This window comes from Mobula birostris, chromosome 6 (assembly GCF_030028105.1).
Source record: "Mobula birostris isolate sMobBir1 chromosome 6, sMobBir1.hap1, whole genome shotgun sequence".
Lineage (NCBI taxonomy): Eukaryota > Metazoa > Chordata > Chondrichthyes > Myliobatiformes > Myliobatidae > Mobula > Mobula birostris.
This window is the reverse complement of record NC_092375.1, coordinates 188,649,405-188,763,101: the sequence shown is the minus strand read 5'-3', so window position 1 is coordinate 188,763,101 and position 113,697 is coordinate 188,649,405. Positions and strand designations below refer to the sequence as shown.

At 41.9% G+C, this 113,697-nt stretch overlaps 1 protein-coding gene across 2 annotated transcripts; it reads right to left on the bottom strand.

The window, feature by feature from the left end:
• Positions 1 to 16,014: 16,014 nt before the first annotated feature.
• On the bottom strand, positions 16,015 to 111,809 carry LOC140199656 (protein mono-ADP-ribosyltransferase PARP14-like). 2 transcript variants are annotated; one of them, XM_072262100.1, is made up of 20 exons: positions 111,594 to 111,809; positions 101,934 to 102,073; positions 101,806 to 101,845; positions 87,517 to 87,777; positions 81,177 to 81,410; positions 79,721 to 81,085; positions 73,774 to 74,034; positions 65,635 to 65,868; positions 63,316 to 65,543; positions 62,988 to 63,221; positions 62,678 to 62,899; positions 52,117 to 52,195; positions 49,462 to 49,614; positions 48,276 to 48,338; positions 45,028 to 45,204; positions 35,012 to 35,218; positions 31,554 to 31,955; positions 25,793 to 25,938; positions 19,455 to 19,632; positions 16,016 to 18,893 (listed from the first exon to the last, which is right to left on the bottom strand). In XM_072262100.1, exons 1-20 carry the CDS (start codon positions 111,793 to 111,795, stop codon positions 18,607 to 18,609), a joined length of 7,113 nt encoding a protein of 2,370 aa, XP_072118201.1. In that variant the 5' UTR covers positions 111,796 to 111,809; the 3' UTR covers positions 16,016 to 18,606. The 2 variants fall into 2 exon arrangements, with proteins under 2 accessions (XP_072118202.1, XP_072118201.1); XM_072262101.1 differs by lacking the exons at positions 87,517 to 87,777; positions 101,806 to 101,845; positions 101,934 to 102,073; positions 111,594 to 111,809 and adding an exon at positions 85,515 to 85,903 and having other exon boundaries at positions 16,015 to 18,893.
• Positions 111,810 to 113,697: the final 1,888 nt, after the last annotated feature.

Here is a 113,697-nt window from a genome sequence, read left to right as displayed (position 1 = left end):
GAAATCCAAAGTTACTTCCAATGCCTTAAGGTGACAGTCCAACCGTTAATCTTCGTGTCTCTCTCTCTTTTCAAAAGCAAACCATCAATGATAAATGTCTCTCTCTGTCTCTCTTCAAAAGCAACATATCAGTGGTAAATAACTCTCTCTCTCCCTCTTCAAAAGCACGGTTAATAGGAGTATTCCAGGATCTCCTCACACTCCCCTTCCTCAGGGAAAAAAAATTGTCGAAGATGATTTTTTTTTAAATGTCCATCACAGGGTTTTAAACAATACAGGGGAAAAAAACATCAGATGACAAAGCAAAAATGTGTACAATTTCCAACTTACTATCAGGATAAGCAATCAGGTATGATGTTTTCAGTATCTTTTACATGTTTGATTTTTAAGTCACCTTCCTGCAATATCGGACTCCAATTTAACAACCTCCTATTCTTATCCTTCATCTTAGTTAGAAACATCAACCCATGTAAACCACAAGTGGTCTCTGAGCAACAGAAAGGTTTTGAGGTCTCTGATCATAGGCCTCAAAATGTTGTAAAGCCAGAATAAGTGCTAGTAATTCCTTTTCAACAGTTGAATAATTTTTCTGGTGTACATTAAAGTTCTTTGAGAAATAAGCTACTGGATGTTCAATAACATCCACTCCCTTCTGTAACAGTACTGCCCCAGCAGCTTCATCACTAACGCCTGTTGTTATAGAAAATGGCTTTGAAAAATCAGGTGCTTTGAGCACAGGATGGTTTTCAGACATTCGAATGCCTCCTGGCAAAGGTCACTCCATTCAAATCTTTCACTCTTCCCCAGGAGTTTTGTTAGGGGGAGAGCGATGTCAGCAAAGTTCTTACAGAACTTGCTCCCGTCGGTGCGGGAGCAAGGAGTGCTGGAGGTCGACGGACGACTGGAGATCGGAGGATCGGAGGATCAGCCATTGTAGGTAGACCGAGGAAGATCGGGACTACCTAGGCATTACCTGAGGAGGAAGGTAAAACTGCGCAGGCGTGGGTGACGTCAGCGGCGAGCGCGGAGTTTAAAAAGAGGCCCGCTTTCAGGTGCGGACAGCGTCGGTGCGGGCAGCGGAGTGCACGGGAGCAGGGTGCTGGGCTTTGGCTCAGTGGGCTTCGGCGTAAGGGGGTCTTTGGTGAGAGGTAATCAGTGAGCCTGAGTACGTGCTTGCTGAGGGAAAAAGGTAAGGTTGGTAGGTACTTTTTCATTTATTCTGATTATTCTGGGATCAGGTAATGGGGGAGATAGTTAGAGCAGTGGTGTGCTCCGTATGCAGTATGTGGGAGGTCAGGGTCAACGCAGTTGTCCCTGATGACCACGCCTGCAGAAGGTGCATCCAGCTGCAGCTCCTATCAGAGCGAGTTAGAGCTGGAGCTGGATGAACTACAGATCATTCGGGAGGCAGAGACAGAGATAGATAAGAGTTATTGGGAGGTAGTCACACCGAAAAGACAGGAAGTAGACAACTGGGTGACTGTCAGGAGATGGAGGGGGAGCAGGCAGAGAGAGCAGGGCACCCCTGTGGCCATTCCTATCAACAATAAGTATACCGTTTTGGACACTGTTGGTGGGGATGACCTACCAGGAACAAGTTGCAGTGGTTCTGTCTCTGGCACTGAGGTTGGACCCTCGACTCAGAAGGGGAGGAGGGAAGAGAGGACAGCAGTAGTGATAGGGGATTCTATAGTCAGGGGGGCAGATAGGAGATTTTGTGGGGGAGATCGGGAGTCTCGGATGGTATGTTGCCTCCCTGGTGCCAGTGTCCGGGACATCTCAGCTCGGGTGCAGGTTATTCTCGAGAGGGAGGGCAAGAATCCAGATGTTCTGGTCCATGTAAGGACCAACGACGTGGGTAGGAAGAGTGAGGGGGTCCTGCGTAGTGACTTCAGGGAGTTAGGTGTGAAGCTGAAGGGCAGGACCACCAGGGTAACAAACTCAGGATTGCTGCCTGTGCCACGTGTGAGTGAGGCGAGGAACAGAAGGATTATACAGATCAATACGTGGTTGAGAGGATGGTGCAGGAGGGAGGGCTTCAGGTTTTTAGATATTTGGGCTTTGTTCCAGGGAAGGTGGGATCTGTTCCGACGGGACGGTTTACACCTGAACTGGAGGGGTACTAACATTCTTGCAGGAAGGTTTGCTAGTGCTGCTTGGGGGGGGTTTAAACTAAATTTGCAGGGGGCAGGGATCCAGAATGTGAGAGAGGATAGCGAGATGAAGTATAAAGGACAGGTGGGGACTACACGGTTCCGGAATATTAAATGTGAAGTAGAGAAAGGTGAGGTGGAATGAGTGATAAGGAGGATACATGTGCAGAGGGATGGTCTGACGGAGCATGGAGTTAAATGTGCAGAAAGAATAAGTAAATTTAAGAAGGACAACAAAATTCAAGGCGCGTATAGCCCGGTGAGAGTTCGGGGAGCTGGGTTATGCACAATAGGCAGCGATTTAAACAGAGAGAGGAGAAATGGGTTAAAAATTCTATATCTGAATGCACGAAGTGTCAGAAATAAGGTGGATGAGCTTGAAGCTCAGGTGCGAATGGGTAACTATGATGTTGTTGGGATAACGGAGACATGGCTGCAGGGGGATCAGACCTGGGAATTGAATGTACAAGGGTATACGTGCTATCGAAGGGACAGAAAGGTGGGCAGAGGGGGTGGGGTGGCCTGTTGGTGCGGAATGAGATTCAGTCCCTTGCAAGGGGGGACATAGAATCAGGAGAAGTAGAGTCAGTGTGGATAGAACTGAGGAACAGTAAGGGCAAAAAGACCCTAATAGGTGTTATCTACAGGCCCCCAAACAGTAGCATGGATATTGGGTGCAAGTTGAATAGGGAGTTAACAATGGCATGTGGCAAAGGAAATGTCGCTGCAGTTATGGGGGATTTCAACATGCAGGTGAACTGGGAAAATCAGGTTGGTACTGGACCCCAGGATAGGGAGTTTGTAGGGTGCCTACGGGATGCATTTTTGGAGCAGCTTGTACGAGAGCCGACCAGGGATAAGGCTATTCTGGATTTAGTGTTGTGCAATGAACAGGATTTGATAAGTGTTCTTGAAGTAAAGGAGACATTAGGAGGTAGTGACCATAGTATGATAAGTTTTTTTCTGCAAGTTGAGAGGGATAAGGGCAGGTCAGAAGTGTCAGTATTGCAGTTGAACAAAGGAGACTATGGAGCCATGAGGGAGGAGCTGGCCAAAGTTGACTGGTCGGATATCCTAGCAGAAAAGACAGTGGAACAGCAATGGCAGGACAAGGTGCAAAATCAGTTCATCCCCCGGAGAAGGAAGGAGTCAAAGGGGAGAGAGTGGCCACAGTTGTTGACAGAGGAAGTCAGGGATAGCGTAGCATTAAAAAAGAAGCTAAGGTGAGTGGGAAGATGGATGATTGGGAAATTTTTAAGGAGCAACAGAACTTAACTAAAAAGGCAATACGAGGAGAAAAAATGAGGTATGAACGCAAGCTAGCTAGGAATATAAAGGAGGATAGCAAAAGTTTTTTTTGGTATGTGAAGAGAAGGAAGATAGTTAAGAACAATGTTGGGCCCTTGAAGAATGAAATGGGAGAAATTGTTATGGGAAACAGAGAAATGGCAGACGAATTTAATAATTACTTTGGATCTGTCTTCACTAGGGAAGACACAAGCAATCTCCCAGATGTATGGATGGGCCAAGGACATAGGGTAACAGAGGAACTGAAACAGGTTGACATTAGGAAGGAAACGGTGATGAGTAGACTGATGGGACTGAAGGCTAACAAATCCCTAGGTCCAGATGGTCTGCATCCTAGGGTACTAAAAGAGGTGGCTTTGGAAATTGCGGATGCATTGGTGATCATTTTCCAATGTTCCTTAGATTCAGGATCAGTCCCTGAGGATTGGCGAATGGCTAATGTTATCCCACTTTTTAAGAAAGGAGGGAGGGAGAAAACAGAGAACTATCGCCCTGTTAGCCAAACATCAGTAGTGGAGAAGATGCTAGAGTCTATTATTAAAGATGAAATAGCGGCATATCTTGATAGCAGTGATAGGATTGGGCCGAGCCAGCATGGATTTACCAAGGGCAAATCATGCTTGACTAATCTATTGGAGTTTTTCGAGGATGTAACCAGGAAGATAGACACGGGAGATCCAGTGGATGTGGTGTACCTTGACTTTCAGAAGGCATTTGATAAGGTACCACATAGGAGATTGGTGGGTAAAATCAGAGCTCATGGCATTGGGGGGAGGATATTGACATGGATAGAAAACTGGTTGGCAGATAGAAAGCAAAGGGTAGCAGTGAATGGGGGTTTCTCGGAATGGCAGGTGGTGACTAGTGGAGTGCCACAGGGCTCGGTATTGGGACCACAGCTGTTTACGACTTATGTCAATGATTTAGAGGAAGGCATTGTGAATAACATCAGCAAGTTTGCTGATGATACTAAGCTGGGCTAATGGAATGTTGGCCTTTATTACAAAGGGAATTGAGTACAAGAGCAAGGAAATCCTTTTGCATTTGTACAGGGCCCTGGTGAGACCACACCTGGAGTATTGTGTGCAGTTTTGGTCTCCAGGGTTAAGGAAGGACATCCTGGCTGTGGAGGAGGTGCAGCGTAGGTTCACTAGGTTAATTCCTGGGATGTCCGAACTGTCTTACGCAGAGAGGTTAGAGAGACTGGGCTTGTACACGCTGGAATTAAGGAGATTGAGGGGGAATCTGACTGAGACATATAAGATTATTAAGGGATTGGACAAGATAGAGCAGGAAATATGTTCCAGTTGCAGGGAGAGTCCAGTACCAGAGGACATGGTTTAAGAATAAGGAGTAGGTCATTTGGGACAGAGTTGAGGAGGAACTTCTTCTCCCAGAGAGTTGTGGAGGTGTGGAACGCGCTGCCTCAGAAGGCAGTGGAGGCCAATTCTCTGGATGCTTTCAAGAAGGAGCTAGATAGGTATCTTATGGATAGGGGAATCAAGGGTTATGGGGACAAGGCAGGAACCGGGTATTGATAGTAGATGATCAGCCATGATCTCAAAATGGCAGTGCAGGCTTGAAGGGCCGAATGGTCTACTTCTGCACCTATTGTCTATTGTCTATTGTCTAAGATGAAGGATAAGAATAGGAGGTTGTTAAATTGGAGTCTGATATTGCAGGAAGGTGACTTAAAAATCAAACATGTAAAAGGTACTGAAAACATCATACCTGATTGCTTATCCTGATATTAAGTTGGAAATTGTACACATTTTTGCTTTGTCATCTGATGTTTTTTTTCCCTGTATGGTTTACAACTCTGTGATGGACATTTAAAAAAAAATCGTCTTCGACAATTTTGTTTCCCTGAGGAAGGGGAGTGTGAGGAGATCCTGGAGTACTCCTATTAACCGTGCTTTTGAAGAGGGAGAGAGAAAGTTATCTACCACCGATATGTTGCTTTTGAAGAGAGACAGAGATAGACATTTATCATTGATGGTTTGCTTTTGAAAAGAGAGAGAGAGACAAAGATTAACGGTTGGACTGTCACTTTAAGGCATTGGAAGTAACTTTGGATTTCTACTGAGTTGGGTTTGGAGACAGCACCCAGCAGCTCGAAGGTTGCTATGGTGACCGAAGGCAGGTTGTTGATGTTACTTTCAAGGACTTGTTGCCTGCTTGCATTCCTTCACAGACAAAGGAAGGAGGGATTATTTGAATGACAGGTGATGCTCAGCACAGGGAGATAAATAAGAGGTCAGATGATACAGACCTCAGACACATGATCTGGACACTGAATGAGCACTGTTGTGCCCGCAGAGAAAGTGGGTTTTTGGAGGATCGATCCAAATTGCTATTCCAGTGAAGGAGAAGGGGTTGACTGGTGGGGAGTTGTCTATGTGTCCACCCTTGCCGGGGTGATAGCTCCATCACAGGAAGACCGGTCCCCCTGGTTAAAGTCACAGTCGGAGACTTGTAAAGGGTTTCGGAGGACGACGAGAAGATCGACGGCATCAGCTCACCTGAAGACTCAACTCTCTCTCTCTCTCTCTCTCTCTCCATCACTACTCAACTAAATACCATGAACTGAACTGAACTGAACTGAACTTTACTCAACATCGTAAGCCGGTATCTTTTTACCCCTAGACTTAAAGAAGCTTGGTTTTTTCATGCATATATTTCCACACTTACTGATTTACATACTTATATATATAAAATCATTGCTAACCTGTGTGAATTATCTTCATTTATATTACTGTATTGCATGGTTACTAATAAATATTAGCAGTTTATAGCAATACGAGACACCAAAGTGGTTTCTATTTCTGCTGGTTTCTTTATCCCTGTCACGAGGTACGTGACATTTCATTCTGAGACAGAATATAACCCTTCATGTAAAAATATACAGAATAATGAAGGACAGTCATAATGAAATTGTTAGATCAGGTCATCGTAATCTGATTAAACTATTTTGTGGAGGTATCAAGAATGGGTAATTAAGAAGGTCATTAAGTCTAATATCAGCGGTAGGAAAGGCATTTGAAAAAATTCTGAGGGGCAGGATTAGCGTACGCTTGGAAAGTCAAGGGTCGATCACGGATAGTCAGCATGGCTTTCTTGAAAAATCTGGCCAATCGAGATTTTGAAGAGATAACTAAATATCCTGGTGGCAGGGTGGTGATACATCTCTACCAAAGGATGTGGAAGGTGCCAGTGTGCAGGTCACCCGTGGGCAATGTGTAACACCCGCTTAGCCTCCCCCCCCCCGATAAGGGTCACATGAAGCCATGGGATCAGGTGGTGAGCAGCTGGTGCATATCACAAGTCCTAGTTATTCGAACACTGATGCCATGCAGTCAGTTTCGGAAGAGTATTGATGATGGCTGAGGTCACCCATCTTGTTTAGACACTGCCCACAAGAAAGTAATGGCAAACTACTTCTGTAGAAAAATATACGGGAGTAATAATGCTCAAATGACCATAATTGGCCACATCATATGACACAGCACGTACAGTAATCATGATGATGAACTGAATATATTGATGACTGCAGTGTGGGATAAGGTTTTCAGTGAGGCTTTTGATAAGGTCCCATATGGAAGATGTGCCAAGTTTGTAAACTGGACCCAAAATTGGCTTGGCAATAGAATACAAAGTGTGATGGTAGAGGATTGCTGTGATTGGACGCCAGTGGCCAGTGGTGTACCATAGGGATTGGAGTTAGGACATTTGCTGTTTGTTATATAAAGGCAGTCCACAGATTGCACTGCTGAGAACTACCTGTAAACCCAGTTTTCTGTAAGTCAACTGCATCCATTTTTTAGAGCTACCCATATCCAATCACTCTGCATGCACTTGCTGTAATGCTTTTTCATTTCATTGAACAATCACCCTGACACTACATGTAACTGCCTCTCAAAGTCCAAAGCTATGTCCCCATCATGAAAGGTGAAAATGGGTAAGGAAGACCAACAGGGCTCTGGTGAAGCTGTGCAGTGGATGCAACAGATTGCGGAAGTGTTGATGAACTCCAGCCATACCATCGACTTCAGAGGACGATGGAGACAGGAGATCATCGATGGCCTATGCTCCACTAGGAGCTAAGAGCCCACAAAAAAAGAAAAGGACTACACATAATTAAACTAATGGAATATATATTCTATCCAGTCATTAATAAATATATGAAACATGTTATTACTAGCTTGAAAGATACTTTAATGGCAGAACCCATGTAGAGTTGTTTTTCTGTAAATCAGGTGATTCTTAACCCAGGAAGCCCCTGCACATTGATGATTCAGATATCAATAGCAGAATTATAAAGAATACATCTGCAGCTGATATGAAAATTGGTGGTGTTGATATCATAGATGGTAATCTCAAACTGCAGAATGATATTGATTGGCTGGTAAGCACATCAATGGCACACTTACTCTTGACAGTTGTGAGGTGATGCATTTGGGGAAGGGGGAAATAAGATTATACCTTGAATGGCAGGGCCTAGGGAATATTCTGAAACAAAGGAACCCTGGTGTACCCAAAGGTGATAGCATATAGTCTCCCTGTCTTCCTTTCTCTTCACCATTTACACCTCGGACTTCAACTACTGCACAGAGTCTTGTCATCTTCAGAAGTTTTCTGGTGACTCTGCCATAGTTGGATGCATCAGCAAGGGAGATGAGGCCGAGTACAGGGCTATGGTAGGAAGCTTTGTCACATGGTGTGAGCAGAATTATCTGCAGCTTAATGTGAAAAAGACTAAGGAGCCGGTGGTAGACCTGAGGAGAGCTAAGGTACCGGTGACCCCTGTTTCTATCCAGGGGGTCAATGTGGACATGGTCGAGGATTACAAATACCTGGGGATACGAATTGACAATAAACTGGACTGGTCAAAAGACACTGAGGCTGTCTAGAAGAAGGGTCAGAGTCGTCTCTATTTCCTGAGGAGACTGAAGTCCTTTAACATCTGCCGGACGATGCTGAGGATGTTCTACGAGTCTGTGGTGGCCAGTGCTATCATGTTTGCTGTTGTGCACTGGGCCAGCAGGCTGAGGGTAACAGACACCAACAGAATCAACAAACTCATTTATAAGGCCAGTGATGTTGTGGGGATGGAACTGGACTCTCTGACGGAGGTGACTGAAAACAGGATGCTGTCCAAGTTGCATGCCATCTTGGATAATGTCTCCCATCCACTACATAATGTACTAGGTGGGCACAGGAGTACATTCAGCCGGAGACTCATTCCTCTGAGATGCAGCACAGAGCGTCATAGGAAGTCATTCCTGCCTGTGGCCATCAAACTTTACAACTCCTCCCTTGGAGGGTCAGACACCCTGAGCCAATAGGCTGGTCCTGGACTTATTTCCTGGCATAATTTACATATTACTATTTAGGTATTTATGGTTTTATTACTATTTATTATTTATGGTGCAACTATAACGAAAACCAATTTTCCCCAGGATCAATGAAGTATGACTATAGGCAGGGTGGTACAGATAGGCAGGGTGGATGTCATTTCATTATTTGATGCTCATGCTATGCCCTGTATCGATGACCCACTGGAAAGGGAAAACTGTATTACAACACTGGACCTTTGTAAAGGCAAGTTCCCCTGAATGACCAATCAAAACCCCTCATTGCCTGCCGCACACCCCTGGATCTATTTCAGTTCACAGAGACAGCCTTTGGTCTTCACGGTGTACCAGCAACCTTCCAGTGGCTGATGGATTGAGTGCTCCAAGGCTGTGAGGAATGCAGTGCCGCCTACCTAAATGACGAGGTTGTCCACAACCAGACATGGTCAGACCACTTGGACCATCTGCGCAGGATCCTGGCGAATATCCATGCTGCCGGTCTCTCCCTCAATCTACAAAAATGGCAGATACCTTGGCTACCAGCTGGGATGTGGAGAGGTTCGAGCCCAGATGCACAAAGTGGAAGTGATCCACAACTGTCTCTAACCTCACGCCAAGAGGGAAGTGGTCCTTCCCGGATCTGGTAGGGTGGTATTGCAGGTTCAATCCCCAATTCACTACTCTGGCTGCACCTCTCACTAATCTTAAAGGGAAGTCTGTAAGCAATGCAGTGGCGTGGACAAGTGAGTGTGAGAACAGTTTTCAAGCCCTTAAAGCTCAAATGTAATCTTCTCCTGTTCTTCAGAACCCAGTGTTTGACAAATAATTCCTTGTCCAAGGTGGATACCTCAGGAGTAGGCACTGGAGTAGTGCTGACCCAAGGAGAACCTGGAGAACAGCGACCCGTCCTTTACCTGAGCCAAAAGCTGCTCCCAAGGGAAACCAGGTATTCCAGCATTGAAAAGGGGTGTCTTGACAGTCTTCGGTATTACCTCCTTGGTGGGGGTTTGGCCGTTACACAGACCACAGGGTATTGAAATGTATACAGACATGAAGTACCTTAAAGCTAGAGTAACTCGGTGGTACCTGGAGTTCCAACTCTTAGAGTTCTGTGTCCATCATTAAGCTGGGGAAGGAAAGGTTACTGCAAACTACCTTTCTTGGTTGCCGAGCATTGTTGCCACCAGAGAGGAGGGTGGTAATGTGAAGGAGGGCACTCGGTAAACGCTCTCTGTACATATGCAACATCAACACGCACAAATATTGCCTTGTCATTCTGTTGTTACGCTGAGTGTGAGCACTACAGCATCTTCCCCGGTATATTCTCACATTTGGTCCAAACCCAGTCAATATATTTGGGTTGGCTTTATGTTGACTTTCCCATGATACACAGTGGAACCTTTCATTTCTATAGTAATGGGGATCTGTAAGTGTGTATATATTACATGTACACTGCATTTAAAGTAGATATTTCTACTTATTCTGTAATATGACTATAACTACATTGTGGAGTGTATCGTATCCCAATTCATGTGTAGTTTTAAGTTAACTTTGGATAATTAAAGATGGTATATTCTGGTGGCTAAATGAGAGAGAGAGGGAGAGAGGAGGAGGGAGGGAGAAAGGGGGAAGGGAGATGACGGGGAGGGGGAGAGAGGGAGAGATAGATATCACACTGGTCAAGTATAATTATAGATCTTTTATTGTGCTTTTTTTTAGTAGATAACTTATTGTAAATATTGGCAGTTTTTGCTATTTTCACAATTTTTTTTAAGTTACACTTCTGACGCACTGAAAATACACCTTTGTGCAAAAGTGCTCAGCAACTCCAGTCATCTTTTCTTGGGTCAAACATTCCATTTGTGTTAATAACCAACACAACTCGTGTGCACCCACAAGTGCCACCAACATAGCATGTTCATCATGTTGACAGAACCACACAACAACAGCAAAACAAGTCCTGTTCTCCATACCCCACCTCTAGAACTTCAGCCCCAGAGGACTCGTGGACAGCATGCCCTAAACTTCCCCGGTGAACTCGCAGATTCACAGACCGAGGGCTCCAGCCAGAAGATGAGGGGAGACCTGATAAAATTATGAGTCATTGATAGGCTAGACTGCCAGAATCTTTTCCGCAGGGTAGACATATCGAATGTTGGAGGGCACAGCTTGAAGGTGAAAGGGAGCAAATTTCTTACAGACTGTCATGTACCTGGAATGCGCTACCATAGTTGGTAGTGGAAGCAGATAGCGAGGCACATGAAACAGAGTGAATGAAGGGACATGGATCATTAGAAAGGATCACTTTAAATTGTCATCATGCTCAGCACAAGCATCACTGGCCAAAGGGCCTGTTCTGTTCTTCTTTGCAGCCAATACATTGCACTACAAGTGCCCTGAGCAGGAGAGTGAAGTGGCGTTATCGTGTGGGTAGAGAAGACAGAGGCTTTCCAATGGATACTATTGCAGTTGAGGAAGGTCCAATGTTTTTAATATCCAATATCAATACTCCAATAGTCTATCTCAGCCTTCTGTGAGATTTTACACAATATAATGAATTTCCAAGTAAACCTAGGCAGTTTAAAGTGAGAAGGAAATGTAAAGAATTTGTACCGTTAGGGTGTATTCTGGAGTTATGGAATATAGCAAATATTAATTTCAACAGTCACAAGTTGTCAGATCTGAATGTAGATTATAGATTAAGTCTAAAATGCAGCTCAGAGCAGTGGTGTTCTTGGAGCTGCAGACTGGGGTTGATCGCGAACCAATAAACACTCACTGACCTGACAGAAACGTCAACTGTACTTTTTCCATAGATGCCGCCTAGCCTGCTGAGTTCCTCCAGCATTTTGTGTGTAGAAACACAGAAACATAGAAAATAGGTGCAGGAGTAGGCCATTCGGCCCTTCGAGCCTGCACCACCATTCAGTATGATCATGGCTGATCATCCAACTCAGAACCCTGCACCAGCCTTCCCTCTATACCCCCTGATCCCCGTAGCCACAAGGGCCATATCTAACTCCCTCTTAAATATAGCCAATGAACTGGCCTCAACTGTTTCCTGTGGCAGAGAATACCACAGATTCACCACTCTCTGTGTGAAGAAGTTTTTCCTAATCTCGGTCCTAAAAGGCTTCCCCTTTATCCTCAAACTGTGACCCCTCGTTCTGGACTTCCCCAACATCGGGAACAATCTTCCTGCATCCAGCCTGTCCAATCCCTTTAGGATTTTATACGTTTCAATTAGATCCCCCCTCAATCTTCTAAATTCCAACGAGTACAAGCCTAGTTCATCCAGTTTTTCATCATATGAAAGTCCTGCCATCCCAGGAATCAATCTGGTGAACCTTCTTTGTACTCCCTCTATGGCAAGGATGTCTTTCCTCAGATTAGGGGACCAAACTGCACACAATACTCCAGGTGTGGTCTCACCAATTCCTTGTACAACTGCAGTAGTACCTCCCTGCTCCTGTACTCGAATCCTCTTGCTATAAATGCCAGCATACCATTCGCCTTTTTCACCGCATGCTGTACCTGCATGCCCACTTTCAATGACTGGTGTATAATGACACCCAGGTCTCCTTGCACCTCCCCTTTTCCTAATCGGCCACCATTCAGATAATAATCTGTTTTCCTGTTTTTGCCACCAAAGTGGATAACTTCACATTTATCCACATTAAATTGCATCTGCCATGAATTTGCCCACTTACCTAACCTATCCAAGTCACCCTGCACCCTCTTAGCATCCTCCTCACAGCTAACACTGCTGCCCAGCTTCATGTCATCTGCAAACTTGGAGATCCTGCATTTAGTTCCCTCGTCTAAGTCATTAATATATATTGTAAACAACTGGGGTCCCAGCACTGAGCCTTGCGGTACCCCACTAGTCACTGGCTGCTATTCTGAAAAGGTCCCGTTTATTCCCACTCTTTGCTTCCTGTCTGCTAACCAATTCTCTATCCACATCAATACCTTACCCCCAATACCGTGTGCTTTAAGTTTGCACACCAATCTCCTGTGTGGGACCTTGTCAAGAGCCTTTTGAAAATCCAAATATACCACGTCCACTGGTTCTCCCCTATCCACTCTACTAGTTACATCCTCAAAAAATTCTATGAGATTCGTCAGACGTGATTTTCCTTTCACAAATCCATGCTGACTTTGTCCGATGATTTCACCGCTTTCCAAATGTGCTGTTATCACATCTTTGATAACTGACTCTAGCAGTTTCCCCACCACCGATGTCAGGCTAACAGGTTTATAATTCCCTGGTTTCTCTCTCCCTCCTTTTTTAAAAAGTGGGATTACATTAGCCACCCTCCAATCCACAGGAACTAGTCCAGAATGTGTGTGTGTTACACATTGATCTGAGATGTCTGCATATGCATGAAAACAGCTCTGAGATGACAGTGACTAGCCTTCATTTAGGGTGTCTGGAGTGTTTAGTGTGAAAATTATGGTGTTTGAAAATTATATATAATTCAAAAGAAGCATTGTAGATACATTGTAACTATAGAATTCTCCTGCTGTCACCTTTGATCTTTTGCATATAAAATATCGTGTAATATTGGATCAGAGAATCTCTTCTTCCAAGAGTGTCTGCAGTTTAATGCCTGCTTGTTTTGCTGAATAAAGACTTATATATCACCAGCTTCAGTGTCTCTCATGACTTTGTTCAGTCACAACAGAGCCCATCTCCAGCAGCACACACAGCCTTATACCAGCTGCTCCCCGAACATACAGCCCACTTCACCTTGGACAGCTAGCTTAAATTCTAGATTATTGAGTAAAACAGATGGCAAAGCATCAGGGTTTCTGATGAATTGCATGCTAAGTTACCAGCAGTTCTTTAATGTACACCCACAGCAGTACCTACCATCAATGTACTGGTTGCTCCTGTCTTCTATTTGGAAACTACAACCAGGATATTTATTGCTGTACATACTGATAATGTTGCAAGCAGGTCAGTAATGGGCCTGGAACTGTAATTTCTCATTTTAAGCTGGAATTCAGCTTGTTGCTGATGGGACATTCACAAGTGAATATGTTAGTGCACCTAGGTAAGATGCCATTGAAAATTAATCTGCATCTTAATGCTTTGCAAGGCAAAAGTATAGGTACAATCAGAGATGAAAATAGTGAAGAAGCATTTGATTCAATGTGGCTTCATGTTCAATTCATAAATACGAGAAAGTCTGCAGATGCTGGAAATGCAGAGCCACACACACAAAATGCTCAGCAGTTCAGGTAGCATCTAAGGAAATGAACAAGCACTTGACATTTCAGGCCAAGTCCCTTCTTCAGGACTGGAAAGGAAGGGGAAGACTTAAGGTGGGGGTAGGGGAAGGAGGCAGTGTAAGGGGCAGTACGTAGGTTAGTAAAGGAGGTGAAGCAAGAGAGATAGAAGGTGACAGGTGAAGCCAGGTGAGTAGGAAAGGTAAAGGGCTGGAGAGGAAGGAATTTGATAGGACAGGAGGGTGGACCATAGAACAATGAGGAGGAGGAGTGGACACAGGGATGACAGGCAGGCAAATAGAGGTAAGAAGTCAGAGTGGGGAAGAGAAGAAGAGGGGAGGGGGAAGAATTTTTTTCTTAAAATAGGAAGGAGAAATCAATATTCATGTCATCAGGCTGGAGGACGCACTGACGGAATATAAAGTGTTGCTCCTCCACCCTGAGGGTGGCCTCGTCTCAGCACAAAACTGAATTGACTTTATTTTTCACATCCTTCACATATATGAGTAAAAATCTTTACGTCTCTGCCTAAATGTGCAATTTGCAATCATAGTGATTTATAATAAGTAGAATAGTAAATGTAACATGCAAGTACACTCAAATCAGCGTGAGTTAATCAGTCTGATGGCCTGGTGGAAGGAGCTGTCCCAGAGCCTGTTGGTGCTGGGTTTTTTGCTGCGGTACCGTTTCCCAGATGGTAGCAACTGGAATAGATTGTGGTTGGGGTGACTCGGGTGCTCAATAATCCTTCGGGCCCTTTTTTCACACCTGTCTTTGTAAATGTCCTGAATCGTGACGTTCACAACTACAGATGTGCTGGGCCATCAACTGACATGTTGGAATGGGAATGGAAATGGAAATTAAAATGTTTAGCCACCAGGAATTCCTCTTTTGGTGGATGGAATGGAGGTGCTCGATGGGGCATTTCCCCACTTTATGACAGGTCTCACCAATGTAGAGCAGGCTGCAATGGGAGCACTGGACACAATTGCAAACAGTACAAAATGTTTGCCGTAACCACACGTTCCAATTAATTTTATTGCCTTCTATTATTTCCCAATTGTATATTCTGATTTGTGGGATGAATTTCACTGCTTCATAATGGTACCTTACTTATTCACACCTACTCAGATAATGATCAGGAGGATGTATGCATTCGACTGCAGGTATATCACAATGTAATTTAGAGAGCACCAGTAAGAAAGATTATCTGGGAGAGAGAGAGAATGATGAAGCAGCAACTGATGGTGTCCAGGGAAAACAGGAAACACTTAGCTGTGGAAACAAATGACCAAAATCTTTACAATTTCTCTGATCTGGCAGTTTAAGCTCATACTTTGGTAGAGATAATGTCACCTCTTTAAACATCATTACCTTCATAATTTATAAATTCTTTGATAATAAAAGTACTTTGAAACTTCCATAATTTATTGTGTGTTATGTGTTCTAGTGTGCTTTACACCCTGGTTCGGAGAAACATTGTCCTGTTTCTACATACATTATATGATTATATATGTTATATACATGTATATAGTTAAATATCAATAAACTTACCTGAGTAATAAATTAATACTAATGCAATTCAGAACATTTCCCCAACTAAGCCAGAAAATTTACTACAGATGGCTGAGGAAAAAAAAAAGGTTGTGCCCAATTCAATCCTTGCAGCCAAGAAACATGAAGCCTTGAGCACTATTTTGAAAAATTAAGACCAAAAAACTTAGTGGAACTTTTTTTTGCCCAGGATGAATCTGAAGCTTAACTGGGAAGCACAAGCGGCTTAATTGTAATGTTTAATAGAAATGTTTGAATTGACAACTGATTATACTTGCACTGTTTTACCAAGTTTCTTGAAATTTATACACAGAAAGGCATGCACTCAAATAAATTGATTCAAGCATCCACCAAGGATTAATATTGCTGTTTAAACAAAGTGCACGTAGTTATAAGAAAATACACAGTTGTTTATTTTCTGGGTTAAGATAGTAAATCAAAAAATTTACCTATTAATGAATCATTTAAATATTCGTAACAAATAAACGACATTTAAAGAATTTAGTATGATAAAAATTTCCCCTTTTCATTTTTAGAATGCTATGGAAAATCAACTGGTTAATGGATAAATCTAAAAAAACATTGAAAATGGGCAGATTGAAGCAATGGTCACAATAGGCTTGGCAATTTCCAAGAATGAATTTTTATCAAGGCAGAGAACAGAAAAGGGGCACAGATTGAGGTTCAACACCCTCCTCTTAAAGATGCAAGGTTGTTTTTTTGAAGTCTCAAGACAGCAGCGGCTCAATGAACAAGTCTAACGTGGTGACGTAAGAATACTGTGTAGCTGCTGGAAATCTGGAGCAACTCAGAAAATGCAGTAGGCACTGCAGGTCAGACAGCATCTACAGATTCAGGACTGGAAAGAAACAGGGGAGAAGCCAGAACAGAAGGGTGGAGGGAGGGGGTGGACTGAGAGCTGGCATGTAATAGGTAAATCCAGTAGAAAGGCAGAAGATAGGCAGGTGGTGAAGGGACTAGGAACAATGTAATAAGCTTGGAAGTGACAATGGGCTGAAGATGGAAAGTGTGGTGGACCGTGGAATAAAGGGAAGTGAGCGAAGAACTGAAGGGAGGAATGTGTATATAATGGCAGATTGAAAAGGCAGGATAAAGAGAAGATGTAACGCAGCCAGAGGGAATGGGAAAACAAAAGGCTGAGACAGATAGGAGTGGTTACCAGAAGCTGGAGAAATTGATGTTCATGCCATCATTTGGAGATTACCAAGATGGAATACGAGGTGTTATTCCTCTAATTGACATCTGGCCTCAATTTGGCAGTACAAGAGGCCAGACAGGCTGGTGTGAGATGTTGGGGATTGATTCTCTGAAGAACTCCCTTGTTGTTTAGTGGAAAATCCAGATCTGCCTCTGTTTTCTCTATCCTCAGTAAGACACCTTTCCATGTGCTTTTTACTTTAAACGAATCATAGCATGACAGTTGATAAATTTCAATTCAAATGATTAAATATGTCTTTAATAAAAAACTTCAATCAGAAATAGTAGCTGTGAAACTGGCAGATTGCACGTAGAGTAGATTAGTAGAGCCACTAGGACTTGATGTTTCAATCCCTATGGTAAGTTGGCAATCTCGATGTTGGCAGTGGGCTTGGAGTGGTGACAAGGAGGGAGGGTAGGTATGTCATCGAGGTCATCAGGTGGGCACCCTCCTTCGACGTTTCATTGATAAGCCAACGACGTCTCCAGAGGGCTCAGCGGTGCTACCTGGTGTCCCAGATACACCCCCCTCAGTTCCATACCCTCCTGTCATCATCTTGCAGCCCAGTTGTTGTCTTTCCTTTTAATCCAAATCCAATTGCTGCTTTCTTCTGCTGCATTTGACAAGGACTTGATTGCTTGTTGGAGGGGAGTGACCCCTCACCCCCATCTTCTTCAATAGACTGGTGGTAGATGTAGCAATGAATCCCCTGCATCCCACTTCTACAGGGAAAATCTTGGTCTTCCAGCCTTTCTGGGCAGCTTCAGTTTCCAGTTCAGAGTACTTGATCTTTTTCCTCTCATAAGCTTCTTCGACACCATGTTCCCATGGTACTGCCAATTCCACAACATATGCCAGCTTGGCTGTTGTGGACCACAGGACCACGTCTGACCAGAGTGTTGTAGCCGCAATGTCTGGGGGAAACACAAGCTTTTTTTCCCAAGTCCACATCCATTTTCCAATCCTGAGCAACCTATAGAATGCTTACATCTTTTGATGTTATATGATGCTCTGGAGGTTGGCCTGCTGGTACAAATCCTGTGATGTGGACATTTCCTGCCGATGTTTGTGGGAGAGCATTTGTGGTGATTCGCCTCTGTTCCAAGATTGATGGTAGCTGTCTGAGATCGTAGTTATGCCGGCAAGTGTACCGTCCCTGGATGAGGCTCGTGGTGCATCCTGTTAAGATGTGCCTTAGTGATCCAGGTGCTTGACAAAGACAGCAAGCGGGGTCTTCTCCCCACCACTGGTTCAGGTTTTGGGGTGTGCGTAGGAGGTCATATGTGGCTCTGATGACAAAACTTAGCCGAGATCCCTCCAGCTCCCAGATGTCAAAGTGTATCTGGTTTAATTTGTATCTGTATGACTCTAAGCCCATCCAAGTGGTTGGCTCGTTATTGTCTTCTCAGTTCTGCAGTAACTAGGTCACAGGCCTGGTTGATAGATAAGTATATGTGCTCTGAGCAATATACATATTTGTCTGATTTAAGGTGTGCTTATCATTTACAACATTCATTTCTAACAGATATGCACTTTCTATCTATGCAGAGAGTTCACAAGAAGTTAGCATTAGAGATATTGTATTCATATCAAGCAATGTAGTCAACCACCCACTGTATCTGGAATTGAAAGTGTATCTTAGACAAGAAACACTCAACCTTTTCATTAGCTGGTCAACATTATGACCCAAAATCAAAAGTTATGATTTCAACAGTGGAATTCAATGAAAGAATTACAGAAAATTAAATTCCAATATGATGTTTTCATATCTGAAATAATTTAGTTATATGAAAGTAATTAAATATTCTGGGTAAGCTTGAACGTCATTGAAAATAATGAACATGGAAGGAGTCGCTGTGTTATCTGCAACGCTATCATACAAGTCTGTTGGATCACTTGGACTTTTTGAAGGGGGTACGACCATTCCACCCTGTCCTCGACAGTAGATTCCAGTTAGCACTCGGGCACGATACACGTATTTCATTCCATTCGCGTCAGGTTTTGAGTAAGTGTTGTGAGCAGAATAGCTTGCATTTACAGCAAAATAGGTGCCATTCCCATACATTGTGGCTACAAAAGAAAGTTAAACATTGCTTAATTGAGCAATACTATTTGCACATCAAACAGAAAACAAGTTAATCATTTTAAGGAAACAAACCAGAAACACTTGCTTCCAACATTCCAAGATTAAGCAATTGTAAAGACTTTTTAAAAATATGATTTGAAAAATGGAAACTGGAAGATTTGGAGCAGAGGAGCAGGTGTTTAGTTTTCTGCAGTGATTAAGTGGTTTGTGCACATTGTGGTCCTATGCTGAGTGAAAGCAATATCTTACTATTTTAAAATCAGGGTGATGTGCCTCAGATGAAAAGCATTTTGCATTTTATTCCTGCAATCTAGTTTACAAACCATTGTATTTTACAGCTTAAAGAAAGGAATTATCTAAAAGATTACAGAATTTTGCTGATTAAAATAATAAATACTTCAAAACTAAATAATAATACATTTCTAGTTAAATATAAACATCAGAACATATTTTCTTTCCCTTTTGACTATTCCTTGACCAATACTCTCCATATTCCAATTTCCAGAGTTGCAATTTGCCCTTTTGACTGATATTTCATTGCATACCATTCCTTCCAGCATAGCTCCGGTTGAATCCATGACGACTGATTAAACTGAGTGCATCTGGTGCAGTTCCATGGAATAAATTCCTCTCATTATTAGTTCCACGTGGATTTTTGTTATCAAACTGTTGTTTTTTAATCATATAATTTTTCCAAAGACATGGGTTTTGAAGTCTTTCAATCTGTTAACACAATTTCCTTGGTCAATTGTGCTTATAGTTTCAACAAAAATAATCTCAAACAAACTTACCTCCTATTACATAGGATGCTGTTCCTATCACATGAAATGCTGATTTCCAGCACCTGCATTTCTTAGAAACTTTCCAAATTCTCTTACAATCATTTATGTAGAAAGCATCTTAATTATATACTGTACACTTTGCTTGACTGGTGGTCAGAATCTGTATTTAGTGCTTAGGATACAAGGTTTGTGCTAGGATAGTCTGAATGCTTATTGATGTTAATATATGAGGATCAACCAAATACTGCATCCACACCAGGGTAAAGCAGTAGCAGAGCTGTGCTCTGCCCTGCCCACACTCTTGTACGAGTCAGAGTGCTGGCACATGACAGAAAGCAACCTTGCCATACTGCTGTCATTCCACACCCTGAGCCTCTAGAAGACCCTCTGTATTTTCTGGTCAAGAAAGATCTCTGTTGGATCTCCATTTATTTTCCGATCCTTAGGATTCTTTCAGGAGTCAGGAATGACGAGCATTCTTAATTATAAGATTTCAGATTATTTTAGAGTACAAACATGCAAATACTAAGCAAACTAAATAAAGAGCTGAGAATCGATGCTAAGAGCTGTATTAATGAGGAGACAAAGGAATAAAGAAGCCAAGAGGCCAAGATGGTGTCTCCGAAAAATCCATTGCTTTTATAGAAAATTTGTTAGATAGAGAATAAACTAGTTAATAGCCTACATAATTAAAACAATTACATAATGTGGATAATGCGCTAATACTTAGCCAATGAAAAACGAGAAAGGTGATAAACCGTTAATTTTAGCTGCTATACCATTTTCTGCCAAGTGGGGATGAACCACCACATACTGTGAAAAGTACATGAGTTTATTAAAAAGTATGAATCTTGTAAAATGTTATTTAGAAAACAATGATTTCCAACATCTCCAACCATGCCCTACTCCTTCAGTGTCATCAAGAGATGGACACAATCATCATGAGGAACGGTTGGAGATCGACTGGGCATGTGATGAGAGGAGAGGCTAACTCCATCATCAAGACAGCACTGCACTGGACCCCTGAAGGGTGGATGGATCGCAAGAGACCAAAGACAATTGGGCGCCGTACTTTAGAGACAGAAATGAGGATCCTGAACCACACCTGGATTGCCAGGAGCTGTACCATCAATTTGCATGTCACTCAGGGTCTTGGACTATACATGCATTTTCTTGTGCAACAATTTGTGTTTTCTCTTCTCTCACTATTTTGAATGTATACTATGCACCTTGGCCCCAGAGGAAAGCTGTCTCATTTTGACTGTATCCCTGTACGGTTTGAATGATAATTATATCTGATTTGATAATGTAGACGACTGTAGCTAGTACATGTCCAACTAAGATAAATGGTCACTATACTGTAACAGAGTATGGATACTACCAAAGATTTCACATAAATGAGACAAGAAAACAACAGGCATCATATGCTAATTATGAGTGAGGTCCTGATATGCACACACTCTGGGTAAGTATGAACACTAGAAAAAATTAGGCAGTGATATGCACTTGGGAAACAGTGTATCTTTGTCCATGGTAGGTCATGTCTTAACAATCTTAAAGTTTTTAGAAGTTACCACGAAAATGGATGAAGGCAAGGCAGTGGAAGTTGTCTACATGGACTTTAAAAAGGTATTTAACAAGGTCCCGCATGGGAAGTTGGTCAAAAGGTTCAGTTGCTTGGCATTCAAGATGAGGTAGTAAACTGGATTAGACATTGGCTTTGTGGGAGAAGCCAGAGAGTGCTATTAGATGGTTGCCTCTCTGACAGGAGGCCTGTGACTAGTGGAGTGCTGCAGGGATCGGTGCTGGGTCCATTGTTGTTTGTCATCTGTATTAATGATCTGGATGATGGTGTGGTTAACTGGACCAGCAAATTTGCAGATGACACCAAGATTGTGGGTGTCGTGGACAGCAAGGAAAACAATCATGGCCTGCAGAGGGATCTAGATCAGCTGGGAAAATAGGCTGAAAAATGGCAGATGGAATCTAGTGCAGACAAGTGTGAGACATTGCACTTTGGTTAGTCCAACCAGGGTAGGTCTTATATAGTGAACAGTAGGACAAAGAGATCTGGGAATACAGGTCCATAATTCATTGACGTGGTGTCACAGGTAGTTAGGGTTGTCAAGAAAGCCTTTGGCATTGGCCTTCATTTATCAATGTACTGAGTAGAGAAGATGAGATGCTGAAGTTGTATAAGATGTTAGTGACCATTAGTGATGGGAACCTTTCATTTGGAGGGAAGGTTGAGCGAAGGTTGTGTTTATTCCAGAGACCAGCTGATTGAGCTATGCAAACCGATGCCAGTGCCCAGAGTGTGGTCTGAGGTCTCACAGGAGCTTAGGAGGTTATGCCGAGCCTGCAGGGCTGGAGAGGAGGTTAAGGCTGAGGAGGAAATATAAACCTATCCCCGTGATCACCATGAGAAATGTGAGGTCCTTGGGAAATAAGATGGTGGAACCTGGTGCACTGATTAAGACCCAGAGGGAATACTGGGAGTGCAGAGTTTTGTGCTTAACTGAGACCTGACTACATGCACATTTCCAGACCATTGTGCTACCATACCCGGCTTAAAGACTGTCCGAGTGGACAGAGATGTTACACTGAGCGGTAAGAAGGCGAGAAGAGGGATTGCAGTTTTTGTGAATAAAAGGTGGTGTAATCGCGACATGTTACGAGATTGCCCTACACAAGACAACAGAACAGTGGACATTCTGTACGTGAATGTAAAGGACGCAGACAGTGCCACTATCCTTCCCCCACTCGGCAGATCTGATCACAACCCAGTCCTGCTGACACCCAGGTACGTGTCTCTTGTCCAGCGGCAGCCTGGGTCAACAAGGATTTAAGAGATGGACTCAGGATGTTCATGAGGCAATGCAGGAATGCTTTGACAGGACGGACTGGGATGTGTTATGTGCACCACACAGGGATTACGTTAACAAAATGACTGATTGTATCACAGACTACATCAAATTCTGTGAGAACACCACAGACTGTACACTGCTTCCCCAACACCAAGCCCTGCATCACCAGTGACCTGAAAGAACTTTTGAATATGAGAAGATAGCCTTCAGGCCTCAATACAAACAAGTACTGAGGTGAGTACAGAGTGAACTGAGGGTGAGGCTGAGGGAGTGCAAAGAATCCTACAAGAGGAAGCTGGAGTACAAGCTCCAGCAGAATAGAATAAGGGACGTGTGGTCGGGCATGGAGTAGATCACTGGCTTCGAGATTAAGGAAAGGAAGATCGAGAGCTGCCTGGATAGGGCCAATGAATTGAAGTTGTTTCTCAACAGGTTCAGCGTGGGACCTCCTGCTGTCCCCTCCCCCACTTGCCCAAAACACACACCCTCCCTGCCCCCAAAGCCTGTACCCTCCATCCCTCCCTCCCCTCTGGTGAGTACTTGTGTTCCAAACCCCCCAACTTTGGAGTCTCCTGCCTCCATGGGGATGACCACCCTCCCCCACCTGACCGACTGCAGGTCAGGGTAAGAGACAGCTGGAGAGACTACATCAAGGCAAGGCTGCTGGACCCGACGGTATCAGCCCAGGGTACTGAAGGCCTGTGCGAGCCAGACGTCTGGTATTTTGCAGCATTTTTACAATCTGAGTCTGAGTCAGGAAAAGATATGGTGCTATGAAAGACTTACTGCTTGTTTCCTGTACTCAAGAAGGTGACTTCATCTGGACTTACTGACTACAGACCAATTGCCCTCACATGTCATGTAATGAAGGTACTGAAGAGGCTGGTCCTGACTTACCATAGACCGCAGATGAGATCTTCATTGGACCCTCTACAATTTGCCTGCCAACCTCATGTGGGAGTAATGATGCCATCATCTACCTCTTGTACTGAGCTCACTCCCACCTGGATGATGCTGGTGGCATTGTGAGAATCACTTTTTTGATTTCTCTTGTGCCTTCAATACAATCCAGCTATTTCTTCTGAGCAAGAAGTGAAGCTGCAAAGGATGGGCACTGACAAATCCACTATCTCCTGGATCACTGACTACCTGACAGATAGACCCCAGTTTGTACGGCTGGGTAGTTCTCCGTCTGAGATGGTGGTGAGTGGCACTGGAGTACCACCAGGGACTGTCCTGTCTCCACACTGAATACCTCAGACTTTCAGTACAAATCTGAGTCTTGTCACTTGCAGAGGTTCTCTGTTGACTCTGCAGTGGTTGAGTGTATCAGAGATGAGCAGGAGTTGGAGTACAGGGGACTGGTGGACAAGTTTGTGGAGTGGAGCAGGAGGAATCACCTGCTCCTGATTGTGGCCAAAACCAGGGACATAGTGATTGATTTTAGGAGGAAGAAGACTGTGACGAGTCCTGTATCTATTCTGGGAGAAGTTATTGCGATAGTGGAGGAGTACAAATATTTGGATGTTCACCTTGACAACAGACTCGACTGGAAAACCAACAGCAAGGCTATTTACGAGAAGGGGATGAGCAGACTCTGTTTTCTAAGGAAGCTGAGATCCTTCAATATGTGCAGCAGGATGTTGGAGATCTTTCATCTGTCTGTTGTAGTGAGTGCAGTCTTTATTTGCTGCTTTATGTTGGGGGAGCCGCAGCAGTGCTGGTGATGCAAAAAGACTAAATAAACTCATAAAAATGGCTGGATCCATCCTTGGCTACAACTTGGACTCTTCTGAATTAGTGATGGAGAGAAGGTCACTAAACAAACTGTTATCCATTATGGACAATCAGGCAGATTTTCTCCATGACCTACAGAATAAGCAGCAGAGCACCCTTTCAAACAGACTCATTCAGCTCTGCTGTCACAAGGATCGTTACAGAAAATCTTTCCTACCAAATGCAGTAAGCACATACAACAGTCAATCACTGTGTGACAGAAGAACACACATCATTGTACAATAGACTCTGCTTTGTTATTTTGTTCATTATCATTGCACATTGGTAAATTATTGTGTATATTATTATTCTGTACTTTATTATTAGTTAATATTATATTCATTATTTATTATTGCTGCATTTTAAATGTTGCTACTGTAACAAAATAATTTTCCATTTGGAATAAATAAAGTACTTTTATTAATATGCTATGTTGAAGTCGCATAAGATGTTGGTGAGGCCTAATTTGGAGTATTGTGTGCAGTTTTGGTCAAATACCTACAAGCGATATGTAAATAAGGTTGAAAGAGTACAGAGAAAATTTGCAAGGATGTTGCCAGGACCTGAGTTATAAGGAAAGATTGAATCGGTGTGGGCTTTATCCCTTGGAACACAGAAGATTGAGGGGAGATTTGATTGAGGTATACAATATTATGAGAGGTACAGGTAGGTTAAATGCAAGCAGACTTTTTCCACTGAGGTTGGGTGGAGCTACAATCAGAGGTCATGGGTTAAGGGTAAAAGGTGAACAGTTTAAGGGGAAACTGAGAGGAAACTTCTTCTCTCAGAAAGTTGTGAGAGTGTGGTATGAGTTGCCAGCACAAATGGTGCATGTGAGCTCAATGTTAATGTTTAAACAAAGTTTGGATAGGTACATGGATGGTAGGGGTATGGCGGGTTATGTTCCTGGTGCAAGGTCAATGGGAGTAGGCAGTTTAAATTGTTTTGGGGGGGGTGGTTTGAAGAGCCTGTTTCTGTACTGTGCCTTTCTATAACTCTATTGGGACAGGCAGCCACAAATCAAAGAAACCCAATGGAACCCATCAAACAAAAGACCATTAAACACCCATTCTGCAGAAAAAAAACAAATTGTGCAAACAATAAAAGTAAGCAAATGATACCCAGAATTGAAGTTCACTAAAGTGATTCCACAGCCATGAAGCCAGTCACAGCCGATCTAGGAGCTGGTCAGTTTCAGGCCACAGTCTCAGCTGAGCACGGAGATGAGTAAACCTGGTGGAGTAGTGAGCTGAACACAGGCTCATCCCTCACCTCCAGCCCCAACACACTGACCTTTTCAATCTGGCCTGGTGCTTAAATCAGGCAAGCCTTGGGTTGTTTCTCATTCTCAGACCCAAGTCCAACCGCTTTGATACACTGAAAACATATTAGATCTCTCCTTGTTGAGTTACAAAGTTATGAAGTACAAATTGGCTCATGATAATTAATTTGACATACCTTTACAATCTGACGCTGCACAACAGTTACTTTGAATGATAGTGCTACATCCTGATATTCTTTGGAATTCTGTTGTAGCTCCACAGATTTACTTTGTAAATTTTGCATGTCATCCCAATGTGTTGGTAGGCTATCAGTTAGTGTTCCTGCAGATATATCAAATAAATCATTATTATTACCTTTGTTCAAAGTTAATGTACTATCAACGTACATGTATGTTACAGTACATAGTTGGGATTCATTTTCTTGCAGACTTACTCAATAAATCTGTAAAATAATAATCATAACAGAATCAATGAAAGACTGTCCAACTAGGGTGTACAACCCGAATGTGGAAGAGGAGAAAATGAAAGACAAAATAATAATAAATAAATACACAATAAATATCCAGAACATAGGATGAAGCGTCCTTGAAAGCGAGTCCAATGGTTGTGGGAACATTTCAATGAAGTTGAGAGAAGTTATCCTCTTTGCTTCAAGAGCCTGAGGTTCATTTTCTTGTAGGCACTTACAGGAAAATAATAGAGTAACATTTTATGGAAAACTATCTGAAAAAGTGTGCAAAAAAACATAAACTGAGCAAATAAAAAATAATACTGAAAGCACGAGTTGTTTAAAAGACAGTTTGTAGGTCATAGAATCAGTTCAGAGTAATGCTCAATGAAGTTATCCACAATGGTTCAGGAGCCTGATTGATGTAGGGTAATAACTGTGCCTGAACCATGTGGTGTGGGATCTAAGGTTTCTGTATATATTGGCCGATGGTTGTAGAGAGAAGAGGTTGTTAGTCAAATGTAGGTTTTAGATGATCAGTGATAAACATTTTAGACCAAGGATAATTTCCACTTCTTTCTCTTTCCATTTGTGCAGCAGCAGCACAGTACAATACATAATAAAAACTAAATTACAGGAAAAGATATAAGTTAAATTTGTGCAAAAAGAGGAAATAAATAGTGAGGTAGTGTTCATGGGTTAAATGTCCATTCAGAAATCAGACAGCAGAGAGGAAGAAGCTGTTCCTGAATCATTGAGTGTGTGCCTTCAGGCTTCTGTACCTCTTCCCTGATGGTAGCAGCAAGAAGAGGGCATGTCCTGGGTGATGGCGGTCCTTAATGATGGATGCTGCCTTTTTGAGTCATTGGTCCTTGAAGAACTCACCAGGTATAACAATCTGCACAAAATATTTCTCAGTTCAGGAACTGTCACTGAAAGTTACCCCACATGAGTACTGTATTGTTAAAAATGCCATAATTATACCTGAAGTTAATTCCATTGAAATAAACGGGGCAACATCCAGAGACAGAGGAAAAATACGGACATGACTGATGTATGATTTCTTGCACATGATTCAGAACAGCTGGAAGAATGGCAGGTGGGATTTAAATCCAGACAAATGTGTTGCATTTGGCAGGGCAAACCAATGAATGGTGAGAAGAATGAGGAGGGCGGTAGAAAAAATGGATCTGGGAATACAGAAACTGCATCACAGGTTGGTAGGGTTGGAAAGAGAGCTTTGGGCATATTGGCTTTCATATATTAGAGCTTTAGACCATCAAACATCGGAGCAGAATTAGACCATCTGGAAAATCAAGTCTGCTCCACCATTCAATCATGGCTGATCCTTTTCTCCCCCTCCTTAGCCCCACTCTCTGACTTCCTCCCCATAACCTTTGATGCCATGGCCAATCAAGAACCTATCAATCTCTGCCTTAAGTATATTCAATAACCTGGCCTCCACAACTGCCTGTGGTAAGAAGTGCCACAAATTCACCACCCTCTGCATCTCTGTTTTAAATGGATGCCTCTCTATCTTGAGGTAATGCCCTCTTGTCCTAGACTCCCCCACCATGGGAAACATCCTTTCCACCTCTACTATGTCTAGACCTTTCAACATTTGAAAGGTTTCAATGAGATCTCCCCTCACTCTTCTAAATTCCAGCGAGTCTAGGCCCAGAGCATATTAATGACTTGGATGAGGGAATTAAATGCAGCATCTCCAAGTTTGCGGATGATACGAAGCTGGGTGGCAGTGTTAGCTGTGAGGAGGATGCTAAGAGGATGCAGAGTGACTTGGATAGGTTGGGTGAGTGGGCAAATTCATGGCAGATGCAATTTAATGTGGATAAATGTGAAGTTATCCACTTTGGTGGCAAAAGTAGGAAAACAGATTATTGTCTGAATGGTGGCCGATTAGGAAAAGGGGAGGTGCAACGAGACCTGGGTGTCATTATACACCAGTCATTGAAAGTGGGCATGCAGGTACAGCAGGCGGTGAAAAAGGTGAATGGTATGCTGGCATTTATAGCGAGAATATTCGAGTACAGGAGCAGGGAGGTACTACTGCAGTTGTACAAGGTCTTGGTGAGACCACACCTGGAGTATTGTGTGCAGTTTTGGTCCCCTAATCTGAGGAAAGACATCCTTGCCATAGAGGGAGTACAGAGAAGGTTCACCAGATTGATTCCTGGGATGGCAGGACTTTCATATGAAGAAAGACTGGATGAACTAGGCTTGTACTCATTGGAATTTAGAAGATTGAGGGGGGATCTGATTGAAACGTATAAGATCCTAAAGGGATTGGACAGGCTAGATGCAGGAAGATTGTTCCCGATGTTGGGGAAGTCCAAAAGGAGGGGCCACAGTTTGAGGATAGAGGGGAAGCCTTTTAGGACCGAGATTAGGAAAAACTTCTTCACACAGAGAGTGGTGAATCTGTGGAATTCTCTGCCACAGGAAACAGTTGAGGCCAGTTCATTGGCTATATTTAAGAGGGAGTTAGATATGGCCCTTGTGGCTACGGGGGTCAGGGGGTATGGAGGGAAGGCTGGGGCGGGGTTCTGAGTTGGATGATCAGCCATGATCATAATAAATGGCGATGCAGGCTCGAAGGGCCAAATGGCCTACTCCTGCACCTATTTTCTATGTTTCTATGTTTCTATTCCCACTCGCTGCCTCCTACCAGCCAATTCTCCAACTATGCTAGTGACTTCCCAGTAATAGTACGGGCTCTTAACTTGGTAAGCAGCCTCATGTGTGGCACCTTGTCAAAAGCCTTCTGGAAGTCCAAATATACATCTACTGCATCCCCTTTATCCATCCTACTTGTAATCTCCTCAAACAATTCCAACAGGTTTGTCAGGCAGATTTTCCCTTAAGGAAACCATGCCAACTTTGTCCTATCTTGTCCTGTATCACCAAGTACTCCATAACCTCATCCATAACAATTGACTCCAACATCTTCTCAAACACTGAGGTCAGGCTATCTGGTCTATAATTTCCCATATGATGCCTCCTTCCTTTCTTAAAGAACATTTTTCCAGTCCTCTGGAATCACGCCAGAGTCCAGTGATTCTTGAAAGATCATTACTAATGCCTCCACAATCTCCACTGCAAACTTTTTCAGAACCCTAGGGTGCAGTTCATCTGGTCTGGGTGACTTGTGTACCCTTAGGTCTTTCAGCATGTTGAGCACCTTCTCCCTTCTCCCTACACTCACTTTCTTCCTTTGCACCCTACAATACCTGGCACACTGCTGGTGTCTCCACAGTGAAGACCAATGCAAGATACTCATTTAGTTCATCTGCCGTCTCCTTGGCCCCCATTAATATTTCTTCGGCTGATTTTTTTTGAGCATTGAGTACAGGAGTTGGGATGTTATGCTGAAGTTGCACAAGACACTGATGAGGCCAAATTTGGGGTACTGTGTGCAGTTTTGATCACCTACCAACAGGAAAGTTGTAAACAGGGTTGAAAGAATACAGAGAAAATATATAAGGGTGTTTCTGGGTATGGAGGAAAGATTGAATAGGTTAGGACTATATTCCTCAGCATGTAGAAGATTGAGAGGAGATTTGAAAGAGGTCAACATAATTATGAGAGGTACAAATAGGGTGAATGCAAGCAGGCTTTTTCTACTGAGGTTGGGTGGGACTATAACCAGAGGTCATGAGTTAAGGGTGAAAGGTGAAAAGTTTAAGGGGAACATGAGGAGAAACTTCTTCAGTCAGAGGGTCGTGAGTGTGCAGAATGAGCTACCAGCACAAGCGGTGTGTGCAAGCTTGATTTTTCAACGTTTAAGAGAAGTTTGGATAGGTACATGGATGGTAGGGGTTCATGTTAAGTTTGTCACCTATGTGCATTGTTGTATGACAAAGGCAATCATGGTCTTTTCATAATCATAATTGTTTTTGGCAATTTTTTCCCTACAGAAGTGGTTTGCCATTGCCTTCTTCGGGGCAGTGTCTTTACAAGATGAATGACCCCAGCCATTCTCAATGTTCTTCAGAGATTGCCTAGCGTCTGTGGTTGCAAATCCAGGACGTGATATGCATCAGGGGCTCTACGACCATCCACCACCTGCTCACATGGCTTCACGTGACCCTGATTGGGGGGAGGGAAGCTAAGCATGTGCTACACCTTGCCTAAGGGTGAGTTGCAGGGTGGTGGAGGGAAGGAGTGTCTAACACCTTCTTTGGTAGAGACATATCTCCTCCCTGCCACATAATGAGGAGGATAAATAGGGTAAATGCTTGCAGGCTTTTAACACAGGTTGGATGAGGCTAGGATAGAGGTACTGTAATAGGTTAAGGGTGAAAGTTGAAATATTTAAGGGAAACCTCTTCACTCAAAGGCAATGTGAGTGTAGAATAAGCTGCTAGTGGAAGTGGGGGATGTATTGCAATAGTTAAGAATACGACATGAAATGCTGTCATAGGAAAGCAGCCTCTATCAGAGATCCTCACCACCTACGCCATGCTCTTTTCGCACTATTGCCATCAGGAAGAAGGTACAAGAGCTCAGGTCTCGCACCACCAGTTTCAAGAACAGTTACTACCCATATAACAATTACAGCACGGAAACAGGCCGTCTTGGCCCTTCTAGTCTATGCCGATTGCTTACTCTCACCTAGTCCCACTGACCTGCACTCAGCCCATAACCCTCCATTCTTTTCCTGTCCATATAGCTATCCAATTTTACTTTAAATGACAATATCGAACCTGCCTCTACCACTTCTGCCGGAAGCTCGTTCCACACTGCTACCACTCTCTGAGTACCCCTCGGCCATCAGGCTCTTGAACAAAAGGGGATAACTACACTCACTGGCCCATCCATTGAGATGCTCCCACATCCAATGATCTCACTTTTAGGAGATGTTATTTCAAGTTCTCGTTATTCGTTGCTATTTATTTATATTTGCATCTGCAGTTTGTTATCTTCTGCACTCTGGTTGATCTTTCATTGATTCTGTTATAGTTACTGTTCTACAGGTTTGCTGAGTATGCCCGCAGGAATAAAAGAATCTCAGGGTTGTATGTGATGACATTTGTATTCTGATAATGAAAGTTACTTTGAACTTTGGAAAAGTACATGGATGGGAGGAGTATGGAGGGCTACGGTCCAGATATAGGTGATGGGATTTGGCAGAGTAACAATTTGTCACAAAATAGATGGGCCAACATGTCTCATTCTCAGCTGGGCACGCTATGACTCTATGAATGAAAAGAAAGGTACAAATTAAATACAATGAAAAATTTACTTTCAGCTTTCAAAATCCTTTTCAAATTCATCTCACTTCCGTTGACCCTTGCAGTACACTTGTTCAAATCCATGACACATAGCTGATTGCAAAATGTTAAAGCAATTTCAGCCTTTTGTTCAGTGAACGCCTTTTCCGGTATCAGGTTTGTCGCACTGTCAAATGCTGTGGATTGACTGTTAACTTGAAATTGCCATTCAAACAAAGTTTTGACAAGTTCCTCACCTCCTTTTTCAAATTCATTTCTTCTGACGTCTTCAATCATCCTGTGAATTTTTGTAGAGGCCATCAGAACATCCTTTGTGATACCACAGATTTTTATCTGAGCTCCAGATTGGTTGCGTTGTAGTTCCAAAGAGATTTGAAGACTTTTCTGAAGACGATGTAATTCTTCATGTTCATTTTCAGAGAATTTAAATAAGAAATCATTGATAATAACTTCTTCACTCTGATCTTTTGAAACCATACTTTTTATGAAGGATATAGTATTTTCAATAGTTTGCTCATGGTTTCCACAGATCTCAAAATGAGCTGTCTCTATCCCATCTTTGAATTCAATATTTTCTTCAATGAAGGAGACTGCATTTTCTTTCTTCTGTTCCCCCCAAAACACTGATGTAATTGCACCTGATATTAGCAGAAAAAAATTCACAAAATTACGTAAAAGCATTGTATGCAGACACACAGAATAGAAACGGGATGCATGGTGTAACTTGCCAATCAACACACATTCCACTTGATCCTCCTCTCTCTTTTTGTATTTAACTTGATCAACTTTGTCTACTACTCCCTTTCCTAAAATGTGCTGTTTGCTTCAACCACCTGGTAGCTAGTTTCACATTCTCACCAATATTTGCATGAAAATCATTGTAACATCTACACTCATCGTGGATGAAATCCCTCTATGTTCACTCCGTCAAAACACTTGGTAACTTTAAATAAAGGAATCTGCTGGTCTGTTATGGTCATCTACTGTATCCAGTGCTCCCAGTGTGGCACTGTATATCGGTGAAATCCAACGTAGGTTGCGAGACTGCCTCGCTGAGCACCTACACTCCATCTGCAAGAAAAAGCACAGGATTTCCCAGTGGTCACCCATTTTAATTCCACTTCCCATTCCCACATGTCAGTCCATGGCCTCCTCTGCTGCTGCCTTGAGGCCACTCTCAGTTTGGAGGAGCAACACCTTATATTCCGTCTGGTTAGCCTCCAACCTGATGGCATGAACATCGATTTCTCGAATTTCTAGTCATGCACCCTCCCCTTCATCATTCCCATTTCCCTCTCTCACCTCAACTCCTTACCAGCCTATCACCTCCCTCTGGTGCTCCCCCGCTTTCCTTTCTTCCATGGCCTTCTGTCCTCTCCTATCAGATTCCCCCTTGTCCAGCCCCTTATCTCTTTCACCAATTGACTTCCCAGCTCTTTGCTTCACCCCTCCTCCCTTTCCCCCACCTTCTTACTCTGACTTCTCATCTTATTTTCTCCAGTCCTGATGAGGGTTTTGGCCTGAAATGTCAAATGTAAACTCTAAGCAGTAATTATCACAATACTGTTTTTAGGAAATGTCAGAAGCCATTTTCTAGGCTTTGAAGAAATGCCTATTACACCCACTATTTGCTTTCCCTTGTGGCACCAGACAGAAAATTTTTATTTTCCTTAATCCCTGAATCTACATTCACTGACCTTGGGCACTAGGCATTCTAGCAGCACCTTATCAAAGGGTTCTAAAAATTTAGACAAAATATATCTACAATATAACTATTGTTGGTGCCTTGTTTACCCCTTTAAGCAAGATTTTACTTTTGAACTCTACATTGAGAATTCTTGTTTCTAAAGTTTTGTCCATTAACCTCTCTTAACGGGAATTGTCAAGTCAGATTTCTCTTTCTTCTTTGAACATTTGCAGCTTCCCCACTTGAAAGAGATTGAATGCGTCTACCGGAAGGTTTTTAACTGGATTCCACTCAATGACCAAACAACTTTTCCTTTCTCCTCCTTTTATTTTTTGCAAGTGCAGCAGTTTTATAGTTCCATCATCCATTAGACATTAGTCATTAGTCACTAGCCACTAGACATTAGTCATAAGAGTTATAAAAAAACATGTGGACTAAGATGTTAACTGTCCTGTGCTATCACCAGTGGGATCATCAGTTGATCTGCCACCTGTCTTCAGGAGTTTTGGCCCGCTTATGATCAAGACTCCCTCGAGGTGGAGGGCCAGCAGTGCTAAAGCACCACCTCCCACTGGTGAGCTTAAAAACTTGGCATCTGCCTCTATCAGAGTTGTTGGTCACTTCCATCCAACAGATAGTCTGCTCTTCAGGTGTCTATGCAACTACTGAAGGATTTGCAAAAGATGGATACACTGTCTGACTATCTGCCCCTCTGGACATACTTGGTCCACACCCATGCTGATCCTGTCTCTGCTGCCTCAGCTACAGTCCTGCTGGTTGATTTGATCTCTTCTAGTGAAGCCAAGGTCACGCAGCCACTTCTGGAGAGTGAACGCAATAAAATGGCAGCCTACTTCGAATGGATAGCATGAGACCTTCCACCCTCTGTCTCTGCACTCTGATCTTAATTCTGCATACTTGGTTAACTTGTGCTCATGGGCTTCATCGATGTTGTCTTCCCAGGGGACTGTCATTAAGACATAAGACACTAGTCATTAGGTGAAAAACTGGCTACCTCTCCGGACTTTGTAGACGGATCCTGACCTGCACCTCTCCACTCCCTAATAGACTGTTATCTTTTCAGATCGGGCGACCCTTCCCGAAGGGTCCCGAGCTCCTCTTAGACCTCGTGCCATTTCCCAGAAGTGCCTGTGCGCGATGATCCCCGTGACGTGAAGCTCGCGCTGACCCAAAATGCAGTGACAGCACTGATCTTTTCCATGAAACAGTCTGTAAAATTATTTAAAGTTTAGCACCTTACCGCAGATTCCAATGCTGCCCCCGGACTGCCGCTGTGATGCTGCCGGGTTCTCCCGATGTTCCGGGCAGAAGCAGCACTCAGGCAGCGGGTCCCATCCGGTCTATCAGTGGATTCTTGCTATTCCTTTTAAATTTTATTTTCTTTTGCCTCTAGGTCCCAATACTTTCTAGAAACTGTAGTTTGACTTGACAGGAATCCATTATCTTAACTACATTTAATATTAAACTGACTGGTCCACAATTCTCTGTACTTTAAATATAGGTAATACACAAGGGTTCACTATGCCTCTGACAATATGCGTTGTATATAGTACATCATTGACCTGAACTGAACTAAACTGAATATTCCTGGACTGTTTCGATGACTGTATGGTTTGATGATTTACATTCTGTGTTTTTCACTAGTTTTTTTTGACATTTGAGTGATTTGTCCTCCCCCCCACCCACATGTCGGGGTTTTTATGTTTTTCTTTGAATGGGTTTGCTTTGTTTCATGACTGTCTGGAGGAAGACTAATCTCAGTGTTGTATACTACATATATACTTTGATGATAAATGTACTCTGAATCTTGAATCATTGAAGGTCTTTTGTATCTCAACATCCTTTTAAAATGCATGATGCAAACCTGTTTTATTTTCTTTGATTTTAGTTTATGTAATAATCCTATTTTTCTATTTTAAAAGCTTTTATCCCATTACTCATTCCAGTACAAAATATATTCTTCTTTTTAAAATGTCTGATACTTACTTGATATTTTTTTAATGAAAGATTCATGAACTGGAATATTAGATCCTTCACGCATTTTCATCCTGTTGTGAAATTCACTTAACATTTGAGGTTGAAAAATTACGATGCGAATCTTCCGCAAAGAAGCTGAAGGTTTCTTCTTTATAAATTCCACAACTGAATCAATCATTGCATCAGCAACTTGGGAGGGCTTGGCATTTCCTTGTCCTGGTGAATGGCATAGAAACATTTTAAATGTACACGTGATTTCGTTTACTAGCCACGATTAACCCGAAGTGCCAGGCAGAAACACAGAAACTGTACAGAACAGGACATTTGTCCTTTCAAGACTGGAGAACCCATCTAGTGAGGTGTTGTGGGTGGAACTGAGGAATAAGAAAGGCCTGATCACGTTAATGGGGCTATACTGGAGACCACCCAACAGTCCAGGGATTTAGAGGAACAAATTTGTAGAGAGATCTCAGGTTGGTATAGTAGCTAATTTTAACTTTATACATATTGACTGGGACTCCCTTATCTTACCAGATCAGATGGGATAGAGTTTGTCAAATGTGTTCAGGAATGTTTCCTTAACAAGTACATAAAAGCCTCAATAAGAGAGTGTGCAATACTTGATCTGCTATTAGGGAACGAGATAGGTCAGAGGTTTGTGTAGGGAAACACTTTGCATCTAATGTAGACAATGGCATTAGTTTCAAAGTAAATATAGAAAAAGATAGGTCTGGTCCACGGGTTGAGATTCTAAATTGGATAAAGGGTAATATTGGAGGTATCATGAACGATCTGGCGACTGTGGATTGGGACAGGCTGTTTTCTGGCAAAGGTGTACTTGGTAAGTGGGAGGCCTTCAAAGGTGGAATTTTGAGAGTACAAAACCTGTATGTGCCTGTCAGAATAAATGGTAAAGATAACAGCTTCAGGAAACCTTGGTTTTCAAGAGATATTGAGGCCGTGATTAACAGAGGTATAGGCAGTTAAGTTTCTCTGTTCATCTGATTATGGCAACCCATTTCTTGTTTTCTTGGCAAATCATTTGATTGGCAGCAAAGAATCTGACTCTATAATTTCTTAAAATTAAAACCTTATCAGTTCATGGCCAATGAAACTAACACATTTTATATTACATTCACACATACTAATCTGAAGTAGGTTCCTTTTTCTGCATTAATTTTCTTCTATGTTTCTTTTATTTTCTATTCTAACCATTTTCTTACATTATTAAATATTTCAAATGTAAGAATGATAACAGTTAAGATTAAAAGTTCATTTCATACTTTGTAACATTAATAGTTTCAGCTGCCTTAATGACTATCACTTAGGAACACTTACATAGACAACCACAGCACAGAAAGATCTTTTGGTTCAGCTAGTCCATGTTAAATTATTAATCTGCCTAGTCCCATTGACCTGCCCCTGGACAATAACCCTTTATACCCCCCCTCCCCCAATCCATGTACATATCCAAACTTCCGTTAAGTGTTGAAATCAAACTCAGAACCATCACTTCCACAGGCAGCTCGTCGTGCACTCTTACCAACCTCAGTGAAAAGGATCCCCCCCGCCAACGTTCCCCCTAAATATTCACCTTTAACCCATGACCTCTGGTTCTCGTCTCACCCAACCTCAGTGCAAAACCCCATCTATACACTTCATAATTCGTATACCTTTATCAAATCTCCTCTCAATCTTCTATGTTCCAAGGAATAAAATCCTAATCTCTTCAACCTTTCCCTATAACTCAGGTTCTCAATTCCCAGTAATGTCCTTGTAAATTTTCTCTGTTATCTTTCCTGAAGATGGGTGACCAAAACAGCGCACAATACTCCAGATTAGGACATCTGGAACATAACATCCCAACTCCTGTACTCAGTACTTTATGAAGGTCAATGTGCCAAAAGCTTTCTTTACAACCCTCTTTACCTCTGAGGCCACTTTCAGGAAGTTATTGATCTGTGTTCCCAGATCCCTTTGTTCTACCGCACACCTCGGTACCTACTGCTCACCATGCAAGTCTTACCCTGCTTTGTCATGCCAAAGTGCAATACCTCACACTTGTCTGCATTAAATTCAGTATGCCATTTTCAGCCCGTTTTTCACACTGCAAGTTTTGATAGCCTTTCTCACTATCCCATGCCTCCAATCTTGGTGTCATCCGCAAATTAGTTTACATTATCACCCAGATTGTTAATATAGATGACAAAAAACAGACTCAGCACTGATCCCTGCAGCATACTACTAGTCAAAGGCCTCCAGTCAGAGAGGTACCACTCTTTGGTTTCAAGAAAGAGATGGATAGAGCTCTTAAAGATAGTGGAATCAAAGGTTATGGGGATAAGGCAGGAACTGGATACTGATTGTGGATGATCAGCCATGATCACAGTGAATGGTGGGGCTGGCTCAAAGGGCTGAATGGCCTACTCCTGCACGTATTGTCTATTGACTATCTCCAGTCAGTCCCAGTCTATCCAAATACTTACATATCCAGTCTCTTCGAATACTTTCCAATAAATTTCCCACCGCTGATGTCAGGTTCACCGACCTATAATTTCCTGGCTGATCCTTAGAGCCTTTCTTAAACATAGAAACATAGAAACATAGAAAATAGGTGCAGGAGTAGGCCATTCGGCCCTTCGAGCCTGCACCGCCATTTATTATGATCATGGCTGATCATCCAACTCAGAACCCCGCCCCAGCCTTCCCTCCATACCCCCTGACCCCCGTAGCCACAAGGGCCATATCTAACTCCCTCTTAAATATAGCCAATGAACTGGCCTCAACTGCTTCCTGTGGCAGAGAATTCCACAGATTCACCACTCTCTGTGTGAAGAAGTTTTTCCTAATCTCGGTCCTAAAAGGCTTCCCCTCTATCCTCAAACTGTGGTCCCTCGTTCTGGACTTCCCCAACATCGGGAACAATCTTCCTGCATCTAGCCTGTCCAATCCCTTTAGGATCTTATACGTTTCAATCAGATCCCCCCTCAATCTTCTAAATTCCAACGAGTACAAGCCCAGTTCATCCAGTCTTTCTTCATATAAAAGTCCTGCCATCCCAGGAATCAATCTGGTGAACCTTCTTTGTACTCCCTCTATGGCAAGGATGTCTTTCCTCAGATTAGGGGACCAAAACTGCACACAATACTCCAGGTGTGGTCTCACCAAGGCCTTGTACAACTGCAGTAGTATCTCCCTGCTCCTGTACTCGAATCCTCTCGCTATAAATGCCAGTAAACCATTCACCTTTTTCACCGCCTGCTGTACCTGCATGCCCACTTTCAATGACTGGTGTATAATGACAGTGGAACAACATTTGCTATCCTCCAACTTTCCAACACATCACCCATAGCTATGGAAATTTTAAATTCCTTTGTTAGGGCCCCTGCAATTTCTGCACAAGGTCTGAGGTAACGCCTTATCAGCACCTGGGGTTTTATCCACCCTAATTTTCCTCAAGACAATAAGCACCTCCTCTTCTGAAATCCGTATACAGTCCATGAGATTGCTGTTTTGCCTCACTTCTATAAACTCTGGGTCTGTCTCCTGAGTAAATATAGATGCAAATAATCTATTAAGATCTTCCCCATCTCATTGGCTACAAGCATAGAATGATCATGCTGATCTTGAAGAGCATCAATTTTGTCCCTTGCTATCCTTCTGTTTTTAATATAACTGAAGAAACTCTTGAAACTCTCCTTCAGTTTGTTTACCAGAGCAACTTTATGCTCTAGTTTAGCCCTGATGTCCCTCTTAAGTGTGCCTTTGCATTTGTTATTCTCAAGTACCTCATTTCATCTTTACTGCCTATACATACTGTGCATCTCCTCTCTTTATTAACAATATTTCTCAAAAAATGCATTGTATGTTTCAATTACCAACACAGTCTGAAGATGTGCTGGGACAGCCCGCAAGTGGCACTATGCTTCCAACACCAACATAGTGAGCCTACAGCTATTAATCCTAACCTGTAGGTCCTTGACTGCTTGGGAGGAAACAAAAAACCCAAAAGCCCATGTGATCACAGGGAGAAGAAAGTAAAAGAATGGTAAACTAAGGGAATCTCAGGTAAGAGAGCTGTTCAATTTAGTCAAGAAGGAAAAGAATGCATATGTAAGGTTCAGGATAAGATTCTGAACATTTCAAAAGCAATGGCCTAATTAGGGATGGTAAACATAGCTTTGTGTGGGGCAAGTCATGTCTTCAGATCTTGACTATGATTCTCAAGGTGATGAAGGTGATTGATGAAGAGCTCTGGATATTCGACTTTAGTAAGGTCCCTCATGGTAGGCTCATCAAGGAGATTAAAATGCATGGGATCCATAGTGACCTGCCCATTGGGATTCAAAACTGACATGCCCATAAAAGGTGTAGACTACTTTCTAAATGGGAGGTAAATTCAGTAGGATTACTCATGTAGGATTTTCCCTAAAGGTTAATTTGCAAGTTAAGTTGGTAGTAAGGAAAGCAAATGCAATGTTAGCATTCATTTTTAGAGAAGTGAAGAAATCGGGTGCAAAAAGTCTTTTTTTTTTAAACAGTGCTCGGGGAGAAGGGTCTGCACTGCGCAGGCGCGTGACGTAGTGCGCCAAGGTTTAAAAAGAGGAATTTTAAACGGTTCTTGTTTCAGTCGAAGCAAGCAGCTGAGAAGAAGGGAGTGAAGAAATCGGGTACAAAAAGTCTTTTTTTTTAAACAGTGCTCGGGGAGAAGGGTCTGCACTGCGCAGGCGCGTGATGTAGTGCACCAAGGTTTAAAAGCAGACCTCCATATACAGTGGGCAGCGGAGTGAGAGGGAGCAGAGTGGGACAGCTTTGGCTCAACAGGCTTCGACGAGAACGGGCAGAGGCCAGGGTAGGTTCCGTTAAGTTTTTTGTCCAGTTTGTTTAGAGTAAGAGAATGCCAGGCAGGATGTTGGAATGCTCCTCTTGCAGGATGTGGGAAGTCAGCCCTCCAGTGTCCCTGACAACACCACCTGCAAGAAGTGCATCCAGCTGCAGCTCCTGACAAACCGCGTTAGGGAACTGGAGCAGGAGCTGGATAACCTCCGGATCATTCGGGAGAATGAGGAGATTGTAGATCATAGCTACAGGAGGGTAGTTACACCAAAGGAGCAGAGCACTGGAAATTGAGTCACTGTCAGGTGAGGGAAGGGGAAAGGGCAAGCAGAGCAGGGTTCCCCTGTGGCCATTCCCCTCAACAACAAGTATACCGCATTGGATACTGTTGAGGGGGGGATGACTTACCTGGGACTAGCTGCAGTAGCCGGATCTCTGGCACTGAGTCTGGCTCTGCAGTGCAGAGGGGAGGGTGGAAAAAGAGGACAGCAGTAGTGATAGGGGACTCGATAGTTAGAGGTGCAGATAGGAGGTTCTGTGGTCGTGACAGAGAATCCAGGATGGTTTGTTGCCTCCCGGGTGCCAGGGTCAAGGATGTCTCTGATCGATTGCATGACATTCTGAAGTGGGAGGGTGATCAGCCAGATGTCGTGGTGCACATCGGTACCAATGACATAGCAAGGAAGAGTGAGGAGGTCCTGGACAGTGACTATAGAGAGCTTGGTAGGAAGTTGAAAAGCAGGACCTCGAGGGTGGTAATCTCAGGATTGCTACCTGTGCTACGTGCCAGTGAGGGTAGGAATAGGATGCTCTGGAGGATGAACAAGTGGCTGAGGAACTGGTGTAGGGGACAGGGTTTCAGATTTCAGGATCATTGGGACCTCTTCTGGGGCAGGTGGGACCTGTACAAGAGAGACAGGTTACACTTGAACTACAGCGGGACCAATATCCTTTCAGGGAGGTTTCTTAGTGCTATTGGAGACGCTATAAACTGGATTTGCAGGGGGATGGGAACCAGAGTGCCAGAGCTGACAGTGGGGCTGGGGTGAAAATAAATGATGTTAAAAGTTCAAGCAAAGCCGCAAATAGAAAGGTTGTGAGTGGTGGTAAAAATCTTCTGAGGTGTATATATTTCAATGCTAGGAGTATTGCGGGGAAGGCGGATGTGTTGAAGGCGTGGATTGACACGTGGAATTATGATGTTATAGCAATTAGTGAAACTTGGCTACAGGAGGGGCAGGACTGGCAGCTTAATATTCCAGGGTTCCGATGTTTCAGATGTGATCAAGGCAGAGGAACGAAAGGTGGGGGAGTAGCATTGCTTGTTAGGGAAAATATTACAGCAGTGCTCAGGCCGGACAGATTAGAGGGCTTGTCTACTGAGTCCTTATGGGTGGAGCTGAGAAACAGGAAAGGTATGGCCACATTAGTGGGGTTGTATTGTAGACCACCCAATAGTCAGCGAGAATTGGAGCAGCAAATCTGCAGAGAGATAGCAGGCAACATAAAGTTGTGGTGGTAGGGGATTTTTAATTTTCCACATATTGATTGGGACTCCCATACTGTTAGGGGTCTAGATGGTTTAGTTTGTAAAATGTGTTCCGGAAAGTTTTCTAAATCAATATATAGGGGTACCAACTAGAGGAGATGCAATATTGGATCTCCTGTTAGGAAACGAGTTAGGACAAGTGATGGGAGTGTGTGTAGGGGAGCACTTTGGTTCCAGTGTGTCAGGATTAAAGGCAAATCGAATAGGAATAAGAAACCTTGGTTCTCAAGGGATATTGCAACTCTGATAAAGAAGAAGAGAGATCTGTATGACATGTATAGGAAACAGGGAGTAAATAAGGTGCTTGAGGAGTATAAAAAATGCAAGAAAATACTTAAGAAGGAAATCAGGAGGGCTAAAAGAAGACATGAGGTTGCCTTGGCAGTCAAAGTGAAGGAGAATCCAAAGAGCTTTTACCGGTATATTAAGAGTAAAAGGATTGTAAGGGATAAAATTGGTCCTCTTGAAGATCAGAGTGGTCGGCTATGTGCGGAACCAAAAGAAATGGGGGAGATCTTAAATGGGTTTTTTGCATCTATGTTTACTAAGAAAACTGGCATGAAGTCTATGGAATTAAGGGAAACAAGCAGTGAGATTATGGAAACTGTACAGATTGAAAAGGAAGAGGTGCTTGCTATCTTGAGGCAAATTAAAGTGGATAAATCCCCAGGACCGAACAGGGTGTTCCCTCGGACCTTGAAGGAGACTAGTGTTGAAATTGCAGGGGCCCTGGCAGATATATTTAAAATGTCGGTGCCTACGGGTGAGATACCGGAGGATTGGAGAATGGCTCATGTTGTTCCGTTGTTTAAAAAAGGATCGAAAAGTAATCCAGGAAATTATAGGCCGGTAAATTTGACGTCCGTAGTGGGAAAGTTATTGGAGGGAGTACTAAGAGACAGAATCTATAAGCATTTGGATGGACAGGGACTTATTAGGGAGAGTCAACATGGCTTTGTGCATGGTAGGTCATGTTTGACCAATCTATTGGAGTTTTTCAAGGAGGTTACCAGGAAATGATCTGGATGATAATGTGGTAAATTGGATCAGCAAATTTGCTGATGATACAAAGATTGGAGGTGTAGTAGACAGTGAGGAAGGTTTTCAGAGCCTGCAGAGGGACTTGGACCAGCTGGAAAAATGGGCTGAAAAATGACAGATGGAGTTTAATACAGATAAGTGAGAGGTATTGCACTTTGGAAGGACAAACCAAGGTAGAACATACAGGGTTAATGGTAAGGCACTGAGGAGTGCAGTAAAACAGAGGGATCTGGGAATACAGATACAAAATTCCCTAAAAGTGGTGTCATAGGTAGACAGGGTCGTAAAGAGAGTTTTTGGTACATTGGCCTTTATTAATCAAAGTATTGAGTATAAGAGCTGGAATGTTATGACGAGGTTGTATAAGGCATTGGTGAGGCCGAATCTGGAGTATTGTGTTCAGTTTTGGTCACCAAGTTACAGGAAGGATATTAATGTTGAAAGAGTGCAGAGAAGGTTTACGAGGATGTTGCCGGGACTTGAGAAACTCAGTTACAGAGAAAGGTTGAATAGGTTAGGACTTTATTCCCTGGAGCATAGAAGAATGAGGGGAGATTTGATAGAGGTATATAAAATTATGATGGGTATAGGTAGAGTGAATGCAAGCAGGCTTTTTCCACTGAGGCAAGGGGAGGAAAAAACCAGAGGACATGGGTTAAGGGTGAGGGGGGAAAAGTTTTAAGGGAACATTAGGGGGGGCTTCTTCACACAGAGAGTGGTGGGAGTATGGAATGAGCTGCCAGACGAGGTGGTAAATGGGGGTTCTTTTTTAACATTTAAGAATAAATTGGACAGATACATGGATGGGAGGTGTATGGAGAGATATGGTCTGTGTGCAGGTCAGTGGGACTAGGCTGAAAATAGTTCAGCACAGCCAAGAAGGGCCAAAAGGCCTGTTTCTGTGCTGTAGTTTTTCTATGGTTTCTAGAGAACTAGAATATTGTACTTATATTTAGATAGACAGTGCAGAAGAGGCCCTTCCAGCCCAATGATGCGAACTGCTCAGCAACCCAACTATTTAACACTACCCTAATCATAGGACAATTTACAATGACCAATTAACCTAGTAACTGGTACGATATGGACTGTGCGAGGAAACTGGAGCATCCGTAGGATATTCACGTGGTTGACGGGGAGAACTCCTTACAGACAGTGCTGGAATTGAACTCTGAACTCTGGATTGCCCCAAGCTGTAGCAGCTTCGTGCTAACTGCTACACTGCTGTGTCACTCTTTAGAAAAGCAAGCATGCAATGCTGAGGCTGTGCAAGGCATTCGCCAGAACACGTCTGGAGTCCAGTATTTCAAACAGTTTTGGGCATCATATCTAAGAAAGGATACGCTGGGTGGTGAATCTGTGAGATTTATTTCCACAGACAGCTGTGGAGGTCAAGTCATTGGGTACATTTAAAGCAGAGATTGATAGGTTCTTGATTAGTAAGGGTGATAAAAGTTATGGCAAGGAAGAAAAGTGGGGTTGAGAGGGATAATAAATCAGCTATGATCTAATGGTGGAGCAAACCCAAAGAACCAAGTGGTACTAATTCTCCTCCCATGTCCTATTGTCTTATAGAAGGCAGAGGATAGTGGTCAACAAGATTTATTCCGGCTTGAGGTCTGTAACTAGAGGTGCCCTGCAGGGATCTGTTGGCTGGAAAGGATTAACATCTGTGAATTAGCTAACAGGAATAAGCTAAGGGCAAGAGAAGTTGACAAAGCAAATGTTTTTGTTCCTGCCATGTGCTCAAAGTAATGAAGGCTGCCATTTTGTGAGACTGTTCTTGCAGCCACCATTTTGTAAACTGTTTAGGGATGGCTCAACAAGAACCAAACCTGAAACCATTTTCCAAGTAAGAAGCTTTTTATTACATTATGTAAAAATAGCAGGCTTGTAGAAAGAATAACCTACGATCTGAAATAACCTGAGCCCAGTGTTTGGTGGGCCTGATTAAACAGGTTTGAACTAGTCTGATTTGGAAAGGACGAAGGAAGCTACCTGAGGCACAAGAAACTGCTTGTAGCCCTGAGTCAGATCCAAAGAGAAGCTCACACAAGTCAGTCAGATGAGCCCACGCCAACAAAGTCAAAATGTAACAAATTGATCTGATTAGCACAAGGATAAGAATAGGGAGTATGGGCAGTATGAGACCAACCACTGCAGAAGTGGATGATCCCACTGTGGAAACGTAGAGATTACATCAGGATCAAGATCCTACCTTGCCATTCTCTTCAGGTTTTGGTAATCGCAACATTATAGCATCTCTCTCACAAATGATCAAATCAAGTTCTCCAGTTGTAGCATGTATTGTGGAAGTAAGCACTAGGGTACGCACTTTCATCTAAACTGGAGTATCCAAAACTACGATTGCTGCCTGTTTCATCTCAAGCTCATTTTCAGACCAACTGCCTTCCCATGATCATAATCCACTAATTACATTCCCACATCTTACTGCATAATTCTTCTTACATACTGTAGTGGAACTAGGACACAACTTGTATAGTTTCTGTCATGGTCTGGATATTAATATTTTGGCTCTTCTCAGTGTGTAAGGAAACTCCAAAAGGAGTGGGGAATAAAAAACATTACGGGAAATACCAACCTGTACCAACGGCAGGGAAAGCAACTGAGGAGAATTTCTGTTGTTCACATAGCTGCAGAACTTCACCAACTGTAGCTTTGATTTTAGTTGGATCTGTTTGTCCAACCATATGAATTATAGCTTGACACCGCAGTTTTCCTGCACTTGTTATTATTGTTGCACTGTTTGCCTGTGAGCCTATGAATTAAAGAAAGAATCATTTCATTTAACTTTTGCAGTCATTACATAAATAAAAATTAAATTTTCTTGTCCACTAATATTTAGACCATAGGACACAGGAGAACTAGGCCATTCGGCCCATTGAGTCAGCTCCACCATTCCATCATTGTTGATTGTGGAGCTACAGTATGTCATAGAAACATAGAAACATAGAAAATAGGTGCAGGAGTAGGCCATTCGGCCCTTCCAACCTGCACCGTCATTTATTATGATCATGGCTGATCATCCAACTCAGAACCCTGCAGCAGCCTTCCCTCCATACCCCCTGATCCCCGTAGCCACAAGGGCCATATCTAACTCCCTCTTAAATATAGCCAATGAACTGGCCTCAACTGTTTCCTGTGGCAGAGAATTCCACAGATTCACCACTCTCTGTGTGAAGAAGTTTTTCCTAATCTCGGTCCTAAAAGGCTTCCCCTTTATCCTCAAACTGTGACCCCTCGTTCTGGACTTCCCCAACATCGGGAACAATCTTCCTGCATCTAGCCTGTCCAATCCCTTTAGGATTTTATACGTTTCAATCAGATCCCCCCTCAATCTTCTAAATTCCAACGAGTACAAGCCCAGTTCATCCAGTCTTTCTTCATATGAAAGTCCTGCCATCCCAGGAATCAATCTGGTGAACCTTCTTTGTACTCCCTCTATGGCAAGGATATCTTTCCTCAGATTAGGGGACCAAAACTGCACACAATACTCCAGGTGTGGTCTCACCAAGGCCTTGTACAACTGCAGTAGTACCTCCCTGCTCCTGTACTCGAATCCTCCTGCTATAAATGCCAGCATACCATTTGCCTTTTTCATCGCCTGCTGTACCTGCATGCCCACTTTCAATGACTGGTGTATAATGACACCCAGGTCTTGTTGCACCTCCCCTTCCAAAGGAGGTGTAGGACGCTCCTTCCCTCTGCTAGTCTGCAAAGCACCCTTGGGCAAGGTGTAGCCCCTGACCAGGGCCACATGATGCCATGGGAGTAGATGGTAGATGGTCATATGAGCAGCTGGTGCACATCACAAACCATAATGGCTGGGGTCATCCATCTTCTAAAGACACTCCCAGAGGAAGGCAATGACAAACCACCTCTGCAGAAAAATTGCCAAGAACCATCATGGTCATGGAAAGACGATGATCAGCCACTTCATACGACATGGCATGTAATGTGGAATTCCTTCTCTAAATCCTCCTGCAGATTTTCCTGTAATTCATTTTAAAAACCTGCTCATACCCTCCTTTGGACTCTGTTTATTACGCATCTTTGTAGCACCGAGGAATGAGGAAGTTGGTAAATCAGGAAACAGAGACAAACTTCTAAGATCGTGGTAGAGTGAAGAAGTCTTGAAATATTTTGCGAGTGTCATCATGTCTGTGAGCATTAGCCACCCTGGAATAAGATAGCTTTGATATTCTGCACTTGGTATGAATAACGAGAAAATTTGTTGAGGGCAGTGGAATGAAATGCTTGCCTGAGGACATCCGAGATCTAGAGATTGAAATATTAAAAAAACAAAGTCCGAGAGTAAATTGGGAAAACGTGCACGGAGAATAGTCTTAGAAAAAGTTTTATTTCAAGTATTAGGCCTCTGTGGTTCTGCTTTCTGCTTCTGTTGTTCTGCCTTCTGACCTGCACAGAGCTGTTTTGGCAGCTCTATTGGTATCTCTTCCATAAATAGAGAGGCACTGATTCTGTCTCATTACATTTCTTGATAATCTTACATAAAATCTTTGCCTTTGATTTAGTATACAGTGCCTTGTAAAAGTATTCAGCCCCTAACACTTTGTTCACATAAATTATTATTACAACCAGAATTTTTGATCAATTTAACCGAGATATTTTATTTGTGAATCACAGGCTGCTTTTTTCATAGTACAGCTCCCCTCACCAAAAAAAAAAAACAGGGAGAATTTCAAAGCATGAAAAATTAAAAATTCAAAAGTTTCATTCTTCTTTGATCAGTACTTAGTTGAACCATTTCTCACAACTATTATAACCAGCAGTCTTTTGGGAAATCAGATTTACGCCCCACATACTGCTTAGTGTTGAGGCCAAAAAGTTCCTCTTCAGTCTCAGCTGACCGCAAGACCTTCCTCCACATCTTTACATTATCTTCTAAGTAACACCTTGCAAAGTCTTTACGGGCAAGAATATGTTTTTTCTTCAGCTAGGGCTTCTTGCTTGCCACTGTTCCATAAATACCCATTTTCTACAAGCCCTTAGAGATCGTGAAACCATGGACATCATCTCAAGTTGCAGCCAGTGACTTCTGCAGCTCACTCAGAGTGACTGTTGGGGTCACAGTGACCTCTCTTACAAGTGCCATTCTTCTCTGGCAGCTAAGTTTAGAGGGGCACCCTGACCTAGGCAGTGTGGCTCTGGTTTCCTATTTTTTCCACTTTTTCACAATGGACTGCACTGAGCTCCAAGGTGTGTTCAATGCCTCTGAGATAGTCTTGTACCCTTCTCCAGATCTGTGTTTCTTTATATAATTTCCCTGACTTGACTCGTATGATCTTTTGTCTGTGTTTTGGTTTGGTCTGTTGAAAATCTACCATACAGTTGTTCCTCACAGAGAACTGCATGAATTCATTGAAAACAAGTGATTCTCCAATTTTCTAAATCAACAAATTGCATGAGTTGGTAAGGTAATATAAAATATTGGATCTGTGAAAAGTTAGTGTAGTAATTAAAAGGGGGACGAATACTTCTTCAGCCTCACAATTTTGGTTTTTAATTTTTAGTAAATTGTTGACGTTTTGGAATTTTTCTTTAATTTGACATGATGCACAATATTTTATCGATTAGCTGAACAAAAATCCAACTTCAATATATTCTATATTTAGAAAATGAGAGAGTAAAATGTGAACATAATTGTGGGGGCTGAATACTTTTTCAAGGCGCTGTAATATTTTGCCAATTGGAAGTTTAAGTTTAATACTAACATGTTAAAATCCTATTGTACATTAAAGGCAGAAAGGCAAAGAGATTGTTGAGCTGGAAGCTGCTTGGGTCTGTAAAAGAAAACAAATTCCAAACCTTTCTGATGGCACTCAGCTTCCACAGTTGGACCAGCAGCATCTAAAATCGCCTTGGAGACACCTGAAATTTAATTACAAACAAGTTGATTGATTTAATAGGAAAACCAGAATATTCTTAACCAGAGTAACACACACAAAATGCTGGAGGAACTCAGTTCCTAACCAAAAACTGCCTTTTTATTGATCATATTTGATACTTTAAAAGTAAGTGCGCATGAATTGACAGAGATCTAAACTTAACAGTATTGCTGGTGGATTAATTCTAATAATAAGCAGGTATGTCTTTTCATCACAAATCCGAGGACTGTTTCTTTTTATTGTCTCCATTTTTAATTTTATTTATTTATTTATTCATTCATTCATTATTTTGGCAAAATGAAATGTGATTAAGTATGATCCTGCTTTATTGTAAACCAAACAAAGGCCAGATTTTTCTGGGAGGTCGGAAGTCGTGGGTGACCCGGTTCCTTGTCGATTTCACTAACTGAAGTGCTATGAGGGACTGAGACATCAAGACAGCAGACGGTGTATTTGCTGATCACCGGCTGCTCTCGGAGGAAGGCCTGTGCTCAAGCCATGTCCCTCTCTTTTATGATGGAGAAAGTGCGCCTGTTTGTCCTTGAGAAAGGGGGAACAGCGAGTTGCTGGTTCCTGCTCTCATTTTTGCAAATGAGCGAACGAGAGAGATAGCGGTATAGAGACAGACAGACAGAGATGGGGGGAGTGGGAGTGGGGGAGGAGGGGGGTGGGAGAGAGGGCGGGCGGGGAAAGAGTGTGGGGGAGGGGAGAGTGGGGGACGGAGACAGAGACTTGAATGGTGGGTGGGGGGCCAGGGCTTCTGCTGGCGTGGGGGAGGGTCAATACCTTTGTGCAAAGGGGGACTTTGGGTTTTCGATGTTTCTCTCATTCTATGGGGTTTCTTTGTTTCATGGATGTCTGTGAAGGGAACGAATTTTAGGTTGTATACCTTACAGCTACTCTGATATTTAATATACTTTGAAACCTTTGGGACATCTGGATTTTCCAATTTAATCACATCTACAATGTTAAAAGTTGCAATAACAGCAAAGCACCATTGTACAATTGCAGTAAAATGCAGCCAATTCTAAGTGAGTAAAATCAATATGAAAATTAAGGGAATTGGGTTCTTCTTCAAATTATCTTGGAACAATGTGTTAAAATACCTGCTTTTAGTGTAAAATTGCCATTTGATGAGTTGACAATGACATCTGTGCTCTCCTTTGTGATATCTCCTGATACCACTTGTAGTAAAATTGGTCCTACGAGCATTTCAGCCAGACCGGGTGCAGTCTCAGATAGGTTTCCAATGAAAAGACCTGTAAAATGGTTCCAAGATATCTCCTCAATTATACATTTCTTCATAGAACATTTTATTTCACAAATCAAATAGTCTTTAGAAACATGATAATACATTGCTTATGCAGTCCTCACATTTTTTTGTTTTTCGCAATCAGGCTTGGCAAGGTCGAGACCTCCTGACAAAAAGGTGGATACAGGGAAAAAACCATCAAGATCTAGACAGACAAGAGAAAATCTGCAGATGCTGGAAATCCAAGCCACACACACAAAATGCTGGAGGAACTCAGCAGGCCAGGCAACATATATGGAAAACAGTATAATCGACGCTTCAGGCCAAAACCGTTCAGTAGGACTGGAGAAAAGAAGCTGAGGAGTAGACTTAAAAGGTGAGGGAGGGGAGAGAAACACACAGTGATAGGTGGAGGGATGAAGTAAAGCTGGAGGGGAAGGGATGAAGTAAAGAGCTGGGAAGTTGATGGGTGACAGACAGAAAGCTATGGAAGAAAGAAGAATGTTGGAGCACCAGAGGGAGGCGATGGGTGGGCAAGGAGATGAGGTGAGAGGGGGGTGGATATGGGGATGGGAAACGATGAAGGGGGACGTGGGGAGCATTACCAGAAGTTTGAGAAACTGATGTTCATGCCAATAGGTTGGAGGCTACCCAAATGGAATATAAGGTGGCGTTCTTCCAACATAACCGTAGCCTCATCACTGAATGGAATTAAAATAGGCGGCTACTGGGATATCCCACTTGTTCTGGCAGACAGAGCATAGATGCTCAGCAAAGTGATCTCCCAAACTACGTTGGGTCTCACTGATATACAGGAGGCTACACCGGGAGCACCGAACACAGTATATGACCACAACAGACTCACAGGTGAAGTGTCGCTTCACCTGGTAGGACTGTTTAGGGGCCTGAATGTGAGGGAGGAAGTACAGGATAAGTGTAGCACTTGTTCCGCTTGGAAGGATAACTGCCAGGAGAGATGAATGGACAAGGGAGTCATGCAGGGAATGATCCCGGCTGAAAGCAGAAAGTGGGGGGCGGGAGGAAAAGATGTACTTGGTAGTGGGATTCCGTTGGAGGCGGCGGAGGTTTTGGAGAATTATGCGCTGGTGTGCAGGCCAGTGGAGTGATAGGTGAGGAAAAGAAGAACCCTATTCCTGGTATGGTGACAGGAGGATGCGGTTTAAGAGCAGATGTGCATGAAATGGAAGAAACGTAGTTGAGGGCAGCGTTGATGGTGGAGGAAAGGAATCCCCTTTCTTTGAAAAAGGACATCTCCTTTGTTTTAGAATGAAAAGCCTCATCCGGAGAGCAGATGCAGCGGAGATGGTGGGATTGAGAGAAGGGGATGGTGTTTTTACAAGTAGCAGGGTGGGATGAGGTGTAGTCCAGGTCGCTGTAAGAGTCCATGGGTTTGTAATAGACATTGGTGGATAAGCTCAGTCCGGAGATAGAGACAGTGAGATGGAGAAAGGGAAGAGAGGTGTCGGAAATGGGCCAGGTCAATTTGAGGGTAGAGTGGAAGCTGGAGGCAAATGGATGAAGTTGACGAGTTCAGCACGGGTGCAAGAAGCAGCATCAACGCAGTCATCGATGCAGCATCAGAAAAGTGCGGGATGGTCACCAGTGTAGGCTTGGAACATGGACTGTTCCATGTAGCCGACAAACAGACAAGCATAGCTGGGACCCATTGAGTGCTCATGGCTATCCCCTTTGTGTGAAAGAAGTGGGAGGAGCCAAAGGAGAAATTATTTAGAGTGAGCACAAGTTCTGCTCGGCGGAGGAGAGTGGTGGAGGGGAACAGGTTAGCTCTGGTGTCCTGAAAAGAAAATGGAGAGCTTTGAGGCCTTCCTGGTGGGGATGGAGGTGTATAGGGACTGATCTTCCATGGTAAAAATAAGATGATGGGGGCCAGGGAACCTGAAATTATTGAAAAAAACCAAGAGTGTGCGAGGTTTCACAGATGTAGTTTGGAAGGGACTGAACTGGACAGGCTGATTTCTCCTGAGTTTCCATGAGTTACTTGCATGTTGTGTGAACGGTAGCCTTCTCGGGATCTAGACATTATTCCAACATGCATAATAAGTGATGAAAAGGACCATGGGCATGCAGAAAATGCATTTCTCACTGTAGAATGCACAGCATCAATTTCCAGTGGCCCAAGGATGAAGATATTACATTTTCCTTGTGTCCGTAACCTCAAAACCTGTTACTAACCATATCCAGTAATTTTACTGCTCAGCTCATTTTCACTTCCTGACATTGCGGAAGCAAGCCTGATAAGGACTCAAGAATTTCCTTCAAAAGATTTAGTGGAGTACTTACGTAAAAAAAAATCTTCAGAGAGAGCAAAAAAGAGGAAGCCAAGTATTTTTATTAAAGTTTTAAATATTTGCAATCTTACAGATTAAGAAACCTTGCATTTGACAACAAAGTATATATTTTTTAATCTGTTTGTGGTCTGGGAAAATAAACAAGATCTAATCAGCATTTGCAATAAACAGTGACCTACCCATGGATTTCGGCTGATCAATAGGAACTGCAGTGTTTTGCTGCTTTGTAAAAACCTTTTGGAACTCCTGAGACATTGCCTATACAACAAAACACCATTAATATTCCAAGAAACACACCGAACCACCATCTTAATAATAAACTAGTGAGTATACATCAGCCAGTCTTCAGTGGTGCTCATTCTCTCTTGTTGCCATTTGCACAATTTGTTGCTTTTTGCGTGGGGAGGAGGGTTTGATGTTCTTGTTGCTGTTTGCACAATTTGTTGCTTTTTGCGTGGGGAGGTGGGTTTGATGTTCTTGTTGCTGTTTGTGCAATTTGTTGGTTTTTACATGGGGGGGGTGGGTGGGTTGATGTTTTTCTTTGAACAGCTTCCATGGTTGTCTTTCTTTCGTGGAACATGAATCTCAGGGTTGTATACTGCATACATTTATTTTAAGACTAAAGTCTGTCACGAGCCTTGTGGCCCATCATGCCGGTTTCCATACTGCATACATACTTTGATAATAAACGTACCTTTGAACCTTGTTAGGAAATTATTGGAGAAGATTCTTAGAGACAGGATTTGTGAGCATTTGGATTAGGGTTAGCCAGCATGCCTTTTGTGAGGGGCAGCTCATGACGCATGAGTCAGACTGAATACTTTGAGGAAGTGACAAAGCATATTTATGAAGGTAGAGCAGTGCATGTGGTGCATATAGATTTTAGTAAGGCATTTGATAAGGTTCCCCATGGTAAACCTATTCAGAAGATTAGGAGGCATGAGATCCAGGGAAACTTGGCTGGGTGGATTCAGAATTGGCTTTCACAAAGAAGTAAGAGTGTAGTCTGAGGTGGAGTGTATTCTATCTTCAGGTTGGTGACCAGTGATGTTCTGAAGGAATCTGTTCTGGGACCCTAGCTCTTTGTGAGTTTTATAAATGAGGAAGAGGAAGGGTGGATTAGAAAGCTTGTGGGTGACATGAAGGTTTGTGGTTGATGTGGATAGTGTGGAAAGTTGTCGAGGGTTACAATTGACACACATCAATGTTGCTGGTGATCGCAGCAGGCCAGGTAGCATCCCTCAGCCCTGACAAAGGGTCTCGGCCTGAAACCTCTTCCTAGAGATGCTGCCTAGCCTGCTGCATTTACCAGCAACTTTAATGTGTGCTGCTTGAATTTCCAGCATCTGCAGAATTCCTGTTGTTTGTGTGAGGGTTACAATGGGACATTGATGGGATGCAGAGCTAAGCTGAGAAGTGGCAGACAGTGTTCAACCCAGAAATGTGTGAGGTGATCCACTTTGGATGGTTGAATTTGTTGCAGACTACAGGGTTACTGGCCGTATTCTTAGCAGGATGGGGGAACAAAGAGATTTGAGTCCATGTCCATAGGCCCCTCAAAGATACTGTGCAAGTTAATAGGGTTGTTGAGAAGGTGTATGGGCTATTCCCTTCATTAATCACTGAATTGTGTTCAAGAGTCACATGGTAATCTCAGTATCTAATACCATCATTCCCATAATCCTGATCGAGAAGTTGCAGAACCTGGGCCTCTGTACCTCCTTCTGCAATTGGATCCTCGACTTCCTAACCAGAAGACCACAATCTGTGAAGATTGTGAAGAAAAAGCATTTCAGGATGTATTTTGTATACATTTCTCTGACATTAAACTTGACCTTTGAACCTTAACATATCCTCTTCGCTGACGATCAACACTGGTGCACCTCAGGGGTGTGTGCTTAGCCCACTGATCTACTCTTTCTATACCCATGACTGTGTGGCTAGGCATAGCTCAAATACCATCTATAAATTTGCTGACAATACAACCATTGTTGGTAGAACCTCAGGTGGTGACAAGAGGGTGTACAGGAGTGAGATATGCCAACTAGTGGAGTGGTGCCACAGCAACATCCTGGCACAACATCAGTAAGACGAAAGAGCTGATTGTGGACTTTCGGAAGGGTAAGACGAAGGAACAAATACCAATCCTCATAGAGGGATCAGAAGTGGAGAGAGTGAGCAGTTTCAAGTTTCTGGGTGTCAAGATCTCTGAGGATCTAACCTGGTCCCAACATATCGATGTAGTTATAAAGAAGGCAAGACAGCGGCTATACCTTATTAGGAGTTTGAAGAAATTTGGCATGTCAACAAATACACTCACAAACTTCTATAGTTGTACCGTGGAGAGCATTCTGACAGGCTGCATCACTGTCTGGTATGGAGGGGCTACTGCACAGGACTGAAAGAAACTGCGGAGGGTTATAAATCTAGTCAGCTCATCTTGGATGCTAGTCTACAAAGTACCCAGAACATCTTCAAGGAGCAGTGTCTCAGAAAGGCAGCGTCCATTATCAAGGACCTCCAGCACCCAGGGCATGCCCTTTTCTCACTGTTACCATCAGGTAGGAGATACAGAAGCCTGAAGGCACACACTCAGCAACTCAGGAACAACTTCTTCTCCTCTGCCATCTGATTCCTAAATAGACTTTGAACCCTTGGACACTATCTCACTTAAAAAAAATAGTAATTCTGTTTTTGCACTTCTTAAAAAATCTGTTCAATATACATATACTGTAATCGATTTACTTGTTTATTTATTATTATATTTATTTTTTCTCTCTGCTAGACTATGTTTGCATTGAACTGCTGTTACTAAGTTAACAAATTTCACGTCACATGTTGGTGATAATAAACCTGATTCTGATTCTGATTCTGATTCTGTCACAACTCTATAAAACCCTGGTTAGATCACACTTGGAATATTGTGTTCAGTTCTGGTTGCCTCATTATAGGAAGTTTGTGAAAGCTTTAGAGAGGGTGCAGAGGAGATTTACCATGTTGCTGCCTGGATTATAGAACAGGTCTTATGAGGACAGACTGAACGACCTTGGGGTTTTCTCTTTGAAGCAAAGAAGAATGAGAAGTGACTTGATAAAGGTGTACAAGATGACTTTTTTTCAGGATGGAAATGGCTAATACAAGGGGGCATAATTTTAAGGTGATTGGAGGAAAGTATAGAGCTGATGTCAGCGGTAAACTGTTTTTTTTAATACACGGAGAGTGGTGAGTGCATAGAGTGAAATGCCAAGGATGGTGGTAGAGGCAGATACATTAGGGACATTTATGAGACTCTTGGAAAGGTATATTGATGTAAGAAAAAAAATGGAGGGCTATATGGGAGGGAAGAGATAGACTGACCTTAGAGTAGCAACATAGAAATCCTACACCATAATACAGGCCCTTCAGCCCACAGAGCTATGCTGAACATGCCCTTACCCTGGAACTACCATCCAGGAGTCTCTTAAAAGACCCTATCGTATCCACCTCTGCAACTGCCGCCAGAAGCCCATTCCACGCACTCACCGCTCTCTGCATAAAAAACTTACCCGACATCTCCTCTGTACCTACTTCCAAGCACCCTAAAACTATGCCTTCTCGTGCTAGCCATTTCAGCCCTGGGAAAAAGCCTCTGACTGTCCACACGATCAATGCCTCCTATTTTCTTATACACCTCTATCAGGTCACCTCTCATCCTCCGTCGCCCCAAGGAGAAAAGGCCGAGTTCACTCAACCTATTCTCATAAGGCATGCTCCCCAATCCAGGCAACATCTTTGTAAGTCTAGTAGGTTAAAAGGTTGGCACAACATTGTAGGTGGTTATATTCTATGTTCGAAATTCCATAATGTTGGGTAAAAAAAATGGAAACCTACTAAACAAGGACATAAAGTATAATCAGGGGATTTGGTATATCTGGAACAACGCATACAAAACGCTGGAGGAACTTCTCCTCCTCTGCTAACTTAGGCTGAAGGAGCAACACTGGTTATCCATCTGGGTAGTCTCCAACCTGATGCATGAACATCAATTTCTCTAATGTCCAGTAATTACTCACAACACCCTTCCCTCCTTTTCCATTCTCTATTTGGTAAACGTCTCACACCCTCCCATCACCTCCCTTAACTGATGCTGGCAAAATTTCAGATGGTGACGAGGAGGCTACAGGACTGAGACAGATCAGCTGGTTGAGTGGTGTCAGAACAACAACCATGCACTCAGCGTCACTAAGACCAAGGAGCTGATTGTGGACTTCAGGAAGGGGAAGTTGAGGATCACACACCAGACCTCATTGAGGGATCAGTAATGGAAAGTTTCTATTTGCTGGGTATTAACATCTCTGAACACCTACCACCTCCTGGCTTCTCACTCCATCCCTACTTCCCCACCCACCTTCTCCCCTCCCCTGGTCTCACCCTTCACCTGCCAGTTTGCAAACCTTCTCCTCCCTGAACCTGCTTATTCTGGTTTCAGCCCACTTCCTTCCCAGTCCCCATGAAGGGTCTCAGCCCAAAATGTCAATTGTTTATTTCCCTCCAGAGATTCTGCCTGACTTGCTGAGTTCCTCCAGCACTTTGTGTGTCGCTAAGCAAAGATAGCGGCTTGTATCAGGTCTACAGTAGAGTCATAGAAAAGTACAACACTGAAACAGGCCCTTTGGTCCATCTAGTCCATGCCAAGTCACTTAAACTGCCCACTTCCATCAACCTGCTCCGTGACCATAGCCCTCCATATCCCTCCCATCCTTGTATCTGTCCAACCTTCTCTTAAAACATTGAAATCGAGCTTGCATGCACCACTTGTACTGGCAGCTCATTCCACACTTACAACACTCCGAGTGAAGAAGTTTTCCCTCACGTTCTCATTTAAAATTTTTCACCTTTCACCCTTAAACCATGACCTCTACTTGCAGTCCCACCCAACCTCAGTTGAAAAGCCTGCTTGTATTTACCCTATCTAAACCCCTCATAATTTTGTATACCTCTATCAAATCTCCTCTCAATCTTCTACGTTCTGAGAAATAAAGTCTGAACTTATTCAATCGTTTCTATAACTCAGGTCCTCCAGACCTGTAACATCCTTGTAAATTGTCTCTGCACTCTTTCAACCTTGTTTACATCTTTCCTGTAGGTAGGTGACCAAAACTGCACACAATATTCAATATCTGGTCTCACCAATATCTTATACAACTGCAACATAACATCCCATCTCCTGTATTCAATAATTTTATTTATGAACCCCAATGTGCCAAAACCTTTCATTACGACCCAATTACCTAGCACTTATGTAATTTAAATGAACAGCAAATGATGACATATCATCAACCTTTATTATTGACTCCATTTCCTTCTGCATCAGAGGTTCACAACTTTTTTTATGTCGTGGACCCCTACCTTTAACCAAGGGGTCCGTGAACCCCGGGTTGGGAACCCCTACTGTACAGACACTGCCTGACTGGCTGACTTATTTTCATAATTTACTGTTATTTGCTTTTTGGTCCTAATTACCATATCTACAACAGTGCAGCAAAGGAACAGGTCCATTGTTTCCATGCCAACCAAAGTCTATTAAAAAGAAAAGGTATGACAAATTTAAATCAGTATTATATTTAAGCAAACTGTGAATTTACGATTGGAATGTTAAATGTCCCTCATGAGTCAAAAATACAACTTATATCATCAGATACAAATTTCATGACATATGCTGGTGGTTTCAAACCCGATTCTGCTGTTCAGGACTGGGATGATAATGTCATTTGTAAATTAGCAGATGGTTAACAAGTTTGCAGATGACACCATACCTGTTGGTATCATGGACAATGGAGAAGACTACTTAAGATTCCAACAGGAACTAGATGAACTGTGAAAGTGGGCCAAGGAATGGTAGATCAAACATGTGAAGTACTGCATTTTAATAAGTTAAACCAGGACTTAACAGTGAATGGTAGTGCTCTGAAGAATGTAGAATAGAGTGACCTAGAGATAGAAGTAGACAGCTCCCTAGATGTAGTGACTCAGGTAGACAGGGCAGTGAAGGAGGAGCTTAGTACACTCACCTTCAGTGGTCGGGGCATTGATTACAGGAGTTGGGACATCATATTGTCACTGTACAAATTGCTGGTGAGACCACACTTGGTGTACTTTGCACAGATCTGGTCACACAGCTATAGGAAGGATGCCACGAATCTGGAAAATGCGCAGGAAAAAACCACGAGGCTGTTACTGAGACAAGAGGGTTTGAGTTATAAGGAGACAGTGGGGACAGTGGGACTTTTATTCCTGAAGCAAAGAGGACTTATGGGAGACCTTACAGATTTATAAAATCATGAAGAGGGTGGATAAGGTGAATGGTTGCAGTCTTTTACCCATACAGGGGAGTCTAAAACTACAGGACAGGGATTTAAGGTGAGGGGAGACAGAATTAAAAAAAGGAGCCAAGGGGAGGCCTTTTCCACACAGAGTATGGTGGGTATGTGAGGAAGCTGTACAGGCTGGTATAATTATAATGTTTACAGGACAGGTAAATGTTTAGAGCAGGGGTTCCTAGCCTTTTTAATGCCATGGAGCCTTACCATTAACAGAGGGGTCCGTGGACCCCAAGTTGAGAACCCCTGGTTTGGAGGGTTACGGGACAAATATGGACCAACGGGACCAGCTCAGACAGACATCAGCATGTGTGAGTTGGGTAAAAGGGGGCTGCTTTCTGTGCTGTACATATTTATGACTTTCAACATCTTAAATCACTCACAAATACACTACATACATTTTTTGGTAATAATTCAAAGTCCTTGAACACCAACAGAAGCAAAACACAGTATTGGCAATTTGATACCAGCAGGCTTCACTGTGTGAATTGGGCAAAATAAGTTTAATCTCAATAATTCTTGTCAGTGACTATAATCCACACAGTTGCAAGGTTGCAATAGGAAGCGATATTGAAAGTAAGAAACTAGAAAGGGATTGCATCTCAGGTAAAGTTTTATTTTCATAAGTGTCTCTCTGTAAAGATTTGAGCTTTGTAGAGATTTGTGGGTTGCTGGTATCATAACGAAATACACAGAAAGTAGGAACCATATGAGTCAGAGGAGTAGATCTGTTCAAAGTTCAAAGTAAATTTATTGTTGAAGTACATGTACAAAGTACATCACCATGTACAACCCTGAGATTCAATTTTTGTGGGCATACTCAAAAAATCCAATAACCAATATAGAATCAATGAAAGACCCCACCAACAGCGGAGATAACCAATGTGCAAAAGACAATAAACTGTGCAAATAAAAGAAAGAAATAATAATATGATTGCTTACACTGGCACAATTAAGCGGCAAATATCATTCACCAAAATTTTGCTTTAAAATACAAACTCATAAAAAAAAATACATTCTGTGAATGTGAACTGGACACCCAAATGGTGTGTTGTCTCACAGGTGCCAGGGTCAGGGACATCTTGGATTGCATCCACAACATTTTGGAGGGGGAGGGAAAGCAGCCAGATGTCTTGGTACATATTGGTACCAATAACATAGGAACGAAAAGCAAAGAGGTCCTGAAGAGAGATTTTAGACAGTTAGGCAGAAAGCTGAGAAGCAGGACCTCCAGCGTACTAATCTCTGGACTGCCAGTGAAAGTAGAAGCAGTATGATCTGGCAGATTAATGTGTGGTTGAGAAGCTGGTGCAGGGAGGTTCTTGGAATCTCTTCTGGGACGGGTATGACCTGCACAAGAGGAACCCAAGGGGGACCAATATACTCGTGGGCAGGTTTGTTCGAGCTGTTGGGGAGGGTTTAAACTAATTTGCCTTGGGAACTGGGTGAAAGGGCTCAGGATAGGATGGATGGTAAAAAAGCAAAGGTAGTGTGCAGTCAGACTGACAAGAAGGGCAGGCAGATGATAGGACAAAACAAGACAGCAGAAGTTACAGTACAGGCATTGGTGATGGCTAAAGAAGAAATTGCAAGGCACCTGGAAAGAAATGGATCCATCAGGCAGACACAGCATGGACTCAGCAAAGGCAGGTCCTGTTTTACAATCTTAATGGAGTTTTTCCACTATCCACCGCGCTCGTTACATCTTCAGAGGGGAACTGATGGAGGTTATTTACTTGGACTTCCAGAAGGCGTTTGATAAGGTGCCACATAAAAGACTTATCCATAAGATAAAGATGCATAGAGTTGGGGGTGATGGATTAGCAAGGACAGAGGATAGATTAACTAACAGAAAGCAGAGAGCTGGGAAATATGGGTGTTACTCTGCTTGGCAATCAGTGGTGAGCGGTGTGCCACAGGAGTCGGTGCTGGGCCTGCAACTGTTCACGATATACATTAACGATCTGGAAGAGGGACTGAGCGTACTGTGTCTAAGTTTGCTGATGGTACTAAATTGAATGGAAAAGCAAATTGTGTGGAAGATACAGAGAGTCGGTAGAGAGATATAGATAGATTAAGTGAGTGGGCAAGGATCTGGCATATGGAGTACAATGTTGGTAAATGCAAGGTCATCCAATTTAGGAGAAATACATGAGCAGATTATTATTTAAATTAGGGGTAGGCAACCTTAAGCACGAATGTTTTTCTAGCATGAGTTATTCATTAATTTGAGGCAAAACATAACTAGGTGTATTTAATGGTTAATTCCCATATTTCAAGGGTTTTATGGCATTTATCTGGCCCACCATCTGCTCATTAATACGCGATCCGGCCCACAGAGGCAAAAAGGTTGCCGACCCCTGACTTAAATGGTGAAAGATTGCAGCATGCTGCTGTGCAGAGGGACTTGGGAGTGCTTGTGCATGAATCACAAAAAGTTGATTTACAGGTGCAGCAGGTTATCAAGAAGGTAAATGGAATGTTGGTCTTCATTGCCAGAGGGATTGACTTTAAGAGCAGGGAAGTGTTGCTGCAAATGTATAGGGTACTGGTGAGGCCGCACCTGGAGTACTGTGTGCAGTTCTAGTCTCCTTACTTGAGGAAGGATATACTGTACTGGCTTTGGAGGCGTTGCAGAGGAAGTTCTCCAAGTTGATTCAAGAGATGAGGGGTTAGACTATGAGGAGGACTGAGTTGCCTGGGACTGTACTCACTGGAATTCAGAAAAATGACTGGAGATCTTAACAGAAACATATAAAATTATGAAAGGCATAGATAAGATAGACGCAGAAAAGTTGTTTCCACTGTAGGTGAGACTAGAACTAGGGGACATGGTCTCAAGATTCGGCGGAGTAGATTTAGGACAGAGATGAGGAGGAACTGCTTTTCCCAGAGAGTGGTGAATCTGTGGAATTCTCTGCCCAATGAAGCAGAGTAGGCTACCTCAGTAAATACATTGAAGACAAGGTTGGATAGATTTTTGCAAAGTAAGGGAATTAATGGTTATGGGGAAAAGGCAGGCAGGTGGAAATGAGTCCTTGGCCAGATCCGCCATGATCTTATTGAATGCTGGAGCAGGCTCGATGGACCAGATGGCCTATTCCTGCTCCTATTTCTTATGTTCTTAATATAACAACTGGTATCATCCCAAAGTCACTAAACAATCCCATTAAACAAATAGGGCTACACAGCTACTGTATATCTATGTAAATCTTCAGGAAGCCACAATAGTAAATACCACTAAAGTAGTCCAAAAGTCCCTAGCAATTGAGACATGAGTGTGCTTGGCTATGCCCATACCTCAGGTTTTACCAGCTTGATCTGAGAAAAAATATTTTAAATACAAAAATGATAATATTAAAAACACCAGAAAAATGCTGAATTAAAAGAGGAAATTGAAAGACTATGGAACATGAACAGGGTATATATACATTGTCCCAAGTGGTAACATCCCAAAGTCACTACACAATAGCATCGAACAATCAGGCCGACACAGCAATATTTATGTAAATCTCCAGAAAGCCACAATACTGAACACCATAGAATAGTCCAAACATTTCCAGGAATTGAGAAATGAGTGTGCTTGGCTATGCCCATACATCAGGTTTTACCAGCTTGAGGTGAGAAAAAATAAAAGTTGCAGGTACGTTTATTATCAAACTATGCACGCAGTATACAACTGAAATTCATCTTCTCCAGACAGCTACATAACAAAGAAAACCATGGATGCAGTTCAAAGAAAAACATCAACTCCCAAGCGCAAAACACTAACTGCGTGAACAGCAACAAGAGCAATAATAATTAAAAACATGAGATAAAGAGATCTTTTCATAGATGAAAGGAGACTTGGGTGTGGATTCAGAACAAGAGCCTTAATCACAAATAGTGAATCATCTGTTCAGATAGTTTGAAAGGAACAAACTTTATTGTTTTAAAACATAACAAAACTCAGTGCAAGAGCAATGATGTAATGACGACATTATGCAGTAAAATGAAGCCCATGTAGGAAGAATACTCATCACCGTATAACTAGCTAAGGCCATCACTGCCGCTGAAATGGAACAAATCTGTAAGAGTTGTGAGAATTGTTGAGGATTTGGTGAACCGAAGCAGTTAATTAAAGGAAAGGAAATCAGCTTTTGAAGGTGCATTGATTTGGAAGGATTTGAAGTTGTCAACAAGATGGCAAATGAATCAACAATGGTTCAGAGTTCCAGAAACACATTCCATACAGAACCTGAATAACACTGTAAATACTTTATCAAATTATTATCTCTATAGAAAATACAAAGCAGAATCAAGGAAAAAATGCTCATTATATCAAAAAAGTTATAGCTAAAAATATTCAGTACAAGGTATGTAATTTTCTTCTAATCCTCACCTGAACGACAAGACGATCATCAGGATGTACCACAAAGTAAACTTTCTTAAGATGAGCTGATCGTCTCTCAGAGCTGAACTTCAGAACTGTTTTAAACATAACCTGTGCAACAACATCCTTTGGAAAAGATAGCTTGCCACTACCAATTGCCGGGAATGCAATGGAATCCTGCTGCGATTCTTCAGTGTTCTTCAGGCAATCTCTGATTATGTCTTCAAAGACCTGAATTGTAATTTTACATTTAATCTTCAATACACAATTTTCAAAAAATATGATTTGCTCCACAGGTGCAAACAATAAAATGTGTTACCTTTTCTGCATTCCTACTTTGTTCCCAACGAGGAAAAACAGCATGATACACTTCATTACAGTCAAGATTACATCCTTGAGTTTCATATACCATTCCCATGAAAGGTTGTTTTCTCTTCTGTTCTTCCCACAGTAATCGTTTGAGGCTTGGGCCGGCTTTCTCTAATATTGCTTTGGAAACTGCGCATGAAGAAAGATCCAGATCCATTCCAATGACGTTGACAATAACACCAGCCTAGAAATAGGAAGTCAAATTTAAAAATAAAGGTAAAATAAAATTTCTGGAATTACTACCAATTTCAAATAAATAAGTTACACTGAAGCCTTACTTTCATATCTTGAATATTTCCTTTGACGACAAGGATGTTTAGACCTTCTTTAGTTTGGGCTTCATGAAGACATTTAATACTTCTGTTTCTCATGTTGCCTGAAGCAATCCTGACCTGCTGTGAACTATTTATCAGGTCACCAAATATTTTCTGAACAGCATGGGAAACAGCATGGACAGATTGAGCATCATTATTTACCAAGTGGATCTCACTGAGTGTACTCCCTCCTTGTAAGTTTGCACAGTGTTCCCTGACTGTCATGGCAATTATTTCAGCACATAATTCCAGTGGAAATCCAAATATTCCAGAACTAATAGCAGGGATTGCTATAGATTTAAAGTTATAAGCTTCAGCTAGATGAAGACTCTCCTTCAAGGCACTTCTTAATCTCTTTTTAGCTGTGTTTGGATCGGTATCTGACCACCTTGGACCAACTGCATGAATCACTGCAGAACACGGTAGTCTGCCAGATTCAGTAAGAACGGCCTCACCAGGCATAAGAGGTCCTCGATGTTTAATAATCCAATCACAGTCTTTTTGTAACACTGTTCCAGCTGCATCTGATAGAGCTTTTGCAAGACCACCAATATGCTTCAGGTCTTCATTGGAGCTATTGACAACCACATCAACGTGACTCTCACACAGGTCTCCTTTGTAAACAGTAATGGAAGGTCCATTAGGCATCTGTACTTTACAGGAAGTCGGGCTTAAGTCACCATTTCCTTCCATGTGCTCAATAGGTCTTACAAAACAATGAAACTTTCTCTTTGCTGTGGAAACAAGATATTCTTCATTTTCTTTGTAAGACTGCTTTATTCCTGGTCTGTTCATTTTGAACATCTTACTGACTATTTTGGAAGCTTGATTCAAAAGTATATCCTCTGCCTGACAGACATTCTCTTCAAGACCAACGACAGAAACGCTTGCATGATTTTCCTTATTATGCACTTCTATTTGAACACCTGGAACATTAATTTTCTCAAAGGCCATCAAAAAGTGCAGCACTCCACAAGATTTAAAAGGAATGTTTCTTTGAATGATTGTGTTCTTTTTGACAAATTCACTGAGCTTTTCAAAAGCTTTGCAGACAGCATCCGAGTAGCCAGAGATAATAATCTGCGCATGCCTGTCCAGGGTTTTCTCTTCAATATCAACCCGTTTACTTTGGGAATTCAATGATTTATCTAATTTTCCCTTTATATCTGTCCATTCATTCTTTCTTATGACACTTATGTCTTGTATCTCAATACATTTGAAAGTGAGATGTCTTTTGATTTGCTTTTCTGCTTCACACAAAGTGTCTTCACTGCCAGTCAACACAACAGAGTTGCCCTGAATGTCAAATGCAGCACTGATTCCATTTGATGTAAAAAGGTGGGAGGAAACTTCTTGACAGTGTACTTTTCGTAGAAACTCAACAAGACAAGGGTCCAGATTAACCTGTTTCTCCTTCATCTCAAAGAGTTCTTCTAATAACTTGCTTTTAGCACAATAAACATCCAAAGATAAACCATATAATATTAAATGGCATGCATTTGGGCTGTACTTCATGTTAAGATTTGGAAATTGTTTGGTAAAACTGCTTTCAAGACCATTGTTTAATAATAAATCATATTTAGCTGGAGGAATTGGCACTACCTCAGATATACTTTGTTTTTCCCTTTCTAATTTTTTAATGGCATCATTCACAATTGATTTGAATGTTTGTTGCAGAATGTCCACACTCTCAGCCACGCCAGTGATGATTACTTTTCCCTTTGAAGTGTCTGGAATAACAACAACATTTTGGTTCAAATATTGACGCAAATCATTCTGAATTATTTCCCAAACTGATTTATTTGTGTCGTTTATATTAGTCTTGTACTTTGACAGAATAGAAACTAAATTATCTGAAGCCTCCTTTTTCCAGTTCTTTGCAAGATTCTCAAATGAACTCATATGCTTGGAAAGTGCTGGGGAAATATTGACCAAGTTCGATTGGCCTGATTCTGGGAATGCAATATTACAGTGGCACGAGGACATTCTGTCCATGATTTCTGCAATTCGCTTTTCATCTTGTTTAAGAAACCGTAGAATGTAGGAATCAATTTCAAACAGAAAGGGATCAAGCATTTTCACCACTGGTCTTTTGTTCCCATATAAAGCTGATCCAATTGATTCATAATAAGGATAGACATAAATTGGGGTTTTAGAAATCTTGTGTTCTTTAGACAGAATGACATCCAGAACTGCAAGCAAAACCAAAAAAATGTTAGAGAACAATAGGTTTAAATGTCCATAAATTTCTAATTCATCATTATTTTCCAAAGTACATATTACCTTCAGAATCTTCAAAAGAGATCACAGCTGCAGTATGCTCCAGTGTCATTTCTAAAGAGCTTACAATTCCATTTCCATTTTTAGCACTTTCAAAGTATAGTTTTAGAAGATCTTCACTGATGCTGGAAGGCAGGTTCTCCACTCTTAAACTCCTAGTTTTTTCCAGCATCTTCGCTCCAATTTTTTGCTGCTTCAGAAACTTGTTAGAACATTTTTGAATAAATTCAGAGAGATCTAAAAATAAAGTTGGGGGAAAAATAAACCTGTTAAAGGAATTCCAATTTTATTGAAAAATTTATAATTTAGTAATTAAAGATTTCAATTACAAAGCACGTCCAACACAGAAACAACTCATTCAACTTGACCAGTATATGATGTTTAAGCTCACGTAAATCTAAGGATATTCCTTTCTTCCCAATAGAATTGTTTTGAATGTACCGGTACTATTTTCAATCTCTCTCTGTTGTAGAAAGTTCCTCATTCTCCCCAGTCTTTTGGTAAAACTGTTTCTTTACATTTCCTTTCTGGATTTCTTGCTGACTCTCTATTACAATGGCTTTACTTTATTCTTCCTTCGAAACGGAAACATTCTCCATACAACATTCCTGTGTCGTGCTACCACTGAGCTACCGTGGCACTCCAATGATACTGCAATACAGGATATATTTTGAAGATAAACCTTTAATACCTGGATATTTCACACTTATTTCTTTGCTAACCTTCAATCACTTCACAGCTCTAACGGAAAGTTACTGACCTGAAACACTGCACACAACTGTAGTACAGCAGAAATGTAGAGCAATGGACTTGCTTAAAACTAATGAACAAAAATAGAATTCCATTCAAGGATTATTTCTATAAATCCTCAGGATTTAATTCTGGTGCTTTTTTTGTGCACTGACCCAGCTTTAGGTTTCTTTGGCAGGCAAGGAGCAGCAGGAATAAACTATCCTTGATATAAAGAAGACAGACTGCAAAAATAGAGGAATAAAATGTAATTTTAATTCCATCTTCCTCTACTTTTCTATGCATAATTTTAAATAAATGGGAAGCAATAACCTATGTAATACATCTACATATTAAGAAGGCAGCATTAATGACAGAACCAGAATATTGATAGAATATGTACATACACGTCCCCGTTTAAGTGAATTCAGAGCTCAAAGCAAAGGTGTTGCAGAATAACCTCATAAGGGCTCAAAATATCCTTGGGATTTTTGTGACTGAGACCATGCATAAGATCTCTCTTTACGCTGACGACTTATTGGTTCATATATCTAATCCTGACTAATCTATTCCTGCCTTGCTAAAATTATTCAATGAACTTGGAGATTTTTCAGGATATAAAATAAATTTCAGTAAAAGTGAATTGTTTCCTTCAAATGACTCTGCCTCTATATATGACAATACTCCTTTTAAAGTCATGGATTCTTTTAGATATTCAGGTATCATAATTACTAAAAAATATAAGGATCTTTCTAAAGCCAACTTTATTCCTTTAGTAGACTCTATGAAGTATTTATTTAGTAGATGGAGTCCACTTACATTTTCACTTGTTGATCGTATTCATATAGTTAAAATGATGATTCTACCGAAATTTTTATATTTATTTCAGAAAATCCCTTTTTTTTGACTAGGAAGTTTTTTGATCGAATTGATTGTATTATTTTATCTTTTATTTGGAATAATAAAAGACCAAAAACTAGTAAATGTCACTTACAAAGATTGAAAAAGGATGGAGGTCTTGCTTTGCCCAATCTAAGAAGGTATTATTAGGCCGTTAATGTGCGATACATGTCCTTTTGGTTATATTGGGTTGATAAGAGTAATCGGCCAATTTGGGTAGACCTGGAACTGCAAGTTGTTAAGCAGTTTTATTTAACCTCGTTATTGGGAGTTGCTTTACCTATACAATTAGCTAAAGTTGCTAATTTAAACCTATATCCTGTGATTAAGTATTCTTTACAGATTTGGCTCCAGTTCCGCAATTTTTTTTAATTTTAAAAAATTTAAACTTTGTAGTTTAATTTATCGAAATTACTTTTTTAAGCTTTCTTTGAGTGATCCAATTTTTTTACTTTGGAAGAGTAAAGTTATTAATTCATTTTTGGATTTATTTAAAAAAGATAAATCGATGTCTTTGGAACAATTAATTGATAAATATTCTCTTTCTTACTCACATTTTCTGCAATACTTTCAAGTTAGACATTTTTTACAAAAATATTTAAGTAATTTTCCTTACATATTGGAGGCTGACCTGTTAGATACTATTATGAGTATGAACCCTTCGATCTAGGGTTCTATTGGAAGAATTTATAATTTATTATTACAATGGGATAAGCGTCCTTTATCTAAGATTAAACAGGATTGGGAAAAGGAACTCAATTTGAATTTTATGAGGATTGGATGCGGATTTTGAAGTTGGTTAACTCTTCTTCAATTTGTGCAAGCCATTCACTGATTGAATTTAAAATTGTACATCATTATCATTTGACAAAGGACAGACTTCCTAAAATATTTTCTAATGTTGATAGTTATTCTGATAGATGTAAAACTGAGATAGCTACACTATATTGGAACAGTTTTGGAAGTCAGTTTTTTCAACAATTTCTAAAGCACTTAAAATTAATCTACAACCTAGTAAATTAACTGTGCCTTTTTGGAATAATTCCTCAAAATATTCATGTTATTTCTGTGTCTGACCATCATGTTATTGCATTTGTTACATTGATAGCGAGGAGGGCCATTTTGTTGAAGTGGAAGGATACATCAGCTCCCACTTTGTCACAATGGTTCTCTCAAGTGATGCTATGTCTTAGTTTGGAGAAAATTAGAAGTCAAACCTTTGAACCTGTATTTGATTTTGAGAAAAGATGGGGCTCATTTGCTCATTATTATCATTCGAGCCAATTGACAGATTTTTTTCCACGATCTAGTTGTAAATTTTTTGGTATCTTTTCTTTTCTTGCTGGCGGTTTGATGTTTATTTTTAGAAGCTTTTTGTATGACCCATGGCTCCGGGGTTGTACACCTAATGGGTTTTTTGCCCACTTTTTCTGCTTAGTATGTTTTTTTTTGTTATCCCAAATTTTTTTCTATCTTTAAGATAATGTCTTTTGTGAGACATTGTAACTGTTGTTACTTAACGTACTCCTGTTACTTCTTTTGTATAATATACCGATAAAAAGATTTGAAAAGAGAAGAAATTTTCAACAAGAGAAAACTTGATATTTCACATTTGATTCCTTGATTAGAGCCTCCGCAGAATGATACAATTCACCTACTTGTTAAAAACAGAAATAAAAATCATCTAAATCAGCCTATTTACAATATATTAGATTAAAGCTTCTAATATTGCTTGTGAGAGGAGCCACTGAGAAAGAACAAAGGGATGGGGATTCTTAGTGGGAAGCACATTTGCAAAAATAATTCAGAACTCTCTGATTCCCATGAAATTGTTTAAAATGCCAACCATTTGCAGTGGTAAATAGGGACCCAGATCATACTGCATGAAACAGATAAATGGTTTGAGTGCAGTATTGTGGCTGTCCATCATGTCTGACAATGACAGGACCTTGTGTAGAAGAGTTTTTAAAGTGGAAAACCGTTGCACTGGGCAGTTCCACTCTTTCAACCTCGCAAGTCCAGGTCCAGTGGTACAAACAAGCATCACAAACCGGGGTCCTCCTTGGTTGCAGAGGATGTTCATGACGTCTTCTGTGCCTTGTCATGCCCTTTGCTTTCCACGGAGCGTTACAGTACAGCCTTCCTGGCCATAGGATCTCACTATAGATCTCATTCGTCCAGTCGCCAGAGCTGACTTTGCATGCTGGGATAGGCACGTCACTAACTCACTGGTGTATGAGGCAGAAGACTACCCTGGAGCCCAGTGATAGGCCACTTTAGAAATGGTACCTCCGTTTCAGATCATTCCAGTGACAACACTGAGAGCAAAATAACTTCCTCGTCTCCAATCTGGCTGTAGGTGTGTTAATGAAAACACAATGAAGATACACAGGTGGAAAATGATGCTTGTTTGCAGGTCAGTAATATCACTGCTGCTTTTAAGGCAGCAAGTCAAATCAAGTAACTATATACCTCTATACCATCAAATGAAACATTTCTCCGGACCAGGGTATAAAGCCATTTTCAGGACAGTAGCGACACGCGGTGCATATGGAAGGGCACTGAAAACATCAACTACAGGACATCAACTGCCTGGGCTGGTGATGCCTCCCTCCCAGATGCGCTGAACAACTTCAACGTTCGTTTCGAGGCGCAAACTCACGCAGCAGTGAGGAAGACCACTCGTCCTCCCAATGACCAGGTGGTTCTTACCTTGGCCAATGTGAGGAAAACTCTATGCAGGATCAACCCACGGAAGGCTGCTGGGCCAGACAATATTCCTGGCAGAGTGCTCAGAGGATGTGCAGACCAGCTGGCAGATGTTCTCACTGTCATCTTCAACATCTCCCTGAGCAGTGCCGTCGTTCCAACGTACTTCAAGGCCGCCATCATTGTCCCCGTGCAGAAGAAGTCTTCAGTGTCCTGCCTCAATGACTACTATCCCGTTGCACTCACATCTATCATCATGAAGTGTTTCGAGAGGCTCGTCATGAGGCACATCAAGACCCTGCTGCACCCCTCACTGGACCCCCTGCAGTTCGTGTACTGTCCCAACCATTCAACAGACGATGTCTTTGCCACCACCCTTCACCTGGCCCTCACCCACCTGGACAAAAAAGACACATATATTCAAATGCTGTTCATAGATTTCAGTTCAGCACTCAACACAATCATTCCTCAGAAACTGATAGGAAAGCTGAGCCTACTGGGCCTGAACACCTCCCTCTGCAACTGGATCCTAGACTTCCTGACTGGGAGACCTCAGTCAGTCCGGATCAGGAGCAGCATCTCTAACACCATCACACTGAGCATGGGGGCCCCCCAGGGCTGTGTGCTCAGTCCACTGCTGTTCACTCTGCTGACCCACGACTGTGCTGCAACACACAGCTCGAACCACATCATCAAGTTCGCCGATGACACGACTGGGGGGGGGTCTCATCAGCAAGTAGGATGAGTCAGCATACAGAGAGGAGGTGCAGCGGCTAACGGACTGGTGCAGAGCCAACGACCTGTCTCTGAATGTGAACAAAAGAGATGGTTGTTGACTTCAGGAGGACACGGAGCGACCACTCTCCGCTGAACATCGGCGGCTCCTCCATAGAGATCGTTAAGAGCACCAAATTTCTAAGCCCAGCAACGTCTCTACTTTCTGCGAAGGCTGAAAAAAGTCCATCTCCCTCCACCCCATCCTCACCACATTCTACAGAGGATGTATCCAGAGTATCCTGAGCAGCTGCATTACTGCCTGGTTCGGAAATTGTACCGTCTCGAATTGCAAGACCCTGCAGCGGATAGTGAGGTCAGCTGAAGGGGTCATCGGGTTCTCTCTTCCCGCCAATACACCACACGCTGCATCCGTAAAGCTAACAGCCTTGTGAAGGACCCCACGCACCCCTCATACAAACTCTTCTCCCTCCTGCCATCTGGCAAAAGGTACCGAGGAGTTCGTGCTCTCACGACCAGACTGTGCAACAGTTTCTTCCCCCAAGCCATCAGACTCAATACCCACAGTCTAGTCTGACACCAAACTACACACACACACTCACACTCAACTGAACACCACTCCACTCCCTTTGCAAATTTTGCTAATTTCTTTCACAATACCTGCTAAAACATTGTTTACATTTACATCATTTATTATGTTGTAACTTGTCCTTTACTATGACTGTTGTCTTGTTTATTAATTATTGTACTGTCTTGCACAGCTTTGTGCACTTTATGTAGTCCCATGTAGGCCTGAAGTCTAGTGTAGTTTTGTGTTGTTTCACGTAGCACCATGGTCCTGGAGGATCGTTGTTTCATTTTTACTGTATTCTGTACCAGCAGTTATGGTTGAAATGACAATAAAAGCAACTTGACTTGATAAAGCACTGCAGTACATAAATCACATAATGACATATGAAAGCAAGGATGAAATCTACAGATAGATTATACACAAATAAGCAAGCTAAAGTGCATAAATTAAATATTGTAAGGTACAGAACAGATTTACCAGTGACACTTTGAATGCAATTTGGCAGCGAGTTCAGAAGCCTAACAGCCTGAGGGAAGAAACTGTTTCCCATCCTGACCGTTCTTGTTTATAATGCATCGGAGTCTCCCGCCTGAGGGTAAAAAAGTCAACGAGAATGCTGGATGGATGGGTGGGATCCTTACGCAATGATCCGGATAAATGTCCCCGATGGATGGTGGGGAGACTCCATGATCCTCTCAGTCACTCTCTGAAGTAGCAACTTCTGGCCCGTTGCTCAGCTGCTCCCATAGCAAATGGCGATACAACTTGTCAGAGAATTATTTTCCCTCTTACTGTTCTATTGTTTTTTTAATGCGCGGATCACAGGAATACTTGGAATTAGTCCATTAGTTGCTATGTACATGTTGCCCTTGCATAAAATATAGGAGCAGAATTAGGCCATTTGGCCTGTTGAGTCTGCTTTGCCATTTCATCATGGCTGATCCAATTTTCCTCTCAATCCCAATCTCTGTTTACCATGAATCTCTGATGAATGTGGTTGGAGCCTTCTACAGAAATGAAATATTCTTCCTTCAAAGTTCATACAACCTCTGGAGTATCCAGAAAAAAAAACAGTACAAGCTCTCGCTGCTGGCTCTCCAACAGGTTGGGTAAGTAACTATTCTTTGCGATAAAGAAGGAGCACACAGTCACTACTCAGATGGAGCCTGCTTCTGTAGTTGTGGTCTATACAGTTTGCAAACCTCATTAGAAAAGTGCAGGAGTCACATAAGTGATGTGTTACATGTAGATTGATTATCACTTCTCATTTCCATTGATATCCATAGAGTTACAGAAAAGCACATAGCAGAAACAATCCTTTCAGCCCATCTAGTCTGAGCCAAACCATTTAAGCTGCCTACTCTCATTGACCTGCACTGGGTCCACAGCCCTCCATTTCTCTAGTATCCATGTACTTATCCAAACTTTGCTTAAAACATTGAAATCGAGTTTGCATCCACCACTTGTGCTGGCAGCTCGTTCCACATTCTCACGACCCTCCGAGAGAAGGAGCTCCCCTCACATTCTCCTTAAACTTATAAAGCATGTTATCTGCATAATAGCTTATAGAAGTGCACAATCCTCCTTGAGCAATTCAGTAAATGATAATGTTATGCAAAGAATATCTAGGACATTATTTGGCATTTAGGTTAAAAACTCTTATATTGGTTCCATAAGGTTGTCACAGCCAGAGGAGTTAATGGGGAAAGCTCCCAATACCTATTAAATGCTCCCAATGGAAACGTCTCAGACAGCCTCTGACAACCACGTCCAGCTCCTGGCTTTCACGTGTGGCTTTCTTAATAAGCCTGGTGGAATTGTTTCTACTGATAGAAGGTAGAAAGGCATGTTACTGGCACCCTAAAACCAGTTGCTTCAGGTAGATGAGGCTTGTCAGCTGTGGTTGGCAGCTCATCTTGGAGAAGGAGATCTCTGATCTCAAACCTCAACAGCCTTGCGGCTAAACTCACTCATGGGGAAGGCTTCGGGAGAAAACCGAGGAAGAATCTGGACTTGGTGTTTCCAGGATAGTCTTACTTTGAGTTCAACGCTGACTGGCAACTCCTACAGTGCCGCTGGTCCCAAACTGTATTGGTCTCTGCAGTTCCTTTGGATTCATCAGCTGTGTGGAGAGGGCTACAGTTTGCTCGCCATATTGTACTGCTCTAGCTTGTGTATCATGTAAACAGCTGGGATACAACATCCATGCTCAACCCTGACCAACATAGGGCCTCAGATTAAAGAGGAACTGAAGTTTCCTACCACAAAACTAAAAGACTGAGCAAGATAAAAGGCATTATGGTCCCTAGAAACAACTACCATGCAGGATCTACTGTATATCTGAATGATTAATGTGCTGACACCTGTTACACATTTCCATCTCTTATTACTTCTGTCATTATTTATGTCTAAAATAATAATTTATTTGCTGTATTTCAGTGGATGAACAATGATACCTTAACACATTAAGCTACAAATTGATGATTTTTAACCCTTACCAATGTCAGTTTTGAAGGTGATGACAGCTGCGTCAATATCGGTTATTATTTCCAAACTGAATTCACCACGTGCTTCTTCCAAATCAGTCAATTTTTCAACAAACAGAGATAAAAGTTCACACGTAATGTCTTTAGGAAGGTCATTTAGCAGAACAGCCGAGGATTGTAAAATAGTATTACTCCTTTTCGGATGAAAACTCTTCACCGTTAACTGAATATTCTCCACAAGATGGACCCTTTGTCTCAACACTGCTTGAGTATCTATAAAAGAACATCAACACTATAAACGTTAGTAAAATCCAGACGTTAACTCTCCCCACTCCCATCAGACCATGACTAACAAAGAAGAGTACTGCAAAGGGCAGGCCCTTTGGCCCACGATGTTGTGCCAACACTTTAAACTACTCATGCATCAGTCTGACCCTTCCCGCACACAGAGCCCTCCGTTTTCTTTCATACACATGCTGAGCTAGGAGTCTCTTTAATGTCCCTCATGGATTTGCCTCTGCCAACAACTTCAAAGTAAATGTTATTATCAAAGTACATACATGTCACCATAAACAACCGAAAGATTCATTTTCTTAAGTACATACTCGACAAATCTATAGAATAATAACGATAACAAAATCAATGAAAGACCAGCAAACTAGGGCATTCAACCAGAGTGCAGAAGACAACAAACTGTGTAAGTGCAAAAAGAAGAAACATAATAATAATAATAAATAATTAAGCAATAAATATTGAGAACATGAGATGAAGAGTCCTTGAAAGGGAGTCCATTGGCTGTAGGAACATTTCAATGGTGGAGCAAGTGAAGTTATCTCCTTTGGTTCAGGAGCCTGATGGTTGAGGGACAGTGACTGCCCCAGAATCTGGTGAGAGTCCTGAGGCTCTTGTACCTTCGTCCTGATGGCAGCAGTGAGAAGAGAGCATGTCCTGGGTGGTGGGGTTCCCTGATGATGGACACTACCTTCCTGCAACAGCATTTCATGCTAAACCTCTAGCTTTCTCTAAAATTACATGCAAAATACCTGACAGTATAAATGCATTTGATTTATGTGTGTTGCGCTGTTAATGATATCTTCTATTGCTTTTCCGATATTGAGTAAACTACTTGGTAACTTACACAGAACACTGAAGGGACTCAACAGGTCTACCAGCATCCATGGAAATGAACAGAGTCTACGTTTCAGGCCGAGGCCCCTTTTTCAGGGCTGGAAAGGAAGGGGAAACACACCAAAATATAAAAGGGGAGGGGGTGGGGAAGGAGGATAGCTAGAAGGTGATAGGTGAAGCCAAGTCAGTGGTAGAGGTAAAAGGCTGGAGAGGAAGGAATCTGATGGGAGAAGAGAGTGGACCATAGGAGAAAGGGAAGGAGGAGGGGACTCAAGAGGAAGGTGAGAAGAGGTAAGAGGCCAGACTGAGGAAGAGGGAAGGGGGAGTAATTAATTGTCTTGCTTTTTTGTTGCCAGGCCACACTTGGATAAATTATCACTGAACTGGAAGATTTTGATAAGAGGCATGTCTTGAAATCTTCTGTCCTGGGTCGCAAAAACAAAGGAAATGGTTGTGGACTACAGGAGGAGACAGGCTAACCCCACTGACATCTATGGATCTGGGGTTGAGAGAATGGACAGCTTTAAGTTCCTCAGCATACACATCACTGAGGATCTCACATGGTCTGTACAAACCGGCTGTGTGGGTGAAAAAAGTACCAGGCGGTTGGAGAAGTTTGGTGTGAGTTCCCAAATCCTAAGGACTTTCTACAGGGGCACAATTGAGAGCATCCTGACTGGCTGCATCACTGCCCAGTATGGGAACTGTACTTCACTCAATAGCAAGACCCTGCAGAGAGTGGTGTGGACAGCCCAGCGCATCTGTAGATGTGAATTTCCCACTATTCAGAATATTTACAAAGACAGATGTGTAAAAAGGGCCCGAAAGATCATTGCAAACCCGACTCACCCCAACCACAAACTGTTCCAGCTGTTACCATTTGGGAAACGGTACCACAGCAGAAAAGCCAGGACCAACGTGTTCTGGGACATCTTCTTCCACCAGGCCATCAGACTGATTAATTCACGCTGATACAATTGTATTTCTATGCTATATTGACTTTCCTGTTTTATATTATATTTATTATCTATTACTATAAATTGCACATTGTACATTTAGATGGAGACGTAACGTAAAGATTTTTTATCCCTCATGTATTTGAAGGACATAAGAAACAAAGTCAATTCAATTCAAATTCAAGCTCAGATCCCATACTCTATTTAAATCATTTCTTTACAGTACAGAAAGGCACTCAACCAATCGACTTCACTCATTAAGCAATCTTAGTTGTTCCTTGGCTGTAACCAGCTCTCTCATCAATTTCTTTATGAAATTAACCAAACTGACTGAAGTGATCCTTAGCAGGAATACGAGGTGGGTGAATCATTCACTTGGAAATTCATGCTGAATATGCTGGAGCTGCATCAGGTTTGACCAAAAGGGGTCACAAACTGGATTACACCAACACCAAGGATGGCAATGTGTTTAAAGCTTTCTTTAAAACGCAAGCAAGATCAGCAATTTCCTTTGTGAGAAACCACATGCCTGCTACTTTTCAAACTGTATGTTCAAATATACAGTATCAGGCAGACTGAATTATTTTTTCTTTTGTCCAAAATATCTGGGTAAAGCCTTTTAGACAAGACGACCGTAATTCCTAGGAGCAGAATCAGGCCATTCAGCTCAAGTCTGCTCTGCCTCCCACCATGGTTTTTTTATTGTCCTTCTCATCTCCGTTCTTCTGCCTTTTCCCCATAACCTCCAACATCTTGATTAATCAATAACTTACCAACCTCTGCCTTAAATATTTCCACTGACTTGGCCTGCACAACCATCTCTGACAAAGAATTCCAGATTTACTGTCATGTTTAAAGAAAATTTTCCTTCTCTCTGTCCGGGACGAACTTCCCTCAATTCTGAGGTTATGTCCTCTGGTCCAAGACTCCCCACTATAAAAAAATTCTCTCCACATCCACTCTATTCAGACTTTCAATGTTCAACAGGTCTCAATGAGATTCCCTCTCATTCTTCTAAACTCCATCAAGTAAAGCCCCAAAGTCATCAAACGCTCCTCATAGGTTAACACTTTCATTCCTGGGGTCATCCTCGTGAATATCCTTTGGACCCTCTCCAACGCCAGCACAACTTTTCTTAGTTAAGGGGCCCAGGGCTGCTCACAGTTCTCTAAGTACAGTCCAAGCACTGCCTTATAAAGCCACAGCATTACATCCTTAGAAGTTGCTGGTGAACGCAGCAGGCCAGGCAGCATCTCTAGGAAGAGGTACAGTCAACGTTTCGGGCTGAGACCCTTCGTCAGGACTAACTGAAATAAGAGCTAGTAAGAGATTTGAAAGTGGGAGGGGGGGGGGAGATCCAAAATGATAGGAGAAGACAGGAGGGGGAGGGATGGAGCCAAGAGCTGGACAGGTGATTGGCAAAAGGGATATGACAGGATCACGGGACAGGAGGCCTAAGTAGAAAGAAAATGGGGGGGAACCAGAGGATGGGCAACGGGTATAGTGAGAGGGACAGAGGGAGAAAAAGGAGAGAGAGAAAAAGAATGTGTGTGTATATAAATAAATAACGGATGGGCTACGAGGGGGAGGTGGGGCATTAGCGCAAGTTTGAGAAGTCAATGTTCATGCCGTCAGGTTGGAGGCTACCCAGATGGAATATAAGATGTTGTTCCTCCAACCTGAGTGTGGCTTCATCTTTAAAGTAGAGGAGGCCATGGATAGACATATCAGAATGGGAATGGGACGTGGAATTAAAATGTGTGGTCACTGGGAGATCCTGCTTTCTCTGGCGGACAGAGCATAGGCGTTCAGCAAAATGATCTCCCAGTCTGCGTTGGGTCTTGCCAATATACAGAAGGCCACATCGGAAGCACCGGACGCAATATATCACCCCAGCCGACTCACAGGTGAAGTGTCGCCTCACCTGGAAGGACTGTTTGGGGCCCTGAATGGTAGTAAGGGAGGAAGTGTAAGGGCATGTGTAGCACTTGTTCTGCTTACAAGGATAAGTGCCAGGAGGGAGATCAGTGGGGAGGGATGGGGGGGACGAATAGACAAGGGAGTCGCGTAGGGAGCGATCCCCGCGGAAAGCGGGGGGGGGGAGGGAAAGATGTGCTTAGTGGTGGGATCCCGTTGGAGGTGGCAGAAGTTGCGGAAAATTATATGTTGGACCTGGAGGCTGGTGGGGTGGTAGGTGAGGACCAGGGGAACCCTATTCCTAGGGGGTAGCGGGAGGATGGAGTGAGAGCAGATGTGCGTGAAATGGGGGAGATGCGTTTGAGAGCAGAGTTGATGGTGGAGGAAGGGAAGCCTCTTTCTTTAAAAAAGGAGGATATCTCCTTCGTCCTGGAATGAAAAGCCTCATCCTGAGAGCAGATGCGGCGGAGACGGAGGAATTGCGAGAAAGGGATGGTATTTTTGCAAGAGACAGGGTGAGTAGAGGAATAGTTCAGGTAGCTGTGAGAGTCAGTAGGCTTACAGTAGACATCAGTAGATAAGCTCTCTCCAGAGACAGAGACAGAAAGATCAAGAAAGAGGAGGGAGGTGTCGGAAATGGACCAGGTAAACTTGAGGGCAGGGTGAAAGTTGGAGGCAAAGTTAATGAAGTCAACGAGCTCAGCATGCGTGCAGGAAGCAGCGCCAATGCAGTCATCGATGTAGCAAAGGAAAAGTTGGGACAGATACCAGAATAGATTTGGAACATAGATTGTTCCGCAAAGCGAACAAAAAGGCAGGTATAGCTAGGACCCATGCGGGTGCCCATAGCTACACCCTTAGTTTGGAGGAAGTGGGAGGAGCCAAAGGAGAAATTATTGAGAGTAAGGACTAATTCCGCGAGATGGAGCAGAGTGGTGGTAGAGGAGAACTGATTAGGTCTGGAATCCAAAAAGAAGCGGAGAGCTTTGAGACCTTCCTGATGGGGGGTGGAAGTATACAGGGACTGGACATCCATGGTGAACATAAAGCAGTGGGGGCCAAGTAACTTAAAATCATCGAAAAGTCTCAGGTTAGAGGAACAACACCTTATATTCCGTCTGGGTAGCCTCCAACCTGATAGCATGAACACTGACTTCTCAAACTTCCACTGATGTCCCACCTCCCCCTCGTACCCCATCCTTTATTTATTTATATACACACATTCTTTTTCTCTCTCTCCTTTTTCTCCCTCTGTCCCCCTCACTATACCCCTTGCCCATCCTCCGGTTTTTCCCCCCTCCCCCTTTTCTTTCTCCCTGGGCCTCCACTCCCATGATCCTCTCATATCCCTTTTGCCAATCACCTGTCCAGCTCTTGGCTCCATCCCTCCCCCTCCTGTCTTCTCCTATCATTTCAGATCTCGCCCTCCCCCTCCCACTTTCAAATCTCTTACTAGCTCTTCCTTCAGTTAGTCCTGACGAAGGGTCTCGGCCTGAAACCTCGACTGTACCTCTTCCTAGAGATGCTGCCTGGCCTGCTGCATTCACCAGCAACTTTTATTATGTCTGTTGCTTGAAATTCCAGCATCTGAAGATTTCCTCGTGTTTGAGCATTACATCCCTGCTTTTATATTCTAGTCCTCTTGAAATGAATGCTAATATTGCACTTGCTTTCCTCACCACCGCCTCAACCTGGAAGTTAACGTTTAGGGAATCCTGCATGTGGACTCCCAAGTTCTCTGCATCTCTGATCTTTCAATCTTCTACCCATTTACAAAATACTCCACACCTTTATTTCTAAATTTTACTTTTATATATAGGTTTATAAATATTAATCATTAAAATCGGATTAATTCTAAACAGAGACAATGAAATGAAATAAAAACTAAGAAAGCACAACATTGGTTATATATCATACTTCTCCATTTTATATTTCAAAATATTTGTAACTCTACTTGCCTTCAACACTTTCAAAGGACACTGTTATATTTCTGCCCTCTCGGCTAAAGAATGTGAGGGACCCACCACTGGTAATGAAATTTTCAAAGTACTTTCGGAGACTGTTATCGCTTACGTTGTCACTGGACAATATTCCACTAATTGTTCTCTTTTCATCCAGAAAGCTTCTTTGAATGATTGTGTTCTTTTTGACAAATTCACTGAGCTTTTCAAAAGCTTTGCAGACAGCATCCGAGTAGCCAGAGATAATAATCTGCGCATGCCTGTCCAGGGTTTTCTCTTCAATATCAACCCGTTTACTTTGGGAATTCAATGATTTATCTAATTTTCCCTTTATATCTGTCCATTCATTCTTTCTTATGACACTTATGTCTTGTATCTCAATACATTTGAAAGTGAGATGTCTTTTGATTTGCTTTTCTGCTTCACACAAAGTGTCTTCACTGCCAGTCAACACAACAGAGTTGCCCTGAATGTCAAATGCAGCACTGATTCCATTTGATGTAAAAAGGTGGGAGGAAACTTCTTGACAGTGTACTTTTCGTAGAAACTCAACAAGACAAGGGTCCAGATTAACCTGTTTCTCCTTCATCTCAAAGAGTTCTTCTAATAACTTGCTTTTAGCACAATAAACATCCAAAGATAAACCATATAATATTAAATGGCATGCATTTGGGCTGTACTTCATGTTAAGATTTGGAAATTGTTTGGTAAAACTGCTTTCAAGACCATTGTTTAATAATAAATCATATTTAGCTGGAGGAATTGGCACTACCTCAGATATACTTTGTTTTTCCCTTTCTAATTTTTTAATGGCATCATTCACAATTGATTTGAATGTTTGTTGCAGAATGTCCACACTCTCAGCCACGCCAGTGATGATTACTTTTCCCTTTGAAGTGTCTGGAATAACAACAACATTTTGGTTCAAATATTGACGCAAATCATTCTGAATTATTTCCCAAACTGATTTATTTGTGTCGTTTATATTAGTCTTGTACTTTGACAGAATAGAAACTAAATTATCTGAAGCCTCCTTTTTCCAGTTCTTTGCAAGATTCTCAAATGAACTCATATGCTTGGAAAGTGCTGGGGAAATATTGACCAAGTTCGATTGGCCTGATTCTGGGAATGCAATATTACAGTGGCACGAGGACATTCTGTCCATGATTTCTGCAATTCGCTTTTCATCTTGTTTAAGAAACCGTAGAATGTAGGAATCAATTTCAAACAGAAAGGGATCAAGCATTTTCACCACTGGTCTTTTGTTCCCATATAAAGCTGATCCAATTGATTCATAATAAGGATAGACATAAATTGGGGTTTTAGAAATCTTGTGTTCTTTAGACAGAATGACATCCAGAACTGCAAGCAAAACCAAAAAAATGTTAGAGAACAATAGGTTTAAATGTCCATAAATTTCTAATTCATCATTATTTTCCAAAGTACATATTACCTTCAGAATCTTCAAAAGAGATCACAGCTGCAGTATGCTCCAGTGTCATTTCTAAAGAGCTTACAATTCCATTTCCATTTTTAGCACTTTCAAAGTATAGTTTTAGAAGATCTTCACTGATGCTGGAAGGCAGGTTCTCCACTCTTAAACTCCTAGTTTTTTCCAGCATCTTCGCTCCAATTTTTTGCTGCTTCAGAAACTTGTTAGAACATTTTTGAATAAATTCAGAGAGATCTAAAAATAAAGTTGGGGGAAAAATAAACCTGTTAAAGGAATTCCAATTTTATTGAAAAATTTATAATTTAGTAATTAAAGATTTCAATTACAAAGCACGTCCAACACAGAAACAACTCATTCAACTTGACCAGTATATGATGTTTAAGCTCACGTAAATCTAAGGATATTCCTTTCTTCCCAATAGAATTGTTTTGAATGTACCGGTACTATTTTCAATCTCTCTCTGTTGTAGAAAGTTCCTCATTCTCCCCAGTCTTTTGGTAAAACTGTTTCTTTACATTTCCTTTCTGGATTTCTTGCTGACTCTCTATTACAATGGCTTTACTTTATTCTTCCTTCGAAACGGAAACATTCTCCATACAACATTCCTGTGTCGTGCTACCACTGAGCTACCGTGGCACTCCAATGATACTGCAATACAGGATATATTTTGAAGATAAACCTTTAATACCTGGATATTTCACACTTATTTCTTTGCTAACCTTCAATCACTTCACAGCTCTAACGGAAAGTTACTGACCTGAAACACTGCACACAACTGTAGTACAGCAGAAATGTAGAGCAATGGACTTGCTTAAAACTAATGAACAAAAATAGAATTCCATTCAAGGATTATTTCTATAAATCCTCAGGATTTAATTCTGGTGCTTTTTTTGTGCACTGACCCAGCTTTAGGTTTCTTTGGCAGGCAAGGAGCAGCAGGAATAAACTATCCTTGATATAAAGAAGACAGACTGCAAAAATAGAGGAATAAAATGTAATTTTAATTCCATCTTCCTCTACTTTTCTATGCATAATTTTAAATAAATGGGAAGCAATAACCTATGTAATACATCTACATATTAAGAAGGCAGCATTAATGACAGAACCAGAATATTGATAGAATATGTACATACACGTCCCCGTTTAAGTGAATTCAGAGCTCAAAGCAAAGGTGTTGCAGAATAACCTCATAAGGGCTCAAAATATCCTTGGGATTTTTGTGACTGAGACCATGCATAAGATCTCTCTTTACGCTGACGACTTATTGGTTCATATATCTAATCCTGACTAATCTATTCCTGCCTTGCTAAAATTATTCAATGAACTTGGAGATTTTTCAGGATATAAAATAAATTTCAGTAAAAGTGAATTGTTTCCTTCAAATGACTCTGCCTCTATATATGACAATACTCCTTTTAAAGTCATGGATTCTTTTAGATATTCAGGTATCATAATTACTAAAAAATATAAGGATCTTTCTAAAGCCAACTTTATTCCTTTAGTAGACTCTATGAAGTATTTATTTAGTAGATGGAGTCCACTTACATTTTCACTTGTTGATCGTATTCATATAGTTAAAATGATGATTCTACCGAAATTTTTATATTTATTTCAGAAAATCCCTTTTTTTTGACTAGGAAGTTTTTTGATCGAATTGATTGTATTATTTTATCTTTTATTTGGAATAATAAAAGACCAAAAACTAGTAAATGTCACTTACAAAGATTGAAAAAGGATGGAGGTCTTGCTTTGCCCAATCTAAGAAGGTATTATTAGGCCGTTAATGTGCGATACATGTCCTTTTGGTTATATTGGGTTGATAAGAGTAATCGGCCAATTTGGGTAGACCTGGAACTGCAAGTTGTTAAGCAGTTTTATTTAACCTCGTTATTGGGAGTTGCTTTACCTATACAATTAGCTAAAGTTGCTAATTTAAACCTATATCCTGTGATTAAGTATTCTTTACAGATTTGGCTCCAGTTCCGCAATTTTTTTTAATTTTAAAAAATTTAAACTTTGTAGTTTAATTTATCGAAATTACTTTTTTAAGCTTTCTTTGAGTGATCCAATTTTTTTACTTTGGAAGAGTAAAGTTATTAATTCATTTTTGGATTTATTTAAAAAAGATAAATCGATGTCTTTGGAACAATTAATTGATAAATATTCTCTTTCTTACTCACATTTTCTGCAATACTTTCAAGTTAGACATTTTTTACAAAAATATTTAAGTAATTTTCCTTACATATTGGAGGCTGACCTGTTAGATACTATTATGAGTATGAACCCTTCGATCTAGGGTTCTATTGGAAGAATTTATAATTTATTATTACAATGGGATAAGCGTCCTTTATCTAAGATTAAACAGGATTGGGAAAAGGAACTCAATTTGAATTTTATGAGGATTGGATGCGGATTTTGAAGTTGGTTAACTCTTCTTCAATTTGTGCAAGCCATTCACTGATTGAATTTAAAATTGTACATCATTATCATTTGACAAAGGACAGACTTCCTAAAATATTTTCTAATGTTGATAGTTATTCTGATAGATGTAAAACTGAGATAGCTACACTATATTGGAACAGTTTTGGAAGTCAGTTTTTTCAACAATTTCTAAAGCACTTAAAATTAATCTACAACCTAGTAAATTAACTGTGCCTTTTTGGAATAATTCCTCAAAATATTCATGTTATTTCTGTGTCTGACCATCATGTTATTGCATTTGTTACATTGATAGCGAGGAGGGCCATTTTGTTGAAGTGGAAGGATACATCAGCTCCCACTTTGTCACAATGGTTCTCTCAAGTGATGCTATGTCTTAGTTTGGAGAAAATTAGAAGTCAAACCTTTGAACCTGTATTTGATTTTGAGAAAAGATGGGGCTCATTTGCTCATTATTATCATTCGAGCCAATTGACAGATTTTTTTCCACGATCTAGTTGTAAATTTTTTGGTATCTTTTCTTTTCTTGCTGGCGGTTTGATGTTTATTTTTAGAAGCTTTTTGTATGACCCATGGCTCCGGGGTTGTACACCTAATGGGTTTTTTGCCCACTTTTTCTGCTTAGTACGTTTTTTTTTGTTATCCCAAATTTTTTTCTATCTTTAAGATAATGTCTTTTGTGAGACATTGTAACTGTTGTTACTTAACGTACTCCTGTTACTTCTTTTGTATAATATACCAATAAAAAGATTTGAAAAGAGAAGAAATTTTCAACAAGAGAAAACTTGATATTTCACATTTGATTCCTTGATTAGAGCCTCCGCAGAATGATACAATTCACCTACTTGTTAAAAACAGAAATAAAAATCATCTAAATCAGCCTATTTACAATATATTAGATTAAAGCTTCTAATATTGCTTGTGAGAGGAGCCATTGAGAAAGAACAAAGGGATGGGGATTCTTAGTGGGAAGCACATTTGCAAAAATAATTCAGAACTCTCTGATTCCCATGAAATTGTTTAAAATGCCAACCATTTGCAGTGGTAAATAGGGACCCAGATCATACTGCATGAAACAGATAAATGGTTTGAGTGCAGTATTGTGGCTGTCCATCATGTCTGACAATGACAGGACCTTGTGTAGGAGAGTTTTTAAAGTGGAAAACCGTTGCACTGGGCAGTTCCACTCTTTCAACCTCGCAAGTCCAGGTCCAGTGGTACAAACAAGGATCACAAACCGGGGTCCTCCTTGGTTGCAGAGGATGTTCATGACGTCTTCTGTGCCTTGTCATGCCCTTTGCTTTCCACGGAGCGTTACAGTACAGCCTTCCTGGCCATAGGATCTCACTATAGATCTCATTCGTCCAGTCGCCAGAGCTGACTTTGCATGCTGGGATAGGCACGTCACTAACTCACTGGTGTATGAGGCAGAAGACTACCCTGGAGCCTAGTGATAGGCCACTTTAGAAATGGTACCTCCGTTTCAGATCATTCCAGTGACAACACCGAGAGCAAAATAACTTCCTCGTCTCCAATCTGGCTGTAAGTGTGTTAATGAAAACACAATGAAGATACATAGGTGATAAATGATGCTTGTTTGCAGGTCAGTAATATCACTGCTGCTTTTAAGGCAGCAAGTCAAATCAAGTAACTATATACCTCTATACCATCAAATGAAACATTTCTCCGGACCAGGTTATAAAGCCATTTTCAGGACTGTAGCGACACGCGGTGCATATGGAAGGGCACTGAAAACATCAACTGCAGGGCATCAACTGCCTGGGCTGGTGATGCCTCCCTCCCAGATGCGCTGAACAACTTCAACGTTCGTTTCGAGGCGCAAACTGACGCAGCAGTGAGGAAGGCCACTCGTCCTCCCAATGACCAGGTGGTTCTTACCTTGGCCAATATGAGGAAAACTCTACACAGGGTCAACCCATGGAAGGCTGCTGGACCGGAGAATATTCCTGGCAGAGTGCTCAGAGGATGTGCAGACCAGCTGGCAGATGTTCTCACTGTCATCTTCAACATCTCCCTGAGCAGTGCTGTCGTTCCAACGTACTTCAAGGCCGCCATCATTGTCCCCGTGCAGAAGAAGTCTTCAGTGTCCTGCCTCAACGACTACCATCCCGTTGCACTCACATCTATCATCATGAAGTGTTTCGAGAGGCTCGTCATGAGGCACATCAAGACCCTGCTGCACCCCTCACTGGACCCCCTGCAGTTCGTGTACTGTCCCAACCATTCAACAGACGATGTCTTCGCCACCACCCTTCACCTGGCCCTCACCCACCTGGACAAAAAAGACACATATATTCAAATGCTGTTCATAGATTTCAGTTCAGCACTCAACACAATCATTCCTCAGAAACTGATAGGAAAGCTGAGCCTACTGGGCCTGAACACCTCCCTCTGCAACTGGATCCTAGACTTCCTGACGGGGAGACCTCAGTCAGTCCGGATCAGGAGCAGCATCTCTAACACCATCACACTGTTGAGTCTGCTTTGCCATTTCATCATGGCTGATCCAATTTTCCTCTCAATCCCAATCTCTGTTTACCATGAATCTCTGATGAATGTGGTTGAAGCCTTCTACAGAAATGAAATATTCTTCCTTCAAAGTTCATACAACCTCTGGAGTATCCAGAAAAAAAAACAGTACAAGCTCTCGCTGCTGGCTCTCCAACAGGTTGGGTAAGTAACTATTCTTTGCGATAAAGAAGGAGCACACAGTCACTACTCAGATGGAGCCTGCTTCTGTAGTTGTGGTCTATACAGTTTGCAAACCTCATTAGAAAAGTGCAGGAGTCACATAAGTGATGTGTTACATGTAGATTGATTATCACTTCTCATTTCCATTGATATCCATAGAGTTACAGAAAAGCACATAGCAGAAACAATCCTTTCAGCCCATCTAGTCTGAGCCAAACCATTTAAGCTGCCTACTCTCATTGACCTGCACTGGGTCCACAGCCCTCCATTTCTCTAGTATCCATGTACTTATCCAAACTTTGCTTAAAACATTGAAATCGAGTTTGCATCCACCACTTGTGCTGGCAGCTCTTTCCACATTCTCACGACCCTCCGAGAGAAGAAGCTCCCCTCACGTTCTCCTTAAACTTATAAAGCATGTTATCTGCATAATAGCTAATAGAAGTGCACAATCCTCCTTGAGCAATTCAGTAAATGATAATGTTATGCAAAGAATATCTAGGACATTATTTGGCATTTAGGTTAAAAACTCTTATATTGGTTCCATAAGGTTGTCACAGCCAGAGGAGTTAATGGGGAAAGCTCTCACTACCTACTAAATACTCCCAATGGCAATGTCTCAGACAGCCTCTGACAACCACGTCCAGCTCCTGGCTTTCATGTGTGGCTTAGCTAATAAGCCTGGTGGAATTGTTTCTACTGATAGAATGTAGAAAGGCATGTTACTGGCACCTTAAGACCAGCTGCTTCAGGTAGATGAGGCTTGTCAGCTGTGGTTGGCAGCTCATCTTGGAGAAGGAGATCTCTGATCTCAAACCTCCACAGCCTTGTGGCTAAACTCGCCATATCGTACTGCTCTAGCTTGTGTATCATGTAAACAGCTGGGATACAACATCCATGCTCGACCCTGACCAACATGGGCCTCAGATAAAAGAGGAACTGAAGTTTCCTACGACAAAACTAAAAGACTGAGCAAGATAAAAGGCATTATGGTCCCTAGAAACAACTACCATGCAGGATCTACTGTATATCTGAATGATCAATGTGCTGACACCTGTTACACATTTCCATCTCTTATTACTTCTGTCATTATTTGTGTCTAAAATAATAATTTATTTGCTGTATTTTAGTGGATGAACAAAGATACCTTAACACATTAAGCTACAAATTGATGAGTTTTCACCCTTACCAATGTCAGTTTTGAAGGTGATGACAGCTGCATCCATATCGGTTATTATTTCCAAACTGAATTCACCACGTGCTTCTTCCAAGTTAGTCAATTTTTCAACAAACAGAGATAAAAGTTCACACGTAACATCTTTTGGAAGGTCATATAGCAGGACAGCTGAGGATTGTGAAGAAGTATTATTCCTTTTCGGATGAAAACTCTTCACCGTTAACTGAATATTCTCCACAAGATGGACCCTTTGTCTCAACACTGCTTGAGTATCTATAAAAGAACATCAACACTATAAATGTTAGTAAAATCCAGACGTTAACTCTCCCCACTCCCATCAGACCATGACTTACAAAGAAGAGTACTGCAAAGGGCAGGCCCTTTGGCCCACGATGTTGTGCCAACACTTTAAACTACTCATGCATCAGTCTGACCCTTCCCGCACACAGAGCCCTCCGTTTTCTTTCATACACATGCTGAGCTAGGAGTCTCTTTAATGTCCCTCATGGATTTGCCTCTGCCAACAACTTCAAAGTAAATGTTATTATCAAAGTACATACATGTCACCATAAAGAACCCAAAGATTCATTTTCTTTAGTATATACTCGACAAATCTATAGAATAATAACTATAACAGAATCAATGAAAGACCACCAAACTAGGGCATTCAGCCAGAGTGCAGAAGACAACAAACTGTGTAAATGCAAAAAGAAGAATCATAATAATAATAATAATAATAAATAAGCAATAAATATTGAGAACGTGAGATGAAGAGTCCTTGAAAGGGAGTCCATTGGCTGTAGGAACATTTCAATGGTGGAGCAAGTGAAATTATCTCCTTTGGTTCAGGAGCCTGATGGTTGAGGGACAGTGACTGCCCCAGAATCTTGTGAGAGTCCTAAGGCTCTTGTACCTTCGTCCTGATGGCAGCAGTGAGAAGAGAGCATGTCCTGGGTGGTGGGGTTCCCTGATGATGGACACTACCTTCCTGCAACAGCATTTCATGCTAAACCTCTAGCTTTCTCTAAAATTACATGCAAAATACCTGACAGTATAAATGCATTTGATTTATGTGTGTTGCGCTGTTAATGATATCTTCTATTGCTTGTCTGATATTGAGTAAACTACTTGGTAATTACACAGAACACTGAAGGAACTCAACAGGTTGGCCAGCATCCATGGAAATGAACAAAAAGTCTACGTTTCAGGCCGAGACCCCTTTTTTAGGGCTGGAAAGGAAGCGGAAACACACCAAAATATAAAAGGGGAGGGGGAGGGGGAGGGGAAGGAGGATGGCTAGAAGGTGATAGGTGAAGCCAAGTCGGTGTGAAAGGTAAAAGGCTGGAGAGGAAGGAATCTGATAGGAGAAGAGAGTGGACCATAGGAGAAAGGGAAGGAGGATGGGCCTCAAGAGGCAGGTGAGAAGAGGTAAGAGGCCAGACTGAGGAAAAGAAGAGGGAAAGGGCAGTAATTAATTCTCTTGCTTTTTTGTTGCCAGGCCACACTTGGACAAATTTTCGCTGACCTGGAATATTTTGATAAGAGACATGGCTTAAAATCTTCTGTACTGGGTCATAAAAACAAAGGAGCTGGTTGTGGACTACAAAAGGAATGGAGACAGGCTAAGCCCTATTGACATCTGTGGATCTGGGGTTGAGAGAATGAACAGCTTTAAGTTCCTCAGCATATACATCACCGAGGACCTCATGTTGTCTGTACCTACCGGCTGTGTGGGTGAAAAAAGAACTAGACGGTTGAAGAAGTTTTGTATGAGTTCCAAATCCTAAGGACTTTCTACAGGGGCACAATTGAGAGCATCCTGACTGGCTGCATCACTGCCTGGAACTGCACTTCCCTCAATAGCAAGACTCTGCAGAGAATGGTGTGGATAGCCCAGCGCATCTGTAGATGTGAATTTCCCACTATTCAGAACATGTACAAAGACAGATGTGTAAAAAGGGCCCGAAGGATCATTAGAGACCCGAGTCACCCCAACCACAAACTGATTTAGCTGCTACCATCTGGGAAACGGTACCAGAGCATAAAAGCCAGGACCAACAGGCTCTGGGACATCTCCTTCCACCATGATGTGAAGGATGTAAGAAATGAATTCAATTCAATTCAAATTCAAGCTCAGATCTCATACCCTATTTAACCATTTCTTTACAGTACAGAAAGGCATTCGACCAATTGACTAAGCTCATTAAGCAATCTTAGTTGTTCCTTGGCTGTAACCAGCTTTCTCATCAATTTCTTTATGAAATTAATCCAAATGGTTGAAGTGATCCTTAGCAGGAATACGAGGTGGGTAAATCATTCACTTGGAAATTCTTTTTTTTTAAATTTTATTTTTATTTGGATAAGGAATTCACAAGTATCATGTACTTGTTTCACATGTATAACCTTTTCCATTTTTTTATATGTATAAAACTATAAGTACTTATACACTCTTAAGTACACATTGAGATGATATAAAAAGAAATTAGACACTTAAATAGATAATTATGTACAGTGCAAATTTTAATCTATTAGGCTAAGTAATGGCATTAATTGTTAAGAGAAATAGTAATAATAGTGGATTAGTAATAGTTTCCATATATCTCTTCTGGACCATTTCTTCTGGTCCAAAATGTTGTATGTAAGCCTATGTAACAACCATTGTAGGTGTTTATATCCTAACTTGTTCATGCTTGCTCCTGCCCCCAGACATAATTATCCAATCCCTATGTACTTATTTACTTAATTTTATCATTTTTTACCCCTTACCCAAATCTTTTCCTTTACTTGTATTAATTCTCTATTTTCCAAAAAAAAAACAAAAACCGTAAACATTTGGACTAGGGGTGCTTACGTTAGCAATATTACTGTGTTGATGTGAAGAGCAGTGTAAATCATTAGGGGAGTCATCTAAAGTCTGCTCGCATTGGGGTTATATATTCAATCCATTTATTCCAGATTTGATAAAATTTTTCTTTTTGAATTCTCAGGGAGTAAGTCAACTTTTCCATTTTAAGTATTTGCAAGATAGTTTCGTGCCAATCTTCTAATGTAGGTGGTATTGGATTTAGCCACTTTCTAGTGATTGATTTCTTACTTGCCGCTAAAAGAGCCTGCAGCAACTTTATATCTTCCTTCTGTTCAAGAAACAACACATGCCCCAAATAGAGCGTCTCGAAGTTCAGAGGTATCTGGGTCCTAAGTACCTTAACTAATGTTCTATGAATACCTTTCCAATATAGACTTAATTTAGGGCAATCCCAGAAAATATGGAAATGATTTGCCTCCTTGGAGCCGCACCTTCTCCAACACGTCACATTTGTATCTTTATATTTTTCCTGATATGGGGTCTTTAAGTATCTTGTAATATTTTTCCAACAATGTTCTCTCCAAGTCAAAGAATTAGTCGAAGACCACTGAAAGCTGCATATTTTCCCCCAAGCCTCCTCTTAAAGTACCAACCCCGCTTCTTTCTCCCACTTCTCCTTAATATACAATGTGTTTACATTTTTAGTATGGGAGAGTGCATTATATAATCGAGAAACTGATTTACTAGGTATTGAACCGCAAGCCGAATTCAGAATCTTGAAAAATTCTAATTCTACTGTTGATAGGTCTGTATATCTACAACTCTGGTTAACATAGTGTTGTACTTGAAGGTACCTAAAAAAGTCATTGTGTTCTAGGCTATGTTTGTCCTGCAGGAATTGGAAACTTTGTAATACTCTTTTATGAATAAATGAGAGGTAGGTTGTAAGACCTTTCTTTATCCAAGGTTCAAATCTCTTATCTCCTCTGTTGGGAAGGAATTCAGTAACATATGCCCACCATCTGAAGAGTTTTAACATGTTATTAATTCCACATGAATTAATCACCTTCTGCCATACTTTTAACGTAAGATTTATCCAACTGTTTTTAAATTTTTCCAATTGGGCCATCAATCCTTTGTCAGCTATTGAGGCCTGTAGAGGAAAACTGTCAACCAATCTAAATTCTATTTCCTTCCATCCAACCTTATATTCCCTATTACACCAATATAACAGAGGGGTCATCTGTGAGGCATAAAAATAATTTCTCAAGCAAGGAAGAACCATACCTCCTCCTTCCTTCCCTAACTGTAAGGTGTTATATCGAATTCTAGGTTTCTTTCCTTGCCAAATGAAGCGGGAAATCCATTTGTCCCATTCCCTGAATTGATTATCATCCACCTCCACAGGTAAAGTACGGAAAAGATACAGTAACCGAGGAAGAATATTCATTTTTATAGTATTTATCCTTGAATTTAAACTTAAAAAGGGGAGAAGATTCCATCTATGCATATCTGCTTTTATATCTGAGATTAATGGCCCATAATTTACCTGTGACAGTGTTGAACGATCCTTCGGCAGGGTTATTCCTAAAAATTTTAATGATTTAGCTTCCCACTTAAGATCATATGTATCCTGCAATTTTTTGGATGGTGTATAATTTAGGGACATAACCTGCGTTTTCTTTACATTTATTTTATAACCTGATATTTTCCCAAAGTCATCCAACAGTGTAAACAATCCTATAAATGATTTTTCTGGTTCACTCAGATAGACTAAAACATCATCTGCGAATAACGCCACTTTCTGTTCAATCCCTGCCACCTTGATAACTCTTACGATTTCGCTCTGTCTTATTAGTTGGGCAAGCGGTTCAATATATAGTGCAAAAAGGAGAGGAGAAATTGGGCATCCCTGTCTAGTGCCTCTCTCTAAAATAAAGGAGTCAGAGAGGTCCCCATTTATCTTAATTCGAGCTGTCGGGCTGTCATATAGAGTCTAATTACTTTAATAAACTTTTATTGAAAGCCGAATCTTCCTAACACTCTGTATAGGAATGCCCAACTAACCGAATCAAAAGCTTTCTCAGCGTCTAATCCTACTACCATTGTCTCTGCCTCGTTCTTATTAACCTGTTCTAGTATGTGTAGAGTTCTCCTTATGTTGTCCTGTGTTTGTCTTTGTTGAATAAATCCAGTCTGGTCTAAATGGATTAGGCCAGGTAAGAGCTTTTCCAATCTGCACGCTAATATAGATGTAAATAGTTTGTAATCTAAATTAAGAACACTAATTGGCTGATAATTGCCACATTCTAGTCTATTTTTACTCTCTTTAGGAATAACTGAAATAATCGCTTCTCTCCAGGAAGGTGGAGTTTCTCTTCTCTGCAAGATCCAATTAAAGGTGTTAAGTAGTAATGGGGCTAACTGTGACTTCAGGGATTTGTACCACTCTGAGGTAAACCCATCTGAACCCGGGGACTTTCCAGCCTTTAACCTAGAGATGGCCACATTCAGTTCTTTGGCAGTTACTGGTTCTAATAGACTTTCATTTTGTAAATCTGTAAGTTTAGGTAGATCTAAAGAATTCAATAAACTGTCTATATAGGGCTCACTGGAGCCCGGGGTTGGGAGTACAGCTCTCGATAATGCTTCAAAACTCTCTTGAATTTTCCCTATTGTACTCTCCACAAGCTTTGTCTCTGGATTCTTTATTTTATGAATTGTATTGTCTGCTTGCTGTTTTCGTAATTTATATGCTAATAATCTAGCTGATTTACCTCCTACTTCATAATTCTTTTGTCTCAGGTAAAGAAAATTTCTTTGAGTTTCCAATGTATAAATATCATCAATTTCACTTTGCAATTTCCTAATATCCTGTTTTAAATTAGAATTACTTTTGTTGCTATCTACAACTTAAAGTTGTTTTAATTTTCCTTGAAGGTCTGTTAATTTTTGTGCATTGATTTTTTTTCATGTGAGTGGTAATGGAAATAATTTTCCCTCTCAGTACAGCTTTCAATGTATCCCGTAAGATCACTGGTGATGTTTCTCCCATGTCATTAAGGTCTAGGTATTCTTTGATTTCTCCCCTCAATCTCTCCATTACTTTCGGGTTATTGAGTATATGTGAGTTTAGCCGCCATAGTGTTTTCCTCATTTTCCTTTCCAGGATTAGAGACATAGAGACTGGGCTATGATCCGACAGATCAATTGTTTCAATATTACGGTTTTTTATCCTGAGTCTATCTGTATTAAAGATAAAGAAATAGTCTATCCTTGAATAGGCTGAATGAGGGAAAGAGTAATGTGTATAATCATTACTAGTGGGGTGTAATTCCCTCCACACATCTATAATTCCCAACTCCTCCATCAATAAATTCATTTTCCGAGTCAGAGGTTTATTCTGAGTAACTATTCTTGAAGAATCTAATATAGGATTTAATCTAATATTAAAATCCCCTCCACAAATTACTACCCCTTGAGAATTGACCATTAGGTCAAAAATGTGTCTATAAAATGACCATTCACAACCTGGAGGAGCATAAACATTCAGCAATATTATTTCTGTACCTTCTTTTCTTCCTGTAATTTTTACAAATCTTCCATCTTTGTCTTTAGTCTCTGAAATATGTTCATAACTAAGAGTACTTGATATTAAAGTAGCTACCCCTCTTTTGTGGCTCAATTTATATGATGAATAAAATACATGCTTAAAGCCCATTCTTTTTAATTTTCCATGTTCAGATTGGCTCATATGTGTTTCCTGGAGGAAAGCTATTTGTGCCCTCTCTTTTTTCAATTTAGACATAATCTTATCTCTTTTAATTAGATTCAAAACCCCAGTAACATTATAGGAAATTATTTTTACCAATTCAATTTGCATTTTTCTCTAGTAGAAAAAAACTCTCCTTTTCTAACCAAACAGTAAGCAATCCCTTCTCAACAGTAAACCAAGACATATAACCACACCCTAGACATTCTTGAACGTATAACATTTGAACATTTTTCCCGACTTCCCACAGTGAAGCCTGAGCACCGACCCGCCTCAGTTCAGAGGGATAACCTCTATCTTCACCCTGTGTTAGAGGGCCCTCTGCAGTTTGAATAATCATAGAGAATTTTCTCCTATTTATGTCTCAACCATATTGCTATCATTCAAGTTATTCCGTCTAGTTTATTTTCAGTTACCAGTTTTCATTTTACCTTCAGGTCCAATTTACTCTTTTCAGTCCTTTCTCTTAATTAATCTGTATTCTCTGTACATTCGCGTCTGAATATTTGCAGCTTTTCCTTGTAGTTTGACACTCTGGTTCGTGTGGAGCATCCTCGCCACACTGGCTGCCACGACTTCTGACGAATCCTCTCCAGTAGCGACTCCGGTTGGGTGATAACTTTAATAGGTAGTCCCCGGTCCGCCAGGTCCAACGTTGCCTCCTCCGCCGTAGCATAAGTTTTTGTCCCTTCGTCGTAAAAGATTTCCAGCCGAGTTGGATACAGGGTCTGAAATCTGATGTTGCTTTCCTTCAGGACCCTCCGTGTTTCCGCATATCCCTTCCGTCTGGCAAGAATCCACGGTGCGTAGTCGTGGTCTAAACTGATTTTACAGTTGCTCCACATGAAACCTTTCTTTTGCCATGCCCGTTTAAGCACCTCTTCCTTCGTCCTGTAACTGAGAAATCTGACTAGAATCGATCTGGGCTGGGCGCCTGCCGGAGGCTGTGGTGCCAACGTGTGGTGGGCCCTTTCTATCTGTAGGTCTTTTGCGTCCGGTATATCAAGGTTCTCTCTAAGCAGCCTCTCCACGAAGGGAGTCATCAATCCGGGTTTACCTTCAGTTCCTTCGGGAACTCCACAGATCCTCACATTTTCCCTTCTTGAGCGGCCTTCTTGGTCTATGAGCTTCCACTGGAGCTGCTCTTGCAACTTTAGCATTTCTGCTATCACTTCCTCTGCGTTTTGTAGCTTCTCTTCAATTCCAACAATCCTCGCTTCGGCTTCATCTATCCTCGAATTAGTTTTTACTATTTCTCCTTTAATATCTTCCAGCTGTTTGTTGTTATAGAAACATAGAAAATAGGTGCAGGAGTAGGCCATTCGGCCCTTCAGGCCTGCACCTCCATTTATTATGATCATGGCTGATCATCCAACTCAGAACCCCATCCCAGCCTTCCCTCCATACCCCCTGACCCCCGTAGCCACAAGGGCCATATCTAACTCCCTCTTAAATATAGCCAATGAACTGGCCTCAACTGTTTCCTGTGACAGAGAATTCCACAGATTCACCACTCTCTGTGTGAAGAAGTTTTTCCTAATCTCGGTCCTAAAAGGCTTCCCCTCTATCCTCAAACTGTGGCCCCTCGTTCTGGACTTCCCCAACATCGGGAACAATCTTCCTGCATCTAGCCTGTCCAATCCCTTTAGGATCTTATACGTTTCAATCAGATCCCCCCTCAATCTTCTAAATTCCAACGAGTACAAGCCCAGTTCATCCAGTCTTTCTTCATATGAAAGTCCTGCCATCCCAGGAATCAATCTGGTGAACCTTCTTTGTACTCCCTCTATGGCAAGGATGTCTTTCCTCAGATTAGGGGACCAAAACTGCACACAATACTCCAGGTGTGGTCTCATCAAGGCCTTGTACAACTGCAGTAGTACCTCCCTGCTCCTGTACTCAAATCCTCTCGCTATAAATGCCAGCATACCATTCGCCTTTTTCACCGCCTGCTGTACCTGCATGCCCACTTTCAATGACTGGTGTATAATGACACCCAGGTCTCGTTGCACCTCCCCTTTTCCTAATCAGCCACCATTCAGATAATAATCTGTTTTCCTATTTTTGCTACCAAAGTGGATAACTTCACATTTATCCACATTAAATTGCATCTGCCATGAATTTGCCCACTCACCCAACCTATCCAAGTCACCCTGCATCCTCTTAGCATCCTCCTCACAGCTAACACTGCCACCCAGCTTCGTGTCATCCGCAAACTTGGAGATGCTGCATTTAATTCCCTCATCCAAGTCATTAATATATATTGTAAACAACTGGGGTCCCAACACTGAGCCTTGCGGTACCCCACTAGTCACCGCCTGCCATTCTGAAAAGGTCCCGTTTATTCCCACTCTTTGCTTCCTGTCTGCTAACCAACTCTCCACCCACACCAATACCTTACCCCCAATACCGTGTGCTTTAAGTTTGCACACTAATCTCCTGTGTGGGACCTTGTCAAAAGCCTTCTGAAAATCCAAATATACCACATCCACTCGTTCTCCCCTATCCACTCTACTAGTTACATCCTCAAAAAATTCTATGAGATTCGTCAGACATGATTTTCCTTTCACAGATCCATGCTGACTTTGTCCGATCATTTCACCGCTTTCCAAATGTGCTGTTATCACATCCTTGATAACTGACTCCAGCAGTTTCCCCACCACCGACGTTAGGCTAACCGGTCTATAATTCCCCGGTTTCTCTCTCCCTCCTTTTTTTAAAAAGTGGAGTTACATTAGCCACCCTCCAATCCTCAGGAACTAGTCCAGAATCTAACGAGTTTTGAAAAATTATCACTAATGCATCCACTATTTCTTGGGCTACTTCCTTAAGCACTCTGGGATGCAGACCATCTGGCCCTGGGGATTTATCTGCCTTCAATCCCTTCAATTTACCTAACACCACTTCCCTACTAACATGTATTTCGCTCAGTTCCTCCATCTCACTGGACCCTCTGTCCCCTACTATTTCTGGAAGATTATTTATGTCCTCCTTAGTGAAGACAGAACCAAAGTAATTATTCAATTGGTCTGCCATGTCCTTGCTCCCCATAATCAATTCACCTGTTTCTGTCTGCAGGGGACCTACATTTGTCTTTACCAGTCTTTTCCTTTTTACATATCTATAAAAGCTTTTACAGTCCATTTTTATGTTCCCTGCTAGTTTTCTCTCATAATCTTTTTTCCCCTTCCTAATTAAGCCCTTTGTCCTCCTCTGCTGAACTCTGAATTTCTCCTAGTCCTCAGGTGAGCCACTTTCTCTGGCTAATTTGTATGCTTCTTCTTTGGAATTGATACTATCCCTAATTTCTCTTGTCAGCCACGGGTGCACTACCTTCCTTGATTTATTCTTTTGCCAAACTGGGATGAACAATTGTTGTAGTTCATCCATGCAACCTTTAAATGCTTGCCATTGCATATCCACCGTCAATCCTTTAAGTGTCATTTGCCAGTCTATCTTAGCTAATTCACGTCTCATACCTTCAAAGTTACCCTTCTTTAAGTTCAGAACCTTTGTTTCTGAATTAACTATGTCACTCTCCATCTTAATGAACTCTCCAAATTATCTTGTCGGAACTCACGAATCTCTCCGAGAATCAAAGACAGAGTCACCGATTCCTCCTCATTATCTCCGTCCTGGCTTGCCGTAGGGGAGCTAGGCCCGTCGCCTTGCTGCGTCTCTTTATGTTTATCATCCTTCTGAGCGGACTTTTTAATCTTGTTCTTAGACATCATCCTTGCCCCTTTTATTAATATAGTTATGCAATATTAAGTATTCGTCTAAATTCAATTTTGGGGCAGTTTACCTTCTTTTTGGCCGAGAGACCTTTTCCTTATGCCGCCATTCCCTTGATAACCCGAAAGTCCACTCACTTGGAAATTCATGCTGAATATGCTGGAGCTGCATCAGGTTTGACCAAAGGGGTCACAAACTGGATTACACCAACACCAAGGATGGCAATGTGTTTAAAGCCTTCTTTAAAACGCAAGCAAGATCAGCAATTTCCTTTGTGAGAAACCACATGCCTGCTACTTTTCAAACTGTATGTTCAAATACACAGTATCAGGCAGACTGAATTAATTTTTCTTTTGTCCAAAATATCTGGGTAAAGCCTTTTAGACAAGATGACCATAATTCCTAGGAGCAGAATCAGGCCATTCAGCTCGAGTCTGCTCTGCCTCCCACCATGGTTTTTTTATTGTCCTTCTCATCTCCATTCTTCTGCCTTTTCCCCATAACCTCCAACATCTTGATTAATCAATAAATTATCAACCTCTGCCCTAAATATATCCACTGACTTGGCCTGCACAGCCATCTGTGACAAAGAATTCCAGATTTACCATCATGTTTAAAGAAAATTTTCCTTCTCTCTGTCCTAGACGAACTTCCCTCAATTCTGAGGTTATGCCCTCTGGTCCTAGACTCCCCACTATAAAAAAATTCTCTCCACATCCACTCTATTCAGACTTTCAATGTTCAATAGGTCTCAATGAGATTCCCTCTCATTCTTCTAAACTCCATCAAGTAAAGCCCCAAAGTCATCAAATGCTCCTCATAGGTTAACACTTTCATTCCCGTGAATCTCCTTTGGACACCCCGATGCACCATCAATTACTCCAAAAGACTGGAAGTAGAGTAAATACTGAAAGGCTTTTATTAACAGTAAATGGACCAACGTCCATGCTGGATATCTGTCCTGGACTGAGGGAGGAGCAGTGACACAATCGCCTTTATTCAGGGGTCTGTGGGAGAAGCCACAGGAGCAGTCAGCAGAGGGGTGTGTCCAGGCATGTCCAGACAAGTAACCCAGTTAAAGTAAAAGTAAAGGCATCCGTTGGTCTTGCGAGACCATGGATCTGTGCCTGGAAAGTCTTCACTCTCCAGGGCGCAGGCCTGGGCAAGGTTGTATGGAAGACCAGCAGTTGCCATTATGCAAGTCTCCCCTCTCCATGCCACCGATGTTGTCCAAGGGAAGGGAATTAGGACCCATACAGCTTGGCACCAGTGTCGTCGCAGAGCAATGTGTGATTAAGTGCCTTGCTCAAGGACACAACACACTGCCTCAGCTGGGGCTCGAACTCACGACCTTCACGTCGCTAGTCTAATGCCTTAACCACTTGGCCATGCGCCCACCAGTTACAACCTATATATATGGTTTACCACACACTCTCCAATGCCAGCACAACTTTTCTTAGATAAAGGGCCCAGGGCTGCTCACAGTTCTCTAAGTACTGTCTGAGCCGTGCCTTATAAAGCCACAGCATTACATCCTTGCTTTTATATTCCAGTCCTCTTGAAATGAATGCTAATATTGCATTTCCTCACCACCACCTCAACCAGGAAGTTAACGTTTAGGGAGTCCTGCACACGGACTCCCAAGTCCCTGTGCACCTCTCTTTTTTGAATTTTCTACCCAGTTACAAAATAGTCCACAACTTTATTTCTAAATTTTACTTTAATATCTAGGTTTATAAATTTTAAATTGTATATATAAATCATTAAAATTGGATTAATTCTAAACAGAGACAATGAAATGAAATAAATGGGCAGTAAGTAAATTTTACCCTATCATTGGAACCACTATCAAGGAAACAGCCGTTCAGTTTTTGACCAACTTCAGTTTTAATTGCAATCTCCCATGCTACTGTCCAGATTTTCTATCTACTTGATAGGATTGGTCATATTCAAAACATGTTCAATTTGCTGAAGGGTGCTAAAAATCTGTAGAAAACCGAAGTTGCACTAGAGTATTGATGCAATCTTCCAATATCCCCTAAACTGAAGAACCCTGAGGGATTGCTGGAGAGGGTTTCAGGACTTAGGATTGTTTTAGGATTGAAGAGAGGTTCAAGACTTATGGTTCCCATCAGTAAGGAGATGGAGATTTGGGGTAATTGGATTAAGATGGATACCCAGAGTGTTAAGGGTATCGGGGAGCAGTGATACCCTTTTTTGTGATCACATAGAAGGAGTTTGGCTCAGAGAAGGAAAATTAGATTTGCCAAAGAAATCAGACTGATGACTGGGAAAGGCCAAACCAACCCTCTGGAAAGGGGCATCCAGAGAATATCAGCAGTGAGATTGGAAGCATTGTGTAAAAAGCAAATATTAAAAATAGGAGAAAAATGGACTTTTTTCTCATGGTAGCCGATTGTTACACATTTTAACTAACTCCAAACCCGGTATCATATGAATTCATTCAAATCAGATTTTTAGATGCATAGCCAAGATATTTTAATTTGATTAACTCTGAAGTATTTACTTCTGCCTTCTGCCTCAGTCACTCAATTCGACATAGAAAAGTGGAACACAGAAATACACCTATCTAGTCCATGCCTAAACCAGTTAAGATGCCTACTCCTATCGATCTGCAGAGGGGCCATAGCCCTCCATGCCCCTACCATCCATTATCTACCCAAACTTCGCTTAAACATTGAAATCGAGTTCACATCCATACTCTCACACCCCTCTGAGTGAAGAAGTTTTCCCTCATGTTCCCCTTAAACTTCTCACCTTCGACCCTTAACACATGACCTCTAGCTGTAGTCGCACCCAAGCTCTGCAGCAAAAGCCTGCTTGCATTTACCCTATCAAAAGAGGAGGAGGAGGAGATGGCGTTTTGACGCAGCTTGCACCGCCACTCCGGTGAATGACATCTGTAATCTGCCAAGTAGGGTGCTGTGCACAATCCTGATTTGATGGAGACCGATGTGAGAGAACAGAGGAACATCTGGAGAAACTTCTGAAATGCCTTTTTCCCTGCCGCTGCTACTGTGTGATCAAGAATCTCTGGAGGGGAAGGCCCCGAGTCCTCAGCTTTGCTTGTTGCTCGGTGGCCGGCGGCCAGGACGGAGTTGAAGCGCTTGGCAGAGATAGTGCTCGGTGTCGAAGGGCTGGTTGGAGACTCGAAGTTTTCGGATGGACTCAGTGTCAGCTATGGTCGGGTGCTTCCAATGCATCGACAGTTATCGGTGCCTGGAGGTTTATGGCAGAGAGAGTTTCTCCCTTCTGCTGCCTGCTATTGGGGACTATCGGTAGTCGATTGGAACTTTGAGACTTATTTTTTACCATTTCCATGGTCTGCTCTTTATCAAATTATGGTATTGTTTTGCACTGCTGTAACTATATATTATAATTATGTGGTCTTGTCACTGTTAGTCTTTGGTTTGTCCTTTTTTTTGTGATATCACTCGAGGAACATTGTATCATTTCTTAATGCATGCATATATTTCTAAATGACAATAAACGAGGACTGAGTGTCCTCTTAATCTAATCTACTCTAAAAACTCCTCATAATTTTGTATACCTCTATCAAATCTCCTCTCAATATTCTAAATTCTAAGGAATAAAGTCTGAACCTATTCAATCTTTCCTTATAAACCCGGCAACATCCTTGTAATTTTTCTCCATTTACTTTCAACCTTGTTTATGTCCTTCCTCTAGGCAGGTGACCAGAACTGCACACAGTACTCAAATAGGCCTCACTAACATCTTATACAACTTTGACATAACATCCCATCTTTTGTACTCAGTACTTTGATTTATGAAGGCCAATGTGTCCAAAGCACATTCTAACTACTTTAGGTGCGGGGTTTCAAGTCAACATATAAACATCATTCTGTTGTTAAACCCTTGTTTTACAAGCCCCTGTTATGTCAAAATTTGTCAGTATCCTCACTTTCACAGAATCAATTCTGTAACATTTTAAAAGAAGAACAAGTACCTTTTCCTGGAGTGGGTCGGTTTCCTCTGCAAACCACAATCTGTCAAAGCATAAGAATAATGTCAAAATTGAAAAAAATCATAATATTGCTTTATGATGACCATTTACATAATGTACAGAAAACTTACATTTTGTTCTGGAGTCTGTGTTGCTCCTGCCTCATCCTTGCCCACAGCTGTCTCAGATGGTAGTCTGACAGTAAGATTAATAATCCCTTTCTTTTGCAGATCAATCTGGTGAGTTTTCTTCTCCAATACAAGGGACCTTACTAAAGAAATTATCAGAAGCAATTAAAGATACTAAATTTTGCTTTAAGTCACCATGTGTTTCAAACAGATAACTGAATATTTTGGACTGTATGACTGAACAGTAAAAATTAGTGTTTTTATTTTCTTCAAAGTCAAATGCTGTATGTCAGCACATTATTCTGCCAATGTTCAGTAAAAGGAAGTCACATTGTACAAATTAGCTTAGGTTTAACAGCAATATTGTCTGAAAAGTTGTACATAAATTCACCAGTTTCCATGAAGTGAGAATGTAACTATATAATAATAATTCAATGCAACTATATAATATATATAACTAGATAATTCAAAAGAAGAAATGGCAGCTGCAGTAACATGCACAAAAAGCTGGAGGAACTCAGCAGGTCGGGTAGCATCTATGGAAATGAATAAACAGTCAATGTTTTGGGCCGGGACCTTTCTTCAGGACTGAAAGGGAAAGGGCTGAAGCTAGAATAAGAGGGTGCGGGGAGGTGAAGGAGGCAAGCTAGAAGGTCAGAGGTGAAGCTTGGTTGGTGGGAAAGGTCAAGGGCTGGAGAAGAAGAAATCTGACAGGAGTGGAGGGAGGTCTGTAGGAGAAAGGGGAGGAAGAGGGGACCCAGAGGAAGTGATAGGCAGGAGAGAAAAGGTAAGAGGCTAGAGTGGGGAATAGAGGAAGAGGAGAGGGGGAGAATTTTTTTAAAAAGTAGGAGAAATCGATATTTACACCATCAGGTTGGAGACTACCCAGACGGAATATGAGGTATTTCTCCTCCACCCTGAGGGTGGCCTCATCTTGGCACAAGAGGAGGCCATAGATTGACATGTCATGTTCAGTTTTGGTTACCTCACTAATAAAATATGTTAGTAAACTGGAAAAAGTGCAGAAAAGATTTACAAGACTGTTGCCAGAACTTGCAAACTTCGTGAAACGGAGAGCTTGGACAGGTTAGGACTTCATTACTTGGAGCTTAGGAGACTGAGGAGGTTCATAATTATATAAAACTACAGCATAGAAACAGGCCTTTTGACCCATCTAGTCCATGCTGAACTATTAATCTACCTAGTCCCATCGACCTGCACCTGGACCACAGCCCTCCATGTCCCATCTCGACTATGTACCTATCCAAATTCCTCCCAAGTGTTGAAACCAAACCTGCATCCACCACTTCCGCTGGCAGCTCATTCCACACACTACCCTCTGAGTGAAGAAACTCCCCTCATGTTCCCTGTGAACATTTCACCTTTTACCCTTAACCCACCACATCTAGTTCTAATCTCACCAACCCCAACTGGAAAACGCCTGCTTGCATTTCCATTGAGAGTGGGGAAGATTGAAGCAAGAGGACATGGGTTGACAGTTAGAGGACAAAAGTTTAGGGGTAACATGAGGGGAAACTCCTTTACTTAGAGAGTGGTAGCTGTGTGGAACGAGCTTCCAGCAGAAGTGGTTGAGGCAGGTTCCATGTTGTCGTTAAAAGTTAAATTGGATAGATATATGGACAGGAAAGGTATGGAGGGTTATGGGCTGAGTGCAGGTCGGTGGAACTAGGATAGGGTAAGAGTTCGACATGGACTAGAAGGGCCAAGATGGCCTGTTTTCCGTGCTGTAATTGTTATATGGTTATATTTCCCCAATCCATCCCCTTCATAATTTTCTAAATTTCTGTCAAATCTCCCCTAAATCTTGTACACTTCAAGGAATAAATTAGTAAGCTGTTCAATCTTTCCCTATAACTCATGCCCTCAAGTCCTGGCAACATCCTTGTACATTTTCTCTATACTCGTTCAACCTTTTTAACACCTCTCCTGTAGGTAGGTGACCAGAACTGCACACAATACTCCAAATTAGGCCTCACCAACGTGGTATATAACTTCAAATCCTGTACTCAATACCTTGATTTATGAAGGCCAATGTGCCAAAGACTTTTTTTTTAATGAACAAGTCTACCCATGATACACTTCCAAGGAATTATGGATCCGTATTCCCAGATCCCACTGTTCTACCACACTCCTCAGTACCCAACCGTTCACCGTTCAAGTCCTACCTTAGTTTGTCCTCTCCTAGGCCAGTATTTTCTATATATGTTGATACCAGAATTAACAGTCTAAATAGCCCCCAAACTGATGGCGTGAATAGCGATTTCTCTAACTTCCCCTTCCCTCTTCTTTTCTCTTCACCTGTCTATCAACTCTGGACCAGAACTTTGGCCCCACTCCATCTTTCTACTTGATAAACATGTGGCCACCCAAATCTCTGTTGACTGTGTGGAAACTGTGGCAAGGCATGGGTTAATTAATGTTGAGGCAAGTATAAAGTTGCAGATAGAGTGCAGACAGCCAAGGCTAGTGAGGCCTGCTTCCCTCCTGCACTGCAGGAGACAGGCGCAATTTTGGCTTACTACAATAATTAGGTAACTGAAGGATTCAAGCAACACAAACCAAAGGACAATTACTTTACCAACTTCTAAATAGTATGACTGATTCATTTTTTGCCTCCAACTTCCACCATGTCCTCAAATTTACTGTCCATTACCGACACCTACTCCCCTTTCTCAATCTCACTGTCTCTATCTCTGGAGACAGCTTATCGACTGATGTCTATTATACAACCACTGACTCCCATAGCTACCTGGATTTTACCTCTTCCCACCCTGTGACTTGTAAAAATGTCATCTCCTTCTCTCAATTCCTCCATCTCCGCTGCATCTGCTCTCAGGATGAGGCTTTTCATTCCAGAACGAAAGAGATGTCCTCCTTTTTTAAAGAAAGGGGCTTCCGTTCCTCCACCATCAATGCTGCCTTCAACTGCATCTCTCCCATTTCACGCATGTCTGCTCTCACCCCATCCTCCCACCACCCTATCAGGGATAGGGTTCATCTTGTTCTCACCTACCACACCACCTGCCTCTGTGTCCAGCATGTAATTCTCCAGAACTTCTGCCATTTGCAAGATGCCGCCACCAAGCACATTTTTTCCCTCCCCACCCCCACTTTCTCCAGGGATTGGTCCCTAAGCAACTCCCTTGTCCATTTGTCCCTCCTTGCAAGCAGAACAAGTACACCACCTGCCTCGACACCTCCTCCCTCACTACCATTCAGGGTCCCAAACAGTCCTTCCAGGTGAGGCAACACTTCACCCATGAGTCTATTGTGGTCATCTACTGTGTCCAGTGCTCCCAGTTTATCAGTGAGACCCACCGGAGATTGGGAGACTGCTTCGCCAAGCAGGAATGCTCCATCCACCAGGATCTCCCAGTGGCCACTCATTTTAATTCCACTTCCCATTCCCATTCCAAAAAGTCTATCCATGGTCTGTCGTGATAGAGCACACTCAGTTTGGAAGAACAACATCTTATGTTTCGTCTGAGTAACCTCCAACCCGAAGGCATGACCATTGATTTCTCAAACTTTCATTAATGCCCCCACCCCTCTCAGTCGTGCTTTATTTTACGAGTGCACAAGGGAACAGTATGGCCCCTGTCACAACACTGTTCTGAAACCTAAAAAGAGAAATGACATTTTAATACAGAATTGAGCAGCAGTTAGATACTGACCATTTAATAAACTGTGTATTTTTTGAATTCCTTAGTTGCAAGATCAATCCCCATTCGCAATACAAGTGTTAAAAGTCAATTGAAACTACAGGCTAACAACCAATGATACTATAAAGAGAAAATCTGCCGATGTGGGAAATCCAAACAACTCACACAAAATGCTGGAGGAACTCAGTAGACCAGACAGCATCTATGGAAAAGAGTTCAGTCGAAGTTTCAGGCTGAGACCCTTCAGCAGGACTGGAGAGAGAAAGCTGAAGAGTAGATTTAAAAGGTGGGAGCTGGGGAGAGAGAAACACAAGGTGATAGGTGAAACTTGAAGGGGGGAGGGTTGAAGTTGGGAAGTTGATTGGTGAAAGAGATACAGGATTGGAGAAGGGGGAATCCAATAGGATTTTAATTGGAAGAAAGAAAAAGGGGGAAGAGCACAAGAGGGAGGTGATGGGCAGGCAAGGAGATGAGGTGAGAGAGAGAAAAGGGGATGGGGAATGGTGAGGGGGGGAAGATATAGGCCTGGAAATTAAAGAAATATGGGGGGGGGGGGAGGTGAGAACCATGTACAACTGGAATAACCAGTATCGATCAGCAGTAATAGTATCTCTGCTGATTAACTGGAGTCTGAAAACCCATCACATTCCACCTCACAAACTGCACACCTGCCAGTCAGGCACCTCCTACCCCGTATGGAGAAGAGTCTGCCGTCCCCACACTGGCCTCATTAGCCACCTCAAATTCCCAAAACCTCAGTCTTGAGAGACTGCTTGAGGAAAGATCACCAGCAAGTGAGTTGTTGTCAAAGGAATAATCAGCAATTTAAATAGTAATAATTATAAAATTACTAATTTTGGTAACTATTCCTCTGCCTAGGACAAACTGGGCAAGCGAAGGGATGGAAGCAACACTTGAGTCATTGATCTACAGCTAAGGTTCTCTGACAGACATGTTGGACTAAAGCATACTGCATGGACAGCTGTGCAAAAGGAGTATGACGTTGTCCCTCAAGGTAAGAGATCAGTATACTGAATTAGTAATAGAACAAATTATCGCCCTTGAAGATTATGGAATTGAAAAACTTACTGATTGAATCAATGACATTTATGAAACTGGAATAATACCAGAAGAGATGAAAAAATCAGTATTTATCACTCTTCCTAAGAAACCTGGAGCAATAGAATGTGAATTACATAGGACCATAAGTTTAATGAGTCATATCATCAAGATACTTATAAGAATTTTGATGACAAGCACTAAAAGTAAGATTCAAGCTGAAACAGGTAAAGAACAATGTGGTTTTGTGAAAGACAAAGGTACAAGAAACGCAATATTGATGTTAAGGATACTATAAGAATGAGCTATTTAAGTTCAAAAATATTTGTTTGTTTTATCGACTACACAAAAGCATTTGATAAAGTGAAGCACAATAAGTTATTTGAAATATTTCAGGGAACTCTAGATCTAGATTCAAAAGGTCGCCGCCTAATCAGAAATCTGTACTGGGAACAAACAGCTGCTGTAAGAATAGATGGAGAAGTGAGTCAGCTTACGAAAATCAAGAGAGGCGTCAGACAAGGGTGTGTTTTCTCCCCTGATTTATTTAATGTGTGCAGTGAAACAATATTACAAAAAATAAGAGACATCTTGGGAATCAAAGTTGGCGGTGAAAACATCAATCATTTCAGATATGCAGATGACACTGTGTTAATTGCAAGTACGGAGGAAGAACTACAAAACTTAATTGATATAGTTGTTGAAGAAAGTGCAAAAATAGGTCTATCTATCAATTGCAAAAAGACAGAATGTACGGTGATATCCAAAATGAAGCAGGCTGAGAATAAACAGGGAAGACATAAAACAAGTACAGAACCTTTGCTACTTAGGAAGCCGGGTGACATCAGATGGCAGGTGCAACCTGGACATCAAAAGAAGAATAGGGATGGCAAAAGACACTTTTACGAGAATGAAGAGTATACTGACCAGCACTAAACTAGGCATGACAACCCGCCTCAGAGTACTGAAATGTTACGTTTATCCAGTTATGTTATATGGCTCGGAATGTTGGGCAATATCTAGTAACATGAAGAAACTAACTGAAGCAGCAGATATGTGGTTTTTGAGGAGGATGGAAAGAATATCATGGATGAAATGAGTATCGAATGAGGATGTCATGAACAGAGCAAATACAAAAAGAGAAATAATGTATGAGATCATGAAAAGGCAATGTAACTTCAATGGCCGTGATGAGGAAAGAGGAGTTAGAATGCACGGTAATTATGGGGAAGAGGGAGACAAAGACAAATGATGATGGAGACAGCAGCCAGAGAACTGGAAATGAATACCAATGAATTGATCCACTTGACCTGAAACAGGAGTGTGTGGGCCATGGCAGTCAAAGCTCAAACTGGGCATGGCACCTGATGATGATGACGATGATGATACTGAGAGAAGAAACAAAAGTGTAGACGATCTTGTAAATGGAGAGAAATTTCAAAATCTGAGGTGCAAAGGGATCTGGAAGTCCTCATGCAGGAATCCCTAAAGGTTAAAGCCGAAGGTGAGAAAGGCAAATATGATATTACCATTCATTTTGAGAAAACTAGAATATAAAAGCAAGGATGCAATGCTGAGGCTTTAGAAAGCACTGGTGAGGCCTCACTTGAGTGTATTGTGACCATCTTTGAGCCCCTTATCTAAGAAACAATGTGCTGAAATTGGAGAGGGTTGAAAGGAGGTTCACAAAAATAATTCCAGCATTGAAAGGCTTGTCATATGAGCAGCATCTGAAGTCTCTGGGTCTCTACCCACTGGAATTCAGAAGAATGAGGAATAACCTCACTGACACCTATCTACTGCTCTGACTTTTTCCTGTTGTCCCTCTCGCCCTTGAAACCTATGGAATGTTGAAAAGCCTTGAGAAGTTGGATGTGGAGTGGATGTTTCCTATGGTGGGAGAGTCTAAGACCATAAGATACAGTCTCAGAATAAAGGGACTTCTATTTAGAACAGAGATTTGGAATTTCTTTAGCCAGAAGTCAGTGAATCTATGGAATTTGTTGCCACAGGCAGCTGTGGAGGGCAAGTCGTTGGGTATATTGAAGGTAGAATTGATTCTTGATTGATCAGGACATGAGGGGATATGGTGAGAAGACAAGTGATTGGGGCTGAGAGGGAAATGATGTAATGGTGGAAGAGACTCAATGGGCCAAATGGTCTAATTCTGCTCCTATACCTTATGGTTTTATTCTTCCTTCACACAACCATAAAGGACATTTGGATTAGAATTATTTCTGCTTCTCAATATATCGCACAGATTCATTTTAAATTTGGTGATAACACTATTTATATTAGGATTTTTCACCTTAGGACATAGAAACATAAAAAACCTACAGCACAATACAGGCCCTTCAGCCCGTAAAGCTGTGCCGAACATGTCCTTACTTTAGAAATTACCTAGGGTTACCCATAGCCCTTTTGCCTTCTGAGCTCCATGTACCTGTCCAGGAGTCTCTTAAAAGACCCTGTTGTATCCACTTCCACCACCGTCGCCGGCAGCCCATTCCACATACTCACCAGCCTCTGCATAAAAAACATATCCCTGACATCTCCTCTGAACTTACTTCCAAGCACCTTAAAACTGTGCCATCTCGTGACAGTCATTTCAGCCCTGGGAAAAAGCCTCTGACTATCCACATGATCAATGCCTCTCATCATCTTATACACCTCTATCAGGTCACCTCTCATCCTCCGTCGCTCCAATCAGAAAAGGCCGAGTACACTCAACCTATTCTCATAAGGCATGCTCCCCAATCCAGGCAACATCCTTGTGAATCTCCTCTGCACTCTTTCTATGATTTCCACATCCTTCCTGTATGAGGCAACCAGAACTGAGCACAGTACTCCAAGTGGGGTCTGACTAGGGTCCTATATAGCTGCAACATTACCTCTTGGCTCCTAAACTCAATCCCACGATTGATGAAGGCCAATGCACCATATGCTTTCTTAACCACAGAGTCAACCTACGTAGCAGCTTTGAGTGTCCTATGGACTCGAACCCAAAGATCCCTCTGATCATCCACATTGACAAGGGTCTTACCATTAATACTATATTCTGCCATCATATTTGACCTACCAAAATGAACCACCTCACACTTATCTGGGTTGAACTCCATCTGCCACCTCTCAGCCCAGTTTTGCATCCTATCAATGTCCCGCTGTAACCTCTGACAGCCCTCCACACTATCCACAACACCGCCAACCTTTGTGTGATCAGCAAATTTACTAACCCATCCCTCCACTTCCTCATCCAGGTCATTTATAAAAATCACAAAGAGTAGGGGTCGCAGAACAGATCCCTGAGGCACACCACTGGTCACTGACTTCCATGCAGAATATGACCCATCTACAACCATTCTTTGCCTTTTGTGGACAAACCAGTTCTGGATCACAAAGCAATGTCTCCTTGAATCCAATGCTTCCTTACTTTCTCAATAAGCCTTGCATGGGGTACCTTGTCAATTGTCTTGCTGAAATCCATATACACTACATCTGCTGCTCTACCTTCATCAATGTGTTTAGTCACATCCTCAGAAAATTCAATCAGGCTCGTACAGGCACAACCTGCCTTTCACAAAGCCATGTTGACTATTCCTAATCATATTATGCCTCTCCAAATGTTCATAAATTCTGCCTCTCAGGATCCTCTCCATCAACTTACCAACCACTGAAGTAAGATTCCCTGGTCTATAATTTCCTGGGCAATCTCTACTCCCTTTCTTGAATAATGGAACAACATCTGCAACCCTCCAATCCTCCGGAACCTCTCCTGTCCTCATTGATGCAAAGATCATCTCCAGAGGCTCAGCAATCTCCTCCCTCACCTCCCACAGCAGCCTGGGGTACATCTCGTCTGGTCCTGGTGACTTATCCAACTTGATGCTTTCCAAAAGCTCCAGCACATCCTCTTTCTTAATATTTACATGCTCAAGCTTTTCAGCCTGCTGCAAGTCATCCCTACAATCGCCAAAATCCTTTTCCATAGTGAATACTAACACAAAATACTCATTAAGTACCTCTGCTATCTCCTCTGGTTCCATACACATTTTTCCACTGTCACACTTGATTGGTCCTATTCTCGCACATCTTATCCACGTGTCAAGAAACCTTCCCGAACACATCTAACAAACTCCACTCCATCTAAACCCCTCGCTCTCGGGACATGCCAATCGATATTTGGAAATTAAAATCTCCCACCACGGCAACCCTGTCATTGTTACAATCTTCCAGAATCTGTCTCCAAGCTTTCTGTATTTGTGAACCAACAGCCTCTTCCTCCGTCTCTTTAGTTTGGTTCCTATCCCCCAGCAATCCTAGTTTAAACTCTCCCCAATAGCCTTCGCAAACCTCCCTGGACAAAAAAAAAACACGGAAAAGGACATAGGATACAATTGCAAAAAAATAACTTCAGTTCCAGAAGCACATAACGTTTTGGCAAGATTTGATATTTGGTTTGATTAAAAACGAATTTCCCCATAACAACTTGACCGACAAAGGTAATCATATTGGCATCAGTGATAAAGTATTTGCGGAGCGTAGCGACAACCCATTTTCATCACGGGTTTGCAGCCTATCAGTGCGGAGATAAATATGAAACTTTCTCAAAGCAAGGAAGTGATAGCGCAAAGTTTCCTTTCCTTTCCTTTCTCCGGGCAGTAAACACGACCTTCTTTCCAATCTATGAATATTAAAGATATTACAAATACTAATCTTACAAATATTAATGTCGCAAAATGAAAGAGCTTCAAGATCTGTTGGGCTAAATTCTTCTCCCTCCCTCATTCCCGAGTCTTCCTGCTCGCCGTTTTCTTAACTAACACTGCACTATCAAAAGCCAAACAAATGTGATTCTGAAATAACGATAATATCAACTGAAATGAATTCTAACGATTTGGGAGCGAGTTAGAAACTCACGCACTTTCGTCACTGACGAAGCGTACCACTGCTTGGTTTGAGACAGGATCGTCATATTCCACGATACATTCTCCGCCGTTAGATTTCTTCTTGCTTTGGAAATAAATCTGCAGTTTATTTCTGAAAAAGGTGGCGTCGTCCAAATCCCATTTGCCCTCGACTATGAGAGGATAGTGGTAACCACCGTCTGCAGCCATCTTCCACATGCGAATGGGAACTATCCTCGTCCTCTCCGGTAGTTTGCTGTCAGTTTCATTTTCGTTTTCCGTGAAAAGAACTCTTTTTTTAGGTTTGTATAAAATAAGAAATAACCTTGCACTGTTATTTTCTTTGCTAACGTAAACACTCAAAATTCGCCTTTGAATATGCCCAAAACGCACTTTGTACCAGGGAAATCAAGGTATTACAAATATGAATGGGATAGGTTTCCTCGAGGCGTAAAATGGCATGTGACATATTGGCCCCATTAACCGAAACTAGGGAGATAACCAAAAGCGGCCTAATCCCCTCGGGGGAGTATGTTGTGAACGCAAACAGCGCACTTCACTGATGTACACGTAACAAATAGGTTTGAATAGAAACACAGAAAACCTACAGCATAATACAGGCCCTTCCGCCCACAAAGTTGTGCCGAACATGTCCCTGCCTTAGAAATTACTGGACTTCCCTGTAGTCCTCTGTACACCACCTTGTATTCCGTCTGGGTAGCCTGCAACCTGATAGCATGAACATTGATTTCTTTAACTTCCGTTAATGCCCCTCCTCCCATTCTTACCCCATACCTTATTCATTCATTCATTTATTTATCTATCTCTTTCTCTCTGTCCCTCTCACAATAACCTCTTGCCTGTTCTTCATCTTCCTCTGGTGCTCCCCTCCCCCTTTCTTTCTTCCAAGGCCTTCCGTCCTATGATACTCCCTCTTCTCCAGCCTTGTATCCCTTTTGCCAATCAACTTCCCAGCTCTTGGCTTCATCCCTCCCCCTCCTGTCTTCTCCTATCATTTCAGATCTCCCCCTCCCCCTCCCACTTTCAAATCTCTTACTATCTCTTCTTTCAGTTAGTCCTGACGAAGGGTCTCGACCCAAAATGTCAACTGTACTTCTTCCTATAGATGCTGCCTGGACTGCTGTGTTCGACCAGCATTTTGTGTGTGTTGCTTGAATTTCCAGCATCTGCAGATTTTCTCTTGTTTGCCCTCTATTTTTATAAGCTCTATGTACCTATCCAAAAGTCTCTTAAAAGACCCAATCATATCCGCCTCCACCACCATTGCCGGCAGCTCATTCCACGCACTCACCACTCTCTGAGCGAAAAACTTACCCCTGACATCTCCTCTGTACCCACTCCCCAGCACCTTAAACCTGTGTCCTCTTGTGGCAACCATTTCAGCCCTGGGAAAAAGCCTCTGACTATCCACACAATCAATGCCTCTCATCATTTTATACACTGTCTGAAGCAAAAAATGAGAGAGCAACCAACCAATCCCACCCCTCCCCCCAACGACAGAAGAGAAAGTCAGGACATCTGGAGAAAAGTCTAAATTTTTAAGTTAGAGGAAGCGCCCCCCCCCCAACACCACCACCACGCCCTAGTCTCAGGACACGAGAAATCTTGAAAAGCTGGGTGAAAGGATTGGCTAGTCAACTGTACTTTGAATCAGCTAATTCCAAAATGAGAAGGGGGTGGTTGAGAAGTTTAGCAGCAGGCTGCACGAGGGAGGATGATCTGAGTGGGTGAGTGGAGAATAGAACAGAAGACAAAGGAGCAGAATCAGGCCATTCGGCCCATCCAGTCTGCTCCACAGTTCAATCATGTCCCATTCTTCTTTTCCCATCCTCAGCCCCACTCCCCAGCCTTTTCCCCGTAACATTTGATGCTACGGCCAATCAAGAATCTATCAATCTCTGCCTTAAATACACCCAACAACCTGGCCTACACAGCTGTCTGTGGAAACAAATTCACCACTTTCTGGCTGAAGAAATTTCTCCACATCTCTGTTTTAAATTGACACCCCTCTATCTTGAGGCTGTACTTTCTTGTCCTAGACCTCCCCACCATGGGAAATATTCTTTTAACATGAAGCAGTGGAGGCTACCTCAGTAAATA

Coding starts and splice junctions, on each gene's coding strand:
- LOC140199656 (XM_072262100.1), bottom strand. CDS start 111,795: ATGTGGAAGATGGCTGCAGACGGTGGTTACCACTATCCTCTCATAGTC. Junction 49,615..52,116: donor TGATCAGCCGAAATCCATGG/GTAGGTCACTGT, acceptor ACCATTTTACAG/GTCTTTTCATTGGAAACCTA. Junction 48,339..49,461: donor CAATTTTACACTAAAAGCAG/GTATTTTAACAC, acceptor ATTAAATTTCAG/GTGTCTCCAAGGCGATTTTA.